Here is a 143,565-nt window from a genome sequence, read left to right as displayed (position 1 = left end):
CACTGATACCAACACAAACACAAGCACCCTGTTGTGTCCACATCGACTCAGCTCAGTACTGAGGCCCTATAGGTTATCAATTGGAAAGTGATTTTGACAGACTGCATTGCCACACTAGGTGTCTTACCACCTGTAAAAGTCATTAATTGAGCTGGCCCATGTGGTTATTATATGGTTATGAAGTAAACCATGCTGCTACGGCCTATTATGCTGTAGACATGGTATGGAGTTTGTAGACCCTGCTGGATATTGCATTAGCCAAAGTCAATTTCCTACAATCGATCACCTGTTGTCTTTTCAAACGGCAAAGTCTTTCAGCCCAAATGCCCAATGCTACATGTTATATTGATCCCAATTCACAGGCATTATCTAACCAACGTTGACATTCAGTGGAACCAATCGTTGCTTGAGCCCTTGAACAATGGCCCAGAGTTTACCATAACTTCTAGATGAACACCAATGGGGTCATTGATCCAAGCCATTGTCTGTGTCCCAAATTTTCCCATTATAGTGCACACATTCTGCTCAGGGCCCATAGGGCTCTGGTCAAAAGAAGTGCACTATGTAGGGAATAGGTAGCCAATTGAAACACACCATGAGACTCCAGCACTGCCCAGCCCTTGGCTGTCACTCACTTGGCCATCTTCACAAGAGGGAGAACAACACAGATGAGGAGTGAAGGGAAGGTATATGGAGAGAAAGTATCAGAGATGTCTGGGGATGAGAGGAGGTGAGAGATGGCGTCTGGGTGAGGAAAAAGCAGTGAGACTGTTCCTGTTTGAACTCCAGGAAGAGTAGCGGCTGCCTTGGCAACAGCTAATGGGGATCCTAATAAATACTAAATACTGCGTCTGCTTGTGCACACACTGGTGGTTTGTAGTAGGTGTATTATGTAATTGAGAATGACAGGCACATTTGTATTGTATTCTCTCTTGAACTGTATTATATTACACTCTGTACAAAACTATAATAAGTATTTTACAAACTTCCATTTTTTTACAGTCAATCAATCAATATATTGGCTTAGTTTAGGTATTTAAGGTTTTGTTCTTATCTTACAACAAAGCAAAACGTTCTTCTGAATGAAAGTGCTCCTTGCAGTGACCTTACCTTCTTTCCTTCACTTCCTGTCCCTCTGCGAAGGCCTTATCTTTAAGTAGGTAGACCAGGCCACTCTGTCCCCACTAAGGATATCCAGGAATAAACCCACCCCTGTTACAAAGACAGAGACAGAGATGTGTTACATAGACAGGTCATGGGGCACCCCATCATCATTGTGTGGGAGAAAGATGGACACTGGTCCCCATAATGGTTAAAGAGGATTGTTCTGTGTGTACAGAAAAGTAAGGGTATGGATCTACAGTAAAGGAGGTATTTTAACTATTAAAGGCCTTCAGAGGAAACCAGACACGGAATGAGAGGCCATTAAAGTCTATAGGAAATTGAGACCTTGGGCTAGATTCAATCAGACTAAACTTTAACCGGTGATAGCAGATACCTGCATAGCGGATGTTTCGGTGGTGTCGGAGATGAAACTGCGTTGGAGCCGTCAAATCGGTGAGCAGATGCTCTTGTGATCATTGTCACGAAGACACACCCGCCCCACTCGTGTTAGAAGTTCAGAACAAGAGAGTGTAGGCTATATAGGAATAATGACACTCAAATAGAAAAATCATTCAACCAAATAATGAAGATTTCTATCATCCTAACCCAGGTGTATATTACATCTCACATTCCAGTGTTCAAAAGTGTATACAAGGCCGCATGGGATTTCTCTTAAAGTGACACCGTACAGCCAATGGCAATGTCCACTTTAGGTATAATGCCTCCGATACCTACAAAATTACCGCTATAAGGATGTTGGCTAAAGCAGATCTGATTTGAATCGAGCCTCAGAGTCAGAAACACCTTCCTTTTCTGTTTGTTTTATAACTGGTCTAAAACCACCTGTTATCATCTTCTTCCTGTGTGGGTCAAGAAATGCTTCAAATGTGAGATATGAGCACTAATGAAAGTATTGAGACCCTTCCCTTTTTCCACGTTTTGTTATGTTACAACTTTATTATAAATCGGATTAAATCAGAAAATGTCCTCATCAATCGACAAGAACAGATACCTTATTTACATGTTCAGACCCTTTGCTATGAGCTCAGGTGCATCCTGTTTCCATTGAGCATCCTTGAGATGTTTCTACAACTTGATTGGAGTCCACCTGTGGTAAATTCAATTGATTGGACATGATTTGGAAAAGCACACACCTGTCTATATGAGGTCCTACAGTTGACAGTGCATGTCAGAGCAAAAACCAAGCAATGAGGTCGAAGGAATTGTCTGTACAGGTCCGAGACAGGATTTAAGGTCCCCATGGAAGGTCCCCAAGAACACAGGGGCCTCCATCATTCTTAAATGGAAGAAGTTTGTTACCACCAAGACTCTTCCTAGAGCTGGCCGCCTGGCCAAACTGAGCAATCGGGGGAGAAGGGCCTTGGTCAGGGAGGTGACCAAGAACCCAATGGTTACTCTGACAGAGCTCCAGAGTTCCTCTGTGGAGATGGGAGAACTTTCCAGAAGGACAACCATCTCTGCAGCACTCTACCAATCAGGCCTTTATGGTAAGGTGGCCAGAAGGAAGCCACTTCTCAGTAAAATGCTAATGAAAGCCTGCTTGGAGTTTGCCGGAAGGCACCTAAAGGACTCTCAGACCATGAGAAACGAGTTTCTCTGGTCTGATGGAACCAAGACTTAACTCTTGTCCTGAATGCCAAGCGTCATGTCTGGAAGAAACCTGGCCCTGTCAGACCCTGACCTGTTTCATCCCTTGTTCTTGTCTTTTTCTTGTTCCTGTTTTCTAGTTTTCCCAGTTTTGACCATTCTGCCTGCCCTGACACTGAGCCTGCCTGCCATTCTTTACCTTGTCACACCACCCTGGATTATTGACCTCTGCCTGCCCTGACACTGAGCCTGCTTGCCATTCTTTACCTTGTCACACCACCCTGGATTATTGACCTCTGCCTGCCCTGACACTGAGCCTGCCTGCCATTCTTTACCTTGTCACACCACCCTGGATTATTGACCTCTGCCTGCCCTGACACTGAGCCTGCCTGCCATTCTTTACCTTGTCACACCACCCTGGATTATTGACCTCTGCCTGCCCTGACACTGAGCCTGCCTGCCATTCTTTACCTTGTCACACCACCCTGGATTATTGACCTCTGCCTGCGCTGACCCTGAGACTGCCTGCCATTCTGTACCTTTTGGACTCTGATCTGGATTACTGACCTCTGCCTGCTCTTGACCTGTCGTTTTTCCTGCCCCCTGTTCTAGTAATAAACTTTTGTTACTTCGACATGTCTGCATCTGGGTCTTCTCCTGAAATGTGATAGGCACCATCACTACGATGAAGCATGCTGTGGGGATGTTTTTCAGTGGCAAGGACTGGTAAACCAGTCAGGATTGAGGGGAAGATGATCCTTGATGAAAACCTGCTTCAGAGAGCTCAGGACCTCCGACTGGGGCGAAAGGTTCACCTTCCAAACAGGACACATGGCACACAGTCAAAACAACACGGGAGTGGCTTTGGGACAAGTCTCCGAATGTCCTTGAGTGGCCCAGCCAGAGCCCAGATTTGAACCAGATCAAACATCACAGGAGAGACTTGAAAACCGCTGTGCAGCGAAACTCCCCATCCAACCTGACAGCTTGAGAGGATCTGCAGAGAAGAAAGGTAGAAACTCCCCAAATACAAGTGTGCCAAGCTTGTAGTGTCAGACCCAAGAAGATGTGATGCTGTAATTGCTGTAAATCGCCAAATGGTATGTGTAACCTTGTATAAGTGGTGTGGATTCAGGCCATAATAATTTTGCTGTCTGGGTTTGCAAATAACGCCATGGCAATTGCAAATATTTGACAATGGCACAGACACACAGACAGGTAGGCAGTTCTACCCCCACCCTATTGTTTTCTGCACTTGATATTGATATTTAATTCATACAACAACTAATTAGGCCAAGCTTAATCCCTATGATTATTTGGATATCAAGACTGTTGTATGGACTCCTGCCACGATGTAAGCAAATCACATTTCTCATGGGAAATCGCATTATATCCCACTTGAATCCATTCTGAAAATCCTCCGTTTTTCCCTCTGCTGCTCCCCCTTTATTCTTTCACAAGCAATTATATATTCATACATTTCAGCGCTGCTAGGAATGGTTTAACAATCGGAACTGTCGTGTAGCATTTAGGCACATTTCAGTCCACTCTAGGGGATGTTGCGGGGTCACCAGCAGGTCATGCTAATTTTTTGTCTGTGGTCCTGGCAGTGTATTGACCTGTTTCTGGGATATCTCCTCTTGTGGTTTTTACTTGGGTAATAGGTGCCATACACATTGGGCAGAGAAGTAGAGGTGCCCATTAATACAACACTGAAACCAGCCTTTACTCTGACCTCGTGCATGCAATCGTGTGTGTTTCTCACACACTTTCTCATACCAAACAACAGGGAGTTTACACTTGCATATTATACACTTGTTGCAGCCTCCATTGCAGATGTTGCTGTAATGAATACTCAGGGAGAAAAAGGTGTAGATTCACGTGCAGAGCGCGGCAGGTGTTTATCTCATCTTCGGCGGAAAGCAGAAATCGTGGTCACAGGCAGGCAATGGTTATACACAGGTTGGCAAAAAAGGCAGGCGACTCAAAACTAGGACTGAAGGCTATAACTGGTTCTCACAAACGAGCTAGGCAAAGGCTTGGTAGAGTCAAAACGAACAATACCTCACAAAGGCACAAACAGAATGAACTGAACTAAATAAGGAGCTGATGAGACCAGGTGAGTAACTAACACAGGCGAAATCAACAAACAAAAATGAAAGACAGGGCTATGTTCAAGAACACAAAGAAGCAGAACACAAGGTTGACTAAGAAAAAGAAATACAGAACCTTACAGTTGCACTTGTTGTAGCCTCCATTGCAGGAGGCAAGGCAGAGATTAAGCCTGCTGCTGAGAGATACAGTATAAAAGCAAGCGTTGCACACCTAGAAGATTGTGACAAGTACTGTGACTGACAGAGTTCATTTAGACATACATTGCGAACAACACTAAGTTTAAAAAATTTACCCAAGGAGACGCATGTTAATTTATTTATTTATTGGCCCCTATTTTACCAGGTAAGACGACTGAGAACATGTTCTATTTTACAGCAACGACCTGCATGGGGAATAGTTACGGGGGGGAGAGGTGATGAATGAGCCAATTGGAAACTCGGGATGATTAGGTGGCTATGATGGTATGGATACCAGGGTTAACAACCCTACTCTTACAATAAGTGCCATGGGATCTTCAGTGACCACAGAGAGATAGGACACCCGCCCCATCTGAAAGATGGCACACTATGCAGGGCAATGTCCCTTTCACTGCCCTGGGGCATTGGGATCTCCTTAGACCAGATGGAGGAGTACCCCCTACTGGACCTCCAACAACACTTCCAGCAGCATCTGGTCTCACATGATCCAGGGACCAACCAGGACCGACCTTGCTTAGCTTCAGAGACAGTAGTGCCATGGGATCTTCAGTGACCACAGAGAGATAGGACACAGTAGCAGTAGCAGCAGTAGTCATAGCAGTAGCAGTAGTCGTAGCAGTAGTAGAAGTAACAGTAGTCGCAGTAGCAGTAGCAGTAGCGGTAGTAGTAGTAACAGTAGTAGCAGTAGCAGTAGCAGTAACAATAGCAGTAGCAGTAGTAGTAGCAGAAGCAGTAGTAGTCATAGCAGTAGCAGTAGTCATAGCAGTAGTCGTAGCAGCAGCGGTAGTCGTAGCAGTAGCGGAAGTAGTAACAGTAGTAGTAGCAGCAGTAACAGTAGTAGATGAAGCACTATTTAGTAGTAGTACTTGTACTGTACTGTACTAGTATATTGTAGTAACCGTAGTTACCCACAGACCCAGATTCTTGTAAATATTAACATGTATACAAGCAGTATGCTCTTTCTATATAGTATTAGCACATTGTTTTTATTTATTTTTATTTTTATTTCACCTTTATTTAACCAGGTAGGCAATTTGAGAACAAGTTTTCATTTGCAATTGCGACCTGGCCAAGATAAAGCAAAGCAGTTCGACACATACAACGACACAGAGTTACACATGGAGTAAAACAAACATACAGTCAATAATACAGTATAAACAAGTCTATATACAATGTGAGCAAATGAGGTGAGATAAGGGAGGTAAAGGCAAAAAAAGGCCATGGTGGCAAAGTAAATACAATATAGCAAGTAAAACACTGGAACGGTAGATTTGCAGTGGAAGAATGTGCGAAGTAGAAATAAAAATAATGGGGTGCAAAGGAGCAAAATAAATAAATAAAATAAATACAGTAGGGAAAGAGGTAGTTGTTTGGGCTAAATTATAGGTGGGCTATGTACAGGTACAGTAATCTGTGAGCTGCTCTGACAGTTGGTGCTTAAAGCAAGTGAGGGAGATAAGTAGTGCATGGTATGTGTAGCTTTCTATTGTCAATGATGCAGGGGTTGCCTCTGTTTGGGCATGACGCTGACTCTGCTACTGGGTGCAAATGCTTCAAGCAGCCTCTGAAATAGCAAAGTGAAGGGCTGGCCTGGGCCATGTAAGATGGCTTGTGCAGAGAAAGCAGTGGATGCAATGGTGGTGATTCCTCACATCTTTTCCTCCCACCCTTATGGGCATTTGTGTACATACTTCTATCAGTAGGCTACATTAATCTTAAATGATGTTAGGGCATACAGCATATGGGGTAGTTCAAATAGAGAGATCAGAGTTATAGATTAGGTTAGTCCTGTCATGTATTGTCATGTTGTGTCTTGTTTCTGTCCTTTCCCTTCACCCTGTCTCCCTCTGCTGGTCGTTATTAGGTTACCTTTTCTCCCCCTCTTTCCCCCAGCTGTTCCTTGTCTCCTCCTAACTACCTCGTCACCCCTTTTCCCACCTGTTCCCTTTTTCCCTCTGATTAGTCCTCTATATCTCTCTCTGTTTTTGTTTCTGTCTTTGTCGGATTCTTGTTTGTGTTATTCATGCCTGAACCAGACTATCGTCATGTTTGCTGCAACCTTGTCCTGTCCTGTCGGAATCTGCCGGTCCATCTGAGCCTACGTTTGTTTTGTTATTAAAGAAGCTCTGTTTACGTTAATTCGCTTTTGGGTCCTCATTCACGCACCGTAACAGAAGAATCCGACCAAGAATGGACCCAGCGACTTCGGATCCTCTCCACTCAGCCGTCGAGATCCAGGGAGCGATGCTAGGCAGACACGAGCAGGAATTGTCTGCTGCTCGACATGCCGTTGAGACCCTGGCCACCCAAGTCTCCAACCTCACAGAACAGGTTCACCTCCAGGGCTTTCGAATCTCCGGAGCCCAGAATCAATAACCCGCCGTGTTACTCTGGGGAGCCCACTGAATGCCGCTCGTTCCTCACCCAGTGTGATATTGTGTTTTCTCTCCAGCCCAACACTTACTCCAGGAGCACTGCTCGTGTCGCCTACGTCATATCTCTCCTTACTGGACGGGCTCGTGAGTGGAGCACGGCAATCTGGGAGGCAAGGGCTGAGTGTACTAACCAGTATCAGGACTTTAAGGAGGAGATGATACGGGTTTTTGATCGATCTGTTTTTGGGGAGGAGGCTTCCAGGGCCCTGTCTTCCCTATGTCTAGGTAATCGATCCATAACAGACTACTCTATTGAGTTTCGCACTCTTGCTGCCTCCAGTGGCTGGAACGAGCCGGCTTTGCTCGCTCGTTTTCTGGAGGGTCTCCGCGCAGAGGTAAAGGATGAGATTCTCTCCCGGGAGGTTCCTTCCAGCGTGGATTCCTTGATTGAACTCGCTATTCGCATTGAGCGACGGGTTGATCTTCGTCACCGAGCTCGTGGAAAGGAGCTCGCGTTCTCCGTTGCCCCCCTCTCCGCATCACTACCATCTTCCTCTGCCGGCTCGGGTGCTGAGCCTATGCAGCTGGGAGGTATCCGCATCTCGACTAAGGAGAGGGAACGGAGAATCACCAACCGCCTCTGTCTCTATTGCGGTTCTGCTGGTCATTTTGTCACTTCATGTCCAGTAAAAGCCAGAGCTCATCAGTAAGCGGAGGGCTACTGGTGAGCGCTACTACTCCTGTCTCTCCTTCAAGATCCTGCACTACCTTGTCGGTCCATCTACGCTGGACCGGTTCGTCAGCTTCCTGCAGTGCCTTAATAGACTCTGGGGCGGAGGGCTGTTTTATGGACGAGACCTGGGCTCGGGAACATGACATTCCTCTCAGACAGTTAAGGGAGTCCACGGCCTTGTTCGCCCTGGATGGTAGTCCTCTCCCCAGGATTCAGCGTGAGACGCTACCTTTAACCCTCACTGTTTCTGGTAATCATAGCGAAACCATTTCTTTTTACATTTTTCGTTCACCTTTTACACCTGTTGTTTTGGGCCATCCCTGGCTAGTTTGTCATAATCCTTCCATTAATTGGTCTAGTAATTCTATCCTCTCCTGGAACGTCTCTTGTCATGTGGAATGTTTAATGTCTGCTATCCCTCCTGTTTCCTCTGTCTCTTCTTCACAGGAGGAGCCTGGTGATTTGACAGGGGTGCCGGAGGAATATCACGATCTGCGCACGGTGTTCAGTCGGTCCAGGGCCACCTCTCTTCCTCCACACCGGTCGTATGATTGTAGTATTGATCTCCTTCCGGGAACCACTCCCCCCCGGGGTAGACTATACTCTCTGTCGGCTCCCGAACGTAAGGCTCTCGAAGATTATTTGTCTGTAGCTCTTGCCGCCGGTACCATAGTCCCCTCCTCCTCTCCCGCCGGAGCGGGGGTTTTTTTTGTTAAGAAGAAGGACGGGTCCCTGCGCCCCTGCATAGATTATCGAGGGCTGAATGACATAACAGTGAAGAATCGTTATCCGCTTCCTCTTATGTCTTCAGCCTTCGAGATCCTGCAGGGAGCCAGGTTTTTCACTAAGTTGGACCTTCGTAACGCTTACCATCTCGTGCGCATCAGGGAGGGGGACGAGTGGAAGACGGCGTTTAACACTCCGTTAGGGCACTTTGAATACCGGGTTCTTCCTTTCGGCCTCGCTAACGCTCCAGCTGTCTTTCAGGCATTAGTCAATGATGTCCTGAGAGACATGCTGAACATCTTTGTTTTCGTTTACCTTGACGATATCCTGATTTTTTCACCGTCACTCCAGATTCATGTTCAGCACGTTCGACGTGTCCTCCAGCGCCTTTTAGAGAATTGTCTTTTTGTGAAGGCTGAGAAGTGCTCTTTTCATGCCTCCTCCGTCACATTTCTCGGTTCTGTTATTTCCGCTGAAGGCATTAAGATGGATCCCGCTAAGGTCCAAGCTGTCATTGATTGGCCCGTCCCTAGGTCACGCGTCGAGCTGCAGCGCTTTCTCGGCTTCGCGAACTTCTATCGTCGTTTCATCCGTAATTTCGGTCAGGTGGCAGCCCCTCTCACAGCCCTTACTTCTGTCAAGACGTGCTTTAAGTGGTCCGTTTCCGCCCAGGGAGCTTTTGATCTCCTCAAGAATCGTTTTACATCCGCACCTATCCTTGTTACACCTGACGTCACTAGACAGTTCGTTGTCGAGGTTGACGCGTCAGAGGTGGGCGTGGGAGCCATTCTTTCTCAGCGCTCCCTCTCTGACGACAAGGTCCACCCTTGCGCGTATTTTTCTCATCGCCTGTCGCCGTCGGAACGTAACTATGATGTGGGAAACCGCGAACTGCTCGCCATCCGCTTAGCCCTAGGCGAATGGCGACAGTGGTTGGAGGGGGCGACCGTTCCTTTTGTCGTTTGGACTGACCATAGGAACCTTGAGTACATCCGTTCTGCCAAACGACTTAATGCGCGTCAGGCGCGCTGGGCGCTGTTTTTCGCTCGTTTCGAGTTCGTGATTTCTTATCGTCCGGGCTCTAAGAACACCAAGCCTGATGCTTTATCTCGTCTCTTCAGTTCTTCAGTAGCCTCCACTGACCCCGAGGGGATTCTCCCTGAGGGGCGTGTTGTCGGGTTGACTGTCTGGGGAATTGAGAGGCAGGTAAAGCAAGCACTCACTCAAACTCCGTCGCCGCGCGCTTGTCCCAGGAACCTTCTTTTCGTTCCCGTTCCTACTCGTCTGGCCGTTCTTCAGTGGGCTCACTCTGCCAAGTTAGCCGGCCACCCTGGCGTTCGGGGTACGCTTGCTTCCATTCGCCAGCGTTTTTCGTGGCCCACCCGGGAGCATGACACGCGTCGCGTCGTGGCTGCTTGTTCGGTCTGCGCGCAGACTAAGTCCGGTAACTCCCCTCCTGCCGGCCGTCTCAGGCCGCTTCCCATTCCCTCTCGACCGTGGTCTCACATCGCCTTAGATTTTGTCACCGGACTGCCTTCGTCAGCGGGGAAGACTGTTATTCTTACGGTTGTCGACAGGTTCTCTAAGGCGGCTCATTTTATTCCCCTTGCTAAGCTTCCTTCTGCTAAAGAGACGGCACAAATCATCATCGAGAATGTTTTCAGAATTCATGGCCTTCCGTCAGACGTCGTTTCGGACAGAGGTCCGCAATTCACGTCTCAATTTTGGAGGGAGTTTTGCCGTTTGATTGGGGCTTCCGTCAGTCTCTCTTCCGGCTTTCACCCCCAGTCTAACGGTCAAGCAGAACGGGCCAATCAGACTATTGGTCGCATCTTACGCAGTCTTTCTTTTCGCAACCCTGCGTCTTGGTCAGAACAGCTCCCCTGGGCAGAATACGCCCACAACTCGCTTCCTTCGTCTGCGACCGGGCTATCTCCTTTTCAGAGTAGCCTCGGGTACCAGCCTCCGCTGTTCTCATCTCAGTTCGCCGAGTCCAGCGTCCCCTCCGCTCAGGCTTTTGTCCAACGTTGCGAGCGCACCTGGAAGAGGGTCAGGTCTGCACTTTGCCGTTATAGGGCGCAGACTGTGAGGGCTGCTAATAAGCGTAGAACTAAGAGTCCTAGATATTGTCGCGGTCAGAGAGTTTGGCTCTCCACTCAGAACCTTCCCCTTAAGACCGCTTCTCGCAAGTTGACCCCGCGGTTCATTGGTCCGTTCCGTATTGCTCAGATCATTAATCCTGTCGCAGTTCGACTTCTTCTTCCGCGATATCTTCGTCGCGTCCACCCGGTCTTCCATGTCTCCTGTGTCAAGCCCGTTCTTCGCGCCCCCGCTCGTCTTCCCCCCCCCCCCCCCCCCCCATCCTTGTCGAGGGCGCACCCATCTACAGGGTCCGTAGGATTTTGGACATGCGTCCTCGGGGCCGTGGTCATCAGTACCTAGTAGATTGGGAGGGGTACGGTCCTGAGGAGAGGAGTTGGGTTCCCTCTCGGGACGTGCTGGACCATGCGCTGATCGATGATTTCCTCCGTTGCCGCCAGGTTTCCTCCTCGAGTGCGCCAGGAGGCGCTCGGTGAGTGGGGGGGTACTGTCATGTATTGTCATGTTGTGTCTTGTTTCTGTCCTTTCCCTTCACCCTGTCTCCCTCTGCTGGTCGTTATTAGGTTACCTTTTCTCCCCCTCTTTCCCCCAGCTGTTCCTTGTCTCCTCCTAACTACCTCGTCACCCCTTTTCCCACCTGTTCCCTTTTTCCCTCTGATTAGTCCTCTATATCTCTCTCTGTTTTTGTTTCTGTCTTTGTCGGATTCTTGTTTGTGTTATTCATGCCTGAACCAGACTATCGTCATGTTTGCTGCAACCTTGTCCTGTCCTGTCGGAATCTGCCGGTCCATCTGAGCCTACGTTTGTTTTGTTATTAAAGAAGCTCTGTTTACGTTAATTCGCTTTTGGGTCCTCATTCACGCACCGTAACAAGTCCAATGTGTCCCCCTTTCACCCTTAAAAATGTATAGGAATATTACTACTAAAAACTCATACAAGCACTTATGAGTTGTAAATGCCCATGCAAATACACAGGTCACAGAAGGTTTTTCTAGATCATACGCAAGTTGGATGGTTTGTTTATTTGCTGCTGTCTGGCATGTACTCCTCTGCCTTCTCAGATCCTAATTAACAGTGTTAGAGCTCTCCACAGTTTTCCTCTGTCTGTCCTGTTGGCCTATCATCAGCGACTTTTGGCCCAAATGGAACCCTATTCAATAGATGGTGTACTACTTTTGATCAGAGCCTTGTCAAAAGTAGTGCACTGTATAAGGAATAGGGTGCCATTTGGCCTGCCATCACTGTCTCACATTGGGGGTTTTCCTGAACAGCAGGTGAACCCCACTCTCCACTGCTGAGTGTCTAATAACTGATCTGATTACACAATTAGTGGAGTTCACTTGGTATCTTCAGAAGTTCTGTACATTTATGTAACTCAATGTCTTTATCCCAAATGGCACACTATTCCCTATATAATGCTGTACTTTTGACCAGAGCCCACTGGGACACATGGAGATATCAAGTCAAGTCTGGGCCCTGGTCAAAAGTAGTGCGCTATAATATAGGGAATAGTGTGCCATTTGGGATGCACTCTTGGTATCCCCACATGATCTGTAAATGAATGTACCTCAGTGGCAGATAAGTAACAAGATAGCTCCTCCATACTGCTTAAACGTTCACACGTGTTGTTAGTGCATAGTAAAATAGTAATAAATGTGTTCTTAAACAAGTATCAGAGTTTAATCTAGTGACCAGGCTACATGCATGCACAAGCATGATTCTCCCTGTAACAGCATACCTCTATGTCGTTGCCTGCAGGCCACTTAAATTACCTTAAGTGGCATTTCAGGCCTCATGAAGGATGTCAGCGCAGCAGCGTTCAGATGCCTTGACTCAACTCCCCTTTGTCACAGTCGGTTGTAGTGAGTGTGGTCGCCACCGCCACTAGTGAGTAAGGTCTACTAGTCATTACTGTATGTTTGTCTCTTTTGCCAGTTATGTGGGATGCCACCCATGTCACATACGCTATCACATTATGAATTACATAGTGCACGTGGGCTTGAAGCCCCCAATCTTCTATGACCATTTACTTCTCCCATATGAGCATTCAGCCATGTGTCTGTCCTTTTATGGACCTCATGATGTTGTCATTAAGAAACGGGGAGTATCAGTTACGAGCTACAACTCATGTTGCTTGTTGTTTATATAATGTTGAGTCATGTAGTCCGAGTTTTTTTCATCCAAATCATGCGCAACCGCCTCCCTAAACAGTTGTATATGGGCCTGCCTGTAGCGCAGTTAGAGCCAAGAAATCCACGAACTTGACGCCCCTATCGGTGCTCTCCCTCCCTGCAGCACTGGAAGGAACGCGCGCGTTCTGAAAGCCCATGCAGAGCGACCTACTCCGCAGAGGCGGTGGAGTGTGTTGGCTGCTGCAGCAACAGGTTTTCATTCCTTCCGAAAGTGCTTCAGTCTAGCCCCTACAACAACTTTTGATTGGCTTGTCACGTGTTTCAGATTCTGTTGCTTCAATTCAGAATCGTTGGAAAGTCATGCACTTGCTATTTGAGTACACATAATGTTGAACTGGGGTTGGGCAAGCCAAGGGTCATGCATGCAAAGGTTTTATTTTCACTGCAGCCGTTATCCCCTAACTAAAGCTTTTATTCAACTCAGCCCACTAAACATCGATTGCCAAACACCTAACAGCTGCTCTGTCAATATAAGATTTATTCGCTTGCACCTGTAGCCCATAACCATATACTTTACCCAAATGATAATGATTTTTTAATCATGAAGGTAATGATTTTAGTTATCCCATCTTATGCCCTAATAGGCTTCTTCATAATTTTGCAGATATGGTGCGTGACATAATATTATGTTCACTTGAGGCGCTCATAGCATTAGTTCCCATGGCAGTCTATATATCTACTGTAAACTATGTAGACAACAGCTCCCCTTTTCGGTGCCCATGCTCATGCGTCCATCTCTGCGTAGTTTACTGCTCACATCGTCTTTCTCTCTCCCTCCACTTCTCTATCGCCCTCCCTTTCCTGTCCCTTCCGCCCTCCCTCTACACACTCATACGCACACATACATACTTCTCCCCCGCGCTCCCCCCACCTTCACGCTGGCTCATTCACTTCCATGTGTTATCCACGCAGAGATTCCGACTCAGAGCAGGGGGGGGGGGGCGGGGTAGGATAAATACTACTGAGAAGAGGCCACAAGGCACACTGAGACTGAAACCCACTTGCAGTGCAAGAACCACAAGCAGGACTACGAAGCCGGGAGTAAAAGTACCAACAATATATTGGAGCTCGTAAAGGAAAGACAAGAACACATATTCTGCTTTCAGGACTCTTTGGAGCTCCAATATACAATCAATTCGAAATGTGGCTATAGTCAGTTTATCTGGATATAGCAACAGAGAAAAGTTGGTAGTACACTCTTTGGAGTTTGGTCAGAGTCGTTTAATTTGACATTTGCTTGTGGAAGTGGACACTGCTCTAGAACTTGGGATCGATCCGACACAGTCGGGTCTGGACTTGCCATTTACAGTTTCTGCTGTCGCCCCTTGCTGAACGTTTTGGCCCGAACATTCTTCGATGACAACATGAAGACTTCGAAAGTTGCTTCCTGAATCCAGCTCGAGTAATTGTGGACCTTTGAATGGAGAGTGTGCACTAATAGAACGTTCTTAAGGTACGGTAGTAGCCTATTCTATTGGTTGATTAATTTTATCGTGTTTTGTTGCTTTGACCGTTTAATATTGTGCTTGGTCAATAGTGCTTGGTGAAATAGTTGGTATTCCAAGTACATTTTTATTTTTGTCTTGATGTGTTTACATGAAAGCTTATGTGAGGAAGTTGTCTCTGCATATGTGAAAACCTGCTAGACTTCGGGAGAGTTGAGGTACTGGAATGCATCAGTTTCGTCAGTGCAGCGCCGGGCGCATTGAGACTCAGTCGGTTGTAAACGGTGCTGAACAATAACCTTCTGACTCGATCGCTGTCCATGGTGCTGAACACGGAATGTCCGGTTCAGTCTAAAGCTCTGTCAAAGTCTTTCCGTTTGTCTGCGATCGTCTTATTGGTGCAATATTGTGACTTCAGAACACATTATTGCAGCAACCTGCACATTGGATTCATGATTAGCCTACAACAACACGACACAGCATGAGGAGCTGTATGCATGTGAAACAAGCGTGCAAATGCAAATCATTTCAGCCGGTCTTACACGTATTGCTCCATGTCCTTTCAGCTATTTTTTTTGTGAATAGCCGTCCTGATCCATTTAGGCAGCACGGACCTGAACGGTATATGTTGCATTACATGATCCCAAAGGATCTTCCACATATCAATGATGTCATGCAATGACTTTACCCTTGGAGATATTGTATCAACTTGATGACTCCATTGTAAGTTTTCACACAGCCGGGCAATATTTCTCAATGTCCCTGCGCACTACATTTCATTTCATATAGAGTTACTTTACAGACACGGACACAGACAGAAGTCATAAGAAACCGTGTGCAATGAGCTTGTCAATTGGAAGTGATTTTGATGACAGCATGAAGTTGTATCATGTTTATCATGAATGTTAGACAAACATTTCTGCCGTGGGAGTGGTGATATATTCATCAACAGGTTGCTCTACCAAAGTTTCTCAGTGTTCAGCGATATGGTTCCTTTTAACGGTTCAATATTTCCAACTGTCATGGTCATACCCTGCTGAACTCTGATGAATCTCTGAATTTGATTTGAGTTAATAATGTCTGATAAGAACCTATCATTTGTTAATGCAGCATTTGCTATTGCTTGAATAAAGAATAGCACATACTGTATAGCAATGATTTCATGGTGACCATTTCCGTTTTTGCTCATTCAACGACTATGAAACTAGAAAAACACTTCATAATCATCAAACAGTGTCTACTGGCTTTGATGACCTTCTTAATGCATGATATCAGTGCATGTTGTTTTGGCATGACGAAGGCGTTCATGTAACGCTTTGGAACTGAAGACACATGGATGACTTGTTTTCAAATCAAGATTTTCATTTGCTAACTGGCTGTCAGCTGGCATTGTACAGCATTCACCTCCAAAAGTGCATTTGGAAAACACACACACACACACAAACACACACACGTTTGCCACAGAAACTGATTTGACTCTCACCATACGTCTCCAAAACAAAGGGGGACTTTTAGAGGCAGTAATGCTTTATAATGTGAATAATTAGGATACATGTGTTAAAGTGCTAACAAACAAGTCAGCTCTCATAGAAAGACACAGAGGGAGTACACTTGGATGGAAACGGGCATATTTAAAGGATGCCAAAAGCTGAGTGACATTTAGTGTGGGAGAGAGCCTTTCTCTCACACCCATCACAAGTGGGTCTAAGAGCTCATGTAGTCTTGGGCTGTGTTGATTTTCCTCGTCAGCGGCCTTTTTCTTCCTTCAGATTGCTTTCTCTTATCTTTCCCTTCTTCAACCTCTGCACAAAAAGATACAAAGTGACAGAGGATTTGGGGACTTGTTGGCCACCTGCGGCAGCTGTGTCCTTCATTTGCTGCATGTTATCGTTTCAGAAGAAACACAGAGATGTCCCTGTGTTAAAACAGTTCATATACAGATTACATGCAGTGCAGAGTAGAGCAAATAACAATGTATTGTCTCTGTGGCAATATGCTGTGGCTGGAACTTGTTTAGAGTAGTCAAATACACTGTCAACTGATCTATGATTGCCTTCAAAACAACCACATACAAAGGGTAATGGTTTCTATGGCAGCACTAGAACTCCTAACACCCCCCCCCCCCCCCCCCCACACACACACACACACAGACCTGCACACACACCCTTACTTTCTCACAGCGCTCCATTAGTCATGCAAACAAATGGCCCTTCTGCCTTAAAGCACTTCTTCTATCTCTGTAGATCCCCTGTGAAGTCTTGAATCATTGTACAACTTCCATATGTTGTACACAGTCCTAAGTGCACATCCACAGAGAGAAACAGGAGTGTTTTTCACTGGGCTGTTAGTGCTGTTGGATACATGGTGTTATGCAAAGCACATCATCATCTCTTTGATGAAAAGTGGCACTTGAAAGCTGTGCATCACAGCACAAACAGAGAGCACCTGATGGTAATTTAGCCTTTTCCTCTCTTCTCAATTTTACAACAATATGCACCAAAAATTTATAACAGCTGTTTCCATAACTACCAACTGCTTACGCCTAGGCTGCCTGTATTTGCAGCAATGTTGTTGTCAACAGCAAGATAGAGCAAGAGGAGTGGAGTAAGATAGAGACTATAAAGAGAGAGAGAGAGAGAGGCTGTAAATGTGACAGCCAGACATTTTTCCTTTCTCTCCTCAGTTTTCGCCTCACTAGAAGCCCATTCAAGGAGCTTCCGGCTGGTATCTGGGAGGCCGAGGGAGGAGAGAGAGCGAGAGACATACTCCCACACAAAGCATAGGTCTACCTCAGAGGGAGGGTATAGGAAGGAGCCTTTTGCAGAGCGAGATGGAGGGGGAAAGGAATGATAGGGTCTAGCTTTAAAAGATGCAGGTGCACCCTAGTGAGAAAACAAGAGAAGGAGGAGGCCTTGCGGAAGTTTTGCAAGCATTTCATGTTTTCTGGTATATCATTCTGCACCTGGTTATACCTTTTGTTCCTCAACAAAACCCAATAACGTAGCCAAGACTTTGAGCCCCCTTAGAGACTTACTTATAAAATGTAAATATTCATGAATTACTTAGTATAATTTGGTGGATTAATCAGGTTTCAGGGCTTCTTTGGGCGTTAATCACTACCACAAGAAGACTGGGCTGCCACAGTGACACTTGGCAGGATGAAAATCCTTGCCCTGCATGCATGAGAAAGTCGTTGCTGAGCAACAGTCTTCTTTTCTCCTTATTCCCTCCTTAGCCCCCAAAACGCCCCAAACCCAAGTAGCCATAACACCTAGACATTGTGCAAACTCATCAAGTATAAGGTGCCACATGAAGAGTCCAGCACATGGACATTGATATTGTGTGCTCTTTGCTGCAGGGCCAGATAGGGTATTCATATACATGACTTGACAGATACAGATGTAGGATCTTAATTGGAGCCAGTTTGCTACAGAAGGAAAATAACATTGCAGCAACAGGAAGTGTGAATTATTATGTGGAGAGTATAAGTGACTCCAAGCGTTGTCTGCGGTTCCCAATGGCAACGCGCTGGCACAGACGTCAGCCTGACGCACACTGGTTAGCGTTTAGTGGCACATTCCCGTGTGTGGGAGGAAACAGTGAGAGAGAGAGATTGAGAGAGAGAGAGAGAGCAGAGGCTAGCCCGCTGCGAAGGACTGTATGTAATTACAGGTCCACACACTGTTATTATACTCTGGACCCTCAGTTCATTTGTTCATTGGAGAGATCTGATGCTGCACAGAAATGCACAGTAATGCTAATCACAGGCTCAGTACTCAAGTGGGGATAAAAAAATAAACATTTCACCTTTATTTATACAGGAATGTCAAATTAAGTAAATGAAGACCAAATATGTATTAACAATGACAGCATGTGCAGGTTGCAATGCGTATAATCATCATATGAATATCAAATATTAGTTAGTTCTGAAAAATTCCTGAATTTACCATTGGACCGAGGTTCGTATTGGTAGGTGCTGATCAGAGAATTGTTACGCTTAGTGACCTGTCATGTTTCATTTTTTTGTCTCCCCTTTATCCAACAGACACAGCTTTGACACATGACTGTCTGTCTGTCCCACTGAAGCCTTTGAGCCCCATCTAATTCCTCAGAGACTAAACCAACAAGGACCAAGCAACCGAAGTCACATTGCAACAAATTGCATAAATAGAGGAGAGAAAAAAGAGTGAAATCGATTTGTGTCTCCTCGAAACACCCTCTCAAAGCGACCACACAATGACGTGGTCACCTCCCCAGTCCGGGCCCTTTGTGGCCCTTTTGGCCCTTCTTTTCCTCGGTTTGACTTCCAGCGTCCCTTCCGGCCCGGCCTCTGATACCTGCGCCTCCCTGGAGCAGAGCCGCTTCTTCGGGCTGTTCTCTTCGACCGCCAACCTGCCCTCCACGCCGTGCTCCTGGACCCTGCAGAACCCAGACCCTCGCCGCTACACCGTCTACATGAAGATCACCAAGCCCACCGACTCCTGCCTGCCCCGCCAGGTCAAGACCTTCCAGTTCGACTCCTTCATCGAGACCTCTCGCACCTACCTTGGTATGGAGAGCTTTGATGAAGTCGTCAGATTGTGTGACGCTTCAACTTCTGTAACCTACCTGGAGTCCAGCAAGCAGTTCCTGCAGCTCCGCAAGGTGGCGCCAAGACACGGCCTGGAGATTGTGGAGGGAGAGAGCAGCGGCGAGTTCAAGGCCGAGTTCCTGGTGGTGGGCAAGAGGAACCCCAGTATGCCAGCCTGTCAGAAGCTGTGCCAGTGGCTGGAGAATTGTTTGTCCACCAGCACCCATCTCAACCCCTGCGGCATCATGAACACCCCCTGCCAGTGCTGGGAGACCCCCGTCAGGAAGCCCGGCGGCTGCTACCGTGGAGGCGTCTACCTGGAGAAGTGCATCCCAACCCCCCGAGACACTGGACGTGAAATTGTACGCGACGCCGAGATCATAAGTGAGTAGAGTTACCACCATTTAATCTGCTTATTGTGTTATGCTCAATGTCCATGACTCCACATGTTTGTTTTTGTTAAGAGTGTAGAGTCTAGACTAGATCTCTGTCTGGCTGATTGGAGACATGTTCCCTTGGAAGCACAATCTCCTCAAGCTGATTCCAACTCATCAACCCTACCTCACTCTCCATGTGGTTGAGATGACCCCCCGCCCCCTTTGCTGATATAGAGAATGTGGAGTTCTGATGAAGATGTGCTTTTTGCTGCCCCAGTATCATAAGGCGTAAATGAAGGGTGTTTAGTAAGAGACTGTGGGGCTCCTTAAGGGCTAAATGGTCAGATAGCTCCCAATGCACATGTGTTAGCTCGCCTTTTTGTTTTCTTGGATGGCGGACATGTTTATTGGCTCTTTGCTGAGGGATTGAGGGACGCGAGAGATACACACAAAGCCCCCACAGTTAGCTTGCACAGGAAATCGAAGCCAAGCACTTGCAGTAACCGTAGCAACGCTCCAGCCTTGCACACCATGCTTTCCACGGTGCTGGAAAGCAAACAATCATTTCAAATTAAAAAAATTAATCTGGTATGGGTTCTCACAAAGAGCTGCCCTTGTGCATTTCTCAGCTCCCTGACATGCACACTAATTACCCGTTTCCGTTTTTTACATCGAAATCCTTAAGAAAACTTTACCTGAAAAATCTATTTGCATTCTTACTGAACTGTAGCAATTTTGATATGTCAGTTTCTGCGCAGTAGAATGAGTTCAGGTCCTTCAGACTATTGTCTCCACATGTACGTACCAGTGTCATCCTCAGTAATTATGACTCTGGACTTGTGTGTCATGTATCATGTGTGCAATGTGCCTCTTCTCTTCTCTCCCGCAGAGGGCTGGAGTGGGTGGGGCCGCTGGTCTGAGTGCAGTATGGAGTGCGGGGGTGGAGTCCAGGTGCGCAGCCGAGCCTGTCAGCCAGAGGATAGTGTGTGTGAAGGCGTGGTCGAAGAGGGGCGGGCCTGCAACCCTCAGCCCTGCATTGGTGAGTCTACCTGTCAACCTAGCTGTCCGTCTGTTTTCTTGTCAGCCTGTATTGCCCAACCTACTGTCTGTCTTTGTGTTGATCTGTTTGTTCAGCTCACTAACCATCCTTTACCTCCACAGGTCAAGTGCACAGCCGTAGCCAAGCCCTGGCTTCCATCGTCGGCCTGAAAAGAGACAACACTGATGTTCCTATCACTGGAGTTGTGGCCCCTCAAACAGGTGAGACATACATTCTAGGGGGGGAAAATCCAGCTTTAGGAGTAGTTGGAGAGGTGTTAACAATAGCATAATAACCAGTATAATATTGTCAAATTGAAGATACCGGTAGACCATTTGCAGTGTTCGATGTATAGCTTCGATGTCTACCATATTACAAGTGTTACGGCCGCCGGACCTTCAGCGCTGACTCTTTGACCCCTGACCTTTGTAGTGGATGCTGCTGCGGTTGCAGATGAGTGGTCCCCCTGGAGTGTGTGTTCAGTGAGCTGTGGAGAGGGCTGGCAGGCCCGCTCCCGTTTCTGTGTTACCTCCTCCTACAGCACCCAATGCACCGGCCCCCTCCGCGAGAACCGGCCCTGCAACAACACCATGGTCTGCCCCGGTAAGTAGTAGCTCATTTACCGGGGGCCGTGTTTAGGGTGGTGTTTAGGGTGTGTGTGTGTGTTCCTCTAGATAGGTTGGCAACTATGGTAAAGATCACAACCTCCACCTAGTGGATAGCTCATGAAATTGTCCCCTCCCTGAACAGTCAACACCCAAAGACACTACAACTCAGTTACTTACAATGAATTCATATTTATTTTGCGGGCAAATGAACCAAAAATGTAAAAATGTGTATTTGGTGACATGGGCTGAATTTTTTGTCTTGTTTTCAGTTGATGGAGCTTGGGACGAGTGGTCCCCATGGAGCCTGTGCTCTTCCACCTGCGGCCGTGGTTACCGTGACCGCACCCGCATCTGCAAGCAGCCCCAGAACGGAGGAGAACCCTGCAAGGGACCCATCAAACAGACCAAGTTCTGCAACATCGCAGTCTGCCCAGGTTAGCCTTATTGCTTACTTAATTATGATGTGTGCCATTTAGCAGACTCTTTAATCCAAAGCAACTTACAAAAGTGAGTGCATACATTTAAGTATACGTGACCCTAGCGGGAATTGATCTCACAACCCTAGTGCCATGCTCTTACCAACTCAGCCACACAGGACCACTTACTTACTCATCTTAATGAGAATATCTTTGGCAATGGGGTAGCCTTAAACACCCTCACTGACCCATGTGGGAAGAACTCTGACTGACTAAGATACTTTCACTTTCAAGGCTTCTCTCTTCCCTCCTTCCTTTCTACCCATCCTACCTATTCTGACTATTAGTGGTTATCTGGGGAGTCAAATATTAGTTTGACATCACAACTGACGTACTGTATCTGCAGAACAAATGCCTGCAGGGCTTAGTCATGGGCGGTACAGGCAGTGAGTAATACACTCCTCACTCACACACACACACACCAACATGTCGGAGCTTCAGTTCTCTCTCTGTTGATACATACACACCGCCCACTGACAGTGAGGTGGGTTAGTCCTCTTCTCTCTCTCACCTACGTACATAAATATTTAGTCCGTCTGGTACTTAGATGTTTTTGTAGATATTATAACAATGGCTTTTCATTTGCAATTCCATTTTTCCCTTAGCAAATAACTGATGGTCTGCCGCTCGTCAAAACAGCTGAGTTGGTTAATTGAATGTGCCTGGCCATGTAGTTTTACACTGTGGACAGCAGATGGCAATATGCTCCACCAAAAGATGGCCGCTGTAAATGACTCATAACTTTGGGAAAATCTCATTTCTAAAGCGAATATATATTTCACCTGAAATTTAAGTGGTTTTGAGGACAAATCATCTTTAATAGTCTATTCGACCCAATAAGAAAACACTTACTTTGGCTTCCAAAAGAAATATTTGGGAATAGCCAGGAAATCTAAAATGTCATTAACCTTTTTTGTCTCTTTATCCATTAATAATGATTTATTCAATTTCTGACAAATTGTATTGCCCTTTGGAAAATAGTAAATATTTAAATATTACTTTTATTTATTTTTTCAAACTGCCTGTCATGTATTTTCATCAGGCCAATTTTCCTCCTTGCATACCCAAGATTAGACAAGGAGGACAGTGCTTAGAGCAGAATTAAAAGTAAAGTGTTGCACTGAATCAAGTCCCCCATCCATTCCCATTAGAACAAAAGAAAAAAAGGTTCCTGCTCACCCGTGTAGGCTGAAGGGCTAACTTAACGAGGTGGAACTCTGTGAGCGATGGAATCCGATGTCCTCCAGAGACTCCTGAATTAGGCCTGCCATCCTGTGTTGGGAAACATTGACTGCGTCCTAAATGGCACCTGTTCCCTATATAGTGCATTACTTTTGACCAGGGCCCATAGGATAGCTATAGGGCTTTGGTCAAATGTAGTGCACTATTTAGGGAATAGGGTGCCATTTGGGACATATCCATTAGAAAAATAGGCCCATCATCTTTCTTCCCATATGATACATTGTATTAGGCCTATGTTGACCTGCATTGAGCAAGCAGTCATTTTTCTCCCTTAAAATACACTACACTTGATCAGGCTCGAACAACTGGTGGTTTTGCGCGTCGTTTGAGGAAGGAAATTGGCATGGGAGCCTTTTAGAGTTAGAGACATCTGCAGTGGTGCATGAAGGACAAAACAGAACAGAGTTTGGGCCTTCACTGCTACTCAGTCTCAAAGTAGGACATGTTCAAATGTTAATAGCATCTTTGTGCCATGATGATTACTATAATGGCCCGAGGTTTGATGGTGTCCTAATTCTCCACCTCCCTCTCTGGTTCCCTCTAGTGGACGGTGCCTGGAACGAATGGTCTGGTTGGACCACCTGCTCCACCTCTTGCTCCAATGGCACCAAGCAGAGGACACGTGAATGCAACGGGCCGTCCTACGGAGGTTCGGAGTGCCGTGGTGACTGGCGTGAGACCAATAACTGCTTCCTGAAAGATTGCCCAGGTAGATAGCTTGCAACACCAAGTTTGAAACGGAAACCTCTTTTGTCACAATAACTCTTCAAGTAACCAGTTCCAGGGGTAGTCTATGGGTGAAAGGCCACTGCCTATTGGTCAGTCTGTTCAGGGTCAAGGGGTAACATTGTGTTTTTTCTCTCTCTAGTTGATGGACGCTGGTTGTCATGGAGCTCATGGGGAAGCTGCAGTAAGACCTGTGGGGGAGGAAGCCAGCAGAGACAGAGGATGTGCGAAGGACCTTACTTCAGTGGAGAGACTTGCCCTGGAGAGAGAGGAGAGCTGAGACGCTGCAACGAGAAAAGATGCCCAGGTCAGTGAGTCAAAACAAACATGGCTGACATACAATTAAATGGTTCAACACAAAACAATACTATTCAAATACAACTTGACCAGAGAAAGCCAATAAATACTTTGATTCAATGCACTAAAATGTGTAACCAAGTCTCCCTCTCTTCTTTTCAGAACCCCATGAGATCTGTCAGGAGGAGACCGATGGTGATGTTGTGTGGAAGAGAACCCCAGCAGGAGATATGGCGGCCGTGACCTGCCCTACAGACTCCACCGGTACAGTACATCAACACATGGAGCACATTATTTTTTATAATACATACATTTACTTCACTTCAATATACATGTACTTCACATGTTTAAGTAGTGTAATCCTCCCTGTGTAAGATCATGCTGACCTCCAGTACTCCGTTGTATACACAGGCATGATCTTGCGCCGATGCACCCTTGGCGCTGTAGGCCTTGCTTATTGGGAGAACCCGACCCACATCAAGTGCATCTCCAAGAACTACCAGGACATTTCCTTGTTGGTAAGTTGACTACGCCAGAAAGGAGTGTCTTGAGATGTATCCTCCAACAAACCTGCTAGTTATGATCATCTGTTGCTGGATCACACAATTAGTAGTCAAACCTCGCAACTCTGAAGACGTTGCCCTTAACTACAAACCCTTAGAGATGGGGCTCATTTACAATACCTAATATGATGATAGTTCAAAAACACATCTCCACAGCCTATGATTTCCCAGCGGTGTACTCAAGCTACAGTGTATCAGTACACCAACTAGAGTTTCAATGACCTAGTGTGACCTCTCTACTTACCCTCCCTTCCCATAGGCCCAGCATGGTGTTGATAAGGCTCAGAAGGGCCTGATGGCTGATGGGATTTCTGAGGTGATCTCCCGACTGAGGGCCACCTCTGATGAGGGGACCAAGTACAGCGGAGACCTGTTGTCCATCATGGATGTACTCAGGAACACCACTGAGATCTACAAGGGAGTCGGATACAGCCTGAGCAATGCTGATGTGGAGGTCAGCCTGAAATACTGTTGCTTTTGAATTAAGCATTGAAAGCAACATTGTAATGTGTATTGTCACTCACACAGAGTAAGCTATTCATTTTTGCCATGTGTATGTTCTGACACTCCTCCAGCAAAGTATGATTTGGGCTTTATCAAGTCTAACACCTATCGCTCATATCTCCTTCTCTACAGAACTATGCCCAGACAATCAGCAACTTACTGAAGGAGGAACATCATGACAAATGGGAGGAGGCACAGCTGGTGAGTGTCAAGTTCTGACAGCAGTGTATTTATTTATGCAATGCAACATATGAATAGGTGTGAGTGGATGCTTGTATGACTGTGTAACTGAGAAAAAGAGTGGAGGAGAACGTTTTTCTTCCTTTGTCAGGTTTTTGCAACTGTGTGAGGGATGGAGTGGAGGAGAAAGTTTGGTCTGTGTTGTTGTCACTGTTGTTGTAAGTGTGAGAGCGAATGGGGGGGGGGGGGGGGGGTTGGTCTGTGTTGTTGTTGTTGTAAGTGTGAGAGCGAATGGGGGGGGGGGAGTTTGGTCTGTGTTGTTGTCACTGTTGTTGTAAGTGTGAGAGCGAATGGGGGGGAAGTTTGGTCTATGTTGTTGTTGTAAGTGTGAGAGCGAATGGGGGGGGGTCTGTGTTGTTGTTGTTGTTGTAAGTGTGAGAGCGATTGGGGGGGGGGGGGTTGGTCTGTGTTATCGTTGTAAGTGTGAGAGAGAATGGGGGGGAAATTTTGCTCTGTGTTGTTGTTGTAAGTGTGAGAGCGAATGGGGGGGGGGGGTTTGGTCTGTGTTATCGTTGTAAGTGTGAGAGAGAATGGGGGGGAAATTTTGCTCTGTGTTGTTGTTGTAAGTGTGAGAGTGAATGGGGGGGGGGGGGGGTGGTAACTGGTGATACCTTATTATCACCCCAAATAAAGCATTCAGTTCCCTACTAAAGAGTAGACACCATAGAAAGAACAGGACACTCAGAGACATTTCTGAATATTGATTAAAAAGGAATAGAACATGAGTCATATCAATCCACAACCCCTTGACTTCCCTCACACCATCCTATACTGAAGATAGTGTTACGGGCATGTTTCCCATAAACAAGCATAGCACACTACCATACTATTTAACTCATGTGTGTCTCACATGAACCATTACGAATAAGGGATAAGTAGAAATCCATCGAACTTGTTTTTGGCATCTTATGCTCTGGATCAGACGTGCCTCTCATGAATTTGAATGAATCCTCTTGCCGTTTTTATCTCATATTTGTCGTAACATTTTGCAATATGTTGATTTTGATACTTGAAAGATGAAAACCCTGTTCAAGTTAACTGTGGCCCCCAGCCTCGTGGATAGGATTACTCAGGTTGTTATCTACATGGCTAGAGATAGGTAATACATATATTAGTGTGGATATCTCAAGTCACTAATCAAAAGGCCCACATTTCAGGGAACAAAAATGTGCGTGTCAAATTGAAGATGAACTGATTATGAACTAGCAGTGTTTCAGTGAGGAGAGAGTTGACGCTCGGGGCAGAGAGAAAGAACGAGGCAGGCAGGGAGATTCTCAACGCCCACTCTCCAATCTGTGCATCTCCATACCAACCCACAGACCATGGTCGTTGTCAAGAAGGGACACGTGCACAGACACTGTACATTGTGCAATATGTATCACACAGACGTACACACACCTTTCGCCCACATCGCAATTGTTCTGCGTCAGAGAGACGTAAGAGCCCTCCCTCCCTTCCACAGCAGCCTGCTGCCTGATGCCCATGTATGGCCCTCCGGAAGTTAGGAGGCTCCACTGTGGATGATAGTGCTTTTCACAGCTCAGGGACATTAGTATTGTAAAAGAATGAAACGAAGTATGAAAGGCATTACATATACAGTGTGGTATAAGGGCCTATACATGAATTGTTTCTCTATATGCACAGCTTAGATAAGTAATGCTAATACCCTCTATGAACAATGAATAGTCTCCCAGCCGGCAAAACTGGCATTGTAATAATGACGCAATTTCAACCAGATATCAACCAGTTCTGGTTGTAAATGGGTTGTAATGACGTTAATTCAACCGACTTCAAACAATCCCTGGATGTTTAGGATTTATTTTATATTAATTTACGGTCTCCCCTCCTCCCTTATTCCTTCTCTCTCTCTCTCTCTCTCTCCCTCCCTCCTCCGGTCTCTCCTCTAGATGGGCACTAACATCAAGGAGTTCTTGCAGCTTGTCGAGGACTTTGTGGACATGATCGGTATGCAGATGAAGGACTTCCAAGACATTTATGAAGTCACCGAGAATTTAGGTGAGCCACAAATTTTCCCGGACAGCTGTTCTCTGCTCTTACCCCCAAGATAATGATGATTTGTCTTTACCTATATCCGGCAACAGAGTGCATCAATCTTAATCATGTCACAAGAGACGTTCTAGATTAGTGGGGAAAATGCATCTATGACATTTTGGCAGGCCCATTAGTAGCTATCCATCTTCAGGATAGCACAGAACCAGATCATCGAAATATGTAAAAAATAAAAATAAATCAACAAAAACAATTCACATGCTTCGAAGATAGTAAAAAGTAGAAAACAAGTGTAGAGTAACAGTGAAATGCTTAATTTACGGGTCCTTTTCCAACAATGCAGATTTAAAGATTTTAAAAAATGATATATAGAAATAGTGACACAAAGAATAAATACACAGTGAATAACGAATAACAATACAGATACAAATAACATGGCTACATACAGGGAGCACCGAGTCGATGTGCAGGGGTACAAGTAATGTTAAGCTGGATGCTAAGATGCAAAGCTTAACCCCATCCTGCAAGTTACCAATTACGTGGGAAGAAGCTAGGAGCAGATTGGGTTTTACATAAACTCTCAGAAAAGACACACTGTCCAAACTGTAGAACTCGCGCTTATTTTTCTCATTGCGTCAGCAATTTCTTGCCATGTCGTCTTGGCTATAGCAAAGGTGACATTCACAATCGCAGTTCACACAGGATTCAGCAGCAACTCCTCCAGACAGATAAAGACATGACGCATGAAGCCATAGCTGTCCTCCGCTTGTTCAGGCGTCAATGAATTGATTCTTCACTTACCAGACCCTAACGGAGTCAATGTATCCTATACACAACATGTATTCCAGGAACACTCTTTAACACAACATCTTATGTCTCTTTTTCTCCTCTCCAGTGTTGAGCATCCATAAGCGCCCCACAACCATGACCACCGACTTCACCTTCCCAGTGAGAGGATGGAGAGGCATGATGGACTGGGTCAGGACCTCAGAGGAGAAGATCACTGTTTCCCGTGATGCTCTGTCCATCGACCAGTCTGGTGAGAATGCCATACATACTGTAGTTAAAGAGTGTACATTCACAACCACTGATGCATACACAGCTAGTCTGCATATATAAATGACATGCATGTATTATTTGTTTAAGGAAACAGATAGAAGACAGTAAAACAAACAGTTCTACCAACTCAAAAAGTCTCAAAAGCTCTTGTCTGTTCATTTTCTTCTCTCCTAATGAAACAGTGGAATAATGATAATAATTGTGGGTTTTGTCTGTTACAGAGGGCACCACTGCATTTGTGACCGGGATCATTCTCTACAGAAACCTCAGCTCTATCTTGTCCTTCCAAAGGTAGACTTCCTTACTGAATGACTGATACTGCTCACTTTTACAGTGCCTTCTAGATATACAGTACCTTGATGAAGGTAGACTGTCCTCAGTTGAAACCTAAATGGGGCTAGGACTCAGTGACTTACAGACATGTGGTTACTCACGGTGAAAAACAACAATATGCTAATCATTTTAGAATTCCCCTGAAGTAGACAGCCATTGATTGCCATTGAATCAACTACCGGAATTAAACCTACAGTACTTTTACAAAACTGTGCTTTATTTGACCAAATATCCTGTCTCTTATCCCTTCAGTAACAGCACCGTCCTCGACTCCAAGGTAGTCACAGTTATGGTCAAGCCCACCCCAGGCCTGCTGTCCCCCCCAGTGGAAATCGAGTTCCCCCACCAACATAATGTAAGTTTCCTCTGGATAATGGCTCTTCAGAACTACACGTTTTTAACAAGCATCCGACATTTGACATTTCATGTACACTTGCAGTGCCACAATTACTTTTGAAATCGTGTTGCTCTTTAAACCACAAACTTCAGAGTTATACATTAAGTTGCATAAATACACCTGCGCCATTATGGTAATGAGGAGTGGCGTGGAAGTTAGCGTGACAAAAAAAAACGTTTGATGGTGGTTAGCACCATGCTGTTGCATCTCACACATATGGTGGTGGATGGAGGACTCCAACTGTGCTTCAACTGTGCACCATACGCATTTCCTTTTTCTTAGATCCTTACCCCGCCTTTTCTCTTTTCCCAGGACACCATAAATGAAACTTGCATCTCCTGGGATGAGAGTGAAACGTAAGTGGTGACTAATGTTCCCGTTTGTGTATTTCCATTCATAAATGTCCATATTTTCATCATTTTGTCAAGCCATTTGGGGATTGTTGATTATTCCCGCCAGCTCAAAGATCCATTCACTCCTGCTTCTGTCATTTTATATGACCATTCACCCTTTAGCTATATAAGTCACTGTGATGCAGTAGTGTTGCATCTCTTGTAATGTCAATCGTCTCTACTAGCAGGGACAGAGCATCAATAGACCATGTTGACATGACCCATCTCTCTGGGCTTTTTTGGTAGCAGCCTCTCTCATCCTCAGAGCCCCCTGTGACACCTTTCACTGATCAACAGGTCCTCAGGATCCATTCATACCGCACTAACTAGAGAGGGACACAACACAGAGGCAACATTGAAGTAGTAAAGTTTCATTCTAATCATCCAAAGACAATGGCAACTCTTCTTCTCCCATCTCTCCTGTTGTCATGTTGTCCTTTTAAAGGTTAACAGAGGTTAAAAGGAAGTGAAACATGGATGTTTACAACAAAATGTTTAGATGCATTTTAATGCATTACGAACACAACCTGGCATTCTGTTTACCCCCAGCTCTGGATCTCTCACCGTGGGGCTTAGGGTGCATGCATCCTAAATAGCATTCTATTCCCTATAGAGCACACTAATTATGACCATAGCTCCATAGGGACTATTTTGGAGGCAGCCAGCCGTACATTTACATTTAGATTTGTACACTTGTGGATCACAGATAAACACTGCAATGCATTCAACTGAGGCCCTATCCACATCTGAATCCCTTCCCACCTGAGAAAAGCAGCCTAAGTCGAAAGAGAGAAGAAGAAAAAGAGGAAGAGGAGAAAATGTAATTAGCTCATACACTTTCAGTACGTGCCTCCAGCTAAATTAGATTAATTTTGGACAGCGGATGTGATTAATGACTAGATGGAGGAGAGGGGGGAATGGTAGAGAGGGAGAGAGGGAGAAGCCCTGGATCAGAGTTTGGGTCAATGTTTACTCTGTGGAGCAGCACTTGTTTGGTTTTGAGGCAGGCTCAAGGGGGAGATGTCATGTCAATCCACGCCCAACTGTCTATGCTATGCTATAGACACACAGATTGAGGCCTAGCGCTAAGCTAGGCTAGTCTAGTCAGTGTCCACCTCTCAGTGAGATGCTGTTAGCGTTCGATATTAGACATGACTCATTCCAAGCTAACCTACTCTGTCTGATCCCCATTCGAAGCTACACAGTCAGATATTTACAGTTAAACAAACCTTAACGAGGAACAATGCCTCCTAGTCTACCCTCTACTTCACCTTACAACTTCTAACCCATCTGAGCGACCTGAGAAATCTCACAGGCAAGCAGGTAATTAACTGAATTGGATACAGAGCAATGCCTCCTCTCCCAGATGACTTTCCTATTGACTACCTACTAGGGACTACTGCCGTTTCCACCTCCCTGCTATACCTGACAGTGTGATGGCTTATGTCTGGGTAGGAGGGCTGGCTAGGAGGGCTGGCTAGGAGGGCTGGCTGGTAGTGGTGTTCTATTTCCACCACAGCTTTTCGCTCCATTTTCTCCCCCTGACACTCACAACATGTGAAACACTGTGAGGTGGCAAGATCTTCTGCTGCACAGTGCGGCCTGATAACTTTACCCCCATGTGACATAAGGATTTTGTCACAGAATATGTGACGCGCTTGTGTATCGTCCCTCATTCTTCCATGATGAGGAAAAGGGGTTGTTGCTGTCTGGAGATTGCTGATTACAATGTATTTTAGTGGTCATTGATGACAAGACTTTGCCCTTTGTCTCAATGCCTAAAACTGGATATTCTTGGATGAAAATCCATAGTGGCCATCTTACCTGAGAGTTAACATCATACACCGTAGATATTCAAAAGGTTTAGAGAAGACCCCATGGCAGTCATATAGAGGTCATGTGCTGAAGTGATTCCCATGCCCAAACCATAAGGGCATGCATGGTTTAGCAGAAGGGCACAAATGAAATCCATTCTCATCCACAGAAATACACTCATATTTCTTATTTTACTCATACATTTGAGAAAGTCTGCTGGAAGAAATTCTCTTTTACAATTTCCTCTTTCAGTATATTGACTTTAGGCTTGTTGGGGTCCCCAGTGTCCACCATTTCATATATACTACTGCTTGTGAAAGATAGTCAAAGAATATAAATTAGACAGATAATTTTTTATGTTTTTGGTATAGCATTAGCGACAATAGTGTTCATCCCAAAGCAGAGCCACCATTTCAGGTGTTAGAACTACAATTACAGAATGAGACATAGTCACTCATTATAACGAAACAGTTTGTCTTGTGAAAACAAAAGGTTTATTCTTATATCATTACAGTATAATAAGAACTTAGATTTGGATCAAACTCACACACATATAACATATCATATCAATCACGTATTAAAAATATACATTCTCATGGTAGAGCATAGCACTTGCAACGCCGGGGTTGCGGGTTCGATTCCCACGGGGGACCAGTATGAAAAATGTATGCACTCACTACTTCTGCTGAATGACTAAAATGTCAAATGTACATTTCAAATTACCATGCAAAACTGAAAGACCTGTGATTTGCTACTACAAATGTTCTGGGCATATTTTATGTGGTCTTATTATATTCTACAGTGACAACTGTTTGGGATGTAGAGGATAATTTGAATCATTTCTCCGAAAAATGTTTCCTCACTCATACATAACCCGCTGTTCTCTTTCACTCTTGCCCTGTGCAGTTCTTCGCTGCTTGGATCTTGGTCTGCGCGTAGCTGCAGAGCGGTCGCTGTTGATTCATTCAGAACCAAATGCGTGTGTGACAGGCTCTCCACCTTCGCCATTTTAGCGCGTCTAAACCCTGATATGGTAAGTGATGCGCCTATTTACCGTGTGTTTCTTTAATGTTAATGTTCGTTTTGTGTGTGTGATGATAGAATGAAATGTAAACATAGGCGTTGTTTTTCGAATGACTGGGTTTCGCGCTGCCAGCGTCCTCGTCTTTGTCTCCGTGCAGGTAGGTGCCATTGGCCATAGTTTTGATAGCCTGGTGATTTTAATGATCAGGTAACTGTTGCAACATGCTGATATCCGATAGAAATGACATTCAGTATGTATCAACATAACTATCGAATAATTGTGATAATAGGCCTAGTCGTTACATTTTAAAGATGGTTTTCAATACAATTTCTTAATCAAATATGTGGAAATTACATATGGCCGTGTCTGCGTTAATAATCGGAGGCAATTCTGTGTAATTATTAACAATTGAATGAAATAAACAAATTCAAGTTGAAAAACATAATGCTAAATGTTTTCATTGTAGCCTACAAATAGAGTGAATAGCGGACGTTACAGGCATCACCTGAACAATGTGTATGGTATTCAGGCACTTAAGCTTATTCATCATATCCGAATGTGTTCTACATATCTCAGAAATGTGTTTCCATTTGATCAAGTTTCTTAATTCATTCATTTGGGGTATTCAAATTCATAGGGAGTTGCATTCCATAGTTTTCACGGCATGCACTGACTTGGTGAAACATATACTTTGATTAGTGTATTCATTTTCTCAATATGTATAGAGCTCCATTGCGCAAAGGCAATGTATAATTTACCCCGTTTAGATTGTGCCTCCATAGCGTTCACTCTCTAGTTGCCCTGGTAACGACTTCTGCGGTGCAAGCTCATCTGTGTGATTTTTTGGTAACTGGGATATTGAGGAAGAACAAACCCCATCCCCTCCCCCTGTACAAACCCCCAGGTCAGAGATAATGGTTTACCCATTTGTGCAGTGCTGGTGCTGAGTTTGCTGCAATGAACAAAACCACTGTGACAATCAACAGATGGGACTTGCTATTAAAATTCAGAGAAACGCATGTGTCTCTCAGATCGCTTTAATGGCGCATACGATTATCTTCCATTCCACTGCAAATATCACATACTAAACTGTGGTGGGCCCAGCAGAAGCATGTCCAAGCCTATACAAAAGCACAGCCAGTAAGTATGCTTGGACTGCATGATTCTGCTGTACCCAGCGGAAGATGCTGCCAATCTAAACATAAGAGATGCAATCTGGGGCTTTGTTTGTCTCTAGACCTGTTGTCATCATTTGATTTGTCTCTGTTGTCAGTCTGGAAAAGAGAAAGGCAGCTACAGCGCCCCCTGTGTTTGTGAGACAACATCAAAAACCAGCCACCCCTACCCACCCCCATAGTCAACGGCCAGCTACGCCAATCATTTTGTCCCCCACGGGCTGCATCAAGTCTCTCTGAAAAATGGCAAAGATGCTGGCCAATGAGAGGCACACCTCTGGTTGTGCATTGATGGTTCCACCCGCCCCACCATCCTTTGATGTGTACTATAGATATTTTCAATACTGTCCCTCCGCCTGCCAGCTGTATGGGAGAGAACAGCCAGACACTGCAGTGTTTCAGCTCTCATTTGATAAGGTCTGCTTCCTGGACCCTGCACCAAATGAGAACGTGTCTTGGACACATGGTCAAAGAGGCAGGAGTGGCCCACCTAGTTAGTCAGTGAAGATAACCTTGACCAATGGACCCCGATTAGAGCTGTGCGCACTGGGTAATCAAGCCTTATCACAAATGAAAATGCGCACTTAATAGGCACCGTAAAGACTTTTTTTGTTGTCCTGATTCTAGGTTTAGGGGAACATGGGAACATTGGGATTCCGTCAAGGGCAAACTCAAGACGGGTTGAATTACAGTTTCATTCAGTAGCCCATGTCGAAAGGCTGCATCAACCCATATAGACAGATAGATAGGGAGGGATATAGTGAAGCTAGCATACTGCTGCCACTGTTATTTTTCTCCCTGGCATTAGCAAGAGGTAGAAGCAAAAGGCAGTTCAGCGCACCCCTTCTCTGTCTGCCATCTGGTTTGGAAGCCTCTGATGTAGTTGGATAGATTTCGAAACAAATTTGCTGTGCTAATTTAGTATTTGGCTGCCTTAGGCGGTGTTTGCCAGCTGTGCAGGGATATGAGGTAGGTCCACACAGAGAGCAGATAGCGACAGAGACAGCCTTCCCAGACACCGCATTCATCCCCATTTTAGCCTCTCAGACACTACCTGCAAGGCCAAAGCCGTAACCATTTTACCTTTCAACTACAAAGTGACGTCCCAAGGATCCCAGATAGCCAATTTATTGTCTTCCTTAGCATTTAGCTCGCTTTATAAGGGCCACAATTCCTAACCCCTATCAAAATGCCTAGTTAGACTCTTTGCTTATGAAGAAGGCTTCCACCTTGGGTGCCTGGACATGATTGGTCCGCGTCTCATTTGCACCCCGGTGATGCAGATTAATCTAAGGTGTTCAATTAACTCAACCCCCACAAAAGATATCAAAGCAGGGGGACGGTAGGCGAGGCAATAAGCCCCAGCCAGTTAACTGGTGGGTGCGGGTGGGGGCCACTGGCTCCCTCTCATCAGTATTGGTGCCCTCGTGGGCCCCACAGATGAGTCAGCAACAGGGCTAACAGGGGTGCGACATCCTCTCGTGTGCCCGCTGCCGGGAGTTCAGTGTGCCAGGGCTGTCTGACAAAAGTGGGCACCTCCGATGGCTCTAGCAGTGCTCTAAGCTCCTGTCAGAGACGTGGGAGGGCAGGGGGTGTCAGATGAATGCACGGGATAACAGCCCACCTGTCCACTGCAGGGAGGGGTGAGAAGATACAAGGCACACACACAGACACAGTAAAAATCCCCTCATAGAAAGACACAACCGCATATAAATCTATGCAGATATCAGCTTGTAAGGATGGGTGGAGATACGTAGAAGGTTACTACTGCAGCTATAGCACCGCTGTCGCACCACAATGGCAGGAGAAAATAACAGCAAGCCACCATGCTGAAATACCCAGGATATTTCTCTCTCTCCCCCTCTGCTCAGTAGCGGGAGATATATGTTCTGTATCCTTCTCGCCTCATTTGCTGGTTCAAAAGCTCAATGGGGAAACGCAGTGACCTCGGCCGAGTTTCTGGCTTGCCGCTTCATCTTTCTGGCACGTTCACCTTGGGGTCACCTTGCCTTAGCAGTGGCCTAATTGTGCCATTCAGTTGTCTGCCTACAGGGAGCCGTCTGCTGTTCCAGATAGCGCAGCAGAGAGCCTGCCCACAAGGCTCACTGATAGTGTGTGTGTGTGTGTGTGTGTGTGTGTGTGTGTGTGTGTGTGTGTGTGTGTGTGTGTGTGTGTGTGTGTGTGTCATTGTTCATTTTCTGGTGTTAGCCTTTTTCAAGTGGGTGTGTTTGCTGGTGTGCACCGTACTAAGGGAATGCGTTGTGTTGTCTTGTCTCCTCTCTACAGAACATGGATAAGAATCTTCTTCCCTCTGTGACACTCATCGTGGGCTGTGGGGTCTCCTCTCTCACCCTTCTGCTCCTCATCATTATCTATGTCTCCGTCTGGAAGTAAGTGCCCCCTGGAAGCAAAACCACTATTGCACATTTCAGTAATATCATATGTTTTTGTGTGAGCAACACTCTTTGTCTTCCCTCCGTCCTCACTCTCTCCATTTTGTCCTCCAGGTATATCCGCTCGGAGCGCTCAGTGATCCTCATCAACTTCTGCCTCTCCATTATCTGCTCCAATGCCCTCATTCTGGTTGGACAAACCCAGGCTCGCAACAAGGTAGGGCACCATTCTAACCAATCCCATCTCTTCTTTTTCTTCTTTTCTATTGCTTAGACTGACTTCCTGCTTTGAGGCCTTGGGGATTAGCCGCACCACTGACACCGTTCTTCTCTCACTCTCTTTCTCTCTTTTCCCTCCTTCCTTCAGGTGGTGTGTGGTGTGGTGGCTGCCCTCCTCCACTTCTTCTTCCTCTCATCTTTCTGCTGGGTGCTGACGGAAGCGTGGCAGTCCTACATGGCTGTCACGGGCCGTCTGCGCAACCGCATCATCCGCAAGCGTTTCCTCTGCTTAGGCTGGGGTACGTACCTTAATACATGGCTTTCTGTCTGTCACTGTGTCTGTATTTCTGTCCAGAGAAATAGCATTGCTATAAAGGGCATCCCCATTCAAAGAGTAGATAAAGTAACTATATGTGTATGAGTGGGTCAATGTGTCTGTCGTTCCTTTTCCAGACTTCACCTAATTCCAACCATCTTTGGACTGTTTTCCTCCCTGTCTGACATGTTGTCTTCTCGTTCAACCCTAACTCTGTTCCTTCTCTCCCCCTCTCTCTTATAGGACTCCCTGCTCTGGTGGTGGCTGTGTCTGTTGGATTTACCAAGGCTAAGGGATATGGCACCGTCAACTAGTACGTTGCACCTCTCTTCCTCCTCACCTCTCTCTCTTTCTTCTACCTCTCTCTCTCTCTAACTCCCTTACCCTAGCTCATGTAATAATGGCTCTTGTTCTGTCTGTTCCCTGTAGCTGCTGGCTCTCTCTGGAGGGTGGACTCCTCTACTCGTTCGTTGGGCCCGCTGCTGCTGTTGTTCTGGTATATATCCCTGTATATCAAAAAAATATATATATATATATATATTTTAAAACCTTCAAATACTTATGAATGAATGCTTTTACCATGCATTCTCTTATGACATATAGTAGTTAAACCAACATACTGTTAACCACAGTTAAACCCATTGCTCACTACAATTGTCTCACTCATTGTGTCTTTAACTTCTTTTGAACAGGTGAACATGGTAATTGGCATCCTGGTCTTCAACAAACTGGTGTCCAAGGACGGCATCACCGATGTCAAACTGAAGGAGCGAGCGGGAGCGTCCCTGTGGAGCTCCTGTGTGATTCTGCCCCTGCTGGCCCTCACCTGGATGTCCGCTGTCCTGGCCATGACCGACCGCCGCTCCGCTCTCTTCCAGATCCTCTTCGCTGTCTTTGACTCCCTGGAAGGGTTCATAATCGTCATGGTGCACTGCATCCTGCGTAGAGAGGCAAGCACAACATTTTCAAGTATTATTTTTCCTATGTTTTGGTTTGTATTGAGGGGTGTTCTGAAAGAGTACATCAGAATGTAGCTGACTGTTTGGTCATTTTGCCCCCGTTCTAATAGGTCCAAGAGGCAGTGAAATGCAGAGTTGTTGACCGTAAGGACGATGGCAATGGAGATTCTGGCAGTTCCATCCAAAATAGCCACCACACCCAGCTCATGGTGAGTGTCTTTGGTTATGCTTATGTCTTGAATGAAATCATTATGAACGATTGAATCGTGTGTTTTCAATGTAAAAGTGTTTAATAAATACTAAGAAAACCTTCTCTTTGTATTTTTTTGCAGTCTGATTTCGAGAAGGATGCTGAATCCAACAGACCTGGTGAGTGTCTTTCCTTTCATTACCCCCCCTAACCATTTTTCCATTCACTTACTAAAATGCCCGTTCATTCCTGAAGGGCATAGGGCCTTTATTTGTCCATTTAGAATGAAGATATTTTAGAGGCGTGTTGCTATTTAAAGAAAACATTTCAGCACAACCTTTGATTATTTCTGAATCTATTATTTACCTTTGACCATCCTTTCAATCAATGGGAATCAACAGAAATGCCCAGCATGATTGTACTGTACGTGCATTATCTTACCTATTTTCCCCCACCCCTTCCCTCCTCTCTAATCTAGGTGGTATGAACTCTTCCTGTGAGGAGAAGATGCCCCTCCCACCTCAGCTGCCCCTCCCCATGAGCTCCAACTTCCACACCCTGCCCTCCCACACCACCAAGGCCCACATGCAGGCCGTGCCCGAGTACTCCAGCCACACCCTCACTCTGAAGAGGGAGAAGAGTTGGCTGCATGGCGGCATGGACCCGTCCTCCTGCGGGAAACCCATTTATGTGTGCGACGGTGAGCTCTTCCAGCAGCTGGATGCCGACCTGGTGTGCGGCCAGGCGGAGGGGAGCTGCCCCGACGGTAGCGGCTACTTGCTCCTGCCCAACACCACCTCCACCCTTCGCAAGGCCAAAGAGGACCCGTCCAAGTACAACATCAGCGTGGAGCAGCTTCCACAGACCAGGCTGGTTCATCTCAGTGGGCCCTTCGCTGAGCCCCAGGCTGCCTTCGGACTCAAGACGCTACCGTCCGACCGGGTCAGCGTGTCCTACTCGGAGAGGGACTCTCCCATCCAGAACATCCACAACATGTCCAGCGAGTCTCACATCACCCACAGCAGCCTGGGAGACACCTTCGACTCTATGAACTCCATGATGTCCAAGAGCGAGACCATCTCCACACTGTCCATGAGCTCCCTGGAGAGACAGAAGTCCCGTTATGCTGAATTAGATTTCGAGGTATGTATCTTTTGTAACCAACAAAAAGTTATTATATAACAAATACTGTATTATCATGTTAACAGCACATCTATAAACTTGTAATAAACATGTAATAATGTCAAAGAGCTACATTTAAGCAAACTCAAGTGCATGTTTGTATATTAACCAATAATCTAGATAGAATTCATCAGTAGCTAAATTCAATTTGTCTAAAATTGAGTCATTTTGTGCCATTTGCTGACCTACTATTCCTTTTCCCATGTGTCCCGTAGAAGATCATGCACACAAGGAAACGTCACCAGAACATGTTCCAGGACCTCAACAGGAAATTACATCACGCTGAGAAACAAGACAGAGAGTCCCCTGCTTCAGACAGCAAGGTAAATAATCATATATAAATCTATTTTACAGTGTACGTAAAGATTCACATACAGTTATTTTATTGAAGATAAATACAGTAGAAAATAAATGGGTAGTCGCTAGGCTAGACAATGTTAACCAAAAGAGAGAGAGACCATTCCAAGCTGTGGAACATCTTTAATCAGATTTGTCATGCAGAAATGCTGAGTCTTTATTTACATAAGAGTATTGTTCTTGAAGAAAACTTGACCTCAGCAAACCACATTGACCTCAGCAAACCCCTTTGACCTCAGCTGTTAATTGCATTAACAGTCTTTTAAGATAATTACTTAAACCATGCATTTTTGTCTTCTTCCTTACAGTCTGTGAGATGGAGTGTGTCCTCTGGAGGAAGTGACAAAACAAACCACAGCGTGAGTCCTATTACCCATACTGGTCTAACTTTCTGAATACACCTTTTTAGGCATTTTAAATGGGGCATACTCTGCATTGCAATGCACCCCCAGTATAAGAGGAACAGTTAATGCACATTACACAATTATATTGGGATTTTTAACTTACCTTAAAGGTAGTTAGTTAATGGCTAGTCGATTGACAGTTGGTGGATTAAACAAGGAATACTACAATGAATGACCATCATCCAGATTCACAATTTTCAAAAAAATATAGGTCCAGCTTTATTGCATTGAACATACCGAATCTAATGTGGTGATACAAATACTCATGGCCTTCCACTTTTCACCTCATCAGGACAAGCAGCAGCAACAGGTGGAGAGACCCTGGGATGGGGTCCAGAGGACGCAACATTCACCGCCTGCCTGGGTGCGGAAAGACCTAGAGCCCCTGGCCGTGTCGCCCCTGCATATGCAGCAGGTGGAGTGGGAGAAGGCTGGAGCCACCATCTCAATGGTCAGCCAGGACATCATCGACCTGCAGACGGAGGTCTGAGAGGATGAGCCTGAGATTGTTCCTTATAGTTCAAACTCGGTCACCTATTCTATTGGTTTGGGGAGAAGAAGAGCCAATGGATCCACATGGAGAGAGGAGAGGAAGCCAAGAACGAACAAGCGAAGAGAGGTGGGGGAAGAGAGAGCTGAGAGAGTGCTGAACCCAGAATACATGTCTACAAACCCTCGACAGGAGAAAGATGGAGAGAGATGAAAGGAGGGAGGCTATTGTGTTGTCAAGATTTGTTTTCCAGCAAGGACATGATATTGAGCAACACTAGAGAAGCAGTTTGATATTGACTGGTGGTTAGTATCAGATAGTGGCGAATGGTTCCAAGGATTGGTTCTGGTTCTGTTTGTGGTCTGACCATAGAGGTTTCCTTTAATCTTCCGACTGGGTTCAAGAGAGGTGTGGTCGACATGGTTAACATGCGGTCAACAGGCCACTTCGACTCGTTTTAAAACAGTGGGTTTCACTCTACGCCTGAGCTCTAACCAAACCGAACATTTGTACTTTTGTGTTTGCGGCCAAGGCATCTTCCAAGTTAGCTAGGACAAGGCAAGAAGAGACAACTGGACTCCCATCAGACTTGGTGTCTGAACTCAACGCTGTGGTTTATGGACACACCCTTTAATTGCTGTGTTGTAGCTATTATTTTCTCGCTTTGCCAGGAAGTGCATCTAAAGAGCTTCAAAGACTCTTCCATGAGAACTCTCTTCTTGAGACTATGATGCCTATACTGGAGACAAGGCTTGATCATGCTTACAGAGCAGAACATTATTATTATCATGTTATTATATTATTATTATTATTATTACCTGTATTTTGTTTTATTGTTTTAGCATCGATCGCAGTTTTCAAAAGGACTGCATAGCATTCAGACAGTCAGCGTGTTGGTGGGAACCCTGGTTATGCCTGTGTTCTGCCTCCGCAGCACATGACAGACACATGGAAGAACATCAAGCTCTGTTACAGGAAGAGCAGTGTATTCTGGGAACTGCTGAGCAGCATCATTAGGAAGTGTTGGACAAAGACCATTAGATTCCCACCTCCAGTTCCCAATAAACAAGAGCCCCCGCTATTGGACCTCTTTTCCTTCCTGCGACACACACAGCCTTGCAGAAAGAGCTCTAGATCCCAGGACTATAAGCTGTGAGGCACTTGCCAACGACATGACTTCACTTCCGCAGTGCCAGCTACAAAGGACTCCGACACAACATCCTTGTGTTTTAAAACCATCAGTGTGAAACTAGTGCAATATGATGGGCGCTTGATGCTCAAGCTGGACTGATATCAGAATTATGAGGCCGGTTTTTCTTAAGATGTTTCAATACTCTTTTATAACATGTTCCTCATATTTACAGAGCATATAGATACTTTGTTGTCTAACAAATCTGTGTTAGTAATGAAACACATGAATTCAATAGAGGTTTGCTTGTGTTCCGAGTGGAAGCGCAAGACTACAAATTATTTGGAGGTCTGTGATTAGTAGATTATTCTAATTCTAAAAAGCAAATGTTATATAGAATTAATAATAGCCTATAAGAATATATCTAAAAACAGTGCTTCAGGATAACTGTTTTGACTCCATACCTCACTGTGTGGAGTAACTGAACCTCATGTCTTCTGTAATAGTGTGTTTTTGATAATCTTGTCAATATTGCACTACAGTATGTGCCAAAAATCTTTCCTGTCCCCTATTTCCTTCCTAGCCATAGTGCCCCCCTCTTGTTGTAAATGTATAGTTTTGAGAGCACAAGATGAATGTGATTTTTTGGAATAAAATAAAAACATCTATATTACTACATGTGAGCTGTCCTTGTTGGTACCTGAAATGATGTTGGCACTGGCATGGTCTTATTTACCTGAATAAATTCAATTATTTAGCTGGATCTGGCACCCCACAACCCTTAGCCTGTATATTCACTCACCTCTACTAGAGCATGTCGATATGGACAAGAATCCATATTATAATTCTGTATATTGACTGAATTATCATGATAACGATCAAAAGAATGATAAACGGCCCAGCTCTAAACCCTACTGCCAAATAGTTCAACTCTATAGCTCATTTGTACATGATATTTGGAAGGTTAAGGAAGTTTTATTTTCGTTAACCACAACACACCGTTTGGTCATCTACTGCTTATATCACAGACCATCATCCACCATGTTCTGTGATGGTGTTTCAAGCTGAATTAGAGCTTCATTGTAACTATTCCAAGCACCAGATCAAGTAATATCATAGAAATAGGACAATAGTGCAATAAGCACGAGAGGGAACTAAATTAAATGGATGCTGGTTTAGTTTGTCGCATAGCTTTTATAATCCTGTCAAACTACAGCCACGGGCATCAATTGGGTCTCTAAATATAGAACTAAGTCCCATGTAAAAAGGCAATCTGCAAGATGATAAAAGTGCGCCGCTCCACAGCTCTATTTTCATAAGAGACGTATAAGCTTTGTGCCAAGTTGATGTGACCCATTCCAGAAATATGAACATCAACACAGATAGAAATCTACAGTATTATGTGGGAGAAGATAAAATAGGATATTGACCTTTTTCCTAAATACAACCCAAATGTACTTTCCAGCTTTATCTATCTACAGTACAGCCACTTTCTGTTGCCTCCTCTTTGATATCTAAATTCATGAATTCTGAGTTCATGAATTTTAATTGAACACATCTAATTCTGCTCTAAGGCATGAGAACGAATAGATTTGCATTATCCGTCTGTTGAGCACCGCTCATTTTTACGAGGTCATCTGGAGAGCAAGCTGAGCTGGTTTGGTTGCTAGCTCTCTGCTTTAGAGCCCTGTTCCATTGGCCAAGTTAAAGACATGACAAATAATCTGTCTGGAGATAATGAGATTGTTGGTGATCAACTACTTGTCAAGGAATGTCCGGCTCCAACACATCAAATCAAATCAAATGTATTTATATAGCCCTTCGTACACCAGCTGATATCTCAAAGTGCTGGACAGAAACCCAGCCTAAAACCCCAAATAGCAAGCAATGCAGGTGTTGAAGCACGTTGGCTAGGAAAAACATAGAAAGGCCAAAACCTAGGAAGAAACCTAGAGAGGAACCAGGCTATGAGGGGTGGCCAGTCCTCTTCTGGCTGTGCCGGGTGGAGATTATAACAGAACATGGCCAAGATGTTCAAATGTTCATAAATGACCAGCATGGTCAAATAATAGGTCTGGGACAGGTAGCACGTCCGGTGAACAGGGCAGGATTCCATAGCCGCAGGCAGAGCAGTTGAAACTGGAGCAGCAGCACGGCCAGGTGGACTGGGGACAGCAAGGAGTCATCATGCCAGGTAGTCCTGAGGCATGGTCCTACGGCTCAGGTCCTCAGAGAGAGAGAAAGAAAGAGAGAATTAGAGAGAGCATACTTAAATTTACACAGGACACCGGATAAGACAGGAGAAGTACTCCAGATATAACAAACGGACCCTAGCCCCCCGACACATAAACTACTGCAGCATAAATACTGGAGGCTGAGACTGGAGGGGTCAGGAGACACTGTGGCCCCATCCGATGATAACCCTGGACAGGGCCAAACAGGAAGGATATAACCCCACCCACTTTGCCAAAGCACAGCCCCCACACCACTAGAGGGATATCTTCAACCACCAACTTACCATCCTGAGACAAGACCGAGTATAGCCCACAAAGATCTCCGCCACGACACAACCCAAGGGGGCAACCCAGACAGGAAGATCACATCAGTGACTCACATCAGTGACATGATGCATCACTGAGGCCATTTGCCATTTCAAACAGGTTCTTCTGATATTGCGACCCTCTTAAAATAATAGGTATTCAGCCATGAATATGAGCAATTGGTTTTGGTATAAGGACAGCAATCAGGAACTGAACCAACGACTCAGGCATTCCTAGCACAATGCTCCTACTGTACCAATTGAGTCACACAGGACCAGGTGTTGTCTCCTGTTCCTGAGACCACAACAGCAACATCAACAATGAGATCCAGATGCAACATCGTGCTTGACATCACCATCAATGCCCCACTGCTAATAACATCCTAAAGCCCTCAGACGCCACTCCACTGTTCCTTCCTTCCCTCTATTCTTGTGCAATCCAGTATCAATTAGCACCTCACTGGCAATAACAACGGGATCCGGAGGGCTGTCACTTAATTGAAGGCTGTTACCATGGAAACTGCAGATGGTGTCCAAAATGGCACCCTGTTTCCTTTATAGTACACTACTTTTGACCAGAACACTATGGGCCCTGGTCAAAAGTAGTGCACTATATAGGGAATAGGGTACCATTTGTGATGCATCCAGAGACGGCTATGGTGATGGCTCCAGGAGGCTTTTAGCGGAGAGTGGAGGAAAGGAGACACCGCTGGTTCTTGCTGCAGGCAATCATGTTCCTGCCTAATGATTGTCAGCACTAATAATGTCATGAGATAGTCAAGTGTAAAACAGCAATGTCATCTGAAGATGGCTCTAGTCAGTATTGCGTATGGCTCCTTCTGGTGCTTTATATTGTCTCCCATAATCACTTCCACCTGGACAGGCATTCTGTAGACTTTTGAGGAGAATGGAGAGGAGAATGAAAAGATAAGAAAAGCAATAAGGGGTAGCACTTTACTGTAGGCCCCCTATGTATGCATTCATAAGACCTTTGTAACAGCTACATAAGATATTTTAACATCTGACATAGCCAGTCATCAACATTATGAACAGCGGATAAAGATGTTATGGAGCTGACAGGGGTGCTACAGTAAAGGGAGACACACTGACACTGACTCAACTCCAGCCACTTTAATAATGGGAATTGATGGGAAATGATGTAAATATATCACTAGCCACTTTAAACAATGCTACCTTATATAAATGTTACTTACCCTACATTATTCATCTCATATGCATACGTATATACTGTACTCTATATCATCGACGGTATCCTTATGTAATACATGTATCACTAGCCACTTTATACTATACTATGCCACTTTGTTTACATACTCATCTCATTTGTACATACTGTACCCGATACCATCTACTGTATCTTGCCTATGCTGCTCTGTACCATCACTCATTCATATATCCTTATGTACATATTCTTTATCCCCTTACACTGTGTACAAGACAGTAGTTTTGGAATTGTTAGTTAGATTACTTGTTATTACTGCATTGTCGGAACTAGAAGCACAAGCATTTCGCTACACTCGCATTAACATCTGCTAACCATGTGTATGTGACAAATAAAATTTGATTTGATTTGATTTTATTTGATTTGATTATTGACAGACTCTGTAGACTTGAGAGAAGAATTCAAAAATGGAAAGCAACATTTATTAACCTCGCGTTACCCTGAATTAGAGAATTTTTCGGTGCACGTTGGAGGCATACAGTGCTTTCGGAAAGATTTCAGACCGTTGACTTTTTCCACATTTTGTTACATTACAGCCTTATTCTAAAATGGATGAAATTGTCCCCCCCCCCCCCCCCCCCCCCATCAATCTTCACACAATCATCCATAATAAAACAGGTTTTTACACATTAATGTATACAAATACAAATAAAGAAATATCACATTTACATAAGTATAAGTAGGTTGCAGAAATAGTGATTTGACTCGTTTTGTTCAGATTGTTGAGCATGGCTGCATGTGGTCTATCCAAATCACAATTGCTTGATTGTTCAATTCAACATTTAAAAAAGTGGTGTCCTGTAGGCTATGCCTATTGTAACAGAGTAGAGAATGGAACAAATCATGGAGCATAGAGTCATCCATTTTCTATTTCATCATGTCCATCATCGTGTCATCATCATCATCATCATCCTGTCCAGTGAGCCCTGAATTAATATGTGCATGAGTGCTTTTTAATATGTGCATGAGTGCAATCACAGTTTAGTTCTCCGTTCCGCCCAGTGAGAAGGATGTGCTGCTACTTTGGCTACAGGCCATGTTAATACAGTAGTAGTCACAGCAACGTACAGCCAGGGAAAACCTCTGACATTCAACAGCAATGTTCATCATTTAATTGGCTTGGTTGTGTGGGCCATCGTTTCCGTCTCTGGAAAACAAACAACGCTTTCTGGTGCAGTGAGGATTCTCTTATCTGTCACACAGACAGTGTGACACATTCAAAGGGGCCAGACTCAAATGCGCTCTTGCCGATGGTGGCATTACTGCTGAATATCAATGTGCATTTGAAAGCAATCACACCGCTTATTGAATCAGGTTGTCGGGGGAAGGGGCTGGGGAGGGTGCAGGGGCGTGGAGGGGGAGGGGGGGGGGGGGGCATTGCCTGTTCACTGCTCTGAAAGGAGCACTTACACATCCTATACCGCCACGGTAATTATCATTTTCTCCCTTTCTCATTGTAAAAAACATACCATAATTGCGCAATTGAAAAATCGCCTCCCACGAGATACCTACCTACTACCCATGAATGACAAATGTCAACTGAAGTGGATTACAGCTGTGTTTGTGCGTCATATCTAAATGCCAACAGTCTTTTTGAGCGTAGTTCCCTGGGGGGGTATGGTCACTCTCCTCGCCTCCAGGCCCGGTCTTAGTCAACCTCATGGGGACCCTTGATTGGGAGCGGGTGGCTAATGACTGGCTACGGCACTAATGGGGTACTAAGAGGCCTGATGGGAATAGAAAACCATACAAGGTACAATCAATATTCAAATCAAATCGTTATTTGTCACATGCGCCGAATAGAACAGGTGTAGACCTTACCGTGAAATGCTTACTTACGAGCCCTTAACCAACAATGCAACGTTTTTAAAAAGTAAATCAACTAAAGGAAAAATAGTAACCCAATAAAGGTTATATACAAAGGTTATTGGTACCGAGTCAATGTCCAGGGGTACAGGTTAGTCTAGGTCAGTGGTTCCCAAACGTTTCATAGTCCCGTACCCCTTCAAACATTCAACCTCCAGCTGCGTACCCCCTCTAGCACCAGGGTCAGCGCACTCTCAAATGTTGTTTTTTGCCATCATTGTAAGCCTGCCACACACACACTATACGATACATTTATTAAACATAAGAATGAATGAGTGTGAGTTTTTGTCACAACCCGGCTTGGGTGAAGTGCCAAAGAGCTCTTATAGGACTAATGCACTAATAATAATAATAATCAATAATTATTTATTTAGCCATCTTACATATAAAACGTATTTGTTCATCAACAATTGTGAATAACTTACCACAGGTTAACGAGAAGGGTGTGCTTGAAAGGATGCACATAACTCTGCGATGTTGGGTTGTATTAGAGAGAGTCTCAGTCTTAAATTATTTTCCACACACAGTCTGTGACTGTATTTAGTTTTCATGCTAGTGAGGGCCAAGAATCCACTCTCACATAGGTACATGGTTGCAAAGGGCATCAGTGTCTTAACAGCGTAATTTGCCAAGGCAAGAAACTCTGAGTGCAGCCCTATCCAGAAATCTGGCAGTGGCTTCTGATTCAATTCAATTTTCACAGAACCGCTTGTTGCAATTTCGATGAGGCTCTCGTTCAGATATTGGTAAGTGTACTGGAGGCAGGGCATGAAAGGGGTAATGAATCCAGTTGTTTTTTTCGTCCATTTCGGGAAAGTACAGTTGAAGTTGGAAGTTTACATACACCTTAGCCAATCAAATTTAAACTCAGTTCTTTACAATTCCTGACGTTTAATCCTAGTAAAAATACCCTGTCTTAGGTCAGTTAGGATCACCACTTTATTTTAAGAATGTGAAATGTCAGAATAATAGTAGAGAGAATGATTTATTTCAGCTTTCATTTCTTTCATCGCATTCCCAGTGGGTCAGAAGTTGACATACACTCAATTACTATTTGGTAACATTGCATTTAAATAGTTTAACTTGGGTCAAATGTTTCGGGTAGCCTTCCACAAGCTCCCCACAATAAGTTGGGTGAATTTTGGCCCATTCCTCCTGACAGAGCTGGTGTAACTGAGTCAGGTTTGTAGGCTCCTTGCTCACACAGGCTTTTTTAGTTCTGCCCACAAATTTCCTATAAGATTGAGGTCAGGGCTTTGTGATGGCCACTCCAATACCCTGACTTTGTTGTCCTTAAGCCATTTTGCCACAACTTTGGAAGTATGCTTGGGGTCATTGTCCATTTGGAAGACCCATTTGCGACCAAGCTTTCAATTCCTGACTGATGTCTTGATACGTTGCTTCAATATATCCACATAATTTTCATACCTCATGATGCCATCTTTTTGTGAAGTGCACTGTCCCTCCTGCAGCAAAGCACCCCCATAACATGATGATGCCACCCCCATGCTTCACGGTTGGGATGGTGTTCTTCAGCTTGCAAGCCTCCCCTTTTTCCTCCAAACATAACGATGGTCATTATGGCCAAACAGTTCTATTTTTGTTTCATCAGACCAGAGGACATTTCTCCAAAAAGTACAATCTTTGCAAACCGTAGTTTGGCTTTATTATGGCGGTTTTGGAGCAGTGGCTTCTTCCTTTCAGGTTATGTCGATATAGGACTTGTTTTACTGTGGATATACAGTGGGGCAAAAAAAGTATTTAGTCAGCCACCAATTGTGCATGTTCTCCCACTTAAAAAGATGAGAGGCCTGTAATTTTCATCATAGGTACACTTCAACTATGACAGACAAAATGAGAAAAAAACATCCAGAAAATCACATTGTAGGATTTTTTATGAATTTATTTGCAAATTATGGTGGAAAATAAGTATTTGGTCACCTACAAACAAGCAATATTTCTGGCTCTCACAGACCTGTAACTTCTTCTTTAAGAGGCTCCTCTGTCCTCCACTCGTTATCAGTATAAAAGACACCTGTCCACAACCTCAAACAGTCACACTCCAAACTCCACTATGGCCAAGACCAAAGAGCTGTCAAAGGACACCAGAAACAAAATTGTAGACCTGCACCAGGCTGGGAAGACTGAATCTGCAATAGGTAAGCAGCTTGGTTTGAAGAAATCAACTGTGGGAGCAATTATTAGGAAATGGAAGACATACAAGACCACTGATAATCTCCCTCGATCTGGGGCTCCACGCAAGATCTCACCCCGTGGGGTCAAAATGATCACAAGAATGGTGAGCAAAAATCCCAGAACCACACGTGGGGACCTAGTGAATGACCTGCAGAGAGCTGGGACCAAAGTAACAAAGCCTACCATCAGTAAAACACTACGCCGCCAGGGACTAAAATCCTGCAATGCCAGACGTGTCCCCCTGCTTAAGCCAGTACATGTCCAGGCCCGTCTGAAGTTTGCTAGAGAGCATTTGGATGATCCAGAAGAAGATTGGGAGAATGTCACATGGTCAGATGAAACCAAAATATAACTTTTTGGCATGACAATGATCCCAAACACACCGCCCGGGCAACAAAGGAGTGGCTTCGTAAGAAGCCTTTCAAGGTCCTGGAGTGGCCTAGCCAGTCTCCAGATCTCAACCCCATAGAACATCTTTGGAGGGAGTTCAAAGTCTGTGTTGCCCAGCAACAGCCCCAAAACATCACTGCTCTAGAGGAGATCTGCATGGAGGAATGGGCCAAAATACCAGCAACAGTGTGTGAAAACCTTGTGAAAAACTTACAGAAAACATTTGACCTCTGTCATTGCCAACAAAGGGTATATAACAAAATATTGAGATAAAGTTTTGTTATTGACCAAATACTTATTTTCCACCATAATTTGAAAATAAATTCATTAAAAATCCTACAATGTGATTTTCTGGATTTTTTTTCTTCTCATTTTGTCTGTCATAGTTGAAGTGTACCTATGATGAAAATTACAGGCCTCTCTCATCTTTTTAAGTGGGAGAACTTGCACAATTGGTGGCTGACTAAATACTTTTTTACCCCACTGTTTCCTCCAGCATCTTCACAAGGTCCTTTGCCGTTGTTCTGGGATTGATTTGCACTTTTTGCACCAAAGTACGTTCATCTCTAGGAGACAAAACATGTCTCCTTACTGAGCAGTATGACAGCTCCATGGTCCCATGGTGTTTATACTTGTGTACTATTGTTTGTACAGATGAACATGGTACTTTCAGGAATATGGAAATTGCTCCCAAGGATGAACCAGACTTGTGGTGGTCTATAAAAAAAATGCTGAGGTCTTGGCTGATTTCTTTTGATTTTCCCATGATGTCAAGCAAAAAGGCACTAAGTTTGAAGGTAGGCCTTGAAATACATCCACAGGTACACCTCCAATTGACTCAAATGATGTCAATTAGCCTATCAGAAGCTTCTAAAGCCATGACATCATTTTCTGGAATTGTCCAAGCTTAATGGCACAGTCAACTTAGTGTATGTAAACTTCTGACCCACTGGAATTGTGATACAGTGAATTATAAGTGAAATAATATGTCTGTAAACAACACAAAAGTTACTTGTGTCATGCACAAAGTAGATGTCCTAACCGACTTCCAGAAACTATAGTTAGTTAACAATAAATGTGTGGAGACTCCAACCTAAGTTCTGACTACTACTGTAAACAGAGCTTTGCAAGAATATTTAGAACTGTTGGATTTCTTCACATTTTATTCTGTTACAAAGTGGGATTAAAATGGATTTCATTGTACTTTTTTTCCAACAATCTACACAAAATACTCTGTAAAAAAATACACAACTAAAATATAGTCATTGCATAAGTATTCAGTCGCTTTGTTTAGGCAACCCTAAATTAGTTCAGGAATGTAATTTGGCTTAACAAATCACATAATAGTTACATGAACTCACTATGTGAAATCATAGGGGTTAACATGATTTTTGAATTGACTAACCCTTCCTCTGTCCCCCATACATACAACATCTGTAAGGTCCCTCAGTCAAGAACTGAATTTCACGCACAGATTCAACTACAAAGACCAGGGAGCATTTCGAAAGCCTCATAAAGAACGGCAGTGATTGGTAAATGGGTAAAAATATAAAATCAGACATTGAATATCTCTTTAAGCATGGTCAAGTTGATAATTATGCTGTGGATTATGTATTAAACCACCCAAACATGTCAAAGATACAGTCTTTCTTCTGAACTGAGCTGCAGGACAGGAATGAAAATGAACAGGGATGTTAATCTTGAGGTCATTGGTGATTTTAAAACAGCTAGTTCAATGGCTGTGACGGGAGAAAACTGAGGATGGATACATTGTAATGACTCCACAATAATGACCTACAGGACAGAGTGAAAAGAAGAATGCAAATATAAAGGAGAAAATATCACAAAACATTCCTCTTGCATGCAACAAGGCACTGAAGTAATACTGGGGGAAAAACACAGCAAAGGAATACACTTTTTGTCCTGAATGCAAATCCTTATGTTTGGAGCACATCCAAAACAACACATTACTGAATAACTGCCTTCTTATTCTCAAGCATGGTGGTGGCTGAATCAACGTATGGTTATGCTTGACATCGGCAAAAAAACATTTATATTTTTGAACAATACAAAACATCATGCAAAACGACAACATACAGACGCACAAAAACATTCCTGTTCACGCCCCCATTTCCAGCGCCGCCATCACTCTCTGCCGCATGGCTTTTAACTGTACCACCTTTTTTTCTCTCTGCCACCCATGCACTTTACATGTTTAGAAAATAAAGCATTTGACCTTTCCATTGTGTGAACGATGGGAGGATCGGTTGATTTCCAGTTAAATGTGGGTTTTTTTTCAAGATGATGCACACCTGTCACCATCGTTACGCGCATCAGTGCTTCATGGGACTCACCTGGACTCTTTTACTATATTGATTGCCTCCCCTACATCTGTCACTTCCTCAGTTTCTTCCCCGTGTCTGCATTAATGTTAGTTTGTTCCACTTGTCCAGACGCTGCTCTCCATTTTGTTTCATGTCCATTATCTATTACATATTCACCCCCTGTACTTGCTTCTGGTCTCCCAGCGTCTGTCCTCACACATTTACATTGTAATACTTCTGACAGCCAACTTTCTAACTCCACCCATAACCTTTGGACTTTATGGCATTCCAAGAAGGCATGGATTATTGAGCCATTGTTAGTTTTACACTTGTCACGATCATTGTTGTAAGAATCGGACCAAGGCGCAGCGTACGTAGAGTTCCCCATGTTTATTCGGATGAAACTCACAAAAACAATAAACAGCAAACGATACGTGCAGCAAATGGCGTGCTCACAGGCAACTAACCAAAAACAAGATCCCACAAAAAACCTGTGGGAAAAGGCTGCCTAAATATGATCCCCAATCAGAGACAACGATAGACAGCTGCCTCTGATTGGGGACCATACCAGGCCAACATAGAAATATAAAAACTAGAGTACCCACCCTAGTCAAACCCCGACCTAACCAAAATATAGAATAAAAGGCTTTCTAAGGTCAGGGCGTGACAACACTTAAGACATGACACTGCTGTTGTGCTGTAGAATTTATGAATTGTGCCTTGTGTAATTCATTCTATACATTAGTTTATACTGAATTAAGCGCACATTTTTGTTAACTGTAATTTTGTTAGTTATGTTCCAATATTTCCTCGATCTTGTGCCAATATCCGTTATTTTTAAGTCTTGGTTCCAATAGTTTTGATTTTTTTCTAAGAGATTGTCAATTGGACAGGCTCTCTGCAAGGTTTTGTATATCTTACCAATCATATTAATATAATTTTCTGACTCAAATAGGATTCCCTCAAGATTGCGCTATTTGAAATCAACATTTCTTAATATGAAACTTTAGGTTGCAGGTATTTGTAAATATCTACATTGTTCAGTCCAAATTTGCATTTTAATTCTGTCATGGAAATACATGTATTTCCTATTATCAAGTCATTTGCAGTTTCTATGTCTTTTGTTTTCCATGTGGACCAATTTATCGGTGAATTGTGAAAAGCTATCCAGGGATTGTTCCATATCTGCTTTTAGGGAGTGATATTGGTTCTTGTAGAATACGTTTCATTTTCTTCCATATTGTTATAGTGTTCTTACCTATGTGGTGGTCGATGCCGTTTACGATGAGGGAGGATGCACATTTTTTTTATGAGAATGGCCTTATTTCTATTACAGTATATTGGATGACTGTCATTCATATTCCATTCACCGAGCTCAATTTAACATTGATATGTTTAGGCTACTTTTCCCTGTACCCATCATGAGGTTGCTAAAACCTAGCCTATGAAATTAAAGTTTATAACGTAAAGAATTTTGAGTAATCAAGGTGACAGACAGTGACACTTTCAGTACCGCCTTGCACACTCTTGCCTGCATCTAGCTCATTTAGGGAGTAATCATTAGTTCAACAGTTGGAAATATGAATTTCTATTGGACAAATGTATATATTTTTTTATCCCCGTTTCGTTCCGTTTAATTCTATTTAAGAAATGTTTCTCAACAGAATCGGCGGGATGAATACACCCCTGATCACACACAAACGCAGTTCATTTTCATAGCAGCCACATAAAACAGCATGATCACTTTGCTCGTTGTATATACTGTATATATAATTCCTTCTTGCAACTATCTACGCGCTCTCCTCCTCTCACCTTTTCCCTTCGCTTGTGGACTTCAGTGCACAACACATCAATTGTCTGTGACCAGGCGAAAAAATCTTTCATGTCAAACTTTCATAACATGACCGCTACACACAGCATACATCATTGTCATGTCATAGTAAGCATAGCTACTAGAACTAACGCGTTAGTGAACCCGCTAGCTACAATCATGCAGTACAGTGTACAGTCAGAAAGCAGTTTAGCAGTTACACCGGTGGGCCCCAGTGGCAATAAATTAATAAAACCAAAAGCTTACCTCGACTTGGAAGATTTCCAGTGTTGGATAGCCATAGTAAGCTAGCTAGCATAGCATCCCTATCTGTTTGAGCTGGGTGTTTGAGTACGCTAAACTAGCTAGCTGCGTTCACTAGCTAAGTGATTATCTATGCATAGTCACTTCACCCCCACCGACATGTACAAATTACCTCAACTAACCTGTACCCCCGCACACTGGCTTGGTATCGGTACCCTCTGTATATAGCCTCGTTATTGTTATTCTTATTGTGTTACTTTTTATTTTTACTTTTCATTTTATTCTACTTGGTAAATATTTGAACTCTTCTTGAACTGCACTGTTGGTTAAGGGCTTGTAAGTAAGCATTTCACGATAAAGTCTACACTTTTTGTATTTGGCGCATGTGACAAATAAAGTTTGATTTGATTTGAAGTGAAAGTTAGTTTTTTTAAATACAACCAAATATAGCTAGCTAGCGCTCTCTCTCTCTAATTAGGAATAAATGAATTTGTTCAAAACTGCTCAACTATTGTTTTTCTCTCTCTTTGAGTCAACTACTCACCACATTTTATGCACCGCAGTGATAGCTAGCTGTAAAACAGTGTGTTTTAATAATTTTTTGGGTTGACATCAATATATTTGGTATAGTTTTATCTAAAAAGGATACATTTTAATGTCTCCCCTTCCTCCTCTGAGGAACCTCCAATGCTATGAAGTTGTTCATGTTCTTAGCTTTATTCTTTGAAAATAGACAGGTGAAAAAATTCTGGGGATGAGCATGTACATCTTCAATATGTACCCATTGTTCCACTTTAGTGCATTTAACTTATATGTCGCAAGTAAGAGCCCTAGGTGGCAAGCTGATACAATTCCAAATCTGGAAGGTTCTAACCACCCTCAGACTTAGGAAGATGTAAAACTTTCCTTTGTATTCTTTGAGTTTTATTTGCCCATATAAAGTCCGTTATTAAAGAATGTCTTCGGTGCGGTAAGTGGTATTACCGAGAATAAATGTAAAAACTTTGGGAGCCGTGCCATTCTGAAGAGGTTTATTCTGCTTGTAAGATACAGTACATGGGAAGATTGTTCCATTTAATAGATCTGCTTTCATATAGTTGAGTTACGAGATAAAGTTATCTTAATATATTTGCTGTTTGTTGTCACTTATTAAGCATCCTACATGATAATGAGGAGTTGTCAAGCAAACCTATGTGGGTGGTATCTAACACACCGTTGGTTAATCAATGCCATGGGGCGTTGGTCGAATGCATTTGCCTTGGCTGAGTTCAGTATGACAGAATATGTTCAAAGTTTAAAGGCCGTGTTTCACATTAGCACCCCCAAATGTTAATAAAAATGCTTTGGTGTTTTAGGTGTCAAGTTTATGGGAATGTTGCAGCAGTATGTAGGAGGGAGAATCCTAGATGTGAGAAGTGTGCAGGAGGACATGAGACGAAGGAATGTGTAGTTTCGGTGGAGAAAGTTAGTTGTGGGAGTACCCATGGGGCTGGAGATCGGAGGTGTCCGGTGAGTGAAAAGCAGGTTGAGGTTGCTAGGGTCAGAGTAGTACAGAAAGTGTCATATGCTGAAGCAGTGAAGAGAGTGGTAGAGGAATATGGGTACAGGGTGGTGGTAGAGGAAGATGGGAAGAGAGGATTCCTTTGAGTAGGCAGAGACTACTCAAATCAAGTTGTATTGGTCACATACACATATTTAGAAGATGTTATTGCGAGTGTAGCAAAATGCTTGTGTCCCTAGCTCCAACAGTGCAGTAGTATCTAACAATTCACAACAATACACACAAATCTAAAAGTAAAAAAATGTAATTAAGAAATATATAAATATTGGGAAGAACAATGTCGGAGTGGCATTGACTAAAATACAGTAGAATAGAATACAGTATATACATATGAGATGAGTAAAGCAGTATGTCAACATTATTAAAGTGACTAGTGTTCCATTATTAAAGTGGCCTGTGATTCCATGTCTATGTATACAGGGCAGCAGCCTCTATGGTTCAGGGTTGAGTAACTGGTGGTAGCCGGCAAGTGAAGGATATTTAATAGTCTGGTAGCCCTGAGATAGAAGCTGTTTTTCAGTCTCTCGGTCCCAGCTTTGATGCACCTGTACTGACCTGGCCTTCTGGATGATAGCGGGGTGAACAGGCCGTGGCTCGGTGGTTGATGTCCTTGATGATCTTAATAGAGAGTGATGGAAAGAATATGTGCTTCAGTAAGGTAGGTTTCTTGGCATTCATAGCTGTGGTTGTCAATTGGATCGAAATGGATGGAAAGTCACAGAAAATAGAGGTTGTGGTGGCAGCGGCAGAGAAATACAAAGTTTTACTGCAGAACAGTTGCAGGGGGTGTTGAGTGGTAGTGTTCTGTCCTCCCAGACCGTTGGTCTGGAGTAGGATTAGATAGGGTAAATAGTGGAATGGAGTGGTGTTTTCATTTCAAATTTTTGCTGGCAGGGTTGCTGGCAGGGTCATTTTTTCCAATTACCCAATTTTACAGTACTGTATCACAAAGAATTTAAAGTAGGTAGGCCGTGAATGGCCTCACACTCCAGTACAGTAGGTGGTGGTGTATGCACCTTAAATTGGATGCAATCTGCCAACACCATCCAAAACAAGAAGACATGAACGTGACATAGGCATACCAATACATGAATCCTAAATACAGGTAGAATTTTCTTGTTCATCTCTGCAGGTTTGTCATCTGATTTATTGGAGCCTGGTGGAGATGGAGGCAACGTATTAAATATATTTTTTTCTTCATCAATCTACACACAACACCCCCTAATGACAAAGAAGTTTGGAGGAATTGCAAATTAAAATTAAATTCAAACTGAAATACCCTGCCTTCTCTTTCACCCAAATCCAGACAGCTAATGTTCTGAAAGAGCTGCAAAATCTGGATCCCTACAAATCATCTGAGATAGACAATCTGGACCCTCTCTTTCTAAAATGATCTGCCCAAATTTTTGCAACCCCTATTACTAGCCTATTCAGCTCTCTTTTGTATCATCTGAGATCCCCAAAGATTGGAAAGCTGCCACGGTCATCCCCCTCTTCAAAGGGGGAGACACCCTAGACCCAAAACTGTTATAGACCTATATCCATCCTGCCGTGCCTTTCTAAAATCATCGAAAGCCAAGTTAAGAAACAGATCACTGACCATTTCGAATCCCACCGTACCTTCTCCACTATGCAGTCTGGTTACCGAGCTGGTCATGGGTGCACCTGAGCCACGCTCAACGTCCAAAACGACTTTCGACTCTGTCAATCACCATATTCTTATCGGCAGACTCAATAGCCTTGGCTTCTCAAATGACTATCTCGCCTAGTTCACCAACTACTTCTCAGATAGAGTTCAGTGAGTCAAATCGGAGGGCCTGTTGTCCAGACCTCTGGCACTCTATGGGGGTGCCACAGGGTTCAATTCTTGGGCCGACTCTTTTCTCTGTATATATCAATGATGTCGCTCTTGCTGCTGGTGATTCTCTGACCCGCCTCTACGCAGATGACACCATTGTGTATACATCTGGTCCTTCTTTGGACACTGTGCTAACAAACCTCCAAACGAGCTTCAATGACATACAACACTCCTTCCGTGGCCTCCAACTGCTTTTAAATGCTAGTAAAACTAAGCGCATGCTCTTCAACCGATTGCTGCCCGCACCCTCCCGCCCAACTAGCATCACTACTCTGGACGGTTCTGACTTAGAATATGTGGACATCTACAAATACCTAGGTGTCTGGTTAGACTGTAAACTCTCCTTCCAGACTCACATTAAGCATCTCCAATCCAAAATTAAATCTAGATTTGGCTTCCTATTTCGCAAAGCCTCCTTCACACATCCTGCCAAACATACCCTCGTAAAACTGACTATCCTACCAATCCTTGACTTCGGCAATGTCATTTACAAAATAGCCTCCAACACTCTACTCAGCAAACTGGATTTAGTCTATCACAGTGCCATCAATTTTGTCACCAAAGCCCCATATACTACCCACCACTCTGACCTGTATGCTGTCGTTGGCTGGCCCTCACTGCATATTCGTCGCCAAACCCACTGGCTCCAGGTCATCTATAAGTCTTTGCTAGGTAAAGCCCTGCCTTATCTCAGCACACTGATCACGATAGCAACACCCACCCGTAGCACGCGCTCCAGAAGGTATATTTCACTGGTCACCCCCAAAGCCAACACCTCCTATGGCCGCCTTTCCTTCCAGTTCTCTGCTGCCAATGACTGGAACGAATTGCAAAAATCACTGAAGTTGGAGACTTATCTCCCTCTCTAACTTTAAGCATCAGCTGTCAGAGCAGCTTACTGATCACTGTACCTGTATACAGCCCATCTGTAAATACCACACCCATCATCTCCATATTGTTTCTTATCCTCTTCTCTTTTGCACCCCAGTATCTCTACTTGCACATCATCATCTGCACATCTATCACTCCAGTGTTAATGCTAAATTGAAGTTATTTCGCCGCTATGGCCTATTTATTGCCTTACCTCCCTACTCTTCTACATTTGCACACACTGTACATAGATGTTTATATTGTGTTATTGACTGTACGTTTGTTTATGTGTAACTCTGTGTTGTTGTTTTTGTCGCACTGCTTTGCTTTATCTTGGCCAGGTCGCAGTTGTAAATGAGAACTTGTTCTCAACTGGCCTACCTGGTTAAATAAAGGGGAAATCAATAAAATAAATAAAAAGACTTGAAATTGAGCTCGGCTGCATCCTGTTTCTATTGATCATCCTTGAGATGTTCCTACAACTTTATTGGAGTCAACCTGTGGTAAATTCAATTGATTGGACATGATTTGGAAAGACCCACACCTGTCTATATAAGGTCCCTGTAAAGGTTTTCCTCCTCTTCGTCTGAAGAGCAAGGATCGGACCAAGATGAGGAGTGGTAAGTGTCCATGGTTGTTTATTTAAAACATAAACTGAACACTCAATGAATACAAAACAATAAACGTGAACAAAACCGAAACAGTACCGTGTGGCGAACAAACACAGACACGGAAACAATCACCCACAAAACAACAGTGAAGCCCAGGCTAAGTATGATTCTCAATCAGAGACAACTAACGACACCTGCCTCTGATTGAGAACCATACTAGGCCGAACACAGAAAACCAACCTAGAAACACAAAACATAGAATGCCCACCCAACTCACGTCCTGACCAACTAAAACAAACAAATAACACAAGAACTAGGGTCAGACGTGACAGTCCCACAGTGGACAATGCATGTCCACTGTGGGAGGGGGGCGGCAGGGTAGCCTAGTGGTTAGAGCGCTGGACTAGTAACCAGGAGGTTGCAAGTTCAAATCCCCGAGCTGACAAGGTACAAATCTGTCGTTCTGCCCCTGAACAGGCAGTTAACCCACTGTTCCTAGGCATTGAAAATAAGAATTTGTTCTTAACTGACTTGCCTAGTTAAATAAAGGTAAAATTAAAAATTAAAAAAATGTCAGAGCAAAAACCAAGCCATGAGGTTGAAGGAATTGTCCGTAAAGCTCGACACAATTGTGTTTCCAATCAAGTTGTAGAAACATCAAGGATGATCAATGGAAACAGCTAAATTTTGAGTCTCATAGAAAGTATTCAGACCTGAGTTAAATTTTCAAGTCTCATAGCAAAGGGTCTGAATACTCACGTAAATAATACTTATGTATTTAATCCATTTTAGAATGAGGCTGTAACGTAACAAAATGTGGAAAAAGTCAAGGGGTCTGAATACTTTCCAAATGCACTGTATTAGACTTGATCTTTCTTGAATAAGATCCTCCATTTCTTTTTGTTTTTCCTCAAACTTATTCTGTTCTCAATGTGTCAGTTTTGTACTGTTATGTCGGGAAAAGTCAGTTATAAATTAAAAACAAGTTATCATCTAATCGGCTTTGATTAAATTTCCAATATCCTCGCCCACGTGGAAGTTCTGTAAGAGTAATGTATATGCTAATTATTTGATGGTCCGACCGTATTCTGTCCTCTATCAAAACTTTTGTATCTTTTGGTGCCAGCGAGAATGAAATAGTTAGTGAGAAAGTACGTGATGATAACAAAAAAGGGGTTCAATGGGTATGGCGTCATCATTTTAGGCATAGATGGTAAGTAAAATGACATAAGGTAAATAATGTGAAGGTTATAAAAAAAACTAAGAAAGGATATTCAGAGTCTCATTACAACATATTTTGTAATGGGATGTAATTGTAAATCAAAATGACTGTAAATGATTTTTTTACTACTCTCATGTTTTTAGAATGGTGACATTTTGACAGTGTCCCAGTATGCCAATCGCCTACAGTCAAACTGGGACACCCTGTTACTGTCAAACTGGGACACTCCTCTAGGCCATTTTAATGCAGAAAATATATTTTGGGGGATTATGAAATACATGTTTTGTTAACCTGATTCCATTTTCTAAATAGGATCAAATGTTCAATTAAATTTTCCTCAAATCTACTATCAGCTAGCCTGCTAGAAATATATTACCTCACCAACATTAAACATAATTTCTAGCTATATTCTTAACCATACAGGTATATGATGACTAAACAAGTATATTTTGCTGTATTTTATTCTGGTGACAATACAACAGTCATTTAAATTGTTGAGGCTACGGTCTTTCTGTTTTCATTCTACAAAATGTCCATTAGAGTGTAGTGTTGAGAATGTTGAGCTGATAGGTCTAAATTAAATTTACTTTATTCATAGGCTATACAATTACATATAGGCTACATCATATTATTATTATCAAATATGATGATGAAAATTATGAAAATGCATTATTATTCTAAATGTTCCACAAAAATGCATGATGTTTTACTACATTTAATTTGTATGAATAATTTAAGTTTATCATTAAAATATTGAAATGACTCATATACTCTAATTTATCCTTCTTTACAATAAAAAAAAAAGCGACTTAAAAAATGTGGTCTCAGCACAATTTGTGTTTGAAGAGTCATCTACCCTGTGTTTAATATGTATTTATTTTGTATTTTTTATAGTGTAATAGAGTTTTTAAGCTATTTAGAATGGTATCATGTTGGGGATTAATACAATAGGATGATTCTGTAAGGCAGGGGTTCTTAAACTTTTTCAGCCTGGGACCCAAAATAGAAATTCTGTGTTTTCCTGGGACCCAAGCTCAAGAAAATATGCAACTATGCATAAATATCAGTACATTTCATTGTCCTTAGGCCTAAAACAAATAAACTGATTGATCACATTACACAGATGTAGACCAGAAAAAACACAGTCCTAGCTCATTTAGCAGCTCATTTGAGATAGCCTGCACTGTAGCTAGTTAGCTAATAATATACCGTTCTTTTTACATTTTTGAAAAATGTATTTACTTACTTGAATAGGTTCACCCAGCCTTGTGGACAATTGGAAACAGGGAAGAAAAGTTTGTTTGTCACCAGAGAGTTTTAGAGGATATTACTATTGAACTATGTACCCATTTAATAACCAGACCTTCATACAAACTTGCTATACTGAATTCTTGACACACGATCGAACATGCTGCTATATGCTGCCAGCACGCCCACAAGCAAGTCACAATGGGCGGCCTAAGCGGCACACGGCAATTTACAGCTATCTAGTGTACATTCACCGTTAGTGTGGTGTAGACACCATGTGAGGCCACACACACAGATTCCTGTAGAACACTGTCACATTAACTACCTTATTTTCTCAATAACAGTCTCTCTCCTTCACTTCATCCCTCTCTCCTCTTCTCCCTAAATCCTCTAGGACTAGGTTATATCAGCTGTGTCGGTGTACCCCTCCCGCATCTGAACTGGCTACATAGAGGGCACTTGGTCAGGTCAACAGGAAGTATTATTAAAGAGATGCTTTACATTGAAATACAGATCAAGATGCAGTAGTCCCAGAGATAATAATCCAAGGTCAGTTTTGCATTTCACCTCCTGATTATTATGATGACTGACAATGTTAGAATAAAAACACAAGGCTTAAACATGCTCTCTCTCTCTCCATCTGTCTCTCATCTGCAGATATGTTTTATTGTGAGAGAGGATGCCAACCCCCAGTCCCATCATCGCCACCTCGCCCGCTTTTAAAATAACCTTCGGGCCGACTAGACACACTATTAGGTAATTGTGATGAACAGAGAGAATATTTGGGTTGCACTATGGATCATTAGTCATATGCTGCCTTCCCTGAATATGTTCTATGTTCTTACCTCCTCCACGTTCTGTCTTTTACACCTCTCTCACCACCTGTTTTTATAATGCACAAAATATGTGCATTGTAGTACAGATTGAACTTGTATTTATAATATTACAATTATAATATTTATAATGCATGTATTTATAACACTTGTAAAATGAACTTCTTTCAATAAAGCGTTTCACGTTCTCTTCTGGTTGAAATTAAGTCTCTCATTAGATGAAATACTATACCTATCCTATTTATCAGATCAATGCAGATGGAGGGCATTAGATATTGAGATGAACCGGTTTTAGAATATTTACACGATGCACAGGAAGTGTAGTGTACTGTTTTTGAAATTCTATTTCTGTATATATGAATTACAAATCAGTCTTTAACTAGCTAAATCCTGTTTCTAGTCTATTGGTTACAATGTGTAACCATTGATGTACCAGGACCAAGATTGGTAAACACTGTTGGAAGTGTATAATTGTAATACATACATGCAGACACAGCAGCATTCAAAGACGAAGTTGATACTCCTGGTTTTGGATATGACTGAAAAATTATCTCAAAGACAATCATCCCTGAACTGCACCTTTATTTGCCAAGGTAGAGTACAGTCGTGGCCAAAGGTTTTGAGAATTACTCAAATATTAATTTTCACAAAGTCTGGTGCATCAGTGTCTTTATATATTTTTGTCAGATGTTACTATGGAATACTGAAGTATAATTATAAGCATTTCATAAGTGTCAAAGACTTTTATTGACATGAATTACATGAAGTTGATGCTAAGAGTCAATACTTGCAATATTTTGACCCTTCTTTTTCAAGACCTCTGCAATCCGCCCTGGCATGCTGTCAATTAACTTCTGGGCCACATCCTGACTGATGGCAGCCCATTCTTGCATAATCAATGCTTGGAGTTTGTCAGAATTTGTGGGTTTTTGTTTGTCCACCCGCCTCTTGAGGATTGACCACGAGTTCTCAATGGGATTAAGGTCTGGAGAATTTCCTGGCCATGGACCCAAAATATCAATGTTTTGTTCCCCGAGCCTCTTAGTTATCACTTCTACCTTATGGCAAGGTGCTCCATCATGCTGGAAAAGGCATTGTTTGTTGAACCGCTCTCCTTGAAGTTCTTGATGATCCGATAAATTATTGATTTAGGTGCAATCTTACTGGCAGCAATATCTTTGCTTTTTGTGCAAAGCAATGATGACGGCATGTGTTCCCTTGCAGATAACCATGGTTGACAGAGGAAGAACAATGATTCCAAACACCACCCTCCTTTTGAAGCTTCCACTCTGTTATTCGAACTCAATCAGCATGATAGAGTGATCTCCAGCCTTGTCAACACTCACACCTGTGTTAACGAGAGAATCACTGACATGATGTCAGCTGGTCCTTTTGTGGCAGGGCTGAAATGCAGTGGAAATGTTTTTCTGAGATTCAGTTCCTTTGCATGACAAAGAGGAACTTTGCAATTAATTGCAATTCATCGGATCACTTTTCATAACATTCTGGAGTATATGCAAATTGACATCATACAAACTGAGGCAGCAGACTTTGTGAAAATGTATATTTGTGTCATTCTCAGCTTTTGGCCACGACTGTATTACATGGAATGTGCACAGGCTCCATGATGGAAAAAAGCATATGGTTCTTGAACACTTAAAGAGATTGTCAGCAGATGTGGTTTTCCTGCAAGAGTTACATTTCAAAAAAGTAGAAATGTATTATTTAAAGAGGAGCTGGGTTGGAGAGGACTATGCTGCCACCAACTGTAGTAACAGCAGAGATGTAGGCATCCAAATGAATAAGAATACACCCTTTTCCAGCACACGGACCAAGAAGGCCGTTTTCTCATGTTGAATACATGGCAAGAAAATAAACATTGTTTTCATGGTATGTCCCACCAGGGGCAAATCTGATGTTTTTTTTTCGATAGAATTCAAGCAATATTAGATCAAATCCAGACAGGAACTATTATTTTTAGCATGTGACCTAAATCATACATTTGATATGATTGACAGACATAGCAATAAAAAAAGACTAATTCAAGGAACCTCCAAAGAGGCTGCAAAATTTCAGCTCTACAAATCATTTCCAGTACACCTGGAGATTACTGTTCCCAACTACAAGAGACTAGTCCTTTTTTTCTCAAAGTAAGAAAATCTATTAAAGAATTTATTACATTTATTTTATTTCCAAAAATACCCTAAACAATTTCATGGGTTAAACATGACAATAATATTGATCATTCTCTGATCTTCTTTCATGTTTAATTACACCAACAGAAAATACACTTAGCGACAGAATATGGAGAATGAACAGAGCACATGTTCAAGACCCGAAATGTATTAAATAAGTAAATGAAAAAAAAAAAAAAAATGCCATTACAAATGTAGACATAGAGGATGGGAAAAGCCTAACCCTAATATAATTTGAGATGCATTTAAGGTGTACATTAGGGGAATGGTAATCTCATACTCGTCAAAAGTTACTGTACATCTGAGTTAGAAATGAAAGAAAAATAAATCACTATTTTAGAAAAAGCCCATCAAAAAATTAAATGTTTGAATTTAAGCAGGAATGTAATCTTAACCTTTTGAAGAGCGCCAACAACTATAGGTTAAACTCAAAAGAAAGCATACTACTTAATGGCAAATAAACCTGGTAAACAGCCCTCACAAAACAAATACATGCCAAACCAGTTATAATTAAAAAAAATAAAGATACAAATATGTACCAAAAACAAATTGTATTTTGAAAATACATATTACAGCTTTAGAAATTATCTGGTTACAAAATAGATTACAGTGTAGTTCAGCCCAGTGTAATAAAACATACAAAATACATATTTGAAATACATGTAATTCCTTCGCATTTTGTAGAGAGAAAATCAAACAAATAGGACTCACACTGAAATGTCAGTTTTTTTCTCCCAAGCCAGTGCAGATGAAAAACATAGGCCTCGTGTTGAATGTTCTTCAATATCAGGTCTCGAAAAAAATCCTGGCATGAACCCTGGGGACAATAAGAAAGCACATGTAAACAATACTTTCAAACCTTATTTGTATACAGTCAGACACAAAGACTCATGCTTGAAAGTTTTAGGAACCCTACACACATGTTCACTGTTACATGGGCATGTAATATTCATATGTGTAAACATACTGAATTGTAATTGGATGCATTTTACCGCCATATCATACTGTGCTATGATTGGTTAAGACCACCCAAACGGTTAGGTCACAGGCAGTTTGGTCCTGGTTGGCAATACGTGAACATGCCAGTTATAGCTAGCTAATAAAGAGCTACGTTAAGAAATATCCTGTAGTACTGCATTTTATTATTTTGTACAAAGTGTGCAAAACAAGACAGGGCAATAATATGATTAATGCAAGACAGACATTGATTACATTGCAGTGCTGAAAACACTGTGACCGATAGAATGGAAGTCTTACTTATTCTCAGAACCAGAGCATAAGAAGTGGCATATAGAGGGCTCTACAGTAGAGGTGTCATAATACCCATAAAACCTAGCAGTCAAACAGGGAAATGGTTCCAATCATTTTTACACCATTCATTTTTCCCATAGGGGATTTTAGAAACCCTTTAAATAAGGGCTGTGTTTTGTGTGATGTTTTGATAACCATGTAAATCTCTCTGACAAGGTGACTTTTAATCAATATATTAGTCTCTATTTACTCTCAGATTCAAAAATGCTAATTAGCATGAAAGTAGACATGCAAAACTACAAACCCCTGCAAGTCATCTCTAGCTGACACCTTTGCTAACAGGTATTTTGTCATTTTTAAAAATTTTACATTTTTTAACTAGGCAAGTCAGTTAAGGACAAATTCTAATTTTCAATGACAGCCTAGGAACAGTGGGTTAATAACTGCCTTGTTCAGGGGCAGAACGACAGATTTTTACTTTGTCAGCTTGGGGATTCGATCTTGCAACCTTCCGGTTATTAGTCCAACGCTCTAACCACCTGCCACAATTGAAAACTTTCACAAGACAGTTCACAGAATTGTCCATTTAAAGAAATGTAGCTAATTTATGAATAACTACATTTATCTACATTTGCCTCAATTTGGCACCCTCATCCAGATCATGGCAATTTGTATTTCTTTATGATAGCCACATTAGCATTTCATTTTTTTTGGGGGGGGGGGGGGGTTTGAGTTTTTGAGTTTCTAAAATCCCCTAAGTGAAAAACGATTGCAACCATTTCCCTGTTTGACCGTTAGGTTTTATGGGTATTATGACTCACACTGTGGTACTTTTTTATGCTGATGTTTGCTCATATGAGGAACAATTTCATACACAAATCAAAATTTGAAGAAAAAGTCCCTTTTCTTAATTTTTTTTAATCTATTTTGGAAACTATTTAGAGTCATTAAAACATATACAAAACAAAATGTCTGGCTGGCTTCTCAACATTTTTTACCCCCAAGCCATAAGACTCCTGAACAGGTAATCAAATGGCTACCCCCAACCCCTCTTTACGCTGCTGCTACTCTCCGTTTATCATATATACACAGTCACTTTTGTTATGTTTGTTCCTTGTATAATGACAAACTAGGTTTAACTACTTTTAATGAACATATACTTCAGCTAAAAAACTCCTTGTTTAGCCATGCAAGGCATAATTCAACCACCTGCCCACCCGCATAGCCTGCTGGGTAACGTAGTCTAAATGTTATTAACGCACAACAACACAACTTTAACTATACATTCATGTACATACTACCTCAATGAGCCTGACTAACCGGTGTCTGTATGTAGCCTCGCTACTTTTATAGCTTCGCTACTGTTATTTTTCACTATCTTTTTACTGTTGTTTTATTTCTTTACTTATCTATTGTTCACCTAACACTTTTTTTGCACTATTGTTTAGAGCCTGTAATCAGGGGCGAAAATCTGATATCAACTTTGGAGGGGACAATTACATGACATTTTCTCAAGAGCAATTCCTGAGGGGGACACCAAAAGTAGTGCTGGAACACATAGCCTACGTTGTAATATGTTAAATGTATATTGAGGAACCATAATCACTACTACTGGATAATTGATAGGTACAGTAGTTAACTGAAGGGTTGTCCCAACTTGTTGAAATGTTTAAATCATTATAATACTACTACTAATAATAGTTATAGCAGTGTTCCTCGTCAGTCCAGTATGTATGCAGGTATTTGTATTTACAACCAGCAATACCAAGCAAGGCCAGTAGGTGGTAATGGTACTGTACACTGTAAGGGTGCAGGTTTCATAAATACAATGAACATGGTGCGATCTCATCTCAAAGAATCTCCATTGAGAACCATCACAAAGTTAGTCTATGCACTGACCTGACCTTTTTATTGAACTTTTTCTGATTCATTTATATAGTCATTAAATATGTGCCACTGGTTTGAGTCTATTACAACATCTTTACAAGAACAAAACGCTCAGAGTAAGTACAGTTCTAAAAGCAAGATAACTACTTCAATGAAAAACCCAAACAAATCAACCAAAATATCCTTCAGAAATACTTGGTTATTGTTCAGTCAGTGTCTCAACTCTTCAAACAACAGCTATGGACAAATATGTCACACAAAGTATGCAATTTTAAATTAAATTAAATCAATAATTAGTAAGTGTACTGTCATGTACTAAAAACTACTAAACAAAATAACAAATATCATACTATACACCAGGGGTTCTCAAACAGGGTAGGTGGACCCCTAGGGGTCCCTGGTGTAATGGCAAGGGGTCCATGAAATAAAAAAAAGTGTAATGAACGTATTCAGCAGAACAAGGATTCCACTAACTTTACATATAATATAGAGGGGGTGGAGGTCCCTGAGAACCACTCAAAACCTTGCCTGCCTTTCCTCAAAATATGCAGGGGTTCTAGTACTCCAAAAAGGTTGTGAACCACTGTTATACACACTACTGAACAAAAGAACCGAACATATGTTTGAGGGTTTCAATGGTTTTGTGCCATCACTGAGGTAACTGGACAATGCTGTGCCACTGTCCTCTATACTGGTGCTGCTGGCAACAAGGTTGACACCTGGTCCTGCCGTGGTTGTGCCACTGTCCACTATACTGGTGCTGCTGGCAACAAGGTTGACACCTGGTCCTGCCGTGGCCGTGCCACTGTCCCCTATACTGGTGCTGCTGGCAACAAGGTTGACACCTGGTCCTGCCGTGGCCGTGCCACTGTCCCCTATACTGGTGCAGCTGGCAACAAGGTTGACACCTGGTCCTGCCGTGGCTGTGCCACTGTCCCCTATACTGGTGCTGCTGGCAACAAGGTTGACACCTGGTCCTGCCGTGGCCGTGCCACTGTCCCCTATACTGGTGCTGCTGGCAACAAGGTTGACACCTGGTCCTGCCGTGGCCGTGCCACTGTCCCCTATACTGGTGCTGCTGGCAACAAGGTTGACACCTGGTCCTGCCGTGGCTATGACACTGTCCCCTGAAGTCTCTCTCCTTGTCTCTTTCCCTTTCACCACCTTCACAGTCTGTCTCCTAGAAAATAAATAAGGTGTTTGCCGTACTCCTAACTACCAGTACCCAGAACTACACAATTAATCACAACAGTAATACCCTTGCCTTAAACAAATCTTAGTTCAGTCACCAGTTTAAGTTGAGAGTGGGGGTATCCATGGCATTTTCCAATTATGTCCCTATTTTACAAGTCAAGCATTTTTAGAACCTTTCATAATGTTGCCAAACAAAGACTCAAACTTACCTGAGACTCCCTGTCTCTGCCAGTCTGTCCCTGCCCACCTGTCCCTGCCAGTCAGTCCCTGCCCACCTGTCCCCAGCTCTGCTGTCTGTGTGCCCTCTGTTGCCTGATCTGCCTAATGACATCATTGTGAAACGTTTCCATTAGCATTTCACTTCTTTCTAATGAACATTTTATCAACTAGTCTTAGGCTACTAGGGTTCTTGCTTTGCATTTTGGTGTACTGAAAAATACTCTTTGTCTTTTTACCTTTTTCTGAAAATGTTCTACCTGGCAGGCTGGCTAGCTGCACAAACACACACACGCACAGTGTAGGTTATTTACAGTAGGAGATGGGCTTCTATCATATCTTCTATCATTCTATATGGGCTTCGATCTAAAAGGTAGCTAGCAAATGTGAAACGGATTGCAGTGACAAGAGTTGACAGCTGTATGAGATCATGAGTTCACCATTTACACAACATATGCTGCCACCTTTCGTCATTTTAATATAGTTTGTTTCATATTGGCTGGCTTGCAACAATAGCTGAATTTGCAAAGCTAGCGAACACCAATTCCATTTGCAAAGCTAGCGAGCACCAATTCCATTTCTGTGGTGTTTGCTATAATCTTTGCTATTGTCAGTTTACTCCAAGATCAGCAAACGTGCTTCAAAGTCCCATAGCGACAATTTAGTTTTTGCAACTAGACCATTAAAGATATTTAAGACAATGGTAGAAGAGAGTGTAGTTCTGTTCAGTTGGGAGTTCAGTTTATCGCTAACCTTATCACAGGGACTTTGAAGCACTACAGCTGCATGCTGATCTTGAAATAAACTGACGATAGCAAAGATTCCATCTTTGACGACGCCACATAAATGGAATAGGTACTAGCTAGATTCATAGTTAATGTTTGCCCGCTAGCTCTGCAAATGCAGCTAGTGTGTGTGTGTAAACCCTGCCAACATAAATTAAAAAAAACATTGCTATGGCGCGATTGACTGGATTTACCTCACGTCAGTTACGTGCATTGAGTGCAGAAAGTAGATACAAACCCTCTGTTACCTGCCACACAAGGAACTGGCAGTGGATCAAACCATTGTGAGACAAAGGGCGGGGGTCTAAATTTTTTGAAACTTAAAAACATGCTATTAAGTGTCTATAATCAGCACAAGTGCTTTCGTTGTGTATTATTAATATTATTGAAATTACATAGTTATGTTTACAGTGATATATTGGGGGGGATCGTGTCCCCCCCGTCCCCCCTGGGATTTCCGCCTATGCCTGTAAGTTACCATTTCACTGTAAGGTCTACTTCACCTGTTGTATTCGGCGCACGTGACAAATAAACGTTGATTTTATTTGAAAATGTCAAAAAAATGTATTCGCTACGCGTCTGTATTTGAATTGATATAATGTGGATTTGTTTTTTGTTCTCTTATTTATTAGTGGAATTCCTTTGGCTGTTCTGTTTATGTTTTGCATGTTACTGTTTAATAAAAAATAAAATATTAAAACAAAGATTCCCCACACTGTCGCTAGATGACAGCAAATCGTTTTCCCAGCCACTCCCACACAGTGAAATTGCACATTTCCGCATGTGAAAGTACACAGCGAAGTACTTTCTGCTGCAGCAGGGCTGTTAATCTGCGTAGTTGAGAAATTGTAATGGCGAGGCTACTATTAAGATCCAATTTTCGGGGCTTCTTTGCCACCCAATTCAGGATGACATCCGACCAGGTAAATGTGATGACGCACTGACAGTGGTGTTGTTTTGTATAGCTTGCTGGTTAACTTAGTTGCCGCTCCCATAGCTAGTAAGTAGCCTAACAAGACTGATAGCGATTTCCTCGAAAGAATCCTTGTACTGTTTGTCTTCTATTGATCCATTTTATATTACAAACGTTTGATCATGTTTCCGTTTAATTGTTTTGGTTAACTTGTAGACCAGCCAAGACAGCTATCTTGAACTGTAGCAAGTAACTCAATAGGTGGCAGTGTTGTATATGTTTTGTCAGGAAATAATAAAGGGGATTTGGAATGTCTAGTAACGGTAGGACCACCATTAAGGCGTAGTCCAACCATGGATGATGTCTAATAAATGCTATGTTACATTTAACCCAATGCTCTCTTTTCATAATATATATTCAGGTGTGTGATATGGTCAGGTATTAGACCTTACCTCAGATAGTGTGACATGTTTGTTTTTTCCCGTGGGAGACCCGAGTTGTGATTTGATATATCTCTCCCTCTCTCTAGCTGGGTGAGCTGGGCAAAGGAGCAGGAAAGGGAGGCGGTGGAGGAGGCTCGGTGAGGGAGGCAGGTGGTGCCTTTGGAAAGAAGCAAGCTGCAGAGGAGGAGCGTTATTTTCGGTAAATGGATTATTTTTGTAACCTGGATGACCAGACATATTACTACTACGTTTATGAACCAGTCTATCCATTTTGGAGGAAGGTATACATAGCTCTTGCCTTTTGACTCCAGTGGATAAAGTCTGATCATAGTAAAGAAGAATCCCTTTCTCTCATATTCCTCATGTTAAGCCCACATGAACGCAACCCAGGGGTGTATTCATGTCGTCTTGCAATGGAAACGTACCATTTATGAATCAGAAGAATCGAAACTGGGAGGGGCCTACCCAAATTTGAAACTGGGAGGGGCCTACCCAAAACTGTTCCCGAATTTAAGTAAATTGTTTGTTGCAAAAAAAAATTGCAATAAAGGGCGTAATGAATACACCCCTGGTTAAATTTTTGCCTCATTAGAGAAATCAACCAAACTTTTCTCTCCCTCTTGCTCCTCAGTCAGAAGGAGAAGGAGCAGTTGTCTGCCCTACGGAAGCACCATGAAGAGGAGATTGACCACAGCAAGAAAGAAATTGAGCGTTTGCAGCGTGAGATTGACCGTCACAAGGGCAAAATCAAGAAACTGAAACATGATGACTAAGCTCAGTCTTCATTCACACTGCTTACATTAGGCCAAATATCACCCATTTGCCTGATTTTGTGTTTTTAGGCAATTGTATAATAGTTACATTCAAAACAATAATAAAACACTAGTTGTTTTCCAACTGGGAGAGTTTTTTTGTGATTACTTTCAATACCACTGTAGAATGTTTATCTTGAAATCGGGCACATTTATTATGACAGTTGAGTATTTCATTTCAGGGGTGGCATATTTTTGAAAGTCTTGAGTTTTAAACTGCACACACTCAGCTGTGACAGGAGGACCAATCAAATCAAAACCAGTTCTAACATTGATTACAACAATCACATCTCTTCCTCATGCATTTCAAATAAATCTGATGTCCATCGCCAAGCTCTCATAACGAAATCGGTACAGAATTTGTTTTCACTCATTCTGTTCAGTATGTTTATGCTGTAATTCAATCACAACATTGTGCAGGGTCGAAATCCGAATATGTTCTCATTATGAATTTGGGACTTCTTATTGGTTGAAAATCATGTCAAAATCTGACTAACCACTTCGATTGGTTACGATTGTAAGAGACCATAGTTAGGTTGATGCGTAGTTCTGCGTCGCAGAGTGGTGCTGGCGTTTTGCGAGCGACTGGACAGTCTCGTGGGTAGATTCAACCATACTATTCATATTGGATAACTATTTTGGTTAATTGTTGCAAAATATAGTTTTTCCATACTGTTATTTTCCTGGAGAAGATAGGTAAGCGTTTGCGAATTATTCGTGTTTCACCTCTTGGCGGGTGATTTGTTTGAATTCTGAAAGGTGTCCAACAAGCTAACAAGGCCTTTAGCCAACCCTGCTAGCTAACGTTAGCTATTTGCTCGGCTACGTTTATGAACTTTGATACAGGGTTTTATGTTTTTATGTTGGTATTTCTAACTCTAAACGTTTATTTTTGTGTTTGTAAATATTCCAAAATGTGAATTCAGTCGCATTTGTCTAGCTATGTAGCTAATAACTAGCTAGCTATTGGAAGGGGGCGGGACGGTGCTAGCCAAAAAATACACAGCACCAGCCAAGCTAGCTTCAACAACAAAAAAACTGCTCGCTGAACCAGCTAGCTAGTTTAGTCACTGTTTTTGTTTACTGGCTGTTGGCGTTCGCTAGCTATCGTGCCTGCAATATAAACTTACTGTTCACTTGTCCCAGGTATTTCAGCTTTCAGACCTCATGGTTGCATGCATTAAAATTAATAGTTCTACTTTTCTAATGGATTTATATCTTTGACAATGTGAACTAGCTAGCTGAACTATTTAGAATAATATAATTTACTATTGCAGCAGGACCAAATGTAAACCATGTATGTTACAAAAGTTTGTTCCATACAAGTTGCTAGTGTCTTGATCTGTAAAGGCAGCTGAAACATATGTTCTAATGTGGAACATTCTAACTGAAATCCAGTTTTTGTCTTGTCTATTTTCTCTCAAGAGAATGGCTGCCGACGAGGTGAATGGTAGTTCTGCCCAGGTGAGGGAGGAAGAGGAGCCTATGGAAGTCACTGCCGAATGCGAGCACACGGAGAACTACCAGACACTAATCGATGCCGGACTGCCGCAGAAAGTGGCAGAGAGTCTCGACAACGTATTCTCAACCGGTGGGGAATCTGTCAAACAATAGCTGAGTCTAATCCATTTTCCAAATAAGCGTGATTTTGCTTGAGGTTCCATGAAGTGAAGATAGGCCAGGTTGTAATGGTAGGGATCTGTCTTGTTACCACCAGGGTTGGTGGCATATGCTGACCTGGACGAGAGGGCCATCGATGCTCTGCGGGAGTTCAATGAAGAGGGAGCGCTGTCTGTACTGTTGCAGTTCAAAGAAAGTGACCTGTCCCATGTGCAGGTGAGTAACAGAGGAAGCGGAATGAAAAAGTATGAATTCAAGTCAGTTTGGATGATGAGTCATTAGTCTTAAGAAGTTGGCATGGATGGGTCTATACATCTTCCTCTGCTCATAACTCCAATACTGTGCTGTGGTTTGCTTTCCAGAACAAAAGTGCTTTCCTTTGTGGAGTCATGAAGACTTACAGACAGAGGGAAAAGCAAGGAAATAAAGTACAAGAATCCACCAAGGGGCCTGATGAGTCCAAGATCAAGGTAACATTTATATTTTTGAACGTTGAGTCAGTTGCTTAGATATAACCTGTTCTGTGTGTGCTGGGGTTAAAATTCTCTGTCACTGCGACGGATTTCCATCATATGGATTCTGGAGAGATCATTTTTGACCCACAATAAAAATCTCCAGGTGGGCTGGTTTGGCAATGACTTAGCCTAATAGGCCAACAGAAGCATGTCTGTTCTACAGAGAGAGAAAAACCCTAAATGTATTTTCAATTTTTTTTATTTTCTCTGTTACACTATTGAACTGACATGCATGATTGTTTGCTGATGTTCAGATAAAGGGAATTCAATTGTTTTATAATGCGCACCACCGTGGCAAAGCAATTCAAAGCCTATACTTTATCACTCATGGTGTAACTTTTCAGGGCTGGGTTTCCCAAAACGGATGGACGAAAGATGGCCTTAGTGCGACAATGCGTTTGTGAAACCCAGCTCTGTTCTACCATTTTTGCCATGTAATGTTATTAAAGCAAAATCTGAGAACCTTGTAGTAGAATCGTTTACCTATTTACCTAGTCTACTTGTTGTGTGTTCAATACAGGAGAAATATTTCTCTTGAGGCCCACGGAAATCAGTATTTTTGGGCGCCGATTTAAAAATACATTACATTTTTTAAATATATTTTTATACCTTTTATTTAACTAGGCAAGTCAGTTAAGAACACATTCTCATTTTCAATGACGGCCTAGGAACAGTGGGTTAACTTCTTATGGCTGAGATCCCGTTACCTGGAGCGACTATAACAACATCCAGTGAAAGTACAGGGCGCCATATTCAAAAGAACAGAAATCTCATAATTAAAATTCCTCAAACATACATGTATTTTATATAGTTTTCAAGGTAGTCTTGTTAATCCCACCACAGTGTCCGATTTCAAATAGGATTTACGGGGAAAGCACCACAAACGATTGTTAGGTCACCAACAATTCACTAAAATACACAGCCAATTTTACCAGCCAAAGTAAGAGAGAGAAAGCACAAATGGAGAAAATTAATCACTAACCTTTGATAATCTTCATCAGATGACACTCATAGGACTTCATGTTACACAATACATGCATGTTTTGTTTGATAAAGTTCATATTTATATCAGAAAATCTGAGTTTACATTGGCGCGTTAGATTCACTAGTTCCAAAAACATCCAGTGATTTTGCATTCAATTAAATCATTCAACATAAATACTCATCATAAATGTAGATGATAATACACATGGAATTGTAGATATACCTCTCCTTAATGCAACCGCTGTCAGATTTTTAAAAAGAAACCCGTGCAATCTGAGACGGTGCTCAGAAGTAAAAACACCACAATCGCAAAGATGGCGTCAACATAAACAAGAAATTACATGATAAATATTCCCTTACCTTTGATCTACATCAGAAAGCACTCCAGGAATCCCAGGTCCACAATAAATGTTTGTTTTGTTCGAAAATGTCCGTTATTTATGTCCAAATACCTTCTTTTGTTAGCGCGTTTGGTATACATATCCAAACGCTAATTCTGGTCAGCGTTATATCGGACAAAAACTTCAAAAAGTGATATTACCGGTCGAAGAATCATTTCAAACTAAGTACAGAATCAATCATTAGGATGTTTTTAACATATAGCTTCAATAAAGTTCCAACCGGAGTACTCCTTGTCTTCGTGAGCAATGGAACGCAAGTGACTACCACGAGGAATAAACATGATCAGAAAATGGCTGACTGCCAGACACCTGACTGATTCTGCTATCATTCACTCCCACAACATCATAGAAGCCTCATTATAATTTCTATTGATGGTTGACATCTAGTGGAACCCTTAGGCAGTGCAACATCATTCATATCTCAAGGGGATTTCATTGGGGACTCTGGTGAATACATACAAAGCTCAGATTTCTGACTTCCTGTTTTGAGTTCAACTTAGGAATTTGCCTGCCATATGCATTCTGTTATACTCACAGACAATATTCAAGCAGTTTTAGAAATTTTAGTATCTTCTATCCAATACTACTAATAAAATGCATATATTAGAAACTGAGACTGAGGAGCAGGCCGTTTACTTTAGGCACCTTATTCGTCCAAGCTACTCAACACTGCCCCCCCAGCCATAAAAAGTTAACTGCCTCGTTCAGGGGCAGAACGACAGATTTTCACCTTGTCAGCTCGGGGGAACCAATCTTGCAACGTAACAGTTAACTAGTCCCAACGCAATAACGACCTGCCTCTCTCTCATTGCACTCCACAAGGAGACTGCCTGTTACGCGTATGCAGTAAGCCAAGGTAAGTTGCTAGCTAGCATTAAACTTATCTTTATAAAAAACAATCATAATCACTAGTTAACTACACATGGTTGATGATATTACTAGATATTATCTGACGTGTCCTGCGTTGCATATAATCTGACTGAGCATACAAATATCTGACTGAGCGGTGGTAGGCAGAAGCAGGCGCGTAAACATTCATTCAAACAGCACTTTCGTGCCTTTTGCCAGCAGCTCTTCGTTGTGCGTCAAGCATTGCGCTGTTTATGACTTCAAGCCTATCAACTCCCGAGATGAGGCTGGTGTAACCGAAGTGAAATGGCTAGCTAGTTAGCGCGCATTAATAGCGTTTCAAATGTTATTTGCTCTGAGCCTTCTAGTAGTTGTTCCCCTTGCTCTGCATGGGTAACGCTGCTTTGATGGTGGCTGTTGTCGTTGTGTTGCTGGTTCGAGCCCAGGGAGGAGCGAGGAGAGGGACAGAAACTATACTGTTACACTGGCAATACTAAAGTGCCTATAAGAACATCCAATAGTCAAAGGTTAATGAAATACAAATGGTATAGAGGGAAATAGTCCTATAATTCCTATAATAATTACAACCTAAAACTTCTTTCCTGGGAATATTGAAGACTCATGTTAAATGGAACCACCAGCTTTCATATGTTCTCATGTTCTGAGCAAGGAACCGAAATGTTAGCTTTCTTACATAACACATATTGCACTTTTACTTCTCCAACACTTTGTTTTTGCATTATTTAAACCAAATTGAACATGTTTCATTATTTATTTGAGGCTAAATTGATTTTATTGACGTACTATATTAAGTTAAAATAAGTGTTCATTCAGTATTGTTGTAATTGTCATTATTACAAATACATTTAAAAACAATCGGCCAATTTAATCGGTAACAGCTTTTTTTGGTCCTCCAATAATCGGTATCGGCGTTGAAAAATCATAATCGGTCGACCTCTAATTCATACAAGCAGACGATGCACAAATGGTTTTTTTAAACAGCAATTGGGAGGGGGAAGAGCACTTTTGAAAGCCACTTTGGCCTTTGTTAAGAAAGAGGGGATCCCGGCTTTCCATTGCTACCACGTTTATTTCTTTACTCATACAATTGCGCGTGCCATCGTAAAGAAAATTGCAGTTACAACCGGAGTTTAAAGCATGGTTTAGAGATCTGCTGCGCCCAAAGGGGGCAATGGTGTCTTAAAAGGGCAATGACATACTTTGTAATAGAAACCCCAAAATATTTCTTTGTGAATAACAATTGTAAATAATTATAATTTGAGGCCCTCCTGTTGATCACAGTGATACAATTGAGCTGTTTTAGAGCTAATTTCTTACAATTTAACACATTTTGCCACATTTGGCTAAGTGAAAAAGTTGACATTTTAAAGATAATTTCCTGCAATTCTACATATGGACACTGATAACGTTGATTAAGGCAGCCCTCCGCACCTCTCTGATTTCGAGGGGTTGGGTAAAATGTGGAAAAAACATTTCAGTTGAATGCATTCAGTTGGGCAACTGACTAGATATCCCCTTTCTCTATCTGAGTGACTCACATAACAAAATAAATGGGGACCTGTGCCATGCCAAATACTCCTGAATGCCATATTTTTTTAAATCTTTGATTCTCCCTGACTGTAGTTCTTATTTGGGTGATTTATTATTTCTCAAACATGATCTTAATACACAACATGACCAAAAGTATATGGACGCCTACTCGTTGAACATCTTATTCCAAAATCATGGGCATTAATATGGAGTTGGTCCTCCCCTTTGCCTCTCAAAAACTGTTAACACAAAGTTGAAAGCATAGAATCGTCTAGAATGTCATTGTATGCAGTAGCCTTAAGATTTCCCTTCACTGAAACTAAGGGGCCTAGCCCGAACCATGAAAAACAGCCTCAGACCATTATTCCTCCTCCACCTAACTTTACAGTTGGCACTATGCATTTGGGCAGGTAGTTTTCCTGGCATCCGCCAAACCCAGATTCGTCCGTCAGATTGCCAGATGTTGAAGCGTGACTAATCACTCCAGAGAACGCATTTCCACTGCTCCAATGGCGGCGAGCTTTACCTCACTCCAGCTGGACTGAGTGAGGGCTTGTACGCATGTTGTAAGGCAGGTCCTCACCAGACATCACCGTCGCCTATGGGCACAAACCCACCGTCGCAGGACCAGACAGGACTGGCAAAAAGTGCTCTTCACTGACACGTTGAGTTTTTGTCTCACCAGGGGTGAGGGTTGGATTCACGTTTATCGTTGAAGGAATCAGCGTTACACCAAGGCCTGTCCTCTGGAGCGGGATTGATTTGGAAGTGGAGGGTCTGGGGCGGTGTGTCACAGCATCATCGGACTGAGCTTGTTGTCATTGCAGGCAATCTCAATGCTGTGTGTTACAGGGAAGACATCCTCCCTCATCTGGTACCCTTCCTGCAGGCTCATCCTGACATGACCCACCAGCATGACAATGCCACCAACCATACTGCTCGTTCTGTGTGTGATTTCCTGCAAGACAGGAATGCCAGTGTTCTGCCATGGCCAGCGACGAGCCCGGATCTCAATCCCATTGAGCACGTCTGGGACCTGTTGGATCGGAGGGTGAGGGCTAGGGCCATTCCCTCCAGAAATGTCCGGGAACTTGCAGGTGCCTTGGTGGAAGAGTGGGGTGACATCTCACAGCAAGAACTGGCAAATCTGGTGCAGTCCATGAGGACATGCACTGCAGTACTTAATGTAGCTGGTGGCCACACCAGACACTGGCTGTTACTTTTGATTTTGACCCCCCCCCCCCCCCCCCCCCTTTGTTCATGGACACATTATTCAATTTCTGTTAGTCACATGTCTGTGGAACTTGTTCAGTTTATCTCAGTTGTTGAATCTTGTTATGGTCATACAAATATTTACACATGTTAAGTTTGCTGAAAATAAACGCAGTCGACAGTGAGAGGACGTTTCTTTTTTATTCTGATTTTATATTGTCCTGCTACTAACAGGGTTAATAATATATCTGTGAGAATATCCAACAGGCTTTCTAAATAAATGTTTTATTTTCAAATATTGTAAATTGAGTTAGGAAAAGTGCCATTCTTGAACATGGGGTGAGACATTTGTTACTAATTTGTAAATAAATCCAGTTTATTTAGAAATATTTCTGTTTTTAGAGGGAGAAAAACCAAAAACCTACATTCATCTCATGGGTCTCCCAGTCGAAGGCGGCAGGGGTATTGAACCAGCATCTGTAGCAACACAGCATGCACTGCCTTAGACCATTGCGCCACTCAGGCACTGTACAACATGACCGGTCGGGAGTGGGCTACAGTACTACAGTAAGAGCAAAATAATCCTAATAAAAGAATAAGAACCTTAGTGTAACAACAGTAAGTAATACTGAAGACCAACTCCTCCTTGCGCTGGTCTGGAGCAATGAAGTGGTGACGCAGGGTAATGAACTAAACCACATATTACCTCTTAAGTCCTGCTGCGTAAGTTCGCAACTTTTAAAGGAGGAACCACTGTAGCCTATTGCTATGTGTGCATTGCTGCGCTCATATTGTGAAGAAATAGCCTAGTAGTTTATCAATCCTTTTAGGCTAAATGTTCTGATCTGTTGCATCAGCCTCGTTGCTTTTAAAAGTGTTTTTTATATACACTGGTTGTATGAATTTGAAATCTGTCGTTCAACAACTGTCCCGGTCTGTTTTGGAATATGTATTTCTCACACAGAATGACAAGCTGACCAATAGAATAGGTCAACTTTTGTATTATCAGGTATAGTAGAGTCACATAGGCTAGTGCTTTTGCTGTTCGTTACTCATCTTGTTGGCTTAGAAAGTAGATGTGAACAGTTCTAACGTCTTCAATATGCGCCTCGGGGGCTTTGAAAGTCAGGTCATGGCTCACATCAACACCATCATCCCCGAAACCCTAGACCCACTCCAATTTACATACTTCCTCAACCGATCCACTGACGACGCAATCTTGATTGCTCTCAACACTGCCCTTTCCCACCTGGACAAAAGGAACACCAATGTGAGAATGCTATTCATTGACAATAGCTCAGCGTTCAACACCATAGTACTCTCAAAGCACATCACTAAGCTAAGGACCCGGAGACTAAACATCTCCTTCTATAACTGGATCCCATCTGCCACGCTGATCCTTAACACGGGAACAGCATCAAGGGTGGGTGCTTAGTCCCCTCCTGTACTCCCTGTTCACCCATGACTGTGTGGCTAAGCACGACTCCAACACCATTAAGTTTACTGACGACACACGGTGTTAGGCCTGATCACCGACAACGATGAGACTGCCTATATGGAGGAGACCTGAGAGACCTGTAAGTGTGGTGCCAGGACAACAACCTCTCCCTCAATGTGAGCAAGACAAAGAAGCTGATCGTGGACTACAGGAAAAGGAGGGCCGAGCACGCACCCATTCTCATCAACAGGGCTGTAAGTGGAGCAGGTTGATCTCTTCAAGTTCCTTGGTGTCCACATCACCAACAAACTATCATGGTCCAAACCCACCAAGACAGCCGTGAAGAGGGCATGACAACGCCTATTCCCCCTCGGGAGACTGAAAAGATTTGGCACGGGTCCTCGGATCCTCAAGGTTCTACAGCTGCACCATCGAGATTCCTGACTGGTTCCATTACCGCATGGCAACTGCTTGGCCTTCGACCGCAAGGCGCTATAGAGGGTAGTGCGTACGGCCCAGTATCACTGCCATCCAGGACCTCTATACCAGGCGGTGTCAGAGGAAGGCCCTAAAAATTGTCAGACTCCAGCCACCCTAGTCATAGGCTGTTCTCTCTGCTGCATAGGGTTGCACATTTTGGGAAATATTCAGAGGTGGAAACTTTCTGTGGGAAAATATTGGATTTAACTGGAATATATGGGAATTAATACCATTTATAAATGTAGATGTTTTTTGCATTGGATATACAGTGCCTTGCGAAAGTATTCGCCCCCCTTGAACTTTGCGACCTTTTGCCACATTTCAGGCTTCAAACATAAAGATATAAAACTGTGTTTTTTTTTTAGAAGAATCAACAACAAGTGGGACACAATCATGAAGTGGAACGACATTTATTGGATATTTCAAACTTGAACAAATCAAAAACTGAAAAATTGGGCGTGCAAAATTATTCAGCCCCCTTAAGTTAATACTTTGTAGCGCCACCTTTTGCTGCGATTACAGCTGTAAGTCGCTTGGGGTATGTCTCCATCAGTTTTGCACATCGAGAGACTGACATTTTTTTCCCATTCCTCCTTGCAAAACAGCTCGAGCTCAGTGAGGTTGGATGGAGAGCATTTGTGAACAGCAGTTTTCAGTTCTTTCCACAGATTCTCGATTGGATTCAGGTCTGGACTTTGACTTGGCCATTCTAACACCTGGATATGTTTATTTTTGAACCATTATGTTTTGGATCATTGTCTTGTTGGAAGACAAATCTCCGTCCCAGTCTCAGGTCTTTTGCAGACTCCATCAGGTTTTCTTCCAGAATGGTCCTGTATTTGGCTCCATCCATCTTCCCATCAATTTTAACCATCTTCCCTGTCCCTGCTGAAGAAAAGCAGGCCCAAACCATGATGCTGCCACCACCATGTTTGACAGTGGGCATGGTGTGTTCAGGGTGATGAGCTGTGTTGCTTTTACGCCAAACATAATGTTTTGCATTGTTGCCAAAAAGTTCAATTTTGGTTTCATCTGACCAGAGCACCTTCTTCCACATGTTTGGTGTGTCTCCCAGGTGGCTTGTGGCAAACTTTAAACAACACTTTTTATGGATATCTTTAAGAAATGGCTTTCTTCTTGCCACTCTTCCATAAAGGCCAGATTTGTGCAATATACGACGACTGATTGTTGTCCTATGGACAGAGTCTCCCACCTCAGCTGTAGATCTCTGCAGTTCATCCAGAGTGATCATGGGCCTCTTGGCTGCATCTCTGATCAGTCTTCTCCTTGTATGAGCTGAAAGTTTAGAGGGACGGCCAGGTCTTGGTAGATTTGCAGTGGTCTGATACTCCTTCCATTTCAATATTATCGCTTGCACAGTGCTCCTTGGGATCTTTAAAGCTTGGGAAATCTTTTTGTATCCAAATCCGGCTTTAAACTTCTTCACAACAGTATCTCGGACCTGCCTGGTGTGTTCCTTGTTCTTCATGATGCGCTCTGCGCTTTTAACGGACCTCTGAGACTATCACAGTGCAGGTGCATTTATACGGAGACTTGATTACACACAGGTGGATTGTATTTATCATCATTAGTAATTTAGGTCAACATTGGATCATTCAGAGATCCTCACTGAACTTCTGGAGAGTTTGCTGCACTGAAAGTAAAGGGGCTGAATAATTTTGCACGCCCAATTTTTCAGTTTTTGATTTGTTCAAGTTTGAAATATCCAATAAATGTCGTTCCACTTCATGATTGTGTCCCACTTGTTGATTCTTCACAAAAAAATAGTTTTATATCTTTGTTTGAAGCCTGAAATGTGGCAAAAGGTCGCAAAGTTCAAGGGGGCCGAATACTTTCGCAAGGCACTGTATTTACCGTATCATATGGAGACAAACATAAACCTTTTACCTTATCATAAGTAGACAAAATTGCAAATTATTAAATCCTTCCACTAGAAGAAAAAACTACATTTAGTTACAAATTGAACTTTAATTAAATGAGTTGACTCCTCACATGGGATGATTTCACTGAACAAAAGGGAATATTAAATTATCCCCAATGATCCATCGCATCTCAGAAAATTGTAAAATTATAGTCTAGAAACTAAATATTTTGTTACCTTCCTTTCAGGCTTCCATGTCTTCAACCTGGACGTTCTCAATGTCCACCTCTTGAACATCACACTGAGGCCTCATCTTCACAATCACTTTCTAACCTTGTTGAGGATGGCTTGTCAGGCTCAAAAAGCCAAACAATTTGCCCGGATAACCACCAATTTTTTAACCTTTGTATTGGTCAGCCTGTTGCCTGCTTTGGTGTGTGTGTGTGCTTCCAAACAAGGACCAATTGCTCTCTGAGGCGGCTGATGTTGGTGGGATTTGGAGGATGATGGAGGCAACGGGGGAAAGAGACTCAGATTTACAAAGTCCCTTCCACCAGGTGTCTGATTAGATATCAAATCTATTTATATAGCCCTTCGTACATCAGCTGATATCTCAAAGTGCTGTACAGAAACCCAGCTTAAAACCCCAAACAGCAAGCAATGCAGGTGTAGAAGCACGGTGGCTAGGAAAAACTCCCTAGAAAGGCCAAAACCTAGAGAGGAACCAGGCTATGAGGGATGGCCAGTCCTCTTCTGGCTGCGCTGGGTGGAGATTATAACAGAACCTGGCCAAGATGTTCAAATGTTCATAAATGACTGGCATGGTCAAATAATAATAATCACAGTAGTTGTCGAGGGTGCAGCAAGTCAGCACCTCAGGAGTAAATGTTAGTTGTTTTTTCATAGCCGATCATTAAGAATATCTCTACCACTCCTGCTGTCTCTAGAGAGTTGAAAACCGCAGGTCTGGGACAGGTAGCACGTCCGGTGAACAGGTCAGGATTCCATAGAAGAACAGTTGAAACTGGAGCAGCAGCACGGCCAGGTGGACTGGGGACCGCAAGGAGTCATCATGCCAGGTAGTCCTGAGGCATGGTCCTACGGCTCAGGTACTCAGAGAGAGAGCAAGAAAGAGAGAATTAGAGCATACTTACATTCACACAGGACACCGGATAAGACAGGAGAAGTACTCCAGATATAACAGACTGACCCTAGCCCCCTTAGACATAAACTACTGCAGCATAAATACTGGAGGCTGAGACAGGGGTCAGGAGACACTGTGGCCCCATCCAATGATACCCCTGGACAGGGCCAAACAGGAAGGATATGTTGGCATGACTGCCATATTGCATCTCCATCCCAAATCCCTTGCTTGGAGGTGTACTTCGCCAGACTGCCAAGAACCTTGCCCTCATCCAGGCCAAGGTGGTGAGACATGGTAGTGATGACACCATAGGCCTTTTTGATCTCTGCACCAGACAGGATGTTCTTGTCAGAATATTTGGTTCAACATGTACGCTGAGGCGTGTATGGGCTTCAGGCATAAGTCTTAATGCTTTTTGATGTATATCAGAACTGCAGTTTCCTCTGCTTGGAACAACAGTGAAGTGGGCAGGGCAGTACGGATTTCTTCTCTTAAATCTGCAAGCAGAGTCTGAACATCAGACAGGATGGCATTGTCTCCCTCAATCCGTGCAGTGGCTACTGCTATAGGTTTCTGGAGTTTCAGGCAGCCTACCACTCTCTCCCAAAATACACCATCCAGGAGGATCGTCTTGATGGGGCTGTCCATATCGGCAGACTGTGATATGGCCATTTCTTGGAAAGACTCCTTCCCCTCCAGGAGACTGTCAAACATGATGACAACACCACTCCAACAGGTGTTGCTGGGCAGCTTCAGGGTGGTGCTCTTATTCGTCTCACTTTGCTTGGTGAGGTAGATTGCTGCTATATCTTGATGACCCTTCACATACCTAATAATTTCCTTGCCGCTCTTGTAGAGTGTATCCATTGTTTTCAGTTCCATGATGTCCTTGAGGAGCAGATTCAATACATGAGCAGCACAGCCAATGGGTGTGATGTGAGGGTAGGACTCCTCCTCTTTAGACCAAGCAGCCTTCATGTTTGTAGCATTGTCTGTCACCAGTGCAAATACCTTCTGTGGTCCAAGGTCATTGACTGCCTTCAGCCCATCTGCAATGTAGAGACCGGTGTGTCTGTTGTGCCTTGTCTGTGCTCTTGTTGAGTGGTGAAGATGTAGTTAATTATTCCTTGCCCACAAACATTCAACCACCCATCAGAGAGAGTCTGCTTTCTCTATGATTTGCTTAACCTTTACTTTGAACTCTGAACCCGGCATCCAGCAAATGAGTAGAAAAGGCATGTCTGGTTGGAGGGGTGTATGCTGGGCGAAGAACATTCAGAAATCACTTCCAATACACATTGCTTGTGAGCATCAGAGATGAACCAGTTGCATTCACAGCTCGAGCAAGACATTCATCAGCATTTCTCTGACTACGTTCCTCCATTGAGTAAAAAAAAAACGTCTGATTCCAGGAGGACCATGAGGTGCTGCTATCGATAAGGTGCCTGATTCATAATTTTCACCTCGAATGGAAGTAGAGAGACTTAGTCAAAGTTTCTTGTTGAGCACTGAGGGAACATTATGCACTTGGCCAGATGATTCTACATCTTTGTTGCATTCTTCACATATGATTTGGCACAGTATTTGCAAATGTACAGAGCTTTTCCTTCTACATCAGCTGCAAAGAAATGTCTCCAAACATCAGATAGTGCCTGTGGAATTTTCCTGAAAAGAGAAAAAACTACAATTCTATGTACAGATAAATAGTTAAGCAGTTAGATTAAACCACTCCTTTATTTTAAAATGAAACATGTATAGAAACGTGAATTAACACTCCTCAGTTAGCAGGCTCAAGCAAGCTAAAACCCACATGGTAGCAAAAACCAACTTGCAGAAATTGTTAACAAGTTTGAATTGATTTAAACACACTTTGCTTTAGGCTACTATTTACTAGTTTACAAAAAATCATGTCATATAAAATACACTCACCACCCAGTATTGTAATCAAAACTTACCAGAAAGCATTTAGTCCTTGGCTCAGTATAGTAGTGTGGGTTCAATAGCATCTCATTAGTGTGCACGATCTTGAGAATCAGCTGCACAAGTGATGGAAGAATGCACTGTGCATGCAGAGGGTTGCAATTCCATTGAGTTGGGGATAGTTTAACAAAAATATGCCGCAAGACCTAGAATTGCTTTGTGTATCCCACAAAAAAAGGTTCACTGTTGTAAGCAAACTTTTTTTTAACGAATTTAAGCAAAATTCCCGGGCTTAACTTCCCATGGCAAATTTAGGGAAATTTACTGGAGCGTTTCCGACCCTTTGCAACCCTACTGCTTACCACACGGAAAGCGGTACCCTAGCGCCAAGTCTAGGTCCAAAAGGCTTCTTAACAGCTTCTACCCCTAAGACTGCTAATCAAATGACGTGAATCCAACATGGAATTTCACTTCTTGAGTTAATAGGCTATTTACTGTATTGCGAAAGTTAGTGTTTGGTTGTCAACTCAACCAAATATCAACATTTGAAGAAGATTGACTGTCTGGCTTTAATTCATTTGTAATAAAAATGTACACGTCTCCTTCTAAACAAAATCTAAGTTAAAGAATGGAACTAAATAAAGTTAGACTTTATTACTTTAAGTTTGATTTATTCCTTTTCTTTAACTTAGATTTTTTGTTGCGATAGAGAGGTGACTACAATATATTAGTTATTAACTTAAAGATTACATTTGAAATCAGCCTAAGATTGGAACCCTAGGCCTATACACTACCATTCAAAAGTTTGGGGTCACATAGAAATGTTCTTGTCTTTGAAAGAGATGCAACAAAAAAAAAGTCAATTTTTAAAATAACATCATGTTAATGTTGTAAATGACTTGTAGCTGGAAATGGCATATTTTTTTATGGAATATCTACATAGGTGTACAGAGGCCCATTATCAGCAACCATCAATCCTGTTTTCCAATGGCACGTTGTTAGCTAATCCAAGTTTATAATTTTAAAAGGCAAATTGATCATTAGACAATCCTTTTGCAATTGTTAGCACAGCTGAAAACTGTTGTCCTGATTTAAAGAAGCAATAAAACTGTCCTTCTTTAGACTAGGTGAATATCTGGAGCATCAGCGGGTTTTCTTACAGGCTCAAAATGGCCAGAAACACAACTTTCTTCTGAAACTCGTCAGTCTATTCTTGTTTTGAGAAATGAAGGCTATTCCATGCGAGAAATTGGCAAGAAACTGAAGATCTCGTGCAAAACTGTGTACTACTGCCTTCACAGAACAGCGAAAACTGTCTCTAACCAGAATAGAAAGAGGAGTGGGAGGCCCCAGTGCACAACTGAGTAAGATAACAAGTACATTATTGTCTAGTTTGAGAAACAGACGCTTCACAAGTCCCTAACTGTTAGCTTCATTAAATAGTACCCGCAAAACACCAGTCTCAACGTCAACAATGAAGAGGCGACTCCGGGATGCTGGCTTTCTAGACAGAGTTGCAAAGAAAAGGCCTTATCTCAGACTGGCCAATAAAGATTACCATGGGAAAAAGAACACTGGAGGAAAAGTGTTATGGACAGACAAATCTGTGTGAGGTGTTTGGATCACAAAGAAGAACATTTGTGAGACGCAGAAAAATGAAGATGCTGGAGAAGTGCTTGACGCCATCTGCCTCCACCATGCCTGACAATGTGAGGGTTTGGGGGTGCTTTGGTGGTGGAAAAGTGGGAGATTTGTACAGGGTACAAGGATCATAGAAAAAGGAAACCACTCCATTTTGCAAAGCCAAGCCATACCCTGGGGACGGTGCTTAATTGGAGCCAATTTCCTCCTACAACAGGACAATGACCCAAAGTGCAGGACCTATTTAGGGATAAAGCAGTCGACTGGTATTCTGTCTATAACGGAGTGGCCAGCACAGTCACCGGATCTCAACCCTATTGAATGGTTTGGGAGCAACTTGACCGTATGGTACCTAAGCAGTGCCCATCAAGCCAATCCAACTTGTGGGAGGTGCTTCAGGAAGCATGGGGTGATATCTCTTCAGATGACCTCAAATTGACAACTAGAATGCCAAAGGCCTGCAAGTCTAATTGCTGCAAATGGAGGATTCTTTGACGAAAGCAAAGTTTGGACGTAGCGTCTTTTTTTTATTTTTTTGTTGAACTCTGGATTGAATTGAACTTTTGAGGACTTCGCAAATGCTATATACCCCTAAATAGTATAATTTGATGATATGACTTATAAAGTATGGTTCCATTTCATTTGCTCTGTTAAAGCTACACTTTTGGAATGACTTTGATGGCAGTAATGAATATATGGAACATTGACCTGACCCATGTGAGTTAAAGATCTGTCATTCTCATTGAAATGGAGCAGTAGATCGTTTCTAAGCGCTATTTCGTTTTTGCGTGTCTTACTTTCGGTTTTGTACACCAGCTGATAGTACAATAGTTTTGGTTATTGAATATATATTTCATAGCGGTTTAGATGATTCTCTACATTTGCTGGTTTTGTCACAAGCTGAAATGAAGGGAACTGCATATTGCACCGTTTTGCAAGATCTGTCAATCAGTCTCACGATAGCACATTGATAGTCGGTGACATATCAAAGCCAAATATGGATGAGCTTGGTTAACACCCTTCATGGGAGACCCAAAGGGATAGCTGTAGAGACCAACTTTCCCATATGAGGTGCTTTCCAGCATATTGTTTTGTTCTTTCTTATAGTGGATATAACGTTAAAGATCTGACATGTTTGAAAGATGCAGATTCAACACTTTATACAAGGCTTATCTATGTTGAAAATTGGTAACCATGGTGACAATTCTGTGGTTATGAAGTTTCGCGCTCAAACGTGGATTTTCCTCATCACTGTTGACAAATTACTTTGAAACAATGTTGCTTTAACCAGTTTGTGCCCAGTGGGAAGTTTCCGTCATGGGATTTTTGGGGGCTTTGTGTGTGCGTGTGTGCCCAATCATGTGGTGTAGTGGTTATGCTGACGTCTACGTGTTCCCCAGGCTCTGCTGGAGCGGACAGGATACACCCTGGACGTAACTACAGGACAGAGGAAATACGGCGGGCCTCCACCAGAGGAAGTGTTCCAAGGAGCACAGCCTGGGATTGGAACTGAGGTAAAGCTGCCGGAGAAGTAACATTATTTGAAAGGGTCATCGTGGCAAAGCCTTTGACGGATGTAGAGAAGAGAGGCATTTGAAAGACTGTGGCCCCAAGGATGTCAACAGAGACGTTTACAGCAACACTACAGCAGTCTTCCCCTGCTAAAGTATCAAAGGAGCTCATCTGATCACATTGTGGAACCCTCACTGATCTAGTCTCTTTTCTGAGTTCAGGTGTTTGTGGGAAAGATCCCCAGAGATCTGTATGAAGACGAGCTGGTGCCACTGTTTGAAAAGGCGGGCCCTATCTGGGACCTGAGGCTAATGATGGACCCTCTGTCTGGTCAGAACCGGGGCTACGCCTTCATCACCTTCTGCGGCAAGGATGCTGCAGCTGAGGCTGTGAAACTTGTAAGTCCCTACACTCAGTCAAGTCTTCACAGAACCAAGGGTCTGGTTTCCCGGACACAGATGAAGCCTAGACCTGGACTAAAAATCACCTTCAATAGAGAATCTCCATTGAATGTGTTTGGTTTTTTTGTGGTCTAGGGCTAGGCTTAATCTGTGTCTGGGGAAACCAGCGCAAGATGTGATAAATTTCATTTTGGACCAGTCATAGGACCTTCTCCAGCTTCCATATCAACCCTGCAAAGCAATCTTTCCTCTTCTTGTTTTCAGTGTGATAACTATGAAATCCGGTCTGGGAAGTACCTTGGAGTGTGCATATCTGTAGCAAACAACCGCCTGTTTGTTGGATCAATCCCAAAGAACAAGACCAGAGAGAGCATATTGGAGGACTTTGGCAAAGTCACAGGTCAGATTTATTTAGGTTTAGGTCAATTTAGGTTTACGTTCTATGTTCTGTGGTTTATCATTAGTCAGATATCAGTCATGTGACGCAGGTCTCTCGTTCTTCCTCCAGAGGGGCTTCAGGAAGTGATTCTCTACCACCAGCCTGACGACAAGAAGAAGAATCGTGGCTTCTGTTTCCTCGAGTACGAGGACCACAAGTCTGCAGCCCAGGCCCGCCGCCGCCTCATGAGCGGCAAGGTGAAGGTTTGGGGGAACCCGGTCACTGTTGAGTGGGCCGATCCGGTCGCTGAGCCCGATCCGGATGTCATGGCTAAGGTGAGTCCTGGCTCGCTTGCTCTCACAATCCCACTCACTTTCATTTTTCTTATCTTACAATAAACTCTTTCTGCATAAACAGATCAATATGGAGTGAATTGTAATGTTTGTGTCATCAGGTGAAAGTCCTATTTGTCAGGAAGCTCGCCACCCCGGTCACAGAAGAGCTACTGGAGAAGACCTTCTCTGCGTTTGGAAAGTTGGAGCGGGTGAAGAAGCTCAAAGACTATGCCTTTGTCCACTTTGAGGACAGGGATGCAGCTGTGAAGGTGGGTTACTCTCGGTAAAAACATACTCCTGTTTTTGTAGTTTTTTTTTTTTAACCTTGCTTCGTATGTGTTAACATTTTTGCTGCTTTTCTCAGGCAATGGCAGAAATGAATGGGAAGGAGCTTGGGGGAGAGGAGATTGAGATAGTCCTAGCCAAGCCCCCAGACAAGAAGAGGAAAGAGCGGCAGGCTCATCGCCAGACCACCAGAAACCCAGGGTGAGGCCACGGAGAGAGACTGTGCTTGACTGATTTCTGTTATCTAGTTGAGTAGATCTCCCATCATGGGATTGCATTGAAGCTGATGTGTTGTTCCTGTATTCTGCAGGTATGATGACTATTACTACTACCCACCGCCACGCATGCCTCCACCAGGTAGGGGCAGGGGCCGTGGTGGCCGTGGGGGCTATGCCGCCTACCCCCCAGACTACTACAGCTATGAGGACTACTACGATGACTACTATGACTATCACGACTACCGTGGGGGTTACGAGGACCCCTACTACGGTTACGACGACGTGTACAGCATGAGGGGCCGTGGCAGCCGGCCAAGCAGGGGAGGTCCGCCCCCACCCAGGGCCCGCGGAGCACCACCCACACGAAGCCGAGGGGGCTATGCCCAGAGGGGGCCACCAATCGGCGGGCCCAGGGGTGGCAGAGGGGGCCGGGGGGGACCCTTCCAGCCACAGAGGGGCCGCGGTACCCGAGGAGCCAGAGGGAACCGCGGGGGCAATGTGGGAGGGAAGAGGAAGGCGGATGTCTTCAACCAGCCTGACTCCAAACGCCGGCAGACCAACCAGCAGAACTGGGGGTCTCAGCCCATCGCCCAGCAGCCCCTGCAGCAAGGGGCCGACTATTCCGGTAACTATGGTTACAGTAATGACACCCTGGAGTTTTCACAGGATTCTTATGGGCAGCAGTGGAAGTAGACGCGTCACAATCGTTATTTGGCAAAATAAAATTAAAATACAGAAAAAAAACGTAAGGAGTTTGGCAACACTTTTTTTTTTTTTTTTTTATGCCTCACGGGGAAAAAATATTTCACTGAGAGAGAAAATGGACAGACCCCCAGAATTGGCACAACATGATTGGCTGGAATAGTATTTTGGCCTGAAGATGTGAATGTAACCATTTTGCTGAATCATTTCTTACGGTTACATGTGCGTTTTAAGACATACCCCCCCATCACTTTTACCTTCCAACATTTTGTTTCTTTTAAAGCCAACAATGAGCATTTTAAATGTGGACATTCATTTTCAAAAGTCTGAGAGGCTGTTAAAATCATGATATTGCCTTGCAGGAAAGTTTGTGTCCAAGCCCCTTCCTCCCCTACCTATGTTCCCCTTATTTCTGTTTTCTAACAGTAGCATAGGGACTTGCTTGTAAATAGTTGCTTATGGCTAGAGCTTCATATACATTTTTTTGCCGTGATGGAGAAAATCCACAGGAAGGAGAGAATGTAAACGTTTTGTAATGTTGAAAGTGTATGTCTAGCATTTCTAGAGGTAGATCAATTGTGTTTTTTAAAACTGATATTATTATATAACTTCCTATGTTTTCTTTAAACTTGCCCGTTAGAATTTGGTTTGGCTTACCTTAAAAGCCATAGCAGTTTGTTCTCGTGATGTTTGTATTTATAACTTTTACCTTTGTTCCATTTCAATAAAACTCAGTTGAGAATCATTCAGTTGTCAGGTAACTTCAAATTCAATGGTGTCATTCAGTCTACTTCAAATTTCACAGTTGAAACAAGATTTTGTCTGCTTTTTTTCTCCAATAATAAATCAAGAGACAATGAAATTGTCATACCAAAATAATGGATGACAGAGAGCACAAATGTTTGAATGACTGAAAAAAAAAAAAAACGAACACTTTCTTTTCCAGGATATCCCACCCTCTTATGATCTGATGAAAGTTAAAAGATATACAAATGAAATTAACATTATAGTTGCACATTTGTATACCGATGCAGATTTTTTTATCTTGTACATTGGACTCAACATCAAGACCAGAACAACTAATAATTTAAATGCACTCTCCTTCCCTGAAGGCATTGGGTCAGTTGCAACTCACCTCTCAAACACCATGAGGCCCAATTTACACAGTTAAAAAAATAAACAATTTATCAGAAGTAATGTTTGTGCTGCTGTAGCAATGACCCTTCAAGCCCTGCTGTCTTTCCATAGCAACATGCTAATAGCAAATGCCTTTGGTCCCATGACTATTATTTGTCATTTGTTTTGTCCTTTTATTCAAACTTACCCAGGTGGTGAAGCGAGAGCTGCATCGCTTGAGTGAGGACCGTACTCACCCTGAACTGTGTTCCTTACAAAAGGCCCGGGTGAGCTAGTTTAGAGTACTATTTCTCCTCGCCTACAACTGCGGCTAAAATCAAAGGGGGCAATTTCCAGCTAAAGTCATGCCACGCTTGTTATTGTTGCTGATAATATACTACTGTGAATTATGTAGGTTCTACATTTTAAATGTATTATTTTTGTGGGTCTCAATGACAACCCTTGCATCCTCAAACTAGGGTAATGAAGCTTCTATATAATTGCATTGTTATTGGAACTCTAGACAACTTCAAATCTGGAGAAGGTAATTATCGTCCCCCTTACTTGGGAGTTAGCCTAGTCATCCTGATTGGCCAAGGTGTGGTAGGTCACAGTAGTATTAAAGCCATTTGACCACATTACTCTGAAGCAGATTAGACCTATTAATTCATGGAATGAAATGGACAAAAGCAGACAGTCAGATTCTAGGCTTTTTATGAAGGACATGGGTCTAAACCTCCAAACCAAATGAACACCTGTCACTTATGCTCCGTCTAAAATGGCACCCAATTCACTACTTTTTAAACAGCCAATAGGGCCCTGGTCAATAGCAGTGCACTACATAGGGAATAGAGTGCCATTTGGGACACAGCAGTGCACTACATAGGGAATAGAGTGCCATTTGGGACACAAGCCTTAGCTACACCCCATTGTGATAATTGCTTGAACTGTCCCCATGCCACATTCTTTTGAAAAAGGATTTCCTTTCTTAATCTCAAATCAACTTTCTCGAGGAAAGTGAAGGGACTAGAATTCCTTTTTATTTTTTTCCCCTCTGACTAAGCATATGTTTTATTGGGCAATTAGAAACTCTGACATTGACCTTCTGTATGATGGATACCTGTTCCTACTGTGGTAATTGATAACACTGATCCCAATGTATTTCAAGATTACAATTTAGTCGACGGCTGGGCAAGCGATAGAACAAGATGGTGCCTGGAAATTGGGCAGTGTATTTGTTTCACAGATGTGCCTTATCTCACAAGCAAATGTGATTAATGTTGCCAACAATTTAGCATTGTATTAATGTCTAATCAAAGGTATATTCAAATGATGCTATTTAATAAGAGTTGTGTGTTATATGTTGCTTCTGTCACCAGAGTGTAGGGGAGCTGCCCTCAAGCTAGCCCTCACCCTGTCCTACCTGTGGACCAGTTAGGTTGGGCTTATACAAATGGAGTAGACTTATGGGTAAGGTGTAATTTGTTCCAATTATATTCTGTTGTGTATTATTCATCTATAACATTTGAAATCGGAGCCCTTAATTTATATTACATTATTTTATAAGTAAATCCATTGAAGATGCTCTGAGATGTGATGTCAATCATTCACTGATATTTGCCTATAATATTCTAGTAGGATTCCATTGATAACCTAGCATTCCATATATATTTTTTAACGATTCTATTGAGGTGTTGCTGAACTTGTGCTTTGTTTCACAGGAATGTCTGATATTGGTTGAGAATGCTTTCTCTGTGGCCCTTTTACAGCTCTCCCCCTAAGGAGACCTCTGTTATTTCCCCCAAACTTTCAGCCTGGGCCACAGTGGGCAAAGACACCTCCCCTGATGAACTCTTGGCATATTTGCGAGCCCAGGCTGATGAAGACTCCATGGCTACTCTACTACATTGATCTTCCTGTCCCCATACCTCTTGTCTCTAATGTCATAGAATGGAAGGTGAAAATAATATTTAATTTCTTCAATATAAAATCTTTATTTTACATATATTTTCTTTTGGACAGTTGCACTGATTATTCTGTTGATTTTGATGTGTCCACATACCTATGCAGAAGTGGTTAGAGGCAGACTCCCTGTCTAAGCAGCTACATCAAGGCCTGGACCTTACGGAGAGCCTGGCTGCACGGGTGAGGGAGGCCATCCAGCGCCTAGAGACTCTGGAGTAGGCCAAGAGAGCCGCCCGGGGCTGGCACTGTCACCACCCACTGTCGCTCCTCCACCTGTCACCCTGAAGACAGCCTGCTGGACCCTAGCAGACAAATTAAATATGAGAGGAAAGTTGGACCATGTTTTGCTTTGACCATTTAGGCAGACCTATTTTATTTTTGTTGAAGTAAATTGACTCTTGTTATACTTCGGGATTTCAAGACTGGTGTTGAGGTATGTGAAAGGTGGGATATGACTTTGCAAAAAAGTGACAGTGCCCTTTTCGATTGAACATGTACTCCTTAATAACACAGGGTCCTGTGTGGCTTAGTTGGTAGAGCATGGTGCTTGCGTTTGATTCCCATGGGGGACCAGTACAAAAAAAATTATGCACTCGCAACTCGTAAGTTGCTCTGTATAAGAGCATCTGCCCAATGACTAAAATGTGAATCACTTACCTAGCATTACATTACAATAGGGGTTGAGGTTGTGTCATCTACATTTACCAACTGGTTTCTCATGAGCATACACCGACCTCATCAATTGAGGACACTATTGGATATGGCGTGATCCGAAGTTGGAATGTAGTTTTGGGACCCATCTGTCCATGGCGCTTGCTGTGATGCCATGTTCTGGACACTTCATGAGTGGCCCAGTGTCACCTTTGCTCTGGTTGTGGCCTTACAATCATCAAGATGAATCAAAACCAGGTGACTGACCAATAGGTTTCATAATTTGTATGGGGCTTTATAAGATATTTCTCCATACAGTATCAGTAGTAGACGATACACATCAGCATAATTAATATTGAAGAAAAATGAATATAACTTGCAACAATGATTGAGATAGTAATTTTTATGTCAACCGCTGCCGCCTCTGCTGCAGTGCACTGTGGACATGCAGTAGCTGTTTCACCAAGGCTTCAGTAGGTGATCATGCAGCTGTTGACTGACTGCCCTGTACAGGATTCACCAACCTCGACGATGTTGTCCATGGAGTGTAGCGTGGAGGAAGATTCACGGGCTCCGAAGCTGACGAGAGCTCCCTTTCCATGCACGGGCAGATACTTAGATATATCCGATAGGAAACTGCTTTTTCTGTGCATCGGTAGTAAATGGTCATCGTGGGAAATGTGGTATATTTCTGAACACCCAAATAGTTTTTCAGCACCAAAATATATATTCCTTGCATAAAAAAAAAAAATCCAAAGTATTTCCCATTTTACAGTGAGGCTTTTACATCAACTAGCTATGTTTTATGCAGTTTATTGAATGGTTTGGAACATGAAACCTGACCTGTACTATTAGCGATCACAAATCTTTATGTATTATATATTTTATTGACATGTAGGTCTGGTTTCCCGTGCACAGATTAAGGTTAGTCCATAACTAAAAAGCTTTCTCAATGGCGAGTCCCTATCAAAACCTTTTTTTAGTCCAGGACTAGGTTTAATATGTCTGGGAAACGGCCCGTAATGTTTATTGAAGGCCCCTATGTTTATATACAGTACCAGTTAAAAGTTTGGACACCTACTCATTTAAGGGTTTTTATTTATTTTTACTATTTTCTACATTGTAGAATAATAGTGAAGACCTCACAACTATGAAGTAACACATGGAATCATGTAGGAACCCAAAAAGTGTTAAACAAATCAAAATATATTTTATATTTGAGATTCTTCAAAGTAGCCACCCTTTACCTTGATGACAGTTTTGCACACTCTTGGCATTATTTCAACCAGCTTCACCTGGAATGCTTTTCTACCAGTCTTGAAGGGGTTCCGACATATGCTGAGCACTTGTTGGCTGCTATTCCTTCACTCTGCGGTCCAATTTATCCCAAACCATCTCAGTTGGGTTGAGGTCGGGTGATTGTGGAGGCCAGGTCATCTGTTGCAGCACTCCCATCACTCCTTAGTCAAATAGACTGGAGGTGTGGTGGGTCATTGATGTAGAATCATAATGAAGAGAATGTAGAAAATAGTTAAAAATAAAGAAAAACCCTTAAATGAGTAGGTATGTGCATATGCGCGCAAAAAACTGCATTGAGTCACGTGATAGTGGATATTGTGACGTCAGATTAATGAAGCCGAGATGGCGGCTGCTGGAGGAGAGCCCTCTGCCCAGAGTGGTCCGGATGATTTGTTCAATCATTTCTACACAGAGGTATGATACATTTAGGAAATATATGCTATTTAAGGTGTTGAATAATTCCGACCATTAATGTTCTGGATTTGTAAGAGGCCTTTAAGCACCTGCTGGTTAAAAAGCTCGAGAGGCTAACGTTAGCTAGCTCAGTAGCTGACGCTAGCTAGCTTACGTTTGCTCGCATAACACGGTGTGTGTATATGTGCTAGCTAGCAATTGCTAACACTAACAGCTGTGGTGTTGATTCGCCAGAACAATTCTCAGTGATCCTAATACGCATACGCAAGTTTGGTAAACTGCTATTTTGTTTTGTAAGTGTAGAGAAATTGTGTTTGCTTTTTTAACGTTGTGAATGGTTGTATTTGATCTGTAGTCTTTCAAGTATTAGTTTCGGTATTTCACTTACGGATACGCCCCCAGCGTATTCGTCAGAAGACTTTATTACAATACTTGCTCTAGCTAGCCAGAAGATCCGACCCGCTTGTTTACAGCTGTACTTGGGTCTTACAGGATTCCTGTGTAGAAGGCACTGCAGAGCCAGGGAAAAATGTAGAACGTACTGCCTCTGCAACGCAATGCAGCATTACATTAGAAATTAATGTTCTTCTGGTGTACCAACACGCAATGACGCTGTCGGTGTGATTGAGGTGTTAATCTCGATACGTGGTGTTTTATGCTGGGTTTAGACAAGGTATGCAAAAGCTGTCATACCAGTCTGCATAGTGGGACAAGAAAGCAAGAAAGACTGAGGGCAAAGCAAGCCAGCGTTGCAAATCAACATCTGGAAGAAAAACAACATTATGGGGGACGGCAAAATATTTTAACTCTGGCGGCAAGTCCCATCTACCATAGTGGCAGATGGCATTTACCGTTGTGCTCGCATTGAAAACAATGACATCCAGTTTGCCGTCTACCTCATACCATGTAAACACAGCATTAATCTACACAGGAAGCCTGTCAGACCCTAGTGCAGCTGTAAGAAAGCAGGTTGGATCTGCTGGCTAGTGCTCTGGAATGAATGTAAACATGCTCAGTTCCATCTATCCAACCTTCCCCAAGTGGACTCATGAGGCCTGCGGTATAATGCTACGCCAGTTGGCCAGTGAGAGGGATCAAGATTATGTAAATGATCATGAGTGAACTTCTGTGACCTTAACTAATATGACATTACTTTGTCCAACAGGTAAAGCAGATAGAGAAAAGAGACTCTGTGCTAACCTCGAAGCAGCAAATAGACAGGCTGCTCAGACCTGGGTCGTCCTACTTCAATTTAAACCCCTTTGAGGTAAGTGGCTAGTTCCTGTCACATGCAACTGTAGTTGATCTATTATTATTGTGACAAGATTGATATGTAGAACTGCATTGAAGGGTCCTTAGTACAACACCAGCCACTTCATCAAGAGGTTCAGGCATAATGGCTTAGGTGTTGTGCTGACCGACGCATCGTTGCAGTATTCAACCCGTTTGATATACTTGCTGAATGTGCTGGAATGGTGTCAAAGTTAAATGGCGTTAACGTTGTGTGACCATTGTCTGGGCAATATGGTAAAGTGCAAGAGTGTATTTCTCAAAGGGAAAGGCGTGGTGTAACATTCTTTGTCCAACACCAGCGACTTTGTCAAGAGGTTTGGATCGCTTGATGTAAATTGGTATTTTACTGACAGCCTCATCTGTGTTGCTTAGGCTATGCAGTGTCAACTTTGCTTCTAGTGAATTGCCTAATTTCAATTGCAGGTGTTACAAATCGATCCAGAGGCAACAGATGAGGAGTTGAAGAAGAGATTCCGAGCGGTAGGTATGCTACATCTCTGACAGAAGGTACCGGAGTATCCCATCTTGGACCAACAGATTCCTTGACAGCTTCCAGGCCATACCACTGTTGAACAGCCTACCCTAGGTGTCCACCTGCACCCTATTAAGAGACTATTTGCATGGACTCTTTACACCCATTCCATACATGCACTCTGACACTCACTACCATCACTGCTGCTTTTATTTATTTGTACTGGTCGATTTACATACTGTCTATTTCATAGTTTAGATTGCCCATCTTAACTGTAAACCTTAGTGGTGAAACAACCACGTCCGTTTGCGATAGATATTGCAACAACAAAGAAGTTAATGCAAAAACATTGCTTTTTCCCCTCGTGCGTGCAATTTTAATTTTTTAAAATTTTACCTTTATTTAACTAGGCAAGTCAGTTAAGAACAAATTCTTATTTTCAATGACGGCCTAGGAACAGTGGGTTAACTGCCTGTTCAGGGGCAGAACAACAGATTTGTACCTTGTTAGCTCGGGATGTCCGAAGTAAAGACTGACCGATATGGGAGTTTTGGGTCCGATATCGTTTTTAGGGAGGCAAAGGTCACAGATTATCGATATAGCTGCCGATTATAGTTTTTTTTAGAGGTGGATGGCAGTGGATAAGAATCCAAAAGTGTTTGTCCTGAAACACACAAATTAATTAACCTTTGTCTCAAAGTAAATGTAATGATATTGGTCACATACGTGTTTAGCAGATGTTATTGCGGGTGTAGCGAAATGCTTGTTTCTAGCTCCGACAGTGCAGTAATATCTAACAAGTAAGTCTTTCCATTTCAGTTGTCCATCTTGGTCCATCCAGACAAGAACCAGGATGATCCAGACAGAGCACAACTAGCCTTTGAAGGTAGAAATATGATTGCAGGCACAATATGTCTACATCAGTTAGCCTAATACATTCAAAGAGTTCTTATCAACCCCCAATACCACTGTATTTCTAGCTGTGGACAAGGCATACAAAAACCTGCTGGAACCAGAACAGAAGAAGAGGGCAGTTGATGTAATCCAAGCAGGAAGGGAATATGTTGAGCATAATGTAAGTAACTGACCGCTGGTCCCTCTGTTCATACGTCTTATAGGCAGCTTCCCAAATGGCACCCTATTCCCTTTATAGTGTACTACTTTTGACCACTGACAGCACTATAAAGGGAATAGGGTGCAATTTGGGATGTATATTTACTGTACAACTGTATTAATAGTAGTGATGCTACTATTACAGTTGAAGTTCATGTATTGCAGTAAAAATGTTGTGCTGTGGCATCTTTCATTGCAACAGATGAAAGAGAAGAAGAAACAGCTGAAGAAGGATGGGAAGCCTCAATTTGTGGAGGAGGATGACCCAGAAATGGTATTGACAAGTGGTAAAATTGAACTTGTAACAGATGTAAGGCTGTTTTGATATTGGGCTTATTGTTATTTTACTAAGGAAACCACTCTTCTCTCAGTTCAGACAGGCGGTGTACAAGCAGACTATGAAGTTGTTTGCAGAGCTTGAAATCAAGAGGAAGGAGAGGGAAGCCAAGGACATGCATGAACGGTAACAGTGCCATTTCAATTAACTGAATATTGTACATGAAGCATTTGGAGGTACAGTGGGGGGGGAAGTATTTAGTCAGCCACCAATTGTGCAAGTTCTCCCACTTAAAGATGAGAGGCCTGTAATTTTCATCATAGGTACACTTCAACTATGACAGACAATGAGAAAAATAATTCCAGAAAATCACATTGTAGGATTTTTAATTTATTTATTTGCAAATTATGGTGGAAAATAAGTATTTGGTCACCTACAAACAAGCAAGATTTCTGGCTCTCACAGACCTGTAACTTCTTCTTTGAGGCTCCTCTGTCCTCCACTTGTTACCTGTATTAATGGCACCTGTTTGAACTTGTTATCAGTATAAAAGACACCTGTCCACAACCTCAAACAGTCACACTCCAAACTCCTAGTGAATGACCTGCAGAGAGTTGGGACCAAAGTAACAAAGCCTACCATCAGTAACACACTGCGCCGCCAGGGACTCAAATCCTGCAGTGCCAGACGTGTCCCTCTGCGTACATGTCCAGGCCCGTCTGAAGTTTGCTAGAGAGCATTTGAATGATCCAGAAGAAGATTGGGACAATGTCATATGGTCAGATGAAACCAAAATATAACTTTTTGGTAAAAACTCAACTCGTCGTGTTTGGAGGACAAAGAATGCCGAGTTGCATCCAAAGAACACCATACCTACTGTGAAGCATCGGGGGTGGAAACATCATGCTTTGGGGCTGTTTTTCTGCAAAGGGACCAGGACGACTGATCCGTGTAAAGGAAAGAATGAATGGGGCCATGTATCGTGAGATTTTGAGTGAAAACCTCCTTCCATCAGCAAGGGCATTGACGATGAAACGTGGCTGGGTCTTTCAGCATGACAATGATTCCAAACACACCGCCCTGGCAACGAAGGAGTGGCTTCGTAAGAAGCATTTCAAGGTCCTGGAGTTGCCTAGCCAGTCTCCAGATCTCAACCCCATAGAACATCTTTGGAGGGAGTTGAAAGTCTGCATTGCCCAGCAAACATCACTGCTCTAGAGATCTGCATGGAGGAATGGGCCAAAATACCAGCAACAGTGTGTGAAAACCTTGTGAAGACTTACAGAAAATGTTTGACCTCTGTCATTGCCAACAAAAGGTATATAACAAAGTATTGAGAAACTTTTGACCAAATACTTATTTTCCACCATAATTTGCAAATAAATTCATTAAAAATCCTACAATGTGATTTTCTGGATTTTCTTTTATCATTTTGTCTGTTGAAGTGTACCTATGATGAAAATTACAGGCATCTCATCTTTTTAAGTTGGAGAACTTGCACAATTGGTGGCTGACTAAATACTTTTTTTTGCCCCACTGTATATCGTTGGTGAAATACAGAACACATCAGCACAGAACGCTCAGTGTAATTGCTTAATACTTGAATTATAGGAATACATGGCCCTCATGTCTTTGGTCTTCTTTTGGTGGCCATAAGGAGGGAATACCATTCAATGTTTTGTGTCATTTTTCTCCTCAGGAAAAGGGCAAGAGAGGAAGAGATTGAGACGGCAGAGAAAGCTAAGCGAGAGAGGGAATGGCAGAAGAACTTTGAGGTATGTTGAAAAAAGGTTGTAATTACATTTGAGTGAAAATGACATTGAGCAGTAAACGATTAACATCTCCCAAAAGAAGCTGGGATGAGGAGGGACGGAGTACCTGTGGCGCAGTGGTCTAAGGCACTGCATCAGACCCTGGTTTGATCACGGGCTGTATCATAACCGGCCGTGATCGGGAGTCCCATAGGGCGGCGCACAATTGACCTAGTGTCGTCCGGGTTAGGGGAGGTTTTGGCCGGGGTAGGCCATCATTGTAAAATAAGAATTTGTTCTTAACTGACTTGCCTAGTTAAGAAAAGTAGCTGCTGGCTCTTCGGTTGTTTAAACTGAGATTCAGGGATATGGCGTTACCACCACCAGCAGCAGGGTAAAGTCAGTTGTTGTAGAAGTCGGCCCGATATTGCTGTTTTCTTCATGCATCGCTGACTATACCTTACATTTTTTGTCACAAGGAAACAAGGGATGGCCGAGTGGATAGTTGGAGGAGTTTCCAGGCAGGCAAAGGCAAAGCTAAAAAAGAGAAGAAACCCCGGTCGTTCTTGAAGCCTCCTAAAGTCAAGATGGAGCAGAGAGAGTGATGTCTGTTGAGGTGTGATGGTTAATGATACTACCCAAAGTGTGCACTTGTACACTCCACATCATGTTTAAAAGCATTGGCCGAAGACAGTTTCCACCATTGTAAAAATCCATGCGAGGAAGTCTGGAAGTGCACACTTCGGAAGAAGGGTGGAGAATCGAGACTTGACCCATTATTCTTACTTACTCTTGACAGTGCATCCACCGTCCTGAGAAATGTACTTTTGTGCTTGTTTTTTAATGTATATAATTGTGACGTGCAACCTCCATGAGAGCATCACTGACTGGCCTCAATTAAAGTAGGAAAGATGACAGGAAATCTTCCATTTCTGTAACCACCTTAGTTTGCCTGTATTTTTTTATATACCTTTAAATAAAAGCTTGTTTGTAACAACGCAGTCTAGGTTCAGGTTAGAACAATTACATCCTCAGGTAACGACTGCCTGGTATGTGTTCGGAAATAGGTACAGGATCCTATAACATATGAAGGAATTCTTCTCTTACTGTGAAACAAGGGGTCCAGCCGCTCTTGGAGGACAATGGAAGTAGATTTCAGAAATACTTCTTTATTATTTCTGCGAGTGCATGAATATTCTCCCTTCAGTTTACTCCTCTATTCATGCACTTTGGTTGGCGAGCGAGGTAGCGACAACGTCCCGCAAGTATCCCTCCATCAGAATGTCGATTCCACTACACAGAGAAGGCATCCTATTCCATATGTAGAGCACTACTTTTGACCAGAACCATATGGATCCTGGGCAATAGACAAACTAAATAGGGTGTCATTTGGAACAGAGCCAGAAAGTCCACTACTATTCCTATATTGATGCCCCCTCTCTTCAATACATTGGAATTAGTTACCCCAATTTACCATTGCTCGTGACCCTCTAGCCATCATCTTTGTCATAAGAACAGTATTCTTCCGTAGCATTGTGCATCCATTCTGTTTTCATATCAAGTGTTTAATTGCAGCAGTGTTGCACTCAATCTACAGTACCACAAAGCCAGGGCCTAGTCTGTCAGTTTAACTCTAATTGTTACACTATGTCCAATATATTCTTAAATAGGTAATCTGAGTGATCAAGTTATACATTTCCAAAGAGATTTGCCAGTTTATGCTCATGCAACATTAAAGACAATCAATTCCATTTGGCAGACAGACAAATTGACACAAAGTACATTTTCTTAAAGTGCGTAAGTTGTAAATCAGTTCAATGACAAACCTATCGAGGATGTTCTAGTCTAAAGCAGAACATTAACAATGGTCGGGCTCCCGAGTGGCACAGCATCTGTGCAAGAGGCGTCACTACAGTCCCTGGTTCTAATCCAGGCTGTATCACATCCGGCCATAATTGGGAGCCCCATAGAGCGGCGCAAATTGGTCCGGGTAGGCCACCATTGTAAATAAGAATTTTTCTTAACTGACTTGCCTAGTTAAAAAGGTTAATAAAAACAAGTGAGCGCATGACAGACAGAACAGACTACCAGCACTAAATGACAAAGTGATCTCCACGGCTACAGGGGCAAAGAAAAGATCAAGCAATTGAAATGCATCTTCACATTCACTTACCCACTGGCGTAACAGTTTCTCTGAGCGCCCACAAGGTCGGAGTTCTTTTTGGGGGGTTACTGTCAAAATGATTAAAATAAAAAGTAGACCTCGATAACAGGCGCATGCCAATGCACTTACCCCTTCATCTTTAAACAAACTTAAAAGGTGGACTCAGCAAAAATGACATTGCCACGAGCAGCAGATATTGAGATGAGGGAGATGAGCTCGCACATGCGCACAGCTTTGCTTCATGCCATTAGAGTGTGGTAGGTACTGGACCAAAACATCAGAGTTGAGCTTCGCGCTTAGTTGTTGCGGGAATTGACCCACTATGCTGTTTACTTTCTGCATCTGTCATACCTCTACCTTTACAACTTTGGCTTCATTATCATCACAAGTGTTGCTTTTCCTAGAGTTCAGTGTCTTCAACTTCTCACAAGGGTAACCTCATTCCCAGTCATTTTTTGTTACCACATAAATATAGGTCAACATAGAGCCTGCTGGTGGACCAGATTAAAGTGCTAGATATGTAGCTTCGGCCCGGCTTTCACGCACATGAACGAAGCCTGGAAGTAGAGGCCAGGTGATACAAGTTGTCTTTTGGCTCACATGACTTTACACTGGTCCCCGCTAGAGGCCATAGAGCTCTGGGTGCCTCCTGTCCCATTCAGACTGAGCCCCTTGAAGGCACCAACAACTAATCATTCTTCGCAGCTTTCTGGTTGCTCTTGGCATTGGTCTTACTCTACATGGGGATACATTTTTTTTAAAAAAAGGTTAAATGATCCGTCTCTTGTAAGTTTTAATACTAAAATCCTGGCCAATTGTAGCCATGTAAGCACTTTGTAAAGAAGAGACATTCTAATCGAACTGACACTCATGTCTCTTGTGATTCCCAAGTTTCATCCATAAACTCCTTTAGTCCATCAAAATGAAATGGGTATATATGTCCACTGAACGAGTGCCTTACATCTGTCATTATGACCAGTCACACGTGACGTTCACAGACACAGAATTACCTTAGGGAGGAAGTGCCTGCTCCTGACGGACCTCTACAATCTTTCTGTTTCCTACAGTAACACAATACAGAAACATTAGAGATGCTTCAGTGGCATTGTGAGAGTCTCCCAAGCAGATACACAGTGCATTCGGAAAGTATTCAGACCCCTTGACTTTTCCCACGTTGTTACGTTAGTCTTATTCTAAAATGTATTACGTTCCCCCTGATCAATATACACACAATACCCCAAATTGACAAAGCAAAAACAGGTTTTTAGAATACTTATGTAAATGTGATATTTACGTTCACACACCATTTACTCAGCACTTTGTTGAAGCACCTTTGGGCAGCTATTACAGCATCGAGTATTCTTGGGTATGACACTACAAGCTTGGCACACCTGTATTTGGGGAGTTTCTCCCATTCCTCTCAAGCTCTGCCAGGTTGGATGGGGAGCATCGCTGCACAGCTATTTTCAGCTCTCTCCAGAGATGTTCGATCGGGTTCAAGTCTGGGCTCTGGCTGGGCCATACAAGGACATTCAAAGACTTCTCCCCCGAAGACACTCCTGCATTGTCTTGGCTGTGTGCTTAGGGTTGTTGTCCTGTTGGAAGTTGAACCTTCGCCCAAGTCTGAGGTCCTAAGAGCTTTGGAACAGGTTTTCAACAAGGACCTCTGTACTTTGCTCCGTTCATGTTTCCCTCGATCCTGACTAGTCTCCCAGTCCCTGAAAAACATCCCCACAGCATGATGCTGCCACCACCATGCTTCACCGTAGCAATGGTGCCAGGTTTCCTCCAGACGTGACACTTGGCATTTAGCCAAAGAGTTCAATCTTGGTTTCATCAGACCAGAGAACCTTGTTTCTCATGGTCTGAGTCCTTTAGATGCCTTTTGGCAAGCTCCTAGCGGGCTGTTATGTGCCTTGTACTGAGGAGTGGCTTCCGTCTGGCCACTCTACCATAAAGGCCTGATTGGTGGAGTGCTGCAGAGATGGTTGTCCTTCTGGAAGTTTCTCCCATCTCCACAGAGGAGCTCTTGTCAGAGTGACCATCAGGTCACCTACCTGACCAAGACCCTTCTCCCGATCGCTCAGTTTGGACGAGCGGCCAGCTCTAGGAAGAGTCTTGGTGGTTCCAAATTTCTTCAATTTAACAATGACGGAGGCTACTGTGTTCTTGGGGACCTTCAATGCTGCAGAAATGTTTTGGTACCCTTCCCCAGATGTGTGCCTTGGAGCTCTACAGACAATTCCTTAGACCTTGGATTGGTTTTTGCTCAGACATGCAGTGTCAAATGTGGGACCTTATATAGACAGATGTGTGCTTTTCCAAATTATGTTCAATCAATTGAAACAGGATGCACCCGAGCTCAATTTCAAGTCTCATAGCAAAAGGTATGTTTTTTTTATACATTTGCAGTAATACATTATGAGCTATTGTGTGTAATTGATGAGGGAAAAAATGTATTCAATACATTTTAGAATAAGGCTGTGACGTAGCAAAATGCGGATAAAAGTAAAGGGGTCTGAATACTTTCCAAATGCACTGTACTTAAATGCTGATACTTATCTAAATAAGCTTTAAGGGAGTTTCCCAGACAAGATTTAGCTTAGGCCTGGACTAAAAAGCCTGTTCAATTAAGAATCTCCATTGAAAGTGCTTTCTAGTCCAGGATTAGACATAATTTCTGTCTGGGAAACTGGCCTTTAATTATTTGATATCAACTAAAAACAATGGCCAACCACCTCAACCTTTCTCTTTGAATGTCAGCCTGGTATGCTCTGAGCCAAGAGTCTGGTACAGCTCTCTGCAAGAGACAGTCTTCCTTCTGACTGCTGTGCCTCCGGACTACAACTACACTCTTCCGTTGAGCCCATGCTCACCACTATGCTCTTCCATCGGTCCCCCATGCACTTTTGTGTGTATTTTGTTGTCTGGTTTGTCCCTGTCCCTGACACAATTGCTGAACTGCTTGATGGGATCACCCAGGGACTTAAAATCCTTCTCTAGTTGTGTGTCTGCGCTGCAGTAGAGTTTTAGTATCTCTCACTCAGAGCTGGAGGAACTCAACTAATGGCCTGTTTTTTCAAACCTGTCAACGGCAAAGATACAAATAATTAGGTTGGGAAGATGTTTTCTGCACAAGGGTAGTACAAAGGAGGGAAACTACACAACTTAAAACATGCACTGTCTCTGATTGCAAGTTGATCTGAACGGTCTTAGAAAAGTGGCATTATCATGACAATGTAAACTACATTATTTACAATACAGCCAACCATACTAATAATAAATACATAACAAAAATCAATGCAAGGCTATTTCAAGTGTGACCCGCATTATCATTTTTTGGCACATACCTGTAAATAGTCAATTTGTTGTAACCAAAGAAGTCAGGTAATCCACATTCCTCAGTGGCAAAACAGTATTGCTTTGAGGTACTCCGGTTGATGGACTTCTGCGCATTTGTCCGGTAAAGTGCCTTGTCTCCTTGCTTCTCAGGCAAATTAGCTGAAGACATAAGCACTAATCTCATTACAGGGATGCAAACAAACTAGTGTAGGAAAGAAACAAGTATCATGTCATGTAGTTTTCAATGACATGGAATGACCCATTCCCATTATTTGAATTTGGTTAGTTTAATGAACTGTCAGTGTAGTTATAGGCCTGTGTTGCCAGGTGATATTTCTGACCATAAGTAAAGAGTGAGAGGGGGCAGAGAGAAGCCACAGTCTGGAGGAAGACCGCATTGAGGCATGAATCACGTTTGTTTTCAATGTCAGCAAGGGGATATCCACTTTTCTTTAGCATAGCTGCCATTTGAAGCCGACAGTGACTCATTGGTGCAACCTTGAGCCATCAGCCATCCACTACTTTGTACCCAAATAGCACAAAAGTCACTCAATCCCCACCACCCATGATCATGTCATTTTGACCGATGGAAATAAACTGTTTGTACAAAATCCAATGAAACGTATTTTCTGGGTTATTTTTTTGTTTCTATAGCTAGACGTTTATTAAAGGTTAATTGTTCAGTTCACCCAGTGAACTTAACCTTAGTTTACTGGCACACATCTACAGATTCTGTATAGGCTGTGCTCTAGTTTTCATGGTAGCAGATGAGGGAGCGAGGGAAAGCAGGCCAGGGAGTTACTGAAAGATGGATGAATACCCATGGCGGTAGGTACTCCTGCATGGCTGCCACAGCTGATCCTCCTGTCCTTGGCCCTTGCTGTGGGTGACACGGCAGACTTTACAGAGTGGCCATGGGTGAATCTCAATATTTTCTTGCAAACCCCTTTCTACTCCTTCTCAAAACGCATCGGAGGGGAACATTGGTCCTTCTCCTCTAATAGGGGTGAGAAGATCATTTCAGAGCCCATGTCCTAACACTACTCATCTAGACTATTTAGGCAGCAGCAGAGTTGATGGTACAACACTACTAAATAGAGCAATAGGCAAGGGTCAGTCAAGGGTTTCCTGACAGCCTTCTATATCATTGGCCAAAACACACTACAGTCATTAAATAAATCAGGGTTCATAGACACAGTCGAGTATTTAGGAGAAAAACGCCTCCCCATAACTCAACCAACAGCGCTACAAGCCTTGGCAAAGGAGGACTTAACTTTAATTCGACAATCATACATAGTTTTATACATTTAAATCTTATACAAAAAAATAAATGTACAGGGAGGAGATGAACAGCGGTAGCGTCTCATAATAAATACTGTAAACTGTGTGCTGCTGTGTGCCTGTGGCATTGGGATTCCATACGTTACTATTATGACCCTGTGTGTGCTTCATCTCAGACCACAGGCCTGATACTATCACACATGTAAAAGGCAGTTTGCAGTTTGTTGTATGGGGTCTGATTTGTGAGTGTCTGTCATTTCCCCAGACTAGACGAAGACCAGCTGAGAAAACATGTCCAGTTGTGAATACTATTATTACATTAATATGGCATCAATCCCTCTCCTCAGAAGCATTGCATAACGTAACAGAGATACAGTAGATATATTATATCAATAGGAGAGGCCTATATAAGCAATAAATGTGGAGTGGCAATCACTCATTGACGAAACGTGCCAGTCGATTGGCTAACATTAGCCAAGATTGATAGCTGTGGCAAGAGTTTCCAAATAAATACAAGACAGTGCCCCTCTTCTCCAAGCGTTTCACCTCAAATGAAGAGGTCACGATATTGGCTTTCAGAGCAAGGCTTCTCTTGCTCTCACTAGTGTTCCACTACACGAGGCCGGTCCTTTCCTTTACATGCGGAAGACTGGAGCTGGGTAATCTAAGGTTGGGCTAAAAACTCCCCTCTTGGTCATATGCCTTCTGTTGGAGCAGAAGCCGAGAGGACTAAAAGGAGGGCTGTCTTTTTCTGAAGTCCTTCTGGTTTTCTAGCTGCCAGCATGAGCCTCTCTCCTAACTGTGGAGATGGGTGGGGGCAGTACAGTAAGCAGGAGGAAATGGGTCCATGCTGTGATGAATGGCCAAGGGATTTCAGACAGACTGATAAGGTCCATCAAATTTGGCCGTACCGCCTGAAGTGGTCGTATCGGTCTGCTCCACCTGAAAAATCGCTCTATCGTTAAGAGTCTGTGGAGGTCCCGGGTCACCGGCTGATGTCGCGGTTGCCCTCCCAGCTCTTCCCCCCCACTGCATCGCCTGCTGTCCCCGATTCGAAGAAAGGGTGTCTGAGGGAGTCTGCCAGGGCCAGGCGCTTAGCGGGCTCGTATTCCAGCATGCTCTCAATCAGGTCAAACAACCGATGGTGCTCCTCGGCTTCCGACAACAGGTACCTCTGAGAACATACAGAGATGTGATCAACATAATGAAAATCAGGAAAATGTGAATACTATATTTGGGGTTAGGGTTCATTTCAATAATGTCTAAATAGAGGTTGATATCAGAAATCCCTGGTTAATCCGACATGGGGGGGGGGGGGTGAATGGGAAGGAAGATAAGTAGTGGGGTGCTACACAAGGAGCTGCTCTCTTACCCGTAAGGGTTTGCAGTTCTCCCTCACGTATCTCCCAGCTGACGAGCTCTCGTCCCAGTCCAGACGGCCACGGTAAAAATATTTCTGCTTCCTGAGTTAAAGGGGAGAGAGAAATTATTGCAAAGATTGAGGAAGAGCGGCATATATAGATAAAAACAGTGTGTGCGCAGGGGCAGCAGCATGGAAGAGTTGCCATAGGGTTCAATACCCACAGACAAAGATCCCCAACAGGCCCTTTGATGTGGCATAAACATACAACTTCACTTTGATGCTCTGCGTCAACAACTAGACAAAGCAACACTATGGGTGTGTGTGATGGATGACTTTGACCTGCAACTACACAGATGCACCTGGTCGTGTGTGTATGTGTGAGCTCTGACCTTGTCTTGCGTATCATTCTGGAGGGCACCGGCCCCAGTATTCTCTCCATCATGGCCAGATGCTCCCTGTTATCATGAGTCTGAGGGAGGGATGAACAAACAAGACAGCAAAGGTAAATCTTAATTGCATCTCTTTCAGTGTATAAATGGCCATAAATGTAGATTGTGGATATCAGCAACGAGACCGATGCCAACACACACCATTATCTATCTTGCAACAATTTGACTGATAGCACAGAGTAAAATTTGGCCATAAATGCTGAGAGCTTTGAATAGAATGAGTGGAATAGTATGAGAGCGCCATCACCTATGGCGTTAGCATAGCCAGGCAGAACTCGGAACACGGAGGACAACGTCAACCAAGGGTTGGTCCCAATTGGATTATGTGTCTCTCTGCTGCGCTCTCTGGCTCAGTGTGTGTGTGTGTTTGCTTATGTGTGTGCGAAAGCCATTCTGGGCTTTGTTCAGTCCTTCCTGACAACCCGAATCGACCAGACACAGAGAGTAATCTTGGAAGGCAGCTGTCGCCACAGACAGTATGGGATTGGGAAGGGAAGTGGGGCTTTACCTGGAACAAGGTGAAGCCCAGGTAGTACTCGAACAGGATGCAACCGATGCTCCACACATCACACGGCTGGCTCCAGCCCAGCTCTACAGGACAAAACACAGAATGGGTAAATGTTTTTGGGGGTGGTTTCCCGGACACAGATTAAGCCTAATACTGGACTAAAAGTATTGTCAATTGGGATACTCCATCTGAATTGGTGCTGTGTAGGCTGGTGGAAACTAATAAAACAATGAAAAAGCTCAATGTAAGACCCTAGCCTCACACGCTTGCTCCAGTGCTTTGACTTATCAAAAGCAACGACCAAAGTTTCGGCAGCAGCAGCTTTCTGCCTTAACATTGGTTGTGACTTCACAACTAGCATCATAGATCAAGAGGGTGAAGATTTAGCTTCTTTAAATAGAACAAGGACTCATACAGGCCACATAACAGACCATGGGTAAGCTTACACATTAAGCTTTGAAAGTATGTGAAAAGACAATCAACTCAGCTCAACTCTGAGCAAGCACACTCGACTAATTGTCTCATGTACTGCAAAGTGAGTACAAAGCCAGTCAACTGTGCTTAATGTCTGACTGTGGGTTGCTGTTCAGTGTCTACCTGACTGGAACCGAACTGGCAGATTATGGCAGTTAATGCCACTGCTAAGGAACACCCCCTCTGTTTTAGAATAGCCCAACCAGACAGACTATATGTCATGTGAATTTTGTTTTTAATGTTCATAAACTGAGCTTCACTTAAAACACTGTCTATTACTAAGAATTTGTAAGGTTCTTATTGAAATGAAATATACAGAGGCCAGTTAGTCAGTAAGGTTTATTTACGAGAGCGCTGCTGTTCATATACAAAGACATTCCTTTTATAACTTTCTCTTACCCTACCTACACACATGCATACACACCAACCTTTGGATATTCTCATGAAGTCTCACCACAGTTTATTACCACTAAGCTAACAGTTCCAGTCTCCCCCAGATCCGAGAGCTCTGGAGGGGCTCTCCCTGTCTTATCTAATCTCCCCAGAGTTACAGCCAGGTCGGTTCAAACATAGGTTAATGCTCCTCTCTGTTCTCTTTCGACACACACATACATTCCTTTCTTCCTAGATCTATGCTACATAACCCCTTCCTAATGAACAAACATTATTTATCATTATAGAAAGACAGGGTAGAATTCTGTTAGTTATAATTCTACCTTAAATGTATACATCATTTAGTCATTATTCATAATAATCATAACACTATAGCAGTCCATTGTCAATGTAGTGGCTACACCACCCTTAGTTTAGAATAGTCCTCATCCAATTGTTCAGCTAACTGGCCTGAAGGAAGATAGGGCTAACTCTGAAACGTCACTCACCTAGTATGACTTCCGGGGCGCGGTAGTGCCGTGTGGAGACGATGGTGCTGTGGTGCTCATGGTCAAATGTGGCGCTACCAAAGTCCACCACCCGTACGTCCGTGCTCTTCACTGTCCGCTCGTCGCGCTTCTGTAGGGAGGAAGGTGAAAAAGGACATGGCTTAGAACCTTATAGTTTTGTTAAAAATAAAAGGCAGAATGCAACTTTTTTTTCAAACACGTAAAGCTAAACTTTTAGACAATTGGCCAATGAATGATACCTTGATTAGTCCTGATATCTAGTAACATTGACATTATCTATTTTCATGCTTCTGACATTAAACCATACCTGTATCCAAACTGAAAATGATTCCCATTTGTTTTGGTACATTTAGGTCTAATTGTCATTTGCACTTCAGGCAATAGCTGACTGCCAAAGCATTTGCGATGACACTCAGCCTGTGTCCCAAATGGCATCCTTTCCCCTATATAGAGCACTACATTTGAACAGGCCCTGGTTAAAAGTAGTGCACTATTAGGGAATATGGTACCATTTGGGATGTAGCCTCTGAAAGCAAAACAGGCTCTGCAGAAAGCCTATTATCCTGAGGCCCGACTCCTCGTCTCACCTTCTCTACATTATAGGTCATAGTGAAGTCGGAATTGACAAACAGGATGTTTTCTGGCTTCAGGTCTGTGTGCGTCAACTTGGTATCATGAAGAACTGTGAGGGGGAAAAAAACAATTAAAATCCCAACAGCCATTCACATTCGATGGTGGTCAACGAAAAGAACACTCTTCTGATAGGTGTGTTTGAACCAACGATGCCCTCATGTGGCTAAAGACTTCTTATTGCAAACAATGGTGGCCTTATAGTCCAATTCCTACCTCTCTAGGTGAGTAAGGAGGGGGATGGCTAAATCAACAAAAAGGAATGAATGAAGGCTTGTGTCACGGTAGTGATAGGGGTCTATGTAGGGCATTGGTTGTTGGAGTGAGACTTATGACCAGTTGGTAGGTCATGTTGAAATTGTTAAAGAGAATGTGCTCTTGATAACTCATCTGGTTGAACAAAAGCAATAAATACAAGATAGTAGCGTAATATCGGTGTGCACTTACACTTGACAGCTAGGCTGTGGAGTGACAATTGACTAGTTGACTGCTAGTTTTTGCACTTATGTCGGGCCATTATTGTGAAAGAAAATGTGTTCTCAATTACTTACCCGGTTAAATAAAGGCAATATTTTTTATATATACAAATAAATATATACGTACACTTGACGGACAGGCAGAGCTGGTAGGCCATGTGTCGGACCTGGGCGATGGAATAGGGCAGGTAGTTGTTCTCCTTGAGGAAGTCGAAGGTGCTGAGGGCCAGCAGCTCGAAGGAGATACACATGTGGCCGTGGTAGTCGAACCAGTCATACATCTGCACACACAGGCTGGGAGGAAAGATGAGAGGGGTTACATAACTAACAATGTAAACATAAGTCAATAAAAACAAAATGACACAGGGTCCTGTGTAATTAGGGGTTTTCTTCAGGATCAAAAGGGGGGCTTAGGTGGTGGGTGTGGCAATGGGCGTGGTAAGCAAGGCTGAATTTCTGAGGCCACCCCATCTCAGTGATGTAGAGAAAGGTTTGCATTTATTAAGCCAACTTTATGCATATTTCTCCATGGAGCCGAGAGATATTTTTGCAGTTTAAAAGCTCATTTCCTGCAATTCTACACAGTTGACCATGGAGCTGAGAGAAAAATGGTGTCGTTTTAAAGCTCAACGTGTTAAACCTAATAAAATCAATACCTCTAAATTGTAATTTTCAAGTCTTCTTGATTGTCTAGCTTTTATTTTGGTGACTGTGAGTTCTCAAAGATTATATTATTTCTAAATATAATGGTCCATTATCTTTTCTACATACTTCATACCCGATTTTAGTCATTTAAGTCCATTCCTGAAAATGAATGTAATTACACTGTTTGGAGAAAGTATTTAAATTGGAGAAAAATCCCTGGTAATGAACAATACACTGTAGTGGTCTGAGTCAGTAGTAGGCTACTCACTGTTTGTTTTCCGGATCTTTCTCATTGATTCTCTCCAGCACATTGATCTCCAGACGAGCTGCTTCCTTGTATTTCTCCACATTTTTTATGATCTTCAGAGCAACAGCGGCCCCTCCCCTGTAAGACAAATACAGTATGAATGACAAAGACATAACTAACCACAACACATGATGAATATAGACACAAAACACACGAGGGAATACCTTGCGGTGCAAAGCTGTGATTCCCTAAATTAGGTCCATCTACATAACCCGAGTTAGTGCTGTTGCTTGGGAACCTGGTGTCACAGGTCTGGTAGCTATAATAAGATGGATACCCGAAGGATAGCTTTTGAAAAAATATTTTTCAGCCTCTTTAACATGATACATTTGTCCAAACTTGTTGAGCCATGAAATTCCACCTTATTTCATACAAGCAAACTGTATTGTGATGAGTACATTCTATTCCCTTGTCCTTGCATGTTGATTATGCAACATGTTATGTTACCAAAAAGAAATTAGGCTTTATCGCGTTCAAGTTCAAACTTGTATTGTGCTTCAGGGGGCAGAGGCAGGGACATTAGCACGGAACAAATTTGCATGGGGTATCATTGCCCAGCCCCCTAAACTCAGGACCCATAGAGAAGCACACAGACGTCTATAGTGAGCCTAAGTGCAGGCGCTAATACACCCATAGCAAGCGGCCACGACATGATAGAATAACAGGATCAGCCGAAGGAGGAGGGCTCTAACTCTAGAACTACTATTTGTAAATAGTAAACACCTAGTGCAGGTAGAGGGAACACTTAAAGAAAAAAATAGGACTCCGGAGGCTTTAAAAAAGGGCCACCAGCTAACAGTCAGAGCAGTTTTCATACATACCGACGATGGTCAATACATTGCATCACCCTCCCAAAGGTGCCTTCCCCCAGAGTGCTGACAATCTCATCTGGAAGACAGACAGAGAGACAGGGAAAGAGAGTGGGAAAGAAGGGAAGAGAAGAATTAGACATGTGGACCGGAGCAGGGACATCAAGGCAAAAAAAAGTGACAGGCGTTTCAATACTAGCACCCATCCCCCTTTTCAGGTTGTGGACAAATGGGATGCCAAAAAGAATGTTTACTTTTACACGGTCCTAGATAACCTATGATAATCGGGGTCCACACACTACCAGAACAAATTATGGGAAAATGTTTGAGTGCCCCCCAGCAGCCTATAGGAAAGAAAAAAAGTATATTCCTACAGATGTTTTGGTGGTGTGCCTATTTTAGAGCAAGGGTGTCGGGGGGGGTTACTGGTTAACCTATGTAATTGAAAAACGCACTCAAGCAAAACTTCTGAAATAAGTGTAAATGTGCAGGCTAAGCAAATAAATTTGGTTTCAAACTGGAAGAACATACAAGTCATGCCAGGGATACGAGCTGGAAAATGGTAAGACTATATGTTAAGTGGGTGGGTGTTATGAGATCATGGATCATAATAACTGTGCTTTTTTAAGCATACAAATCATGCTCTTAATTTACCACTACAAAGACTTCTATAAAGTGTAGCATTAAAAAGATGCAACACTGTCAAAGGTCAAAAATGCAACACCGCAGACAAGGCCCTATGGATGTTAACTAGGTAGGCCTCATGTTAGTTTTGAAGGAAAGGGCTAGATATGAGGGGTTGCAAAACTATTCCAAACAAACGTTTCTAATTGCTTTTCCCACTTAATGAATTACAAAAAAAATATTTGTTTTAGACCTGGACTTTAAACTAAAACGCAAGAGACAATTAAGAAGTTGAGGAAATGTTGTGTTAGGGGAAAACTCTATCTCTGATATAAAACCACAGCTAGATAGCCTCAACACAACGAGCAGTATTTATCTAAAACCGATATCCTCAACATTTTTTTGGTGTGCTATCCACACACGCTTTTTGAGCTAGAGCGAACAGCATTCTACCATGGCATCATCATCAGGCACTCCCCTGTCAGTGAATGCTCTATGGTTTTAAATACTCATATGGAGAAGGGTTACGATAGAGTAGTGGCAGTGAGTACATCTCTCTTGCAGGACGTCCCCACTCCGACAGATCAGGTGCCCTTCCTCGTCGTCCCTCACACTCAGTGCCCGCGTCCGGCTGTCACTCCGCTGTTTGCAGCCCCCACAGCATTAGCAGGTCACGACACGACCGACAGGGGACAGGGGGTTTTCGGGGGCAGCCGTAGCCACGGCGATGGAAGGCGGCACAGGTAGAGGAGGGAGGAGGAGGGTGATGTTGTAGTTGACGTAGTGGTTGTAGGTGGGTGTGGTGGTCATAGGGCGATTCGTATGACACCACGTGAGGAAATATATAACGATAGGGATATAGTGCAAGGGAACAAGTCAAAGATCACATTTTGTCCTCTGCTTCTCTCCCCCTCTACCTTTTAACCTGTGCTATTACAAATAAGGAAGCAACCTGCATATCCATCCATTCATCCAACAAAAAGCCAATTCAGAAAATACCAAAAATATCTACATCAACTATGATATTACCCACTTAAAACGAAGCAGAGTACTTCCCAAGAAAACAAATAAAATGAGAGGATGGTAAGGCAATCAAGCAAAAGATAGTTCAAGATTAAAATCATCAGTGATACATAGATACATGCCAGCCTATGGTCCTCTCTCTCATTTATGTCTAATTAACGCAGAAGGCAAGAATGTGGATGATGCTTTATCCACGTGGGTCCAAAAACAGTCAATGTCTCACTACACAACTCATTTTATGAGAAGACTGTAGAAGGTAAATCTGGATTTAACTAAGACAAAACAGCTACTCAAATCCTGCTGACAAAAACAAAACAAAAGATTGTACTACTTACCAAGTCCAGGAGCTGTGGACAAGAGAAGGTAATAGAGAAGTAGAGAGACAGAAAGACGAGGAGAAGAGAAAGATAGAAAGGAGCGGGAGGGTTAAAGGACAAGCTCGGGCCGGGCTGTACTCACCGAGGAGGATGGGCTATAGGACCTGGTTCTACGCCGCCTTCGTTTGTGCTTACGCCTGCTGCCCTTCCTTCGGTACGACTCCTCCCGTTCCCTCTCGCGCCCCCTCCGGTAGTCGCACATGCTCGGTGAGAAGTCACGTGCGTAGTAACCGCCGTCGGCTGCTGCTGGTGCACCTCCATGTTCCCTTTCCCTGTTTCCGCGGTCTCGTTCGTGGCTCTGGTCCAGGCGGCGGTAGCCCTCACAGTAGCGCCGGTCGTATGGCCTGCGGTCTGCCGAGCGATTATCGTAGCTGCAAAAGAGGCGCCCAACACCATGGGTTAGAGCAGTGGTGTCTCTGACCACCAACTCATGCTACATGTTATTCAATGAATGCCATCAGTGCCCTTTGATATTGGTACATGAACCTATTGAGAGTTTAACAAACATTTCTACCAGATAAACTATCATAAGGTACAAAAGCTTACATACCAATTATTTTGTTTGCAAGTACACAAATATAACACAGCCATACAAACAGACCTCCTGGAGCGAGCGTAGCTTCCCTCCTGTCGGTTTCCCCGTCCCCTTCGGTCTCTGTCCCGATCCCTCTCCCGGTCACTGCTAGAGGAAAAAGAGGGCGATCTGCGGTGCCTCTGCTTGCGTCCTCGGTCTCTGTCCCGGTCTTGATAGCTGCTCCGGCTGGCCCTTTCTGAGGACGGGTACCGCCTCGAGTGTGGCATCTATGACAAGACATGTTACTTGGTATTTCATTGCCGTTGGTGAGGGGTTGGATTGCACTCAGTAAGAAAGGGATACAGAACAGCTGCATGGTGGGGGAAAGGAAGAAAAATAGTCAAAGAAAACCAGGTGAGGATCCATCCTCAGCTCTCCCATCAAACCATTAAACTCTGGAACTGTTTTAAAGTCACCATTGGCCTTATGGGAAATCACTGAGCGGTTTCTTTCCTTTCCAGAAACGGAGTTAGGAAGGATGCCTGTATCTTTGTAGTGACTGGGTGTATTGATACACCATCCAAAGTGTAATTAATAACTTCACCATGCTCAAAGGGATACTCAATGTCTGCTTTTTTATTTTTACCCATCTACCAACAGGTGCCCTTCTTTGTGAAGCATTGGAAAATCTCCCTGGTCTTTGTGGTTGAATCTGTGTTTCATTTGCTTGACTGAGGGACCTTAAACATCATTGTATGTGTGGGGTACAGAGATCAAATCAAATCTGATTGGTCACATACACATATTTAGCAGATGTTATTGCAGGCGTAGCAAAATGCTTTTGTCCCTAGCTCCAACAGTGCAGTAGTATCAAACAATTCACAACAATACACACAAATCTAAAAGTTAAATGGAATTAAGAAATATATAAATATTGGGACAAGCAATGTTGGAGTGGCATTGACTAAAATACAGTATAATCCATATATACATATGAATTGAGTAAAACAGTATGTAAACATTAAAGTGACTAGTGTTCCATTATTAAGGTGACCTGTGATTCCATGTCTATGTAGACAGTGCAGCAGCCTCTAAGGTGCAGGGTTGAGTAACTGGGTGGTAGCCGGCTAGTGATGGCTATTTAACAGTCTGATGCCCTTGAGATAGAAGCTGTTTTTCAGTCTCTCGGTCCCAGCTTTGATGCACCTGTACTGACCTCACCTTGTGGATGATAGAGGGGTGAACAGGTCGTGGCTGGGTGGTTGATGACCTTGATCTTTTTGGCCTTCCTGTGACATCGGGTGCTGTAGGTGTCCTGGAGGACAGGCAGTGTGCCCCCAGTGAAGCGTTGAGCAGACCGCACCACCCTCTTCCGAGCCCTGTGGTTGAAGGCATTTCAGTTGCTGTAGCAGGCAGTGATACAGCCTGATAGGATGCTATCAATTGTGCATCTGTAAAATGCTTGTGTCCCTAGCTCCAACAGTGCAGTAGTATTTCTTCTGAATGTCTTCAGCCTCCTGAGGTTGAAGAGGCGCTGTTGTGCCTTCTTCACCACACTGTCTGTGTGGGTGCATTTCAGATTGCCAGTGACGTGGAGGCTGAGGAACTTGAAGCTTTTCAACTTCTCCATTGCGGTCCTGTTGATGTGGATAGGGACGTACTCCCTCTTCTGTCTCCTGAAGTCCACGATCAGCTTTTGTTGACGTTGAGGGAGAAGTTATTTTCCTGGCACCACTCTGCCAGGGCCTTCTCCTCCTCCCTGTAGGCTGTCTTGTCATTGTTGGTAATCAGGTTCTACCACTGTTGTGTCGTCTGCAAACTTGATAACTGAGTTGGAGGCGTGCCGTGGCCACGGAGTCATGGGTCAACAGGGAGTACAGGAGGGGGCTGAGTACGCACTAAAATTAGGTACTCATTTAATCATGGTAAACACCAGTTGTGGAAAAAGTACACAAATAGTACACCTTAGTAGAAAATTACTCAGGTAAAAGTGAGTCACCCAGTAAAATACTACCGGAGTAAAAGTCTAAAACTATTTGGTTTTAAATGTACTTAAGTATCAAAAGTAAATGCAACTGCTAAAATATACTTAAGTATCAAAAGTAAAAGTATAAATCATTTAAAATTCCTTATATTAAGCAAACCAGACTGCACCATTTTCCTTTTTACGGGTAACCAGGGGCACACTCCAACATCATTTACATACGAAGCCTGTGTTTAGTGAGTCCGCCAGATAAGTGGCAGTAGGGATGTGGTCTTGATAAGTTGTGTGAATTGTACCAATTTCCTGTCCTACTAAGTATTCAAAATACTTTTGGTTGTATTTGGTTGTAAAAATGTATGGTGTAAGAAGTACATTATTTTCTTTAAGAATGTGGTCAAAAATATAAAGTACAGAACCAAAAAAACGACTTAAGTACTTTAAAATATTTTTACACCACTAGTAAACACTTATTTCACAGAGGTGAGGCCATGCAACTGATGTAACTTGTTCAAACAAGACATTTAAGCTTTTCATTTTTAATTAATTAGTACAAATTTCATAATTCCACTTTGACATGATTGGGTAAAAATTTAAATGGAACTTTAAATTCAGGCTGTGTAACAACAAAATGTGGAAAAAGTCAAGGAGTGTGAATAGTTGAAGGCACTGTTATTAAGTTGGGGATGGCCTTATAACGTTACCTAATAAGCCAACCTAGTTAGTTGATGTCACCTGGCTAAATGCAAACGTTAACTAAGTAATGTCGTGAGTTAATCACTGTGCCAGTTTAGCTAAGTGTGATAGGTAAAGACATGGGATTACCAAAAATGTGTAGTTCGACAACTAGTAAACTAAGTAGCTTGATAAATGGCAATTTGTTGACTCCGACTAGCTAGCACACTACTAGCTACGACATTCTGTCGAATTGACTGGCTTAACGTAGGTTGTTACTAGCTAGCCGACGCCATATTTCGCAGAAATGCAGGCACACGAATTGCTTTCGTGAAGAATTGCATAAATTGTCATTTTGTTCAAATAAATGTTTGGTTAACTATTTCTGATATTTACCTAACGTTTGCTAATAGTTATTTAGATCGGTTGGCTAGCTAGCTCCCTAATGCTAGCATAACATTGGCTAGCTAGCTAATTTGACCGCCATTTTACCTAGCGTTACCTAGCTACTCGCGTTCGTTAGCTTTGATGCTAGCTGACTATAATTGGACTCGCGTGGATCAACATATCACTGAAACCGGAATACAATGTAGTGCACACGTGTATTTCCATATTATTTTACCGTTATATCAGCCAGGCCTGTGCGTTTATCCCACAGGAAATCCGTGTTTGCGCTTCAATTCCTAGTTTTCACTTCTCACTATTGGTTCAGCTAGCTAGGGCTCTAACCTCGTACAAACCATCCTGATATCGCGAGTTTACATTGTTTCGCTTTAGAGAAACAATGTAAGCTCGCGAGAACAGGATAGTTCGAAGCTACGAGCACTGCTCCCCACAAGTAAACACCCCCTAATTAAAACACTCTTCCAGCCGCAGCCAGACCACAGAGCTACTGTTTTTTTCCGGCCAGACCCTTCTTCAGGTGCGAGCTAGTGCCTTTACTAATGTTTAATACCGTAAGTTCTTCAGAAATAACTTCAACATTTGTGAATATAGTTTACTAATATATTCTGGCAGAACACATTTGCAGAATAAATTAGGAATGCTATAAAGTACATTTAAATACTTGAATTTATTAAAGCACAATTTAAGAATTGTAATATGAACAAAAAAAACTCAGTGCATGATTAAAATACAAAAACGTTCATTTTTTTATTGAAAAAAGGTTAAGACTACCTATTACAGTATATTCGTACATTTACTGCAGCGGTGAAGCTGGAAGTAATAGTATGGGCTTTCATAACTTTTCCCTGCACTCTGGATCACAGCGACAATTCAGGACTCTTGACGACCTTTTCACACCAAGCTCACATTTATAATCCCACGCCAGCTCTGTACCAGCTCTAATGCGCCTGAAAAATAAAAAGACAATATGATGAATATACTGAAGTGTATGTTATAATACACATGCTTTAGTCCACCTGGGCATGGGCATTTATTATAGAGCCAAAGGCATGAGCAGAACCCATATTAATCCTGGCTTGGATTCTCAAAAGACCAAGCAATAGATAATATCATAACAGAAGGTCACTAACTTGCTGGCAAAGAAGGCCACCCAGGGGAATCGAAGGTCATGTGTGTCCACAAAAACATTCTGCGCAAACAGGTTTGGTTGGCAGCTATGCTGTAGAGAGGGAAAAAAAGGATAAGATGTTGTCACGAATTTTCAATCCCAATAATAACTAAACAACTATTTAAGCTTTGACCAATCCCAGAGGTTTGTAAGACCCTGGGTTTAATAATAATAATTAGGCAAAGACTGAGCTTCTGCAAAAGGTTTGTAAGCTTTATTCAGAGAACGTTCTAAAGTAAAAAATGCAAAGACAATAACTTTATAACTCCCACCCCCACCTACTTACACGCGCACAAACAGTAGGTGGGCTGGCAGTTCCATGCCGTTCCCTTCCTCCCTAGATTAGAGGGACCTTGACAGGGCCTCTTTCCTGTCATAAGTTTTTCAGAGTTTCAACCAGGTCAGGTCATGTATAGTTCAATTGTCCTCTGTTTTCTCAGTCACACAATTCTCACGCTTAACTTGTCTCAACCAAACCTTATTGGATTTGAGTCTAATAATTACGTTTCAGGGTGGACTTCTTTAGTCATTACTTTAAACATATAAATTCCCTTATCAGATGTATAGTTGGCAGATCTCTGAGAAGTATGGATATAGGTAAAATAGTCAGGGCATACTATCCAACACACGATACCCTCTGAATATTCCTCATGACTCACATTGAGGTAACGACCCACATTCCCCTCCAGCTTTGCGTCGATGACGTAGCATGACTCCTCCCCATCAAAGAAATGCCTAGTGGCATTTGAGGCCTCCTTGTCATTTCCCTCTGCTGTACCATCCTGCTGGTCAGAAGATTTGGCGGCAGAGCCCGATTTCTTCGCTGGGTCTATGAAAGAAGTGTCATTTGATTAGTCTGGGAACCAAAAAATTTAACATTTTTAAAAATCCCAAAATAGTGGAGAATTCATAGATGTTTCTGTCTAGATTTTTGTCTGTGCTTTACTTTCCTTTACCTTCCTACAGTATTTTGAGAAACCAACATTTATCAAACCAAATAAGATTGAATTCTCTACTGAACCTCAGTAAACTTTTTAGTTTCCCTCCATGTTTGTTCTGTATATACTGTTTCCTCTTACCCTCCTGTAGTATTTTGGCATGCCTGCGGGTGACGTAGCTCCTCTCCATAGAGGAGACGTTGTGCCTGAAGTCATCATCAGAGCCGCCATCATCTTCACTGACATCATAATCCTTGTCCTCATAACTGTCCTCATAGTCACTGGGTTCTTCATCATATAAGTTCTTCATACGTAGCGGCTCTTTGTCGTGGTTTCCCTCTTCATCACAGTCATCATCATGTTCACTGTTGTCTTCTTCTATGGGCTCTTCTGAACCTGATGGAGAACAGAGGCCGCAACATTACAGAGATGATCAGTTCTGTTTCTCTTTGCACTCCGTGATCTCTGTGTCCCCACTGGGTATGTGTATTTACAGTTCATGAATCGACATGGAAACCCAGTGTATCTTTTTCACATTCATATAAACATAATACACAGATAGGGTAGATCTGATGCTATGGCTGCAGGTGAGGCTCTGCATATCTGTACCTGACTCATTGTCGGAGCAGCGGGCCTCACTCTCGTAACCCTCCTTGCTCTCAGCTCCCTCTATGTGGTTCAGGTTGACCATATACATGTTGCCCTCTGTGCTCAAACTCTTCTTGTTCATGATTATCCCTAAGGGGAGAGATGGCAAAGGAAAAAGTTGTGAGCATTGTGTGGAATATAACAGGAAGAATGAGTAGAAGGAGAGAAGAGGGCAACACTACTAGAGGGCTTGTATTGAGCACTAAAATTATATATATATAATTAGCATTGCAGAATAAGACTAATAGTGTATGTAATAGGGCTGTCCCCGACAAAAACAAATCTTGGTCGACCAAGAGGTGTCTGTTCTTTTGACCAATTGATTGGTAGAAATGTATAAACATGTTTTTTTCCATATAGACAGCCTATGTGTTTGAATCAAATCAACTATATGCACTGAGCTTGTCTGACGCTTTAGGCGAACTGTTTGATGAAATAATTAAGACACACAAATTACTAGAGGGAGTCCGACCGCAATTGATTTGATTGTGCCGCCTGGCTCAGACTTGCTGCACTGTGTAAGAAAATAGACAGTTAGCACCCGTGGTCTCTCTCCTCCCTGCTGTAGCGACCACCACAGAACATCAAAGTGTTTATCGCACTGTCTGATAATTAAACATGTGACTGAAAAGTTCCAAAATCCCTCATTTGATTAGGAAAAACATGACCTATTCCCCCTCAACCCTTGTATGCATCGCATGCACGTGACCAAAGACCTACTCGCACGGGACTAGCATTACTAGAATGTCCCTTATTCTAGATAACGATTCGGACAGGATTGTCGCCCCCCCCCCCAAACCGCCCCCAGTAATTATCTTTTCCCCAATAAATTGACAGTTATGAAGGAAACCTGGAGGTTTTTATTCTTGGCGTGAAGATACAGAATTTCAACATGTCCAGGTGATTAGGCCACACTGATAACTCGAGCTTGGTTCCCATATTTCCTTTAGTGTCGCCATAATATTTGAATTGATGAAATGTGATCATAATCATGAGGATATTTTAGTGATCTGCAGTATGTCCTAAAAGCCCTCAAACCTTCAGAGTCAGCTAAACAGTGCAATTGCACTTGAGATGCATTTTAAGGCTACGGATGAAAAAGTTAACTCATAATTTCCAAACGTTTAGGTCAGTTGTATGCTGCTGCTTTGCCATCTATTAACAGCAAGGGTTGCATTAAATAGGCTCAATACTTTTTACTGATGCATTTGGCAATATACAATTTATACGCACAAAACATATAAACAAAATCATTCGCTGAAAGTTGATAGGCTACTTGTAGGCCATTCATATATCCCTTATGCGCAGCACTTCGTTCAATTTATCGAATCAGTTACTGTTTTTGTTTTCTAAACAGGATGTGCTTTTAGGCCTATAGCTCGATGGTGGTTATTCAAGGTTGCAATACTAAGCCTACTAATGTTAATTACATTATTACTATTATAATAATAATAGCATAAGGAAAGAGATCATCAAAAAGGAGCGCTATTATTATAAATATTTGGTGTAAACACTAAATAAATTAAAAATAATACCAGAGAGGCTGTGCTAACACAAAAAAAGTGTCAAGTCTATTACAGCAAAACAAAGATTAAAAACATTTTTTATCAATTTGTGAAATTGTTTACTTGACATGTTGTTGCATGAGGATTGGCGCTCACAGAATCACTAGTCTATTAAACAAAAACAGGCAACAGAAGCAGGATTTATTTCTGTAGACATATTGATGATTTATAAAGCCAGGCACATTTAACAGTTAGGCTATTGATTACAGACCTAATTGACTATAGACCTAATTAAGTTGGTTTCCTCTCCTCACTTGAGACAATTAAGGCAAGGGCTGTTTTTTCATCTCCTCATTCTGCTGCTGTCGCCACGGCATTGTTCTCAACACCAATATGCTGGTTAACTTTGCTATTATTGATAAGGGAATTATATGCTTAAAGGTAATGATTACAGAACCCCACCCTGAAACATAAATAATTAGTAATTATTAGTTTATGTAACATGTATAATGAATAATTAAAGTATTAAACGTAAGTCCAACAAGGTTCAGAAGAGACCTGTGAGGGAGAGAAGTGTGTGTGCCTAATAAAATACCGAGAACAATTCAACTGTGTTTGACCCGACCTGGCTAGAACTCTGAGAAACTTATGATAGGACAGGGAGTCCTTCTCAAGGTTCCTCTAATCTCGGGGGAATGGAGCTGTTGGCTGGGTAGTGATACACAGTGGTGAGAACTCTGGGGAAGGATACAACTCACCTACTGTTCGTGTGTATGTATGTGCGTAGGATATCTACTGTTTGTGTGGAGGTATTTTATTTTTTATTTATCCGTTATTTTACCAGGTAAGTTGACTGAGAACACGTTCTCATTTGCAGCAACAACCTGGGGAATAGTTACAGGGGAGAGGAGGGGGATGAATGAGCCAATTGTAAACTGGGGATTATTAGGTGACCGTGATGGTTTGTGCGTAAGTGGGGAGGGAGCAAGTTATAAAATGGATGTCTTTGTATTATGGACTTCAGAACGTTCTCGTGAATAAACCGTACTAACCTTTTGCATAAGCTCTTTGTCTTTGCCAAATTATTATTAAACCCAGGGTCTTACGAACCTCGGGGAATAGTCAAAGTTTATTGATTGTTAGTTATTATCATTGTGATTGAAAATTCTCGTGACAATTATGCACATAGCAACATAGTAAAGGAAAAGGCACCAATTCAACAGCGCACTGATTTGTTTCAGAACCGTGGACAGCGACCGCTATCCAATGAGGGAGAAAGCGCATTTTTGCTACTGCTCGACTAAAGAAATCTTGGTCGACTAACAGGGGTCAGCTCTAGTATGTAATCAACAGAAGTCATACTTAAGAGCAGTCTGTCTGTGTTGGGTTAAATTAGGTTAGATTACTAGCTCACTCACCAGTGTAGGTGCAGATGAAGGTGCCCTTGGCAATGTCATCCAGGCAGCGGATTCCCCAGCTCTTCCCCACGGTCATGAAGAGCTGTAGCCGCAGCTGAAGGCCATGCTGCACCACCCGGTTAGAGCACACCCGTGGGTCACAGCGGCACAGTGCATTGCACTCATATATACTGCAGACAGAGGGAGGTGGTTAATATAGAAATAATAACAATAATAATAATAATAATAATAATAATAATAATAATAATAATAAGGGCTTTTCAGACATTGCTCTCAAAGCATGTCACAAAAAACAAATGCAGAGAAAGAGCATGAGAGGAAGGAGAAAACTGAGACCAACAGTCAAATGGATATTGCGATTGATGGATCATTTCCATCTGTCTATTAACAGCCTCACCCTGTGGAGAGGCGTTTCTCCAGCCTCTTGTGTGTGTAGCCAGCGTTGACGTCCTCAGGGCCCGCTGGCAACAGGGCTGTGGCCTGGATGGTCAGCTGGTGACAGGAACATGCCGACCTACATCAACACAATACACATGTCCATAAATGCTTATGTCAAAACAACCTCTACATACCCCAAATACAATCCGATTAAGACATCGCCATTGGGTGAATGGATATAGACGAGCTGTAATTTGACATGTTTTTTTAGTTTTTTTTTTTAGATGTGCCACATTAGGGAATTTACACCCCTCTTCATTGGCTACTACCTTTAACTCTTGGTACATACTTTGCATTACAGAAATCAAGGAGTATCAAAAACATGGCACCATGATGACACACTAGGGGTTAAAGCCAATTGTCTGAGGGGTCAAGTTAACCTCCCTTTTCATGTAAACACAAAAAATAATGACCATCATGCTTTTAGGGAAAGAGGGATATTTTGTACATCTATTAAAAACTGCTTGTCCAGTCTTTAAAAAAAGGTTAAGGAAATAAGTTGCAGTGATGGAGAACTTTAACCCCTGTGACACACACCTGTCCCTGCAGCCGTCGGTGCAGTCGCAGCCCATCAGAAAGTCTGAACTGGTGTTGATGGAGACCCCACTGGCTGCGACACGCTGCTTGTTGTAGATCACCGAGAGTGGCCGGATGCTGTTGAGCTCGTTGATGCAGGACAGCGGCTGGTTCTCTCTGCCCAGCGTCAGGTCTGGGATGTTGATCTTGTAGGGCCGGGGCTGGTGAGTGGTGGTCACAGACACAAAGGGGTCTAGGCAGAACATGTCCAGGAAGAGGAAGTCACAGCGTGTCTGTTGAAGGTAGTCCTGCACAGCAGTCATGTTGCTCAGGCTGAGGCCACACGGCGACCGGTAAAATATGTGGAAATACGTCTGAGAGAGACAGAGGGCCGGAGGAGGAAGGAGGTGAGAAAAAACAAAAAAAGGGCACAACTATACCAGAGTTTTGAATAACTACAGGTATGAATCTTGGATGACAACAAAACTATACATTATTTTTCATCTGTTATTATGGAAATGTAGCAATTGCTCTGCTCCAAATTCTCCAGTTAAGAAGAGCACAGCATTAGGCATGACCTAACACCCCTGGAGCTGAGTAATCACTATAGGTAATGGCAGAGTTCTGTATCATGAAGTATGATGTTCCAGACAGTCCAATTAGCTAGGTGCTCACCTTGTTACTGACCAGGGGTGAAGTTTCCCTTAGGATCAGCTTCACCTCCCCCAATCCTAACCTGAACCATTAGAGGGGAAAATGCCCAACTAACCCATGATCAGCATCTAGGGCAAACTTCACCCTACACCCACCTTGTTATTGACCCGGTGGCGGCCCTTCATGCGGCGGAACTCGCAGAGCAGGGGGATGAGCAGCGGGTTGCGTCCACGGTGCTTGGCCTCAACCTTTGACCGGATGCAGTTCAGGCAGGCGGGGCAGCAACGGTGGGGAGTGAAGGTGACCGAACCTTTAGCTGTGATGACAGACGACTCCTTGTCAGTCGTACGATCCTGGCCAAAGGGCCTCCTGACATGACCAGGGAGAAGATGACATAGGTGTGAGGGAGAATGAACGAGGGAGGAAAGGTTGACAGCCTGAAACAAGGATCCAAAGGTTAAATAAGGGGTACTTATATTGGACCTGTGTCACTGTGTGTGTGTCATGGTGTGTCACGAGAATCTTCAATCCCAATGATAATAATTGACAATCAATAGCTCTGACCAAGCCCCGAGATCTGGAAGACCATGGCTTTAATAAAAATTAGTCAAAGGCTCAGCATATGCAAAAAATGCCGCCTTTGGGGCGGCAGGGTAGCCTAGTGGCTAGAGCATTGGACTAGTAACCGAAAGGTTTCATGTTCAAATCCCCGAGCTGACAAGGTACCAATCTGTCGTTCTGCCCCTGAACAGGCAGTTAACCCACTGTTCCTAGGCTGTCATTGAAAATAAGAATTTGTTCTTAACTGACTTGCCTAGTTAAATAAAGGTACAAGTAAAAAGTAAAAAAAGATAGCAGTTTATTCAGAGAACGTTCTAAAGTCCATTATACAAAGACATCCATTTCAAAGCTGCACACATACTTCCACACAAACAGTAGGTATCCTACGCTCATACTTCCACACAAACAGTAGGTATCCTACACACATACAGTGCATTGCGAAAGTATTCGGCCCCCTTGAACTTTGCGACCTTTTGCCACATTTCAGGCTTCAAACATAAAGATATAAAACTGTATTTTTTTGTGAAGAATCAACAACAAATGGGACACAATCATGAAGTGGAACGACATTTATTGGATATTTTAAACTTTTTTAACAAATCAAAAACTGAAATATTGGGCGTGCAAAATTATTCAGCCCCCTTAAGTTAATACTTTGTAGCGCCACCTTTTGCTGCGATTACAGCTGTAAGTCGCTTGGGGTATGTCTCTATCAGTTTTGCACATCGAGAGACTGAATTTTTTTCCCATTCCTCCTTGCAAAACAGCTCGAGCTCAGTGAGGTTGGATGGATGGAGAGCATTTGTGAACAGCAGTTTTCAGTTCTTTCCACAGATTCTCGATTGGATTCAGGTCTGGACTTTGACTTGGCCATTCTAACACCTGGATATGTTTATTTTTGAACCATTCCATTGTAGATTTTGATTTATGTTTTGGATCATTGTCTTGTTGGAAGACAAATCTCCATCTCAGTCTCAGGTCTTTTGCAGACTCCATCAGGTTTTCTTCCAGAATGGTACTGTATTTGGCTCCATCCATCTTCCCATCAATTTTAACCATCTTCCCTGTCCCTGCTGAAGAAAAGCAGGCCCAAACCATGATGCTGCCACCACCATGTTTGACAGTGGGGATGGTGTGTTCAGCTGTGTTGCTTTTACGCCAAACATAACGTTTTGCATTGTTGCCAAAAAGTTCAATTTTGGTTTCATCTGACCAGAGCACCTTCTTCCACATGTTTGGTGTGTCTCCCAGGTGGCTTGTGGCAAACTTTAAACAACACTTTTTATGGATATCTTTAAGAAATGGCTTTCTTCTTGCCGCTCTTCCATAAAAGGCCAGATTTGTGCAATATACGACGGATTGTTGTCCTATGGACAGAGTCTCCCACCTCAGCTGTAGATCTCTGCAGTTCATCCAGAGTGATCATGGGCCTCTTGGCTGCATCTCTGATCAGTCTTCTCCTTGTATGAGCTGAAAGTTTAGAGGGACGGCCAGGTCTTGGTAGATTTGCAGTGGTCTGATACTCCTTCCATTTCAATATTATCGCTTGCACAGTGCTCCTTGGGATGTTTAAAGCTTGGGAAATCTTTTTGTATCCAAATCCGGCTTTAAACTTCTTCACAACAGTATCTCGGACCTGCCTGGTGTGTTCCTTGTTCTTCATGATGCTCTCTGCGCTTTTAACGGACCTCTGAGACTATCACAGTGCAGGTGCATTTATACGGAGACTTGATTACACACAGGTGGATTGTATTTATCATCATTAGTCATTTAGGTCAACATTGGATCATTCAGAGATCCTCACTGAACTTCTGGAGAGAGTTTGCTGCACTGAAAGTAAAGGGGCTGAATAATTTTGCACGCCCAATTTTTCAGTTTTTGATTTGTTAAAAAAGTTTGAAATATCCAATAAATGTCGTTCCACTTCATGATTGTGTCCCACTTGTTGTTGATTCTTCACAAAAAAATACAGTTTTATATCTTTATGTTTGAAGCCTGAAATGTGGCAAAAGGTCGCAAAGTTCAAGGGGGCCGAATACTTTCGCACGGCACTGTACTTCCACCCAAACAGTAGGTGAGTTTCTCTTTATAGTTTTCACCACTGTGTATCACTGCCCAGCCGACAGTTCCATTCCCCCGAGATTAGGGAGACCTTGAGAAGTACTCCCTGTCCTCATAAGTTTCTCAGAGTTCTAGCCAGGTCGGTTCAAACAGTTGAATTGTTCTTTGGTATTTTCTTAGGCACACACACATCTCTCTCTCCCAGTCCAACCTAATTGGACTTATGTTTAATACTTTAATTATTCCTTATACATGCTACATAAAATATTCTCCCTAATATAATTATTTAATCTGTATCTTTAAAACATATCAATTATTCGACATAGCAAACCACAGATGTTTTGAACAGGTCACAAGGTAAGACTTTTTAAATGAGAAAGGAGTATCCCGTAGCCAGATAGCATTCGCTATAAATTACCATTCATTTTGGTTCATAAGACGAGGTTCCAATCTCCTTCCTGGTACTTCATAGCACATAAACACCAACTCATCCAATGGCATAAATCAATTGTCAACTCCAGATACTCCCATCTCAAGTAAAACCTCTTCTTGCCCCCACTCCTGGACAAGCTCACTGAGGGGAGTAAGCCTCTAGGTCATACACTATCCCAGGATAAGTGCAACATCAGAGATGACTTACAATGGTTCCAGACACTACCACACACATCCCCCAATGCCAAAGGAGGGAGTGACTGGCGCACAAACATTGTGGAGACAAGTAATTGGTTCCCCATTAATCACACCATCCCTTCACATGGTTTAAGAATAGATAGACACATTCACATATGAAGACAACGTTCCCTCCTGTCCTCTTCCCTTTCTGATATATTGCATAGCACCAGGGACATGTGAAAGACACGCCTGACCTCTCCCCTCTCTGGGCCCCAGGTGACTATAGCCTGACAAGGGAATTTATATGTTTAAAGTAATGACTAAAGAATTCCACCCAGAAACGTATAAGACTATGTGAAATGTATTAGAATAATAAGACTATATTCCAATAATGTATGTGAGGGACAAGTTAAGAGGGAGAAATGTATGGTTGAGAAAACAGAGGCAGGTAGACTACACATGATAACTCTGAAAAAGCTGACAACAGGAGGGCCCTTTCAAGGCCTCTCTAACCTAGGGAGGAGAGAACGGCGAGAAACTGCCAAGGCTGGTATTAAAGTGAAAAAAGTGTGTGTGTGTGTGTGTGTGTAGAGGGGTTATAAAGACTGCTCAAATTTTGGTTGACTTTAGAACGTTCTCTCAATAAAGCTTACGAACCTTTTGCAGAAGCTGAGTCTTTGCCTAATTATTAAACCCAGGGTCTTACAAATCTCAGGGATTGGTCAAAGCTTAAATAATTGTTTAGTTATCATCATTGGGATTGAAAATTCTTGTGACAAGCCCCAGCTGAGGGAAGAAGTTCAACTGAGTCCGAAGGGATACATTCTAATAACAAGTATATCACCTAAGCATATTATGCAGATAAGACATCTTAATGATCTGTTACACAACTAATTCTGATTCTTCCGCCACATGGGTTACTGGCCCAACGCTCTAACCCAGGGGTGGGCAACTCTAGTCCTCGGGAACCTAATTGGTGGCACACTTTTTCCTCCATCCCTAGCGAACACAGCTGATTAATCAAATTGCATTCTAAACTGAAGATCATGATTAGGTGATTATTGGAGTCAGGTGTGTTAGCTGGGGTAAAACTGTGACAGCAATCAGGCCCTCGAGGACTGGAATTGCCCACCCCTGCTCTAACCGCTAGGCTACCTTCCACACTAATAAAATTGAATAATAATGTATGCAGGAAATACATATTCAAGAAATTCGTGCAAGACGCACCTTTTGAAAAAAGTACAGAAACAGTATAAACACAAGACAAATTCTACTCACCCTACGGATGCTGACTGTTTACCAGCAGCTGGCTGGCCCTGGCTGACATTGTTGGAAGTGACCTGCGCTGGTATTACTGTTGACGAGGGGTTGACGTGAGGTTTGTTGGCAGCAGCCGTGCTAGTCTGGTGGATTGTAGTAGTAGTCGAAACTGCTCCCCCTGGGTGATGGACAAAGAGTGTGCTCGCTAACTAAACACATTGTCCAGATGGCTGATGTAGATGTTCATTCAGACAAACACAAGGCTGTAGATGTGTTCATTATTTATCAACAGGGCACAGAGTAAAAAGGAGATAAGACAGACACTTACCACTGTTGGGCCGTGTCACTGTTGGTTTATCCTTTGCCTCCTCAACACGTTTCTTCATGTTGGCCATATGCTCCAGACGCAAAGAGCCTCGGTACACCCATTCCTTATGTTCGTCATCCTGAGAACACCACACAGACACACTTTACCACACAGTGAGACATACAGGGAAAAAGGCTTGGCATTATGTGTGTCAGTGAATAATTAGACTTCAGTTAGGTAAGCATAACCAGAATACCACAGATAGTGATTGACTGCAAGTCAATCACTATCAATTTAATTCATGGTTACGGACTAAGTAGTTGTAGCTTCTCACCTTGAAGACGACGCACAACAAGCTGCAGTCAATCTGCTCTACTTCTGTCCTCCTCTGGATCCCCTCAAACTCCACATTGATGGGCTGGCCTGGTCTGTACTGGGCCATAGGCGGGTTGGGATACACCTTGATGTAATCCTTGATGAACTCCCTGTTGGCCTCATCCTCTATGTCCTCCCACACCTCCGGCACTGCAGTCGATAGAGAGAGACAGGAGGCTTAGCTTGAGTGAGTCTGTGTGGTATCTGCAAGAATCTCACCAACACCTGCATTGCAGATTAAACTTGTAGCATAACAACAACCCGCGTATGAGTTTTGCTGCTCCGTACAAGCCAATTAATTGAAAAATGGATAACTCAAATTACTTTGGTATATCTTGTTGCACAGGTAGATTCACCTAACTACAGCTGGATCTGAATAAAACATCCTACATTTGGTAGGAGGATCAAACAAGATTGAGCCAAGAAGTATTGAGTATAAGAGACTTTTTCATTTTTTTATTTAAGTCTGAGGCTGTTCTTACGTGGTCTGCAAACAATGTGAAGATCCGGCAAACCGACATAGGAAGGTGTGCCGTCATCAAAAAAGACCAGGAACCTGAAACACAAGAAGGAGCGCCACAGAGCTTTACTAAGACATTGATGGATCACATTCAGCATGATGTTTACATATAACATCATCCAACCAATCACACATAATACTATCACATATGGCTGCTACGCCGGCTGTTCTACCTGATAAATGTACACTGTCCCTGATTAGAGGGGAACAATTTAAAAAAATGCAGTGGAACTGGCTTCGAGGTCCAGAGTTGAGTTTGAGGGGTGTAGGCTATATTAAATGGATTTATGTTCCAAAGGTCCACATCAGTGGCTTGTAGGTTATGGTGTAAGCCATGAGATGCTAAACGTGTTTATGTTAATTAATGCTCAATTACTGTGAGACCGGCAATTATTTGCATGACAATCGAAAGGCTGACAAAATGTAATGAACGCCACAGCCCTACTCACGCACACTCTCATACCTCATGCGGTTCTTTCGGTTGGGGAGCTCAGCCAGAATGCCAGAGTAGAACCAGGACTGCTCGGCGTCCTTGAACTTGGCCACCACGCGCACACCCACGTACAGCCTCTCCAGTGAAGCAGTCTGGTCAAAGGCTATGTGGTGTCCTGACAGCATGCTTCTCCCTTTCTCGCTAAAGTCCACCTTATACCTGCTTCCATTCTCTGTGGAGCGTCAATGGTTGAGATATAGAGAACATGGAGAAAACAAAGAATTCTGTAAAGGACATGAACTGATATAAAAGCAGATTTATGACTAGATATGTCAAAGTGACTTGAGATAAGAAAAGATTATTGTCCCCATGGGGACATTTTGTTTGCAGCTCTGTGCATACATTACAATACATCAAGCATAGACGAATGGACATATCTATACCATTACAAACAAATACAATGAGAATATAAATAAATCAGTGGTTGTGTGTGTTCTTACCTGATGGTTTGATTTCTGTAATCCTTCCTGAGTGCCAGGTCTTGGTCCTCCTCCTAGCCAGGACCTTCATATCAGTCTTAATCTCCTCCTCTGTGAGGCCGGGAGGTGGCTGAGTGGCAGGGTTTGGTGCATGTGTCGGAGCTTGCGACACGCTGGTCACCACAAATGGAGTGGACGTTTCTGTCAGAGAGAGCGAGAAGACCACCATGAGAACTAAAGATTGTCATTAAAGATATATCACTGACATCAAGTTGAAAGCAATTTAGAGAAGACCAATAATACAAAACAAGGTCAGACATTTGAAGTCCAAAATGCAAAGCAGAAGTCACCTTTTCTGGCCTCTTGTTGTTTTAATGGGACAGTGGAACCACTTTTGCTGGCCTCCTGTAATTTTGGTGGGGAAGCTGTGCCACTTTTGCTTGAGTTCTGCTGTTTTGTCGACGCAGAGCAGTCACCTGCTCTGGGCTTTTGTGGTTTCGATGGCACAGAAGGATTTGTTGGGGCAGGAGGTGAGTCTTCCCTGTAAGACACAAGTTGATGCTTGGTTCGGACAGATTCTCTTCTCTTCCTTTCACCTTTTCCACCTTTTCTTGGCCGTCCACGTTTGCTGGATTCTGGACGTTTTGTTGAGATCTTTTTTGATTTTGATGGAGTATACTCATCGCCACTGTCTTCTTGTGGACTTGGTGGTTCAGACTCAGACTCCGCAAGGGGAGTTGCTGGGGTATCATTAGAGTTTGAGGCTTCATTTGGGGCAACAGTTACAGTCACAAAAGGGGTGGTCACAGCTGGAGAGGATGGCATGCTCTCCATGTCATCTGCCATGTCATTGTACTAAGGAAGAATGAGAGAAAAGCATGTCAGGAGCATGGCCGAGACCACACACGTAGAAGTGTGTGCATTTACATCCTATCTGGCTAAGTTCTCACATTTTCTGTGTCACTGTCTGTAGCTGGGACTTCTCCAGGAGCCGAATCGGAAGCAGCAACTGAGAAAACGATAGAACGGAGATTAAACAATAAAGCATAACGTATTGAGATTGAGGATCACATCCCATCCCCTCTGTTCCCATTGAAACAACATCTCCCTCAATCCCTTACCTCCGTCTGTGGCCATGGTGTTGTCGTTTCTGTCAGCGTCCCCATCATCGATCTCAATGATACTTTGCTGGCCCACTCCTTCATCTTCAGAGTCTGTGTCTCTGTACTCCATGCCCAGTTTGCTGTACAGCGCCTTCATAACGGTCTCACACTCCACCACAGACCTGTGGAGAAACAGTCAAGGCAGAGGTTGCGGTCCCGAAGGTAACAGCCCTGTTCCCGCCCTCCCTGGAAGCTTCTTCCCCACATTCTGCCGCACGTTTCTTTACCTCTACGCACATATTTTTATGGTCACCCTGCCTTCACATTTCTCACTCAATCATGAATTATAATTCTTAAAGTTTTACTGGTGAAACATCCACGCAGCATCTGCATGTGTCGCGGCAGAATCAGAATCCTTTAGGTAACATTTATAAATAAGATGTTTTATTCATTTTCATAAGCATGCTTATGTGGGTAAAGTTACTTGGGCCCAGAGAGGGGAGAGGTCAGGTTAGTCTTATCTGTGAATGTGTCTAACTATTCCTAAACCATGTGAAGGGATGGTGTGATTAATGGGGAACCAGTTAGGTTGGCTCCACAATGGCTGTGTGCCAGTCACGTCTCTCTGTAAGCTTGTCCAGGAGGGGGTGTAATTGATATATGCCATTGGATGAGGTAATGTTTGGTTCTAAGTGGTACCAAGAACAAGATAAGAGCTTCGGTTTAGGAGACCAAACTGAACGATAATTTATAGCTAATGCTATAAATTATGGGATACTCTTTTTTTCTGGTAAAATGTTCTTTGTATAATGTTCCTAAGACCTGTTATTCGTTGTGAGTTTTGATGGGTGTGTCTTGGCTATAAATGATACTAAGGACTTTTGTAAGCACTCTCAAATAATTCATTTATAGACACTGAATTGATCTGAGAGTCACAAGGCTATGGTGAAGCTCATATAATTAAAGATGGACATTTGACCTGTGTGTGGTTTGCCCTCATGATTTGGTAATACAGGAAATTTCCACGACACATGTCAACCATTTGATCTCAAATCAGTTTCATGGGAATATACACTTAGATCTTCCTGAGTTAAGTAGTGTTGTTTTGAAGTACAGTATTGTTTAGAATTATTATGTACAGTGAGCTAATTTTAGAGCAGAGGGCTGTAGCCTTTTTGGGGTAGGGGTCAGCATTTTCATTTGTGGAGGAATAGCGTGCCCAGAGTGAACTGCCTCCTACTCTGTCCCAGATGCTAATTATATGCATATTATTAGTAGTATTGGATAGAAAACACTCTGAAGTTTCTAAAACTGTTTGTATGATGTGTGTGAGTATAACAGAACTCATACGGCAGGCAAAAACCCGAGAAAAATTCAAACAGGAAGTGGGACATCTGAGGTTTGAAGTTTTTCAAAGCTTGGCCTACCAAATACACATTGAGATATGGATAAAGTTGCACTTCCTACGGCTTCCACTAGATGTCAACCGTCTTTAGAAACTTGAATGAAGATTCTACTGTAAAGGAGGGGTTCATGAGACCTCTGAGCCAGTGGTCTGGCAGAGTGCCTTGGTCTCATGACGCGCGCTCCCGACAGAGTTACCTCTCGTTCCAGTGCTTTTCTGAAGACAAAGGAATTCTCCGGTTGGAACATTATTGATGTTTTATGTTAAAAACATCCTAAAGATTGATTCCATACAGTCCTTTAGAAACATGTCAAATGATGTAACGGAACTTTGAGTTTTTGTCTCATGAAGATGGCTTACTGGGCTGAACACGCTAACAACAAGTGGCTATTTGGACATAAATGACGGACTTTATGGAACAAATCGGTCATTTATTGTCGACCTGGGACTCCTGGGAGTGCCTTCTGATGAAGATCATCAAAGGGAAGTGAATATTTATGGTGTTGTTTCTAACTTTGTTGAGTCCAAAATGGCTGTTTTGGGTTCTGAGCGCCGTTCTCAGATTATGCTTTTTCCGTAAAGTTTTTTTTAAATCTGCTGTATTGGACTTGTTAATGTGTGAAAGTTACATATTTCTAAAAAATATTTTTGTATTTCGGGCGCTGCCTTTTCAGCAGAATGTTGTCGAGGGGTTCCCCTGCGCTAGAAAGGTTAACAAACTGTAGCATACCTGTGTTGTTTCAATCAAAGCACATATTTTGCCTAGTGCTTAGTGCTGTTGAGTTGTCCGCATGAGGGAAGTGAGGTTGTTTTTGTCTTACAGTAACGTTATACTATGCTATTATAGTCGGTTCTGTGTAGAATCGATCATTATGTGATCTTGCAGACATTGATTCAGATTTGATCTTTTTTTTTTTTTTTTTTTTTGTCAGAGTAGCCTGTTCTCTGGGCAGCCGAACGAGTAGAGCAGAGACTGTGCATAAAGTAGAGCATCCTACACATGCACAGAAGCTTAGGATCTTTAGCTACCGGGAAGAGGCTTCCGAAGAATTCGGAACTGCAGCCTTTGGAATGTCAACAGTCAAATCAGTGCACAACAAATCCACAGCCACGAGTCCAATAGCACTGCTGCAGACAACAGTCTCACATGTATATGCTACAGTGGAGGCTCCTCAGAGGAGTAAAGGGAGGATCATCCTACTCAGTGAATTTCTGAAAAATGAAAAGTGAAATATTAAAAAGGTATCCTTTTTAGATAAAACTATACTAAATATATTCACGTCATCAAATAACTGATTGAAACACTGTTAGGAATAATGACTAAACAATATCCCCATTTTAAATAAAACTAAGTAAACTTATACTCTGTTTTATTATATCTGATTAACAATATGAATTCATAAGTGAGGGATTGTGGAGCCTGAAAAAGGGGGTAATTAAATTAAATAAATACCATTCCAGCCAGGTTGGAGAAGATTGGAAGTGGGGGTTTTTAAGTAGGCAGAAATGGTCATTAACCTATTGCTGAACCGACTCAACTTAGCTCTGGGATGTTTAGATAAGGCAGTGTGTGTTTCCTTAGGTTTTCCATTAGCTGGAACTGTCTGCTGAATGGTGATGGATGAAAACTTCAGAAGGTTTATCTCAAATTAACTTCTGAACTGTTGGGAGAAATAATATTTTATAACCTATGACGTCATAAACTGTTGTTCGTGGTTACATGGCAGCGCGCTCCGAGAATAAATACTATTATCTATTTTTGATAAGACTGGTCTCTGTCTATTTTATGCAAATAAGAATCTTACAAATTCTCATAAAATAGACTAAGTGAATTCAATTAAAGAAAACATATTGGAATTATGAAATTACAGTAACAAACACTTATCTCCTGAGTGGCACAGTGGTCTAAGGCACTACAACACAGTGCTAGCTGTGCCACTAAAGATATTGGTTCGAGTCCAAGCTATGTCGCAGCCGGCCGCGACCGGGAGACCCATGGGGTGGCGCACAATTGGCCCAGCATCGTCCAGGTTAGAGCAGGGTTTGGCCAGCAGGGATGTTCTTGTGCCATCGCGCACTAGCGACTCCTGTGGCGGGCCGGGCGCAATACACACTGAAATGCTCGGGAGTGTTTCCTCTGACACATTGGTGCGGTTGGCTTCCGGGTCTAGCGGGCATTGCGTCAAGAAGCAGTGCAGCTTGGCTGGGTTGTGTTTCAGAGGACGCACGGCTCTCGACCGTCGCCTCTCCCGAGTCTGTATGGGAGTTGCAGCGATGGGACTAGACTGTAAACTACCAATTGGAAACCACGATATTGGGCCTTAACAGCTGCAGGACAACTATTTTCCATCCTCCTTTGAGTACATTGACTTCAACTTCAATCATGGTTCTTCCATGAGCCTCCTAAGGACTTCCGAAGGACGTCCTCCAACCTATTAGAGCTCTTGCAGCACGAACTGATATGTTGTCCACCAAATCAAAGGATCAGAGAATGAACCTTGTACTGAAAGCATAAGCTACAGCTAGCTAGCACTGCAGTGCATAAAATGTGGTGAGTAGTTGACTAGCCAATAGTTTAACAGGTTAACAAAATCATTTATTTATTATTTTCTTTCACTTACTAGCTAATGCAGCTAGCTAATTTAGCCTACTCAAACAGAGAGGAATGATATTTATGTTGGCTAGCTGGCTAAGGCTATCCAACACAAACTGAGTCAAGGTAAGCTTTTGGTTTTATAGTACTATGGCACTGGTAATTTTCCACAACTGTCCAGTACCCTCCTCACACACCACACAAAGGAGTGATTTATTACTGGCTCCTAAAGACCCAGCCAGGCTGAATTCTTGTTCCATCTGTTGAGGCTCTAAAGATCTTATCACTCCCCTTAGACCCATAGACTGTGAGAACTGGTGAGAACCTGTTCTTGTTTGTTCAATGCTTTAAGAAAGTGGAACCAAGTACCTTAAAATATATATATATAAATATTATATAATATATATATATATATATAAAATATATATATTTTATATATATATATATATATAAATATTATATAATATATATATATATATATATATAAAATATATATATTTTATATATATATATATATAAAATATATATATATATAAAATATATATATATATATATATAAAATATATATATATATATATAAAATATATATATATATATATAAAATATATATATATATAAAATATATATATATATATTTTATATATATATATATTTTATATATATATATATATATTTTATATATATATATATATATATATTTTATATATATATATATATATATATATATATATAAAATATATATATATATATATAAAATATATATATATATATATAAAATATATATATATATAAAATATATATATATATATAATATATATATATATAAAATATATAATATATATATATAAAATATATATATATATATAAATATATATATATATATAAATATATTATATATATATATATATATATATATATAAATATATTATATATATATATATATATATATATATATATATATATATATATTTTATATATATATATATTTTATATATATATATATATATATATTTTATATATATATATATATATATTTTATATATATATATATATATATTTTATATATATATATATATATATATATATATATATATATATATATAAAATATATATATTTTATATATATATATATATAAAATATATATATATATATATATAAAATATTGGCTATATATATACTATTGGCTATATATATATATATATATTTAACTAGGCAAGTCAGTTAAGAACAAATTCTTATTTACAATGGCGGCCTACCCCGGCCAAACGTGGACGACACTGGGCCAATTGTGCGCCACCCTATGGGACTCCCAATCACAGCCGGATGTGATACATCCTGGATTCGAACCAGAGACTGTAGTGGCGCCTCTTCCTCATGTAACTTTCGAGAGGAGCAAAACTTCTCTTCTGACCCTTATGCCACATTTGTACAATAAAAATAAAATATCTACATTTGTCATTTTGATCTGTCGCTCTGTAAACATGCCTGGGCGAAAATAAATAATAGCAAGGAAGCATGGGCTTGGATCACAGCATGACGACAGACGTCGTTAGCAACGGAATAATTATACACAGACAGACAAAGTAGGCCTACTAAACGATGCCAAGTAGACAGACAAAATCAACCATATCGCCCCAGCAAAGTAGACAGAAAATAGGTATATTGAACAACAACAACCAGCTACGGATTCTGATTCATACATGATGTTTGGAGAAGGGGAGACTTGTGCCATGTAACGAGTGACTGAATGCGAGTGAATGAATTATTCCTATCACAGATAATTACAACACCGTTACAATACTTGTTTTGTCCGAGTACTCGGCACACCCCTAGTATTCAATCTGCAGATAAAAAAATCCAATAGAAACTCTCGTTTGCAGCTGTTTTGTCTAATGATTACACCCTAGATCAGCTAGATGTACGAAAGAGTGTGCATAGCGGTATTGAATGTCACTGTCTGTCACCTTTATTACTCCAATTTGTCTCTCTCTCTGACCTGTGCACCTACGTTATAAACTTTCATTCGTAGGCTAGGTTGTAGTAACCTCATGATGGGTATAGGGAAAACTAGAGTATCATGTAGTAGCCTAAACCTTTCAATGTTACATTGAGCTGGGTTAATGGAATATGAATGACAGTCATCCAATAAGCTGCAATAAAAATAAGATGCAAGCATTGCAGACCAAGAAAACAAAACTTATAGGCTGATCCCAGATCTGTTTGTGCTCTTACCAATGCCACTTCTCATGGTCAAGCCAAACATTTCTATATGGCATGAGAAACTGACAAGAAGTCGACATGACAGCAGATCTGGGACCAGGCTAAAACACTTAAGCCAACAGGCTGAAAAACACTCACTCGCAGGCAGTGTTGAAAAGGGTGCGGGTGCAGAGGGCCTGCTTCTCCTTCCGCTGCACTAGGTTCTGCATCTGGGCCAGCTGGGTCCTCCTGAGTTTCACCAAGTCTTGATTCTCCACCTCCTCCTGTATCCAGCCCTGAAGCTCCCCCACGGTCATCTCCATCTCATCATCCCCACTCTCCATCACTTGGGAGACTGTGACACCTATCTAATGGGTGCTCTCAGGTTTTCAACAGTAGGTCTGTGTTCTGGTCCTGTTGACAAAACATTGACAATTTCCTTCAGCTTTTCTAAGAGCTCATAGCATGGCCTGCAGTTAAATGTTTTCATTATTTGTTTAGATATTAAAATTGGCGTTGTAATGTAGACATTGAGCCATTTGACTTAACAACAAATCGTCAATCGCCCAACAAATCAACACAATTGGCACGTGAACTGTTACACGGTTGTTGATAAAACACCACAACGCCTTTCATTGGTTCAAAGAGGTATTAAGTGTAAGCTTTTAACAAACTAATTCTTATTTTACTGTAATGAAAAGGTCCAAACTGCACAACGACGGCGAAGAAATTGAATGTTGAGGTAACGTTAGAGAAAGTGAATGTTATGAGGTAACGTTAGCGAGCTAACGTTAGCGTAGTCTGATTATTAAGCAGGCTGTGAAATAATCTATTATTTGTATACCAATTAACGCGAAGTGTGTATTACAGCCTGATTAATCAGATAAACGCTAACGTATCTTGCCTGATTAATCAGATTGAAGTTGGCGGATCTAATGCGACAGTTAGTAACGCTAGCTAGTTTAGCTAAATTAAACCCAATTCGATATTTAGCTAGCGTTAGTATTACGAGTACTATGCTAGCTAATCCAAATGTCTTAATGGTAACTATAAACTAGTATAGCTAGCTAGCTACATATCTAGCTAACTATGGCTGAATAACTCCATTTCTTCGGTTAACCAAATTGTGTTGCAAAAAAACATGTATTTTCTCACCTGAAGCTTCCCGCAAAAACATTCACTGTCCACTTCCGCGGACGACGTTAGCCCAGTCAGCTAGCTAAATGAACGTTAGCTTTAGCCAGTCAGCTAGCCAAGTGAACGTTAGCTTTAGCCAGTCAGCTAGCTAAGCGATTGTTAGCTTTAGCCAGTCAGCTAGCTAAATGAACGTTAGTTTTAGCAACCAAGGCAAGGGGGAGGGTATGTCACAGTGTTCCGTTTTAGCCAATTTTTTTCAACATGCTGCAGTTCTTAGACCTTTGTGTTTTAAACGCAGGTAGTATATAACGTTAGCTTTGTCCAATTTCCCATGCATACTCTTTGGTCGAAGTAAAAGCACCCGGGTGTGCAGGCTAACTAACTATTACTACACCCACCGCCATGATGAATTGGAAGACACTTGCAAACTGGGCAGTGGGTGGGAACGTTATCCCCGGTGTGGTCTCCTACGATGGATATACATGTGCACTGCAGACAGAGTGTAGAATGCGATGCTAGAGCAAAGATCTAATATAATATATTTGCTTAAATGTATAGAGTTAATACTGAAAAGAGCTGGCTCGCATATCAGAAGAGCCGAATCTATTTATAAAAATATAAAATCATTAAGATATTAATAATCTAAAGATTTAAATGAGTAGAATTAACTAATTCAAATAACGACAAAGGAAATAAAATAATATAGGCCTAAATGCTCAAGCACACATTCGTTCACACACTTAGCAGCCGAGGAGAGAGAGGAAGGACAGCTGTGAAGACAACAGCTGGAAAATTAGTCGGAAGCACAGTAGCATGTTAGAGCATAGTGTAGAACTTGCCAAAACAAAATCTC

At 42.6% G+C, this 143,565-nt stretch overlaps 6 protein-coding genes and 1 long non-coding RNA gene across 16 annotated transcripts; 4 read left to right on the top strand and 3 right to left on the bottom strand.

Moving 5' to 3' along the window:
- Positions 1 to 14,178: 14,178 nt before the first annotated feature.
- LOC110496026 (adhesion G protein-coupled receptor B1-like) lies at positions 14,179 to 41,754 on the top strand. Its single transcript, XM_021571652.2, has 30 exons — positions 14,179 to 14,603; positions 18,641 to 19,549; positions 20,432 to 20,581; positions 20,704 to 20,802; positions 21,014 to 21,184; positions 21,459 to 21,623; positions 23,452 to 23,616; positions 23,776 to 23,940; positions 24,093 to 24,194; positions 24,342 to 24,448; positions 24,753 to 24,947; positions 25,130 to 25,198; positions 27,145 to 27,253; positions 28,143 to 28,286; positions 28,528 to 28,597; positions 28,892 to 28,994; positions 29,349 to 29,392; positions 32,150 to 32,276; positions 35,729 to 35,832; positions 35,950 to 36,052; positions 36,203 to 36,353; positions 36,614 to 36,683; positions 36,800 to 36,866; positions 37,063 to 37,320; positions 37,440 to 37,538; positions 37,662 to 37,698; positions 37,998 to 38,662; positions 38,917 to 39,024; positions 39,367 to 39,417; positions 39,755 to 41,754. Exons 2-30 carry the CDS (start codon positions 18,832 to 18,834, stop codon positions 39,950 to 39,952), a joined length of 4,614 nt encoding a protein of 1,537 aa, XP_021427327.1. The 5' UTR covers positions 14,179 to 14,603; positions 18,641 to 18,831; the 3' UTR covers positions 39,953 to 41,754.
- A 22,414-nt stretch (positions 41,755 to 64,168) lies between these two features.
- On the bottom strand, positions 64,169 to 70,929 carry LOC118941132. The gene is made up of 2 exons (XR_005037431.1): positions 70,810 to 70,929; positions 64,169 to 64,928 (listed from the first exon to the last, which is right to left on the bottom strand). It is a non-coding gene; the product is annotated as an uncharacterized LOC118941132 (long non-coding RNA).
- On the top strand, positions 70,162 to 71,701 carry atp5if1a (ATP synthase inhibitory factor subunit 1a). 2 transcript variants are annotated; one of them, XM_021571651.2, is made up of 3 exons: positions 70,162 to 70,367; positions 70,887 to 70,999; positions 71,432 to 71,701. In XM_021571651.2, the coding sequence occupies exons 1-3, from the start codon at positions 70,296 to 70,298 to the stop codon at positions 71,571 to 71,573; spliced, it is 327 nt and encodes a 108-aa protein (XP_021427326.1). In that variant the 5' UTR covers positions 70,162 to 70,295; the 3' UTR covers positions 71,574 to 71,701. The 2 variants fall into 2 exon arrangements, with proteins under 2 accessions (XP_021427326.1, XP_036808407.1); XM_036952512.1 differs by lacking the exon at positions 70,162 to 70,367 and adding an exon at positions 70,719 to 70,778.
- A 400-nt stretch (positions 71,702 to 72,101) lies between these two features.
- Positions 72,102 to 91,826, top strand: LOC110496024 (heterogeneous nuclear ribonucleoprotein R). Of its 6 annotated transcripts, none has more exons than XM_021571650.2 (11): positions 72,102 to 72,209; positions 73,038 to 73,203; positions 73,330 to 73,448; positions 73,595 to 73,702; positions 88,650 to 88,763; positions 88,983 to 89,159; positions 89,427 to 89,562; positions 89,671 to 89,876; positions 89,996 to 90,145; positions 90,241 to 90,362; positions 90,472 to 91,072. In XM_021571650.2, exons 2-11 carry the CDS (start codon positions 73,041 to 73,043, stop codon positions 91,070 to 91,072), a joined length of 1,896 nt encoding a protein of 631 aa, XP_021427325.1. In that variant the 5' UTR covers positions 72,102 to 72,209; positions 73,038 to 73,040. The 6 variants fall into 6 exon arrangements, with proteins under 6 accessions (XP_021427325.1, XP_036808404.1, XP_021427323.1 ...); XM_036952509.1 differs by having other exon boundaries at positions 72,106 to 72,213; XM_021571648.2 differs by having other exon boundaries at positions 72,132 to 72,308; positions 73,011 to 73,203.
- Positions 91,827 to 96,445: 4,619 nt separating this feature from the next.
- On the top strand, positions 96,446 to 102,424 carry dnjc8 (DnaJ homolog subfamily C member 8). Its single transcript, NM_001160670.1, is given in 9 exon segments — positions 96,446 to 96,526; positions 97,692 to 97,793; positions 98,243 to 98,299; positions 99,111 to 99,177; positions 99,272 to 99,366; positions 99,607 to 99,678; positions 99,776 to 99,867; positions 101,381 to 101,456; positions 101,912 to 102,424. Coding segments are annotated over 9 exon segments (759 nt in total). The 5' UTR covers positions 96,446 to 96,454; the 3' UTR covers positions 102,038 to 102,424.
- Positions 102,425 to 108,141: 5,717 nt separating this feature from the next.
- On the bottom strand, positions 108,142 to 120,752 carry LOC110496023 (CDC-like kinase 2a). 3 transcript variants are annotated; one of them, XM_021571644.2, is made up of 13 exons: positions 118,542 to 119,024; positions 117,408 to 117,607; positions 116,889 to 117,177; positions 115,958 to 116,048; positions 114,795 to 114,861; positions 113,935 to 114,051; positions 113,149 to 113,315; positions 112,503 to 112,597; positions 111,895 to 112,024; positions 110,540 to 110,622; positions 109,972 to 110,051; positions 109,592 to 109,682; positions 108,142 to 109,393 (listed from the first exon to the last, which is right to left on the bottom strand). In XM_021571644.2, exons 1-13 carry the CDS (start codon positions 118,713 to 118,715, stop codon positions 109,205 to 109,207), a joined length of 1,773 nt encoding a protein of 590 aa, XP_021427319.1. In that variant the 5' UTR covers positions 118,716 to 119,024; the 3' UTR covers positions 108,142 to 109,204. The 3 variants fall into 3 exon arrangements, with proteins under 3 accessions (XP_021427319.1, XP_021427320.1, XP_021427321.1); XM_021571645.2 differs by lacking the exon at positions 118,542 to 119,024 and adding an exon at positions 120,599 to 120,752 and having other exon boundaries at positions 108,952 to 109,393; XM_021571646.2 differs by lacking the exons at positions 115,958 to 116,048; positions 117,408 to 117,607; positions 118,542 to 119,024 and having other exon boundaries at positions 108,952 to 109,393; positions 116,889 to 117,022.
- A 277-nt stretch (positions 120,753 to 121,029) lies between these two features.
- Positions 121,030 to 143,226, bottom strand: LOC110496022 (histone-lysine N-methyltransferase SETDB1-B). Of its 2 annotated transcripts, XR_005037430.1 has the most exons (21): positions 142,731 to 143,226; positions 141,735 to 141,989; positions 135,396 to 135,559; positions 135,225 to 135,283; positions 134,625 to 135,129; positions 134,296 to 134,475; positions 133,826 to 134,027; positions 133,325 to 133,398; positions 132,802 to 132,992; positions 132,489 to 132,606; positions 132,179 to 132,338; positions 127,822 to 128,035; positions 127,034 to 127,386; positions 126,456 to 126,572; positions 126,059 to 126,228; positions 123,097 to 123,225; positions 122,629 to 122,883; positions 122,209 to 122,378; positions 121,836 to 121,919; positions 121,512 to 121,600; positions 121,110 to 121,328 (listed from the first exon to the last, which is right to left on the bottom strand). XR_005037430.1 is itself a non-coding variant. In XM_021571643.2 (20 exons), exons 2-20 carry the CDS (start codon positions 141,917 to 141,919, stop codon positions 121,214 to 121,216), a joined length of 3,450 nt encoding a protein of 1,149 aa, XP_021427318.1. In that variant the 5' UTR covers positions 141,920 to 141,989; positions 142,731 to 143,222; the 3' UTR covers positions 121,030 to 121,213. The 2 variants fall into 2 exon arrangements, 1 of the variants encoding a protein (XP_021427318.1); XM_021571643.2 differs by lacking the exon at positions 121,836 to 121,919 and having other exon boundaries at positions 121,030 to 121,328; positions 142,731 to 143,222.
- Between the last annotated feature and the right edge of the window lie 339 nt (positions 143,227 to 143,565).

Source organism: Oncorhynchus mykiss, chromosome 18 (genome assembly GCF_013265735.2).
Source record: "Oncorhynchus mykiss isolate Arlee chromosome 18, USDA_OmykA_1.1, whole genome shotgun sequence".
Classification (NCBI taxonomy): domain Eukaryota; kingdom Metazoa; phylum Chordata; class Actinopteri; order Salmoniformes; family Salmonidae; genus Oncorhynchus; species Oncorhynchus mykiss.
The sequence above is the reverse complement of the archived record's forward strand: the minus strand, read 5'-3'. Positions and strand labels throughout refer to the sequence as shown.

What these genes read in the sequence shown, in the direction of transcription:
- LOC110496026 (XM_021571652.2), top strand. Translation starts at nt 18,832, where the DNA reads ATGACGTGGTCACCTCCCCAGTCCGGGCCCTTTGTGGCCCTTTTGGCC. An exon ending in TGAAGTCACCGAGAATTTAG is followed by an intron (nt 27,254 to 28,142) that starts GTGAGCCACAAA and finishes TCTCCTCTCCAG; the next exon opens with TGTTGAGCATCCATAAGCGC. An exon ending in AAACCCAGGCTCGCAACAAG is followed by an intron (nt 36,053 to 36,202) that starts GTAGGGCACCAT and finishes TCCTTCCTTCAG; the next exon opens with GTGGTGTGTGGTGTGGTGGC.
- atp5if1a (XM_021571651.2), top strand. Translation starts at nt 70,296, where the DNA reads ATGGCGAGGCTACTATTAAGATCCAATTTTCGGGGCTTCTTTGCCACC. An exon ending in TCAGGATGACATCCGACCAG is followed by an intron (nt 70,368 to 70,886) that starts GTAAATGTGATG and finishes CCCTCTCTCTAG; the next exon opens with CTGGGTGAGCTGGGCAAAGG. An exon ending in GAGGAGGAGCGTTATTTTCG is followed by an intron (nt 71,000 to 71,431) that starts GTAAATGGATTA and finishes CTTGCTCCTCAG; the next exon opens with TCAGAAGGAGAAGGAGCAGT.
- LOC110496024 (XM_021571649.2), top strand. Translation starts at nt 73,041, where the DNA reads ATGGCTGCCGACGAGGTGAATGGTAGTTCTGCCCAGGTGAGGGAGGAA. An exon ending in CTGATGAGTCCAAGATCAAG is followed by an intron (nt 73,703 to 88,649) that starts GTAACATTTATA and finishes CGTGTTCCCCAG; the next exon opens with GCTCTGCTGGAGCGGACAGG. An exon ending in ACAGGGATGCAGCTGTGAAG is followed by an intron (nt 90,146 to 90,240) that starts GTGGGTTACTCT and finishes TGCTTTTCTCAG; the next exon opens with GCAATGGCAGAAATGAATGG.
- LOC110496023 (XM_021571644.2), bottom strand. Translation starts at nt 118,715, where the DNA reads ATGCCTTCAACCACAGGGCTCGGAAGAGGGTGGTGCGGTCTGCTCAAC. An exon ending in AAAGATCCGGAAAACAAACA is followed by an intron (nt 113,316 to 113,934) that starts GTGAGTAGCCTA and finishes CTTTCCTCCCAG; the next exon opens with CCTGTGTGTGCAGATGTATG. An exon ending in AGAATGATACGCAAGACAAG is followed by an intron (nt 109,683 to 109,971) that starts GTCAGAGCTCAC and finishes CCTTTAACTCAG; the next exon opens with GAAGCAGAAATATTTTTACC.
- LOC110496022 (XM_021571643.2), bottom strand. Translation starts at nt 141,919, where the DNA reads ATGGAGAGTGGGGATGATGAGATGGAGATGACCGTGGGGGAGCTTCAG. An exon ending in CTGCTCCGACAATGAGTCAG is followed by an intron (nt 122,884 to 123,096) that starts GTACAGATATGC and finishes GTTCTCCATCAG; the next exon opens with GTTCAGAAGAGCCCATAGAA. An exon ending in GTGGCCTTCTTTGCCAGCAA is followed by an intron (nt 121,329 to 121,511) that starts GTTAGTGACCTT and finishes TTTATTTTTCAG; the next exon opens with GCGCATTAGAGCTGGTACAG.